A 144,179-nucleotide genomic window follows, 5' to 3' on the forward strand; every position below is an offset into this window, starting at 1 on the left:
GAGGGCCAATGTACTCACAGTGTCTTTAAACATGAAAGAGGCAGGTGGAAAGCTCAGTGTCAGTGACACAAGATGAGAAAGACTGAATCAGCCGTTGCTGGATTTGACTATAAAGGAAGCAGCCACAAGTCAGGGACTGCAGGCAGTTTATAGAAACTGGAAAAGGCAAGGCAATAGATTCTCCCATGGGGCCTCCAGAGGGACCACAGCCCTGCTAAACATCTTGATTCTAGCCCATTCTAGACCAACTGGGATTTCTGACCTCCAAAATTTTAAGATAATATATCTGTGTTGTTTTAAGCCACTAAGTTTATGAAGCAATAGGAAAAAAAACCAGTCTCTCTGAACTCTTTTTCTTAACTGATCTTTTATACAGGCAATGCAGACCATTCTGTATATGCTAAATATTTCTTTAGAAAAAAATAAAGCACAATTAATTATACAGTGGTAGTGTTAAGTGTCCAACACAACACCTGCACAGGCACTATTAAAAGGCATGTTTCCTTGCTTCATTTATTACTTCCACAAACATGGACCGACTTTCTACTGTGTTCCCAGCACCATTCAAGTCACTGAGGTGACAACCCTGCCCTCACGGAACTTGTGTTCTACAGTGCTTAGCACTGTAATTATAATTTATAGCCCATGGCTAGCTGACATATTTTATTTGGCCGAGATAGGCTTTCTTTTTTTATTTAACTTTTTACTATAAGAATTTCAAACATACAGAAAAGGAGAAGGGATATATAGTGAGTCACTGTATGCCCATCACCTAGCTTCTACATTTGTCAACATTTTGCTCATCTTTGCACAGAATTTTTAAAATATTTAAATTGGTTAATGATAAGTGTCAGGGTATTTTAATGAAATTTCAGATTTTAAAAAACTAGAGCATTAGACAATACTGGACCCACATTCCTGTGCAGCAACAATTATCTAAACCCAAGAAACCTCTAACATTAGCTTATCTCAGCTAATACATATGTGTGATTATCTTATTTATCACTTCCAATTGTCTCTCCTTTACTGAAGTCTACTGACAGATACAATGTTGTTGTTGTTGCTGTTTTTAATTGTGGCAAAATACACAGAACATAAATTTTGTCATGTTAGCTATTTTTAAGTAGACAGTTTAGTAGTGTTGAATACATTCACATTGTTGGGCAGCTAATCTCCAGAACTCTTTTCATCTTGCAGTTCTGAAACTCTGCACCCATTAAAAAACAAGTCCCTGTTATTACTCTCTTCCTCAAGTCCTTGGCAACCATATTCTACTTTCTATCTCTATGAGTTTGACTGCTCAAGCTACCTCAAATAAATGCCATTATCCAATATTTACTTTTTGGTGACTGGCTTATTTCTCTTAGCATAGTTTCCTTAAGATTCATCACTGTGACAGTATGTGTCTGAATTTCCTCCTTCTAAGGCTGAATAATGTTCCATTGTATGCATATACCACATTTTGTTTATCTAGTCACCTGTTGATTGACACCTTGGTTGCCTTCATCTTTTGGCTCTTGTAAATAATGCTGCTAGGAACATGGGTGTACAGATATTTTGAATGAGTGTGTGTGTGCATGCGTGTTCAGTTGCTAAGTCATGTCCGACTCTTTGAGACCCCATGAACTTAGCCCACCAGGCTCCTCTGTCCATAGGATTTTCCAGGCAAGAGTACTGGAGTGGATTGGCATTTCCTCCTCTAGGGGATCTTCCTGACCCAGAGATTGAACCCATGTCTCACGTGTCTCCTGCATTCAGGGGGATTCTTTATCCTCTGAGCCATCAGGGGCACCCTATATTTTGAGTACCTGCTTTCAATTCTTTTGGGTATATACTTACCCAGAAGTGGAATTGCTGAAATCATATGGTCATTCTATTTTGAATTTTTTGATGAGCTATTATATTGTTTGACTGTACTTTACATTCCTGCCAGCAATACACAAGAATTCCAATTTCTCCATATCCTTGCCAGCGTTCCTTATTTTCTGCTTCTTAAACAGTAGCCATTCTAATGGGTGTGAAAAGCTATCTCAGTGTGGTTTTGATTTACATTTTTGTAACAATTAGTAATATTGAGTGTTTTCTCAAGTACTTATTGGGTTTTTGTAGGCATTCTTAGAAATATCTAGTCAAGTTCTTTAAGTGAAAGTGCAAGTCGCTTAGTCATGTTCGACTTTTTGAGACCCCATGGACTATACAGTCCATGGAATTCTCCAGGCTAAGACACTGGAGTGGGTAGCCTTTCCTTTCTCCAGGATCGAAATCCCAACCCAGGATCGAATCCAGGTCTTCCGCATTGCAGGCGGATTCTTTAGTAGCTGAGTCACAAGGGAAACCCAAGTTCTTTAACCATTTTTTAAATTGGATTATTTGTGTTTTTAAATTATTGTTGAGTTACAGGTTTTTTGTTTGTTTGTTTGACCATGCCTCACAGTTTATGCGATCTTAGTTTCCGAGCCAGGGATTGAAACTGGGCCCTCAGCAGTGAGGCCACAGAGTCTTTTTTTTTCCCCCCATATTATCTATATGGTGAAATTTTAACTTTTGAACACAAAATGTTATTTTAAGAAAAAAAAAAAAGTTTCTCTTTCCTTGTTTTAATGTGGCTTCCAGAAGTTTTGAATACACATGTGGCTCTTGTTAGATGCCTACTGCACAGCACTGCTCTTACTAATTCTGCCCAATTCCAGAATACACTTGGTGATAGGTTTACAGTACTGGTTTTTTAAAAAGAATGGCATTTTTTAAGCACATACTGCTGGCATGTCCCCGATATGCCATCCAAATTTACTTTGAGTCTTAGTGAGCTGTAGGGCTCTAATTATCTGCTTCCTTATGAGTACTTACATAGTCAACTATAACTGTTATCATATTGTTAGGGCATGAAATGTGATTTCTATCAGGCTAAAAATAGGAAAGGCACCACTCATTCAAGGGTTAATTTAAGACTCCAGAAGAGGCAGCTTCACCATCTGGACCCCAAACCAGAGTCAACCATCCAGGACCAGACACACCTTCCTCTGATGAGCCACAAGGATGATGGTGAAATTTACGCCAAGTCAAAACTTTCTTGTACTTCAAGGAAACAGCATTCACCAATTAACACAAAGGCTGTATGCTCCTGAAGACGCTCTTGCTATTCTGCTGTACAAAGTTCAAAATGACTTAAGGAAGCACCAGAATCCTCTGAGGCATTTTATTTGTATGTATTAAATCCCTAGAAAAAGAATCCAAGGATTTTCCCTCCTGTATGTTTTCTTCTTGCTGCTTCATGGTCCATGATGCCAGCTGAGGTTGTCAGTACAATGAAACCAAGCTGATAGGATGGGAGCAGGTTATTCTGCCATTTTTCTAGATCTTTAAGTTGCACATCAAATCTGGGGCTGATCGCTCCACACTTATTTAGCCTGCCTGTGAGGTTCACAACAATTTTCCCAGCCCTGTGATCATCAATGATTTCAAATTCGCCAATGTAACCATGCTTCATCATCACTGTTAGAAACTTGACGATGACTTTGGAGCATGGCCTAATAAGGACCTGGCATTTGCCTTTCTTTTTGGCATCGTTGATACTCTTGAGAACATCAGCCAGGACATTCATGTGCACCATTCTGGTGGCACAGAAAGATGGTGGAAAGAGGCAGGCCACAGAGTCTTGTCCACTGGACTGTCAGGGAATTCTCAGATTTTTTTAATATATTCTAGATATTAGCCTCTTATAGAATCTATGATTTGCAAATATGTCAGTCTGTAGGTTGCTATTCTTTAATGGCTTTTAAGAATATGCGGCACTTCGTTGCAGCATGTGGAATCTTTAGCTGAGGCATGCAAGCTCTTAGCTGTGGTGTGTGGGACCTAGTTTCCTGACAAGGGATGAAATCTGGGCTCCCTGTATTGGGAGCAAGAAGTCTTAGCCACCGGACCACCAAGGAAGTCCCCAGTAGGTTGCTATTTTTTTTTTTTTATCTTGATTTATATTTATATTAACTGCCTGAGTCTTTATATTCTCTTTGGGTCTTTGAATTTTTGACCCCTAGCTGATATTTTCTGGGTCACAACAGTTAACATGCCTTCCTGAAACACAAGACTCTTTGACTGGATTTAGATATTTTCTGAATTCTTCAGTTAATATTAAAGACAATTTCTTTGTTATATCATTTGTACAAGTGGTTGAACTCATCCATTACATTCTTGAATCTATCTAATTTCATTTCTCATTAGCTTTAACTTGGGAAGTACCTTGCTATAATCCCCATGCATATGATATTTTAGCTGCATTGATCTTACTCTACCAGTTCTTTTAATTTTGTTCTAGTTTTTAACCACAGTACTTTCATTTTAATTGTTCTCCCCAAAGACAGAGATAATTTTCATACTGTAATTTCAGTGATAACTGATACCTGCTTGGTTAAATTTATTTTTATATATTCTTAAGTTATTGGAGAAGGAAACGGCAACCCACTCCAGTATTCTTGCCTGGGGAATCCTATGGACAGAGAAGCCTGGTGGGCTGCTGTCTATGGGGTCACACAGAGTCGGACACAACTGAAGCGACTTAGCATGTATGCATGCAGTGGAGAAGGAAATGGTAACCCACTCCAGTATGCCTGGAGAATCCCAAGGATGGAGGAGCCTGGTGGGCTGCCATCTACAGGGTCGCACAGAGTCAGACACTACTGAAGGGACTTAGCAGCAGCAGCAGCATTTTTAAATTATAAGCAACTAATTCTTCTGGAAGCAAAGCTACATACACAATGGGAAACTGAAGCCATGAGCTAACAGAACTCTGATGTGCTTCTTATGCTGTCATTTCTCCTTAAAAAAATTATCTGTGGTATCTGTCCCATAGAAAGCACAGACAAATACAACTCACATAGCTCCTGGCCAAAAAGATACAGATTTAAAGCACAATTTGAGGGGGACAAAAACAATTTAGTAGAATAATCAAGCAAAGTAACAAAATTTAAAGAACATTGATTTTGGATCTCATGAGAAATGATAGCATTGGTTCTTTTAATCGTCATAGCAAAGGCATACAAACTTCTTCAGTTGCCAAAATCAGTCTTCAGAACAAAATTCCATTATTAGGACCTTCAGTAGACCTATTTTTTTCATTTGGAAACAGCCCTAAGAAACATTCTGGATACCATTACAATACTTGTATTCAAGACTGGATTTAAATGAAAGTCTTAGAGTTCCCAAAGATCTTACTTAGATCTCCAGTAAATTTTCCCTCAAGGTATAGCCAATTTATATAGTCATTATTAGTGCTTGGATTGACAGCAGAAATTGATTTCTTCACAGGTTGGGCATAGAAGGGAGAAAACCTCTGGGAGAGAATGACTTTCCTTCCAACCAACAAAAGGAATAAAGACACATTGGGGACATTTGTGTTAGGCTGATTAATGATATTTGCAGACAGCAACCAAAAATATAGTCAAAAAAATTTTTTTTAATTTTCTTTGCTTCAGTTTTTCATCTATAAAATTATTATAATAATTATGCCTATTTAAAGAGTTATTGGGGGTTCCCTCATAGCTCAGTGGGTAAAGAATCTGCCTGCAATGCAGGAGACCAGGGTTCAGTTCCTGGGTTGGGAAGATCCTCTGGAGAAGGAAATGGCAACCCATTCCAGTATCCTCACCTGGAGAATCCCACGGACAGAGGAGCCTGGCAGGATACAGTCCATGGGATTGCAAGAGTCGGACATGGCTTAGCGACTAAATCACCATCACCAGAGTTATTGTTAAGAGCGAATGGAACACTATATGTAAATTACTTACAAGAGTTGATTTTAAAAAGAAAATATTCTTCAAATTTATTTTGGTATTTATATAAGGTATGGTTCTCACTTAAGTTTCTCTAGATTATAATCTAGTTGTCTTATGAAATCTTTCTTTCCTTTGCCTTTATTTTGCAGTATATTTTTAATTCTATAATTATGGTATGTAATAGTGTTCTGTTTCTGAAATTTCTATTCACTTATGTGGATCTGTTTTGTGCCATTATATAAATTTTTGTTGTATCATACTATCATTTGCCATCTTGAAAACTACTGTCCTCTCTTTGCTCTTCTTTTTGAAGCTATTTTTTGAGAACTTATCCTATTTAGTACACTTTAGTGAACTTTCCATCAGCTTTATCTTCTTCGAAGAAAAATCCTATTGGTGTTTTGATTGGAATAATGTTAAGCTATAAAATGACTTAGAAAGAATAACATATTTATGGTATTTGTTTGCTTTCTTTTTCCCCCTTCCAAAATCCTTTGGTGCATGTTGTCTTTAAATATCCAGTAATGCAGTTTTTCCTAAATATATCTTTACTATGTTTGTTGTAATTATCTATCACTTTTACTATAATATTTTCAAGGTGGTTATTGCTCAGTAAGCATATGTTTTCATCATTTATCTTCTACTTTCATATTAGACCCCGGTTATAGAAAATTTAATCATACCTCTCAATTCATTGCTTAATATCAACATCATTTATGTAATGCTTATTCCTGGTCTATTTTAGTTTCTTTAACCTCAATCCAAACCCATGTTCCTCTCCTCACTCTAATGTGTTTAATACAGATTATAAAATATGCATATGTTCTTGTGAAATACATAGTTTTATACAGTATATCTCTGTGTTTTTAATTTACACAAATGATATATGCTATTTTTCTGTTCTGTTTCTTACTTTTTTCCCTCAGCATTAATCTTCTGTGATGTACCCATATTGCTGTATATATCTTGCTCCTACCTGCACAGCATTTCACATTCACTGCATTTAAGTACCCATCCCCTAGCATACTTCTACCATAAACACTGCAACAGATGTCCCTGTATAACTCTCCTTCAGATCCATGCAAGAATTTCTTTGGTATGTATATTCCCTGAGATAAGTGAGTCTGAGGCATGCACTGACATTTTTACTGAATTCTGCCAGAATGCCTTCCAGAATACCTGTACCAGTTTACGTTACTTCTCCATATCCTTGCCAAACTGATATGCACCATCTTTTCCAATTTTTGCCAATTTGATGGCTGTAAAATTGGTGTATCATTTTTGCTTCAATTTTGATATATCAGCTTACTAGTGATGTTGAGTATCTTTTTATTATTTGTTAGCCCTTTGGGCTTCCTTTTCTTCAAATTGCCTATTCATATCTTTTATCTATTTTTATAATCAGTTTCCAATTTTATTCCTGCTGATTTCGTATATTCTAGCTTCTCTTTTGGCTGCACTGCACAGCGTGTGAGATCGTAGTTCCCAACCTGGGATTGAACCCATGCCCCTTGCATTAGAAGCATAGCGTCTTAACCATTGGACCACTGGGGAAATCCCTCTAGTTTTTTGTTTTTAATTGAAATATTTATGTTAGTTTCAGGTGTATAGGAAAGTGATCCAGTTGTATATGAATGTATGTGTGTGTGTATATATATATATATGCATATATACTTTTATGACAGCTTCCCAGGTGATGCTAATGGTAAAGAATCTGCCTGCCAGTGCAGGAGACATGAGATGTGGGTTTGATCCCTGGATCAGGAAGATCCCCTGGAGGAGGAAATGGCAACCCACTCCAGTATTCTTGCCTAGAGAATCCCACTGACAGAGGTGGGCTGCAGTCTGTGGGGGGTCACAAAGAGTTGGACAGACCTAAAGTGATTTAAAACACACACACACATATACTTTTACAGATTCTTTTCCCTTATAGGTTATGACAAAATATTGAGTATAGTTCACTGTGTATACAGTAGGTCCTTGTTGTATATTTTAGTTTTAATGCCCTGTAGATTTTAGTCATTGCTGATAGATATCTCCTCTTAGTCATTTGTCTAAGTTTATACTTCATTGAACAGAAATCTTCAAATTTTATGCAGTGATAATAATTATTTCTTTATCTCATGTTTATATTTTGGGGTCTTGCTTAAAAAGATTTCCCCCGGTTCATAAAGATAGTCCTTTCATATTCTATTACGTTAATAAGTTGTAAAATCCAATTTGAATCCTCTTAGCATATAGTAAAAATGCAGGATCAAGCTCAATTTTTCTTTGTACAGTGATCCAGTTTTCTCATACTACCTAAGAAGCCATCTATTTATTCATTCCAGATTGTTTTGTGGTTCTGCTGCTGCTGCTAAGTTGCTTCAGTCATGTCCAACTGTGTGCGACCCCATAGACGGCAGCCCACCAGGCTCCGCCGTCCCGGGGATTCTCCAGGCAAGAACAGTAGAGTGGGTTGCCATTTCCTTCTCCAATGCATGAAAGTGAAACGTGAAAGGGAAGTCGCTACAGTGATCCAGTTTTCTCATACTCCCTAAGAAGCCATCTATCTATCCATTCCAGATTGTTTTGTGGTGGTGGTGCTGCTGCTGCTAAGTTGCTTCAGTCGTGTCCGACTCTTCGCGACCCCATGCACTGCAGTCCACCAGGCTCCTCCATCCATGGGATTTTCCAGGCAAGAACACTGGAGTGGGTTGCCATTTGTCAAATATCAAGTTTATATTTTTAAGCTCTCCATTGTGTTCCTCTGCTTTGTCTGTCTGCTTACACTAACGCTATACTATCGTTACCATAGATTTTCAGTGAAGTTATACTACCACTATATTTTCTTTACCCTTGTTGTATTAGGAACACTTTATCTTATGGGGAATTGCAGAGTGATTAGTGTGGCTTCCTTAAGAGTAATAGAGAGCAATAAGTTTTTAATTTAATGACACATATTTTCTCACAAAATGGAAGAAATATTGATTACATCATGAGTGTCAGAGAGTCTTCAAATCCATATCAAGCAGCTAGGTTGTTTACTTAAATCCTTTTCACATGGATTTTTCAAGGTTGGGGTTTCTTCCACATCCTTTCTTCTGGCCCCACAACACAGGTACCAGGAATACGGATGTGCTTTATCAGGTCCCCTAGGGCAGTCAGCCCTCTGTATCTGTGGATACCGAGACCAATTGCACTACACCATTTTATATAAGGGACTTGAGCACCACCAAGTTTTAGTACCCACAGGGGCTCTTGGAACCAATACCCCATGGCTATCAAGTGAAGACTTTAATTACATGGAATTGGTTGATTATCTTACCTATTAGCTTCATTTTGGGGGTCTTGTCTCTACTCTTTCTTTAATCTGCTTTGGATAAAAGTCTTAGTATGTATTAGTAGCAGTGAAGTTGCTCAGTCGTGTCCAGCTCTTTGTGACCCCATGGACTGTAGCCTACCAGGCTCCTCCATCCATGGAATTTTCCAGGCAAGAGTACTGGAGTGGGTTGCCATTTCCTTCTCCTGGGGATCTTCCCAACCAAGGGATCGAACCCATGTCTCCCACACTGCAGGCAGATGTTTTACCATCTGAGCTACCAGGGAAGCGCTTAGTATGTGTTATTCCCTACAAACCAAATTCCTCTAAGTTTGGGGCTTCCAGACTGAAACTACCATGTTACTACAGATACTTTTGTCCAAATGTTAATCTCTTCACTAGGATGCTCCACTTCTCTCCCAGTGTGTCTTCCTCCCTGTTCAGTTCAGTTCAGTTCAGTCGCTCAGTCGTGTCCAACTCTTTGCAACCCCATGAATCACAGCACACCAGGCCTCCCTGTCCATCACCAACTCCCGGAGTTCACTCAGACTCACGTCCACCAAGTCGGTGATGGCATCCAGCCATCTCATCCTCTGTCATCCCCTTCTCCTCCTGCCCCCAATCCCTCCCAGCATCAAAGTCTTTTCCAATGAGTCAACTCTTCACATCAGGTGGCCAAAGTACTGGAGTTTCAGCTTTAGCATCATTCCTCCCAAAGAAATCCCAGGGCTGATCTCCTTCAGAATGGACTGGTTAGATCTCCTTGCAGTCCAAGGGACTCTCAAGAGTCTTCTCCAACACCACAGTTCAAAAGCATCAATTCTTTGGCACTCGGCCTTCTTCACAGTCCAACTCTCACATCCATACATGACCACAGGAAAACCATAGCCTTGACTAGACGGACCTTTGTTGGCAAAGTAATGTCTCTGCTTTTGAATATGCTATCTAGGTTGGTCATAACTTTCCTTCCAAGGAGTAAGCGTCTTTTAATTTCATGGCTGCACTCACCATCTGCAGTGATTTTGGAGCCCCCCAAAATAAAGTCTGACACTGTTTCCACTGTTTCCCCATCTATTTCCCATGAAGGGATGGGACCAGATGCCATGATCTTCGTTTTCTGAATGTTGAGCTTTAAGCCAACTTTTTCACTCTCCACTTTCACTTTCATCAAGAGGCTTTTGAGTTCCTCTTCACTTTCTGCCATAAGGGTGGTGTCATCTGCATATCTGAGGTTATTGATATTTCTCCCGGCAATCTTGATTCCAGCTTGTGTTTCTTCCAGTCCAGCGTGTCTCATGATGTACTCTGCATATAAGTTAAATAATCAGGCTAACAATATACAACCTTGACGTACTCCTTTTCCTATTTGGAACCAATCTGTTGTTCCATGTCCAGTTCTAACTATTGCTTCCTGACCTGCATACAGATTTCTCAAGAGGCAGGTCAGGTGGTCTGGTATTCTCATCTCTTTCAGAATTTTCCACAGAATTTATTGTGATCCACACAGTCACTCTACTTGCCTGGAGCAAAAAAGAAGTGGAAAATGAAATTTACAACCACAGTGTAAGGAGAATGTTGTTGTTTAGTTGCTAAGTCGTGTCCGACTCTTCTGCGACCCCATGGACTGCAGCCTGCCAGGCTCCTCTGTCCATAGGATTTTCCAGGCAAGAATACTGGAGTGGGCTGCCATTTCCTTCTCCAGGGGGTCTTCTCAACCCAGGGATCAAGCCCACGTCTCTGGCATTGGCAGGTGGATTCTTTACCACTGAGCCACTGGGGAAGCCCAAGAAGGAGAATGGAGCATGGCAAACAAGAACATTTTTGCTTTGTTGAATATTTCTATAGGTTTGGATATGCAAAAGTGGGTCTGGACCTTAGCTTGGAAGTAGACCCCAGCCAGAACTGTGTGCTCTGCATAAAGAATTAAGAATTTGCATGGGAGGCTGCAAGCCAGGAAGGAGAGGATGCTGAGGAAATAGCACCCAGGGGAAAGGAAGAGAAACAAGCTAGCTAGTGTGTTGCTGAGCCCTTATATGGATGAAAAGCCAATAGAACAATTCCTGGGAAAAGAACTTTAAAGAAGAATCAAGTTTTCAAGTGGAAGGAGTTCATTTTTTTTTAAATTTATTTTATATTGGACTGAAGTGACTTAGCAGCAGCAGCAGCAGCACAGCTGATTAACAATGTTGTAATAATTTCAGGTGGACAGTAGGAGTTCATTTTTGAGTTGTAAATACTCATACTCCATTTGTCACCCTCAATTTGCACTGAATTCTGATAAAACAAAAAAATCTCATGTTAACAGATATATACACATCTGTGTGTATTGAGGGGGAGAGGGAAGTGGTAGTGTTATTAGTATGTATCAACTATGAAAGGAAATGAGATTCACAGATGGATTTGCCTGGTGCAGAACATGACAACTTGAGTAAGAAATAGTGAAACAATCTATTAACTGACCAGTGTCCAGTGGAAGCAGGAACTCATAACCAGAGGTCATCACAGTAACAAGGGGAAGGAGGAAGAAGCAAAAGAGAAGGAGAAAGGAAGATGAAGGAGGGAAATAATGGTCATTTGTAAAGTGTGCCAAGATTTGTCCAAATGCTTTGCTTTTCACAGATGAGGGTGACCACAAGAATGTAATACCCAGCACTTGCCTCTTCTCTCCCAGAGATTGCCAGCAGTCTCAGAGAGGGATTGGACTTCCCACAGTAAGCAGGCCAGTCCTGTCTATTAAATATAGAAGGCCTCAGTTAACATCTGGGTGGCTTTTAACTAAGCATTAGCCCTTACTTACTCCCAAACATACTCCAAGGGAGCTTGAAGGCCTGGTACTGTGATAGATCACAACTATCTTCTGGCTTCAGGCCCTAAAAGCATCCCCAAATTCATCCTTAGAACAAACCTTTGTTGTAATTTCCAGTGTATCATAATGACTGTGAATATTTTTAAAGGAAAAATACTTTATTAAAAAATAGAAAAAGCCAAAAAAAGAAAAAGCTTGTGAGTCGATCTGTTCTTTTTGTGGAGCTTGATCTTGTATCATCTCTTAGTTGACTTTGATTTAGGCCAGCAACCTTCTGCTTTCTCTTAATCTCACTCTGGGGTACCTGAGCTGGTACCCTAGCTTCCACTACTAACCGTCATTCCTGGTCGAGTCAAGTTGGAGCTCATCAGGCCCCAGACTCTGGGAACTTCCATAATGGACAAGAGTCTCTTTCATAGTCACCCTTGGTCTCAGCCGAGTCTCTCCTCAGCTCTTGGCTGCCCTCTTCTGGGACAGGTCCCTCAGCCACTGCTGTGGGCCAGAAAGCCCCTTCTCCCAACTTCCCTCTGACCTGGGACAGGTGGGATAATCACAACCGTGTATTTGTGCTGCCATAAGATCGAACAATGCTATCTTACCTGTATGTTCACCTCTTAAATGTTGTAGCTATTTCACCAACAAAGAAGATTTTATGGAAGAAAAAAAGAAACGCTGAGTCCTCTAAAATAATAAACCATTGTGTGTGTGTGAACGTGCTCAGTCGTGTCCGGCTCTTTGTGATCCCATGGACTGCAACCTGCTGGGCTCGTCTGTCCGTGGGATTTTCTCAGAAAGAATACAGGAGAGGGTAGCCATTTCCTCCTCCAGGGAATCTTCCCAACCCAGTGATCAAACCTGTGTCTCCTGAGTCTCCTGCATTGGCAGGCAGATTCTTTACCACTGAGCCACCTGGGAATCTCAATAAACATTAAGTGAATTCAATAAAAACAGATAATATTATCTGGTACTATCTGTTATCTCTTCTAAAAATGTCACTTGTAGGTTGCACATCATCACCATTGATAAATACCTGAACGTTTTAAATAAAATAATTTCTTGCATTATTCTGGAATGGCTAATATTTTAAGATTAAATTGAAATATGAAGAGTAGGGGAATATGCTTGATGTTTTTAAAGTTCTCAGTTGAGTGGGAACTTTAGAAATATTTGTTCCTAAAGTTAGTTGGCAGTATGAATTATCTAAGAACACATGAAATACACATGCTCCCTCCATACACACAAACACACTCACTCACCCACACGAGTGCATCTTTTGTACATATACACAATGGATTATTACTCAACTATAAAAAAGAATGCATTTGAGTCAGTTCTAATGAGGTGGATGAAACTGGAGCCTATTATACACAGTGAAATAAGCAGAAAGAAAAACACCAATACAGTATATTAATGCATATAAATGGAATTTAGAAAGATGGTAACAATGATCTTATATGCAAGACAGCAAAAGAGACACAGATGTAAAGAATGGACTTTTGGACTCTGTGGGAGAAGGTGAGGGTGGGATGATTTGAGGAATAGCTTTGAAACATGTATACTACCATATGTGAAATAGAATGAGTGGTGCGAGTTCGATGCATGAGACAGGGCACTCAAAGCCGGTGCACTGGGACAACCCAGAGGGATGGGATGGGGAGGGAGGTGGGAGGGGGGTTTGGGACGGGGGTATACATGTGCACCCCTGGCTGATTCATGTCAATGTATGGCAAAAACCACCACAATATTGTTAAGTAATTAGCCTCCAATTAAAGTAAATAAATTGTTTAAAAGAAGAATTAATTGCTTAGGACCCTCAGATTTTCAAATCCTTCTCTTCTTAGCCATGTACGTAGTTTGTTCCTAAATTAAGACCTTTCCTCTCAATTATATGGAAATGATTATGAAGCTGGGGAAGCAAGGAGGCAAAACAAAAGGAAAAATGAAAAGAATTTTCATACATTGCTAGAGTATTTAAAAGTTTTAAATTTTTATTTATTTGTTTATTTTGGGTATGCTGGGTCTTCACTGCTTTGAGAGGGCTTGCTCTAGTTGCAGCAAGTGGGGGCTACTCTCTGGTTGTGGTGCTTGGGCTTCTCATTTTGGTGGCTCCTCTTGTGGTGGATCATCCAGTGCTCTTGCCTGGAAAATCCCATGGACGGAGGAACCTGGTGGGTTGCAGTCCACGGGGTCGCAAAGAGTCAGACACGACTGAGCGACTTCCCTTTCACTTTTCACTTTCATGCATTGGAGAAGGAAATGGCAACCCACTCCAGTGTTCTTGCCTGGAGAATCCCAGGGATGGGGGAGCCTGGTGGGTTGCCGTCTATGGGGTTGCACAGAGTCGGACACGACTGAAGAGACTTAGCAGCAGCAGCTTGTGGTGGATCATGGGCTCTAGGCACATGAACTTCAGTAGTTGTAATGCATGGGCTCTAGAGCTTGGACTCAGTGCTTGTGGCCCAAGGGCTTAGTTGCTCTGTGGCATGTGGAATCTTCCTGTACCAGGGATCAAACCTATATCCCCTACGCTGGCATGCTGTTTACCACTGGACCACGAGGGAAGTCCAAGAGTGCAAAATTATATAACTACTTAGGCAAAGTGAAGTGAAGTCTCTCAGTCGTGTCCGACTCTTTGCAACCCCGTGGACAGTAGCCCGCCAGGCTCCTCTGTCCATGGGATTCTCCAGGCAAGAATACTGGAGTGGGTTACCATTTCCTTCTCCAGGGGATCTTCCTGACCCAGGGATCGAACCCGGGTCTTCTGCATTGGAGGCAGATGCTTTAACCTCTGAGCCACCAGGGAAGCCCACTTGCAATTTCTACTCAAGTACAATATATGCCACTCTATGACACGCCTGAGGCCAGGGGCAGCGGCCGGGAGGAGCTACCCCACGCCCACACGCCCGAGGTCAGGGGCTGCGGCCGGGAGGAGCTACCCCATGCCCAAGACCAGGGGCAGCAGCCGGGAGGACCAACCCCACGTCCAAGGACCGGTGGCTGCATGGGCATAGGAGGGCCTAGAGGAGCTATCCCACTTTGAAGGTCAGGAAGGGCGATGGTGAGGAGATACCCCTCGTCCAAGGTAAGGAGCAGCAGCTGCACTTTGCTGGAGCAGCCGTTAGGAGATACCCCACGCCCAAGGTAAAAGAAACCCAAGTAAGACGGTAGGTGTTGCAAGAGGGCATCAGAGGGCAAACACACTGAAACCATACTCACAGGAGACTAGTCAACCTAATCACACTAGGACCACAGCCTTGTCTAACTCAATGAAACTAAGCCATGCCTGTGGGGCAACCCAAGACGGGTGGGTCATGGTGGAGAGATCTGACAGAATGTGGTCCACTGGAGAAGGGAATGGCAAACCACTTGCCTTGAGAACCCCATGAACAATATGAAAAGGCAAAATGATAGGATACTGAAAGAGAAACTCCCCAGGTCAGTAGATGCCCAATATGCTACTGGAGAACAGTGGAGAAATAACTCCAGAAAGAATGAAGGGATGGAACCAAAGCAAAAAGAATACCCAGCTGTGGATGTGATAGAAGCAAGCTCCGATGCTGTAAAGAACAATATTGCGTAGGAACTTGGAATGTCAGGGCTATGAAACAAGGCAAATTGGAAGTGGTCAAAAAAGAGATGACAAGAGTGAATGTCGACATTCTAGGAATTAGCAAACTCAAATGGACTGGAATGGGTGAATTTAACTCAGATGACCATTATAACTACTACTGCAGGCAGGAATCCCTCAGAAGAAATGGAGTAGCCATCATGGTCAACAAAAGAGTCAGAAATGCAGTACAATTGCAAAAATGCAATCTCAGAAATGACAGAATGATCTCTGTTCATTTCCAAGGCAAACCATTCAGTATCACAGTAATCCAAGTCTATGCCCCAACCAGTAACGCTGAAGAAGCTGAAGTTGAACGGTTCTATGAACCTACAAGACCTTTTAGAACTAACACCCAAAAAAGATGTCCTTTTCATTATAGGGGACTGGAATGCAAAAGTATGAAGTCAAGAAACACCTGGAGTAACAGGCAAATTTGGCCTTGGGATATGGAATGAAGCAGGGCAAAGACTAATAGAGTTTTGCCAAGAAAATGCACTGGTCATAGCAAACACCCTCTTCAAACAACACAAGAGAAGACACTACACATGGACATCTCCAGATGGTCAACACTGAAATCAGATTGATTATATTCTTTGCAGCCAAAGATGTAAAGCTCTATACAGTCAACAAAAACAAGACCGGGAGCTGACTGTGGCTCAGATCATGAACTCCTTATTACCAAATTCAGACTTAAATTGAAGAAAGTAGGGAAAACCACTAGACCATTCAGGTATGACCTAAATCAAATCCCTTATGATTATACAGTGGAAGTGAGAAATAGATTTAAGGGCCTAGATCTGATAGAGTGCCTGATGATCTATGGACTGAGGTTCGTGACATTGTACACGACACAGGGATCAAGACCATCTCCATGGAAAAGAAATGCAAAGAAGCAAAAAGGCTGTCTGGGGAGAAAAGGAAAGATATAAGCATTTGAATGCAGAGTTCCAAAGAATAGCAAGAAGAGATAAGAAAGCCTTCTTAAGCGATCAATGCAAAGAAATAGAGGAAAACAACAGAATGGGAAAGACTAGAGATCTCTTCAAGAAAATCAGAGATACCAAGGGAACATTTCATGCAAAGATGAGCTCCATAAAGGACAGAAATGGTATGGACCTAACAGAATCAGAAGATATTAAGAAGAGATGGCAAGAATACACAGAAGAACTGTACAAAAAAGATCTTCATGTCCCAGATAATCACGATGATGTGATCACTGACCCAGAGCCAGACATCCTGGAATGTGAAGTCAAGTGGGCCTTAGAAAGCATCACTATGAACAAAGCTAGTGGAGGTGATGGAAATCAAGTTGAGCTATTTCCAATCCTGAAAGATGATGCTATGAAAGTGTTGCACTCAATATGCCAGCAAATTTGGAAAACTCAGCAGTGGCCACAGGACTGGAAAAGGTCAGTTTTCATTCCAATCCCAAAGATAGGCAATGCCAAAGAATGCTCAAACGACCGCACAATTGCACTCATCTCACATGCTAGTAAAATAATGCTCAAAATTCTCCAAGCCAGGCTTCAGCAATGTGTGAACCGTGAACTTTCAGATGTTCAAGCTGGTTTTAGAAAAGGCAGAGGAACCAGAGATCAAATTGCCAACATCCGCTGGATCATGGAAAAAAGCAAGAGAGTTGCAGAAAAACGTCTATTTCTATTTTATTGACTATGCCAAAGCCTTTGACTGTGTGGATCACAATAAACTATGGAAAATTCTGAAAGAGATGAGAATACCAGACCACCTGATCTGCCTCTTGAGATCTGTATGCAGGTCAGAAAGCAACAGTTAGAACTGGACATGGAACAACAGACTGGTTCCAAATAGGAAAAGGAGGACGTCAAGGCTGTATATTGTCACCCTGCTTATTTAACTTATATGCAGAGTACATCATGAGAAACTCTGGACTGGAAGAAGCACAAGCTGGAATCAAGATTGGCGGGAGAAATCTCAATAACCTCAGATATGCAGATGACACCACCCTTATGGCAGAAAGTGAAGAGGAACTCAAAAGCCTCTTGATGAAGGTGAAGGAGGAGAGTGAAAAAGTTGGCTTAAAGCTCAACATTCAGAAAACGAAGATCATGGCATCCGGTCCCATCACTTCATGGGAAATAGATGGGGAAACAGTGGAAACAGTGTCAGACTTTATTTTTTGGGGCTCCAAAATCACTGCAGATGGTGACTGCAGCCATGAAATTAAAAGACGCTTACTCCTTGGAAGGAAAGTTATGACCAACCTAGATAGCATATTCAAAAGCAGAGACATTCCTTTGCCAACAAAGGTCCGTCTAGTCAAGGCTATGGTTTTCCTGTGGTCATGTATGGATGTGAGAGTTGGACTGTGAAGAAGGCTGAGCGCCGAAGAATTGATGCTTTTGAACTGTGGTGTTGGAGAAGACTCTTGAGAGTCCCTTGGACTGCAAGGAGATCTAACCAGTCCATTCTGAAGGAGATCAGCCCTGGGATTTCTTTGGAAGGAATGATGCTAAAGCTGAAACTCCAGTACTTTGGCCACCTGATGCGAAGAGTTGACTCACTGGAAAAGACTCTGATGCTGGGAGGGATTGGGGGCAGTAGGAGAAGGGGACGACAGAGGATGAGATGGCTGTAGTGATTTTGGAGCCCAGAAAAATAAAGTCTGACACTGTTTCCACTGTTTCCCCATCTATTTCCCACGAAGGGATGGGACCGGATGCCATGATCTTTGTTTTCTGAATGTTGAGCTTTAAGCCAACTTTTTCACTCTCCACTTTCACTTTCATCAAGAGGCTTTTGAGTTCCTCTTCACTTTCTGCCATAAGGGTGGTGTCATCTGCATATCTGAGGTTATTGATATTTCTCCCAGCAGTCTTGATTCCAGCTTGTGCTTCTTCCAGTCCAGAGTTTCTCATGATGTACTCTGCATATAAGTTAAATAAGCAGGGTGACAATATACAGCCTTGACGAACTCCTTTTCCTATTTGGAACCAGTCTGTTGTTCCATGTCCAGTTCTAACTGTTGCTTTCTGACCTGCATACAGATTTCTCAAGAGGCAGATCAGGTGGTCTGGTATTCCCATCTCTTTCAGAATTTTCCACAGTTTATTGTGATCCACACAGTCAAAGGCTTTGGCATAGTCAATAAAGCAGAAATAGATGTTTTTCTGGAACTCTCTTGCTTTTTCCATGATCCAGCAGATGTTGGCAATTTGATCTCTGGTTCCTCTGCCTTTTCTAAAACCAGCTTGAACATCAGGAAGTTCACGGTTCACATATTGCTGAAGCCTGGCTTGGAGAATTTTGAGAAACCCAAACGTCCATTAACACTGGAATGGATGAACAATTTCTACCTGCAACAGCATGGATGAATCTTAAAAAACATTACACAAACGAATACTCTGTTTTCTCTTTTTTAAAATTATTTTCTTGCTGTTGTTGTTTTTAATTACTTTTTGTTTCTTTTGTTTTTGTGAAGTTCTAGAAAAGCCAAATAGGCAAAGAACACAAACTTTGGATAGTGATTGGTGGCTACTGACTGTTAATGGGTACAAGAGAATTTGCTTGGGTATGGAACTTTCCATATTGTACCTATACATACATAGTTGGATATATAGGTAAAAAGTCAGTCAACTGTACGCTTAAGATCTGTGTTTTGTACTAAAAGTCAATTATATTTCAATTTAAACTAGAGAAATAGAATATATAAAGAAACAGAAATTAGAAAATCAAACAGTGACAGGAGTTAAGGGAGAGAGTTGCCAGTTAGCAATATCTAAATTTTTGACCCATAATTCTATTAAATATTCTATCCCATACTGAAGTAAAATGATTTTAAAAATTTATTTTGATTCCAAATGATGTCGCCAAATATCACAGTAATTTCCCAGGCTCTTCCTTTTGCTCAGGACCTGGTCAATGTGCTGAGAAGGCTGAATCTGAGCTCTGGAATGTGAGTGGGCTTCCTGGACATACAGCCTATACAGTTACATGGGATAATGAGCTCCCAAAGAGTCTAATGCTCTGCTGTCACAGTCTTGAAATTCTTAAAAATTTTATCTTTGAACTTGTGTTTTGCAAGAGAAATTTGTTGAGACAATGAAGCCTGTGCGTCAACAGAAGAGATATGTACAATAGATGTGTCTGCTACTTGTTGCTGTTCTGTTTGCACATACAATTTGTGAGGCCCATGGTCACAAAATTTCCATGGGTTCACAATGTGTGAACGTTCCATAAGACTCAAACCAAGGGCAAGATAGCATACTGCATCTATGACTGAGTAAGGAATGAAGCCCCCAGAGCCCAGGTTATCTGCTTGAACTGGAACTAGTTTCCAAAACAGGAAAAAAAAAAAAAAGGCAGTGGTGTTCTAAGAAACAATAATCCTTGGTTCAGTCACTAAGTCGTGTCTGATTCTTTGCAGCCCCATGGACTGTAGCCTGCCAGGTTCTTCTGTCCATGGGATTTCCCAGGCAAGAATACTGGAGTGGGTTGTCATTTCCTTTTCCAGGGGATCTTCCCAACCCAGGGATCGAACCCATGTCTCCTGCATTGTAGGTGGCTTCTTTACCAACTGAGCCACCTGAGAAGCCCAATTTCTTGCATAGCCAAGTGAATGGTGGCATAAAAGGAAAAGGAAATATAAGGCAACTCATGTTTTCTTTCTCTTTCCTTCTTAGTCATTCCTTATTTATCAGAAAGCTGAAGGTAGAATGTGTTGATAGACTGTATGCAAATCAAGAAGTGAAATACGGGACTTCGCTGGTGGTCCCGTGGTTAAGACATCATGCTGCCAATGCAGGGGGTGCAGGTTCAATCCTTGGTTCAGAAACTAAGATCCCACATGCTGAGGGGCATAGCCGGAAGACTAAAAACACAATGATAAAAAAATAAAGAAGTTAAATAATTGTGCAGTCAATCTAGTTCTAAGACATTTCTATCATTCCAAAAGAACCTGTGTACTCAGAGAAGTAGTCATTTAGTAATGATCTCTTTCTTCAGATTCCGCTGTCATTCTGGCTTTTTATGTTCTACAAGATAAAGTTTTATTTTATTTATAACCAGAAAAAAGAAAAACCAGCAGCACAAAGAGTGGAGGTCATGCTGAAAGCCCACCTGGCAGATTTGAGCCTGTCAGATAAGTGTGTCATCTCATGCTTCCATTCTGTAACTGTTACTCATTTTATATTACTTGGTAAATTATTAATATAAATGTTATAGATGAACTTAAGATTATGGAAACATAAGTATTATGTTTTTGTCTGCACTATTCTGTACTTTTACCATCTCAAAGTTAAAAATGAAACCCCACAATACCTGTTTATTGTTTGAAATCTGGAAGATACAAAATAGTAAAATAATTACTCATAATTTAACCACCTAGAGGTTACTCTTAAATGTCAGTACACATCTCTTCAGTTCAGTTCAGTTCAGTCACTCAGTCGTGTCCGACTCTGCAACCCCATGAATCGCAGCACGCCAAGCCAAGACTCACGTCCATCAAGTCAGTGATGCCATCCAGCCATCTCATCCTCTGTCGTCCCCTTCTCCTCCTGCCCCCAATCCCTCCCAGCATCAAAGTCTTTTCCAATGAGTCAACTCTTCACATCAGGTGGCCAAAGTACTGGAGTTTCAACTTTAGCATCATTCCTTCCAAAGAAATCCCAGGGCTGATCTCCTTCAGAATGGACTGGTTAGATCTCCTTGCAGTCCAAGGGACTCTCAAGAGTCTTCTCCAACACCACAGTTCAAAGGCATCAATTCTTGGCACTCAGCCTTCTTCACAGTCCAACTCTCACATCCATACATGACCAACAGGAAAAACCATAGCCTTGACTAGATGGACCTTTGTTGGCAAAGGAATGTCTCTGCTTTTGAATATGCTATCTAGATTGGTCATAACTTTCCTTCCAAGGAGTAAGCGTCTTTTAATTTCATGGCTGCAGTCACCATCTGTAGTGATTTTGGAGCCCAGAAAAATAAAGTCTGACACTGTTTCCACTGTTTCCACTGTCTCCCCATCTATTTCCCATGAAGTGATGGGACCAGATGCCATGATCTTTGTTTTCTGAATGTTGAGCTTTAAGCCAACTTTTTCACTCTCCACTTTCACTTTCATCAAGAGGCTTTTGAGTTCCTCTTCACTTTCTGCCATAAGGGTGGTGTCATCTCCATATCTGAGGTTATTGAGACTTCTCCCGGCAATCTTGATTCCAGCTTGTGTTTTTTCCAGTCCAGAGTTTCTCATGATGTACTCTGCATATAAGTTAAATAAGCAGGGTGACAATATACAGCCTTGACGAACTCCTTTTCCTATTTGGAACCAGTCTGTTGTTCCATGTCCAATTCTAACTGTTGCTTTCTGACCTGCATACAGATTTCTCAAGAGGCAGATCAGGTGGTCTGGTATTCCCATCTCTTTCAGAATTTTCCACAGTTTATTGTGATCCACACAGTCAAAGGCTTTGGCATAGTCAATAAAGCAGAAATAGATGTTTTTCTGGAACTCTCTTGCTTTTTCCATGATCCAGCGGATGTTGGCAATTTGATCTCTGGTTCCTCTGCCTTTTCTAAAACCAGCTTGAACATCAGGAAGTTCACGGTTCACATATTGCTGAAGCCTGGCTTGGAGAATTTTGAGCATTACTTTACTAGTGTGTGAGATGAGTGCAATTATGCAGTAGTTTGAGCATTCTTTGGCATTGCCTTTCTTAGGGATTGGAATGAAAACTGACCTTTTCCAGTCCTATGGCTGCTTCCAACAACACAAGAGAAGACTCTACACATGGACATCACCAGATGGTCAACACCGGAATCAGATTGATTATATTCTTTGCAGTCAAAGATGGAGAAGCTCTATACAGTCAGCAAAAACAAGACCAGGAGCCGACTGTGGCTCAGATCATGAACTCCTTATTGCCAAATTCAGACTTAAATTGAAGAAAGTAGGGAAAACCACTAGACCATTCAGGTATGACCTAAACCAAATCCCTTATGATTATACAGTGGAAGTGAGAAATAGATTTAAGGGCCTAGATCTGATAGATAGAGTGCCTGATGAACTATGGAATGAGGTTCGTGACATTGTACAGGAGACAGGGATCAAGACCATCCCCATGGGAAAGAAAGGCAAAAAAGTAAAATGGCTGTCTGGGGAGGCCTTACAAATAGCTGTGAAAAGGAGAGAAGCGGAAAGCAAAGGAGCAAGGGAAAGATATAAACATCTGAATGCAGAGTTCCAAAGAATAGCAAGAAGAGATAAGAAAGCCTTCTTAAGCGATCAATGCAAAGAAATAGAGGAAGACAACAGAATGGGAAAGACTAGAGATCTCTTCAAGAAAATCAGAGATACCAAGGGAACATTTCATGCAAAGATGGGCACAATAAAGGACAGAAATGGTATGGACCTAACAGAAGCAGAAGATATTAAGAAGAGATGGCAAGAATACACAGAAGAACTGTACAAAAAAGATCTTCATGACCCAGATAATCACGATGGTGTGATCACTGACCTAGAGCCAGACATCCTGGAATGTGAAGTCAAGTGGGCCTTAGCAAGCATCACTATGAACAAAGCTAGTGGAGGTGATGGAATTCCAGTTGAGCTATTTCAAATCTAAAAAAAAAAAAAACCCATTTCTTAGTGAAGGGAAAATGGACCAACCATCTAAGCATTTTATGAAGGTTAAAGTGGTGGCATCTGAAAGCAAAATATCAATGACTAGTGAAGTCACTCAGTCGTGTCCGACTCTTAGCGACCCCATACACTGTAGCCTACCAGGCTCCTCTGTCCATGGGATTTTCCAGGCAAGAGTACTGGAGTGGGGTGCCATTGCCTTCTCCAGGGGATATTCCCAACACAGGGACCGAACCCGGGTCTTCCACAATGTAAGCAGATGCTTTTACCCTCTGAGCCACCAGGGAAGTTCAAGAAGGAAAGTGAAAGGGAAGTCCCATCTGACTCTTTACAACCCCACAGGCTGTAGCCTACGGGCTTCTCCGTCCAAGGTATTTTCCAGGCAAGAGTACCGGAGTGGGTTGCCATTTCCTTTTCCAGCGGATCTTCCCGACCCAGGGATCGAACCCAGGTCTCCCACATTGTGGGCAGACGCTTTACCGTCTGAGCCACCAGGAAAGGAGGTTTCAAATCGCGCTTGACCAGCTAGCTGGAAGCAGAAGCTGCTGAAAGTTAAGCTCCTCAGGCAAATGCCCTCCAGCCCCACCCAGTCCTTGGGCACAGCAACACTGTCCTAAAACATGGTAGGGACTGTGGCTTTTGGCTTTAAAATAGGACTCCATTTTCTCTCTCTCCAATTTCATCCACTGGAGACCAGACTCAGCTGGGTTGGCATCCTCCTGCTTGGTAGTAGAAACCTTCCTTCAGCATTCCACCTTGTCCTCCATAACAGGGTGCCAGGATGCATGCTACTGTAGAAAGCTGTTGCTTTGGCAGGTGAGAAAAGCAAGGAAATGGAAGGATTATACAACTTTTTCTCACTGAAGTAGGAACTGAGGTAGGAACTTTACCAAGAAACATTCAGCTGACATTCAGCTGGAGTGGAATTGGTTAGAGGGTTTGGGGGTCAGAGTTGACGAAGATGAGAGAAGCTGACGTGAGAAAATATGCTGCTCCAAGGGACCTGAAACGGAGACAGGTAAATCTGTAATAAGGTCAGTCAGCACGGTTCTGGGATTTTCTGCAGGAGAGTCCCCAAATACAGACAGAGAATCTCCTAAAAGCAAAATCACTGAAAAGGGAGGGTTGAGAACCTGGGTGACTTGGGGAGTTTTAGGCTTCCTCTGGTGGCTCAGATGGTAAAGTATCTGCCTGCAATACAGGAGACCCAGGTTCGATCCCTGGGTTGTGACAATCCCTTGAAGAAGGGAATGGCTACCCACTCCAGTATGCTTGCCTGGCAATCCCATCAACAGAGGAGCCTGGCAGGCTACAGTTCATGGGTCAGACAGGACTGAGCGACCAAGCACACACAAAGCATCTAAAACATAATCAAGATTTGGCTTTCTGTATAAGATGATCAGATGTCAAGATCTTCTCAATTTTTCTAAAAGAAAAATACTACAAAGTGGTTTCTCTTTAATCCAGAAATTCCCCTTAAACTGGAAAGGTAGGAGGGAGGGGGAGGCAGGAACTGAAAAGGCCAGAGGGAGAAGTGGGACTAGATGACCTTAAAGGGCCCTCCCAGAGCAATAGTACCCAAAGGCAGGATAGTCCCCTGAGGGTGAGCTGGAAATTTGTGATAGTGTTTTTTGAGTGTTACAAAGATAGCATTTAGTAAAGCTAAATGTAATCAATGTAACTTCTTTTAAAAGATAAACACCAAATATTTCTTGCTTGACTTTAATGTACGTTGAATTTTCTGGGACTGCAGCTACTGAATACACTGAAGGAAAATTATACCTCCTTTTATGCAGAACGTTACCAAAAAACATTCAGAACTTTTGAAATAATACCAGTAGTAACATGTCAGCTAATGTTTTTTAAATCAAAATAATGCACTTGTTTTAGTGTGCATTTATAGCTTTTGCAGTCAAAAATTCCACATACAGAAACTGTTAAGAAATTACTGAGCTATATAAAAAATTTTAAGTTTGGGCAAAAAATGCTTAGAATTGGGCAGCATCCAATCTAGCAGATAGAAAAGAGCTCCGAGGAGCTGTACAACATGAAAGATTCATCCGTAGAAGGGTGAAGGAACAAGGAAGTTAGAGGAGGCAAAAAAATAAAAGCATTTTGTTTTGTAGGGTTACTTTCCTTCAGTTGATGGCAGGAGTCTGTCAAGCAGTTTACCCAACTGGTGCTGATCAGATGATTCTTGATTAACTAGTTTAAGATTCCATTTCTGGGAGAACAGAAACTGTAATTAGGTTTTGGTTTGGCAACATGGGCCTTGGCATAACTGATTCCATTTTGGGCCTGTTGTCTTATTTTTTAACACTACAGACATATGACGATTCCATTATGCATTCCAGTAAAACTGTGACTAAGCATTTACACATCCAACTGTGTGTTTTATTACAAATTACTTCCAGTTTTTTAAAGTAAAGGGGGTGACACAAAACACTTATTATTTAAAAAGGGAGGAGGGTGTAGATATGTAGAGCTTAGACCCATTAGCCTAGGGTAAGATTTTTTTTTTTTTTACTTTGGGATCAATAGACCTTTAAGAGCATCATGAAAACCAGGAGACTTCTTATACATTTACATTTAAGCATAAACACTTGCATAAGCACCTTACCCTTTGAATATGCAAATAGATTCATTCTAAAGGGACATTTGGAAGAGGAGGTACTGGATGAATGCGTGTGAATAGTTTACTAAACTATTAAAATTGGACCAGTGTAAACAGAAAACAACCCTTATTCCTTTGCAGCCTTATGTTTAAACTCTACTCCTGCTGCGTGCTAGGTCATTTCAGTCGTGTCTGACTCTTTGCGACCCTATGGACTATAGCCCTTCAGGCTCCTCTGTCCAGGCAAGGATATTAGAGTGGGTTGCCATGCCCTCCTCCAGAGGATATTCCCGACCCAGGGATCTAATCCATGTATCTTATGTCTCCTGCACTGGCAGGCAGTTTCTTTACTAGCGCCACCTGGGAAGCCCCTTCAACTCTCTAGAATGGCCCTTGTCTGTCTCAGTACAATATCTTGGGCAGTATTTTCACTGTCACTTTCACATGAGTTTTGACGAAGTTTCTCTTCTTGACTACATTTCAGCCAGGCACTTCTGAGCCCTCTCTTGAGTAGGCCTCAACCTTGGCCTGCAAAGATTAGAACAAACACAAACATAGTTTCTAACAGCTCAAGGCCATATCCCTAGGATGAGTCTCACTCCCTTCAAGTGCCTCCCTAGAAAACTCCATGCTGCCAAAAGAATTGACTGTTGCGGCCAACACCTGAAGATAGAGCCTTGCCTCCCTCTCTGTGGGAGAAGAGACTTTGATAAGGGCCAACTAACAAACACAGATGGGTTTCACAGGCACCACCCCACCCTTTTAGCTTTTTATAATTTTTCACTTCCCTGACTCTGCTAAGGCCCTCCCCTCTCCCTATTCCATTTTCTCCCCTTTAACTGCCCAGCCACCTCTGCACAAATTCCACTAAAAGTTGGGTTCAGTTTACACTGGAATCTTCTCCCTATGACAATGCTAAGTCACTTCAGTCGTGTCCGACTCTGTGCAACCCCATAGACGGCAGCCCACCAGGCTCCCCCGTCCCTGGGATTCTCCAGGCAAGAACACTGGAGTGGGTTGCCATTTCCTTCTCCAATGCAGGAAAGTGAAAAGTGAAAGTGAAGTCGCTCAGTCGTGTCCGACTCTTCGCAACCCCATGGACTGCAGCCTACCAGGCTCCTCTGCCCATGGGATTTTCCAGGCAAGAGTACTGGAGTGGGGTGCCACTGCCTTCTCCGCCTATGGCAATAGTGTAATACTAATTAAAATTTGTCCTTACCACTTTAACTAGCATCTGGCTTTGTTTTTCTTTGATAGTTTTTAGGATTCAGGCGACCCACCTTTTTGCTGAAGTCACCACACCCTTTTGGGTGATCATCTTGGGCCAAGTCCAGCTCCCTTCCCTACGTCTACATCTGGTTTTGGGGTCACTTATGCACCCCCTAACCCACCAAACTTCAGGTTCAGGCCATTCCCAGCAGAGTTCTCTTGCTTAACTCTGTTGTCAGAAAAGCAGCTCACCACAACACTGAGACCCTCAGGTCTGAGTCAAGTGTCCTGTCCTCCAAGCTTCCTTCTTGGTTGGTTTCAGAATGGCCTAAGCACCCTCCTGGGATTAGGAGAACATCAACACAATGATACAGTGGACTCTTGCTATTCATTTCTCTTTCCTTCCTACAATCAATTTTTTTTTTAAACTCATCTGGTCTTTATTTAAACTTTTTTTTTCTATGTTTTATTGATATATAATTGATACAGGGTGCTCTGTAAGTTTCAGCTGTGCAGCATAATGATTTGAAATGAAAACGAATATCAGGAAATGATTACCACAGTAAGTTCAGCGGGCATCCATCATCTCATATAGAAACAAAATTAAAGAAATAGATATATTTATAGATGTGTAGATATATTTTTCCCTTGTGATGAGAATTCTCAAGATTTACTGTCTTATCAGCTTTTATATATAACATACTTTACCAATCCCTGATGGATCAATGATCCTTTAATTTGGGTCCTTTGCCTGGAGTTGTAAATGCCAATCAAAGGAAACGGAGTTTGGTATAGCAGAGCAGAAACTTTATTCATTGACCAAGGAATGGAGAAGAGAGAGTTCATGCTCTAAAAACACCTTCTTCCCAAGGAAATTTTCAGGGGTAGGAGGGAGACCTGTCATCAGGGCTCTAGGAAAGTGGTGGAGATAGATTTCCTTGAGCAGCCAGGGGCAGCTGGGGCTCACACAGTCTTCCACAATTCTTTGCACATGGTACAAATTGTGCCTAGCAGAGAACAAATCCCTCCTTGGGCAGAGATCTTAGCATGGTAATGAAGCAAAGGTAACTTTCGGATACCTCCAGGTCTCATCTGCTCAGGTATGTTTCTGTGATTAAATCAGAGCCAGCTGGTTCAGAGCAGTTGACCACAGCATTTCTCTTAAAGCACAGATGGAAAACATCTCTGTCAAATGCCAGGTGCTTTAGAAACAAACACAGGGATAAATTAACACAAGCATACTTTAGCTCTCAGGGGCTGGTATGGATGACAATGCAGCAGCGTTGATTATGTTTATCATGTTGCACACTACATTGCTAGGACTTATTTACCTTATAACTGGGCGTTTCTTCCTTTTAAGCACCTTCATCCAGTTACCCCTCCCCCACCTCCTACCTCTGATAACCACAAATCTGACCTCTTCTTCTATGAGTCTATTTGTTTATTTGTTTTGAAATATAATTGACATACAACACTATTTAATCCCTGGTACAATATAGTGATTCTGTATTTCTATACATTTCAGTATGATCACCATGACCTTTATACCATATGAGGACACAGTGAACCAGAAAACAGACTCTCAGCAGACAGTGAAACTTCTGGTGTCTTGATCTTGGACTTAGCCTCTAGAACTTGGGTAATAAATTTCTGTGGCCTTCTGGGAAGGCCACCCAGGTGGGCTTCCCCTGTGGCTCAGCTCGTAAAGAATCCACCTGCAATGCAGGAGACCTGGGTTCGATCCCTGGGTTGGGAAGATCCCCTGGAGAAGGGAAAGGCTACCCACTCCAGTATTCTGGCCTGGCGAATTCCATGGACTGTATAGTCCATGGGGTTGCAAAGAGTCAGACACGACTGAGCAACTTTCACTTTGACTACTTTCAGTTTATGGTATTTTGTTATAATGACCCAAACAAACTACCAGGATTTCAGTTTTTCTGTAATTGTTGAAACTTGCCTGTGATCTAATACTAAATGCTGAGGATGGGTGTATTCAGTTGCTCGAGTGCAGCCCACCAGGCTCCTCTGTCTATGGGATTCTCCAGGCAAGAATACTGGAGTGGGCTGTTGTTTCCTTCTCCAGGGGATCCAGTGATCAAACTCACTTCTCTTGCGTCTCCTGTATTGGCAGGTGAATTCTTTACCAGCTGCACTCAATATGCCAGCAAATTTGGAAAACTCAGCAGTGGCCACAGGACTGGAAAAGGTCAGTTTTCATTCCAATCCCTAAGAAAGGTAATGCCAAAGAATGCTCAAATGACTGCACAATTGCACTCATCTCACACACTAGTAAAGTAATGCTCAAAATTCTCCAAGCCAGGCTTCAGCAATATGTGAACCGTGAACTTCCTGATGTTCAAGCTGGTTTTAGAAAAGGCAGAGGAACCAGAGATCAAATTGCCAACATCCGCTGGATCATGGAAAAAGCAAGAGAGTTCCAGAAAAACATCTATTTCTGATTTATTGACTATGCCAAAGCCTTTGACTGTGTGGATCACAATAAACTGTGGAAAATTCTGAAAGAGACGGGAATACCAGACCATCTGGCCTGCCTCTTGAGAAATTTGTATGCAGGTCAGGAAGCCACAGTTAGAACTGGACATGGAACAACAGACTGGTTCCAAATAGGAAAAGGAGTTCATCAAGGCTGTATATTGTCACCCTGTTTATTTAACTTCTATGCAGAGTACATCATGAGAAACGCTGGACTGGAAGAAACACAAGCTAGAATCAAGATTGCTGGGAGAAATCTCAATAACCTCAGATATGGAGATGACACCACCCTTATGGCAGAAAATGAAGAGGAACTAAAAAGCCTCTTGATGAAAGTGAAAGAGGAGAGTGAAAAAGTTGGCTTAAAGCTCAACATTCAGAAAACGAAGATCATGGCATCTGGTCCCATCCCTTCATGGGAAATAGATGGGGAAACAGTGGAAACAGTGTCAGACTTTATTTTTCTGGGCTCCAAAATTACTGCAGATGGTGACTGCAGCCATGAAATTAAAAGACGCTTACTCCTTGGAAGGAAAGTTATGACCAACCTAGATAGCATATTCAAAAGTAGAGACATTCCTTTGCCAACAAAGGTCTGTCTAGTCAAGGCTATGGTTTTTCCTGTGGTCATGTATGGATATGAGAGTTGGACTATAAAGAAAGGTGAGTGCCAAAGAATTGATGCTTTTTAACTGTGGTGTTGGAGAAGACTCTTGAGAGTCCCTTGGACTGCAAGGAGATCTAACCAGTCCATTCTGAAGGAGATCAGCCCTGGGATTTCTTTGGAAGGAATGATGCTAAAGCTGAAACTCCAGTACTTTGGCCACCTGATGTGAAGAGTTGACTCATTGGAAAAGACTCTGATGCTGGGAGGGATTGGGGGCAGGAGGAGAAGGGGATGACAGAGGATGAGATGGCTGGATGGCATCACTGACTCGATGGACGTGAGTCTGAGTGAACTCTGGGAGTTGGTGTTGGACAGGGAGGCCTGGCGTGCTGTGATTCATGGGGTGGCAAAGAGTTGGACACAACTGAGCGACTGATCTGATCTGAAGACACCTGGGAAGACCAGTTGATGATTTTTAGTGATGTTCAGTATATGCTTGAAAAGAATGTGTAATACTGCTTTTTTCAGTATTGCTACTGCTACTGCTAAGTCGCTTCAGTCGTGTCTGACTCTGTGCGACCCCAGAGACGGCAGCCCACCAGGCTCCCCCATCCCTGGGATTCTTCAGGCAAGAACACTGGAGTGTGTTGCCATTTCCTTCTCCAATGCATGAAAGTGAAAAGTGAAAGTGAAGTTGCTCAGTCCAAATTTATATATAAAGATACATACACAAGTAATCTATTACATATAATAGATCACATAATTATGCATTATAATACTAGATTATACTATTATACAATATATGTGTATAAAATATTATATATTACATATAATATGCTAAAAATTATCACCATATTAAACTTAGTTAACATCTCTTACTATACACAGATATTACATAATTATCAACCATATTTCCCACACTGTAAATTTCATACCCGAGACTTATCTTGTAAGTGGAAGTTTGCACCTCTTAATCTCCCTCACCTATTTCTCTCCTCTCCTCAATCCTGCCTACAATCAAACTTTGATTTTTATAAATATAGATGGTGTTATGGGTATCTTATTCCTTATTGCATCCTCAGCATTTAGCCTCTGCCTAGGTCGGAATAGGCTTTATAGGACTTTGTTGTTTGTTTTTAATGGATGAATGATTATGGAATTGATAAATAAATTTTTTGCATGTAAGTTAAGGCAAAGAACAACAAAGAAAATTCTAAATAAGGTTATTTTTCTGTTTCAGTTTTCTTCTCTCTTATCCAGTTTATTTTCTTATTCCAGTTATGCTTTTCTCTCACTCTTTGAGTCACCAGCTTTTTCCCCTTAAAGTGATTGCCTTCCTTCACCTATTCCTTTTACACTCCAGAAGTCTGGCTGAATTCATTCTTTACAGTAGAAAAGAATGCTAACTGTAGGGAGACTTCCTAGAGTCTTTCTCAGATGCCCTTTTCATTCTGTGGAAGTGAAAAGAGTGTCTGCCCTGGGTAATAGAGGAAAATTGGATAGGATAAATTGCTTCCTTTTCAATTTATTTTCCACAAAAGAAATCCTGCTTTAAAGGGAAACTTATTTATAGATAGGATAAGTGAATTTGATTCTTCTTTGGGTTAGCCACAGTGTTGACACAAAAGGGAGAAAAACACCGGAATTGTTACACTTACCCCATTGGTGGTTTCAGATGGCCAGTTCCTTTACCAGAAACTGAAGGTCTTTCACAACTGACTTTGGATATCACGGATGAAAGAAAACATTGCATAGTATCAGCCAGCCTACAGGACAAAGACCCTAAATTCATAGACACTCCTAAACTGAAAGTGACAGAAATGTAAAGCAAACTAGTAAAGCAATAAAGAAAATTTGTTTGCATTACTCTTAAACCTAGGGATGGTCATTATTTCAGGTAGGACTAGGTCTAAAGACTGAAAGGACGTTAGGGTTCTGACTATGTTTACCTGTAAGAGCCACATAGTAGGCAGGATGAGAATTCCAGAGTTTCTGCACTGGAAATTCCAGATTTGGCCTCCCTCCGTTTTTAGTAACCCTAATAGAGAATGTTTTCTTGATAGTTCCTGTAAAAAAGTCTCAGAGAAGGTTCTGATGAGTCTAGCTTGAGAGAGGTGCCTCAAATCAGCACTGTGGCCATGGAGATAGTATTCCGATTAGGCAGGGATAGGATCCAGCTTCATACCTGTAACTGAGGGGTGGGGAGGCTAATGGCTAAGGGGTGGGGTCAGCCCCAAATCGTACAACACAGAATGGGTCCCTTTCGGAACAGACATTCTAGAAGTTTTCAAAAGAAAGGAGTACTGGCCAGCCCCCACTCTTCCATCAATATTTTTTTGATTGGTTTCCACTTTAAACTTTTTTCAAGTTTGACACTTAAAAGATGGCAATTTCTTAAAGTATCCTATTATTAATTCCAATATTTAGTAAATTTTTATCAGAAATCATCTCTATTTCCAATCAAGATTACTCATGCTCTAATTTACTTTTTTGTTGGAATCTTGAGAGATGTCAAACTTTGACAACTTTGTTTTAGCGACTTTATGGCCTGGAAAGAGAGAAAATTAGGAAAAAAAAAAGACACAAATAAAACAGATGTAAAATAACTCCAAGAGTGCAGCAGCATAATTATTACTGAGAAAATTGGTAGCCTTAGTTATCATTGGAGTCAGCACGGGGGATTCTGAAATTAACTGGGATATAGGGCTTTTTGTGGAAAGCTAGCTGAGTTCTCATTGCTGTCCACTGGAGTTTGTGATCTGAGATTCAAATTCACAGTAAGTCTCAATCTGAATTGGGATTCCCATCTTCCACCTAATTTGTTTCTCTGCCTTGATTTCATAACCCAGAAAATGCTACCAGCATCAACACAGATGACCAAATTAGAAGCTAGTTTTTACTTGCCCATCTTCACAAACATTTAAACATAACATTTTCTGCATCCACCCTTGAATCTGTTCAAATCTTTCCCTGTCCATTCACCTACTCCACTCACTCAATTCCTCAAGAAATCTTGAGTCCACTGGGCCAGGTATATATCAAATGAATAACCATAAAAATAACTTTAATTTATAGTTATGATCAGTGCTATAAGGGTGAGTACAAGGGGAACAAGGAGCTCAGGGATGACTACCTAAGGAAGTGACATTTAAGTTGAACCTTGAAAGCTTGTAAGAACTGGCAGAAAGTGGGAGATCACCTGTGTTCCAGCCAAGAGGAAGTTTGTGTGATGACCATTTACACAGTTGTGATGTGTTATACGCAGAAGGCAATGGCACCCCACTCCAGTACTCTTGCCTGGAGAATCCCATGGATGGAGGAGCCTGGTAGGCTGTAGTCCATGGGGTCGCTAAGAGTCGGACACGACTGAGCGACTTCACTTTCACTTTTCACTTTCATGCATTGGAGAAGGAAATGGCAACCCACTCCAGTGTTCTTGCCTAGAGAATCCCAGGGACGGGGAAGCCTGGTGGGCTGCCATCTATGGGGTCGCACAGAGTCAGACACGACTGAAGCGCCTTAGGAGGAGTAGGAGGAGGATGTGTTAGAAGGATCGTGGAGAATTACGGGGTGTAGGAGAAACTGAAAAATGGCTGCAGCAATCTCAAGACATCATTGTCTTTCACCTGGATGACTGCCATAGCATTTTAGCTTTTCTCTTTGTGGACTTTGATTTTCCTAATCTCTTCTTCAGAGGATCACAAGGAGGCTCTTTGTAAAGCATGAATCCAACATGTTTCTTTCTTACTTAAAGACTCTCCAAAGGCTTCGGGATAAACACCTAATCTCCCTAGCACAGAGTCAAGGCCCTTGGGATTTGTTCTCACGTATTTTTCTGCCTTCCTCCCTCATGGTTTCTAGCAGTCTATGTGGTGGCAGTTGCTTCATCTGCGTCTTTGGAAATGACTTGCGTGTGTGTGTGTGTGTGTGTGTGTGTGTGTGTGTGTGTGTGTGTTAGTCGCTCAGTCGTATCTGACTCTTTGTAACCCCATTGCTCCGGCTTATTTTCATCCATGTACCTCTGACTGTGCAACAGATTCTAACTAGGAGGCCCTTCCCTCCTGGAATTATGTTCAACTCATCAGACTCAGTTTTTTAAAGGTTTCTTCTTGGAAAGCCACCTCACAGCACTCTGCATGCCTCTAACATAACACTTGGCACAAAGTCTTGTGATCCATTCATTTGACAAATATTGAGTGGTTACTATTGCTAGCACTGTTTTAGGCACTGGAGGATACAGTAGTGAACAAAACAGATATTAGGTCAGCTTTGCCCCTCAGGTTATGAGAATCCGGAGCACTGATTGTGTCTTAATCATTTCTGTATCCTCAACAGATGTACAACAGTGCCAAATATAATTAAATCTGAATTGAATTGAGCTAGTATTCAAGCCCAGGTCTGCCTAATTTCAAAGTCCATGATCTTTCCACTACTATGTGGAATCCAGATGAATCCGAGTCTATTAAAGTAAAAATAGTAACACTATTAAAGAAAAATGGCATGGATCATAAGTAATCAGGACCTGGTTCATTTTAAATGCTCAATAAATAATTTTGCCAAATCGTCCTTTTAAACTACCATCTTTGGCTCAATGAGTCACCCTCTGGCATATTACCTTAATTTTCCAACACTTCTCTCTCCTTCCTCTCCAGACACACTCTCTAAATTCAGAAACATTTATCACTATACAGTTTAATAGAAGAAAAAATTAGATACAATCTAAATGTTCTTCTATAAGGTACTGGTTACATAAGGTAAATTCTTCCAAAGGATTATTATACAATTCTTAAGTTAGCACTAAGTGCAACTGACAAAGAAAGATGACCATATATTACTAAGTTGAAAAAACAAGTTGCAGAATAATGTGTATAGACCAATTTTATTAAAATATATATGGATATGATACATACATGAATAAGAAAAAATCTACAAGGATCATAACTGTTGACAAAATCTTCATTCTGGAGGTACAGTAGGATCTTCTCATTTATATATACTTTTTCAAAACAAACAACTTTTTACTAAAGTATAGATGATTTACAATGTTGTGTTAGTTTCAGGTATACAGCAAGGTGATTCAGTTATACATACGTGTATACCTGTTCTTTTTCAGATTATTTTCCATCATAGGTTATTATAAGATATTGAATATAGTTCCTTGTACCATGTAGTAGGTCCTTATTGCTTATATGTTTTATATATAATAGGGTGTATATGTTAATTCCAAACTCCTAATTTATCTATCCCCTGTCCTTTCCCCTTGGTAACCACGTTTGTTTTCTATAAGTAGGACTGAGATTCTTAGTTTAGAGACACCCCTGACTCTCCTAGAGCTTTGTCACCTGGGCTACGGGGGACTGACTGTGCACCCTCTGACAGAGCATATACCTTTTGCATGTATGTAGAAATGTGCTTTTTTCCCCCGGGGCTGGTGTGCATTATCATCATTAGGTTCTCACAATGATCCTTGACCTAAGATACACTGAACCATCTATGCAGAAGACGGATGCTTAGGAAGTCCTCCATGAACGTCTTTTATCTCCATTAGGTTTTTAAAATTTTTTAATGTTTTATTGAAGTATCATTGATTTTCAGTTTTTTTAAGTTTTTGGTACATAGCAAAGTGATTCAGTTGGTATGTATATGTATTTTTGGATTTTTTTCCATTATAGTTTATTATGCAGGACACTCAGCTTTGATCCCTGGGTGGAGAAGATCCCCTGGAGGAGGAAACGGCAACTGGCTCCATATTCCTGCCTGGAGAATCCCATGGACAGAGGAGCCTGATGGGCTACAACAAAGAGTCGGACACGACTGAGTGACTGAACACAAGATATTGAACATAGTTTTCTGTGTTATATAGTAGGAGATGGTTGTTCAATTTATATACTTTTGTATTGTTTGATTTTAGAATAAACTTGTATCGTTTTCATAATTAAAAAGGAAGATAAGGGTGAAAATATAAAAGATGCTCTGATAACATAAACTATTACCATATTAATTCCTATGATTTTTTGTTTTAAAAGCTGGTTAGTTTGAGCATAGCTTCTAGTCTTAGCAAAGTTGAAGTGATCTAGTACTCTTGCCTGGAGAATCCCAGGGACAGAGGAGCCTGGGAGGCTGCTGTCCATGGGGTCGCACAGAGTCAGACACGACTGAATTGACTTAGCAGTATTACTTAATTCTGAAACTTAAATGAGAAATCTTTAGTTTTACTTCCAGATCTGTTTGACTGACTTTTGACCAGGCCATTTAGCCTCCAGTCTGTATCCCTATATGCTTATTAGGCAATTAGACTTAGTGTTACAAGTGGCATTAACACATTTAGAATTATTTGCTGGGGTGGGGTGGGGGGGGGCAGTGTTGCCACTCATTTTTACTGGGAAGCTATTGATTCAATAAACCTTCTAAAGTACATGATGGATTTCCTTTCACTGAATGAATATTCAGAGCCAAAAGAGGATGGAGCTACCCCAAGATGAACTTGGAAACCTAAGAGGAAAAAACCAGGGAAATTTCATCATGGAGAATATTCCTAAGCAGTTTCCCACATATTGATTGTACCTAGAGTCAAGAGGTAGCAGAATAGCCCAGATCTTGACTCAGTTTCTCTAAAGTCACTCAGTCAGTAACAAGGTGCAGGGGATGGTGGCTATTGTACCACCAGGACTCCTCATGTTTCATTTTCAGAGATCACAGAGGAACATATTGAAATAGATTCTAAGACTTTTAAAAACTCTACAAAGCGTTTTCTTCACTTTATCATCAGTGATTTACATGCATTTACATGTTATAGCTTTAAATTATAGATACCATGCAAGAAGAGTCTGTGTTTTGAAAGTCACATATTGGAGAGAACATTTAAAAATTTTCTTGACAATTGTGCCCAAGCTAATGGTGTTCCTCCATATCTCCTAGAACAAAGAGAGGAACACAGATGTGGAAGTGCCAATTAGCAAAACTGGGCCACCCATAACTGGAGCCCAGAGAATATTTGTCAATTTACATATATGCTTTGAGTAAGGAGTAAGTGGTCAGTTCTCCAGCAATTAGTTCTATGCTCAGACAGTAAAGAATCTGCCTGCAATGCAGGAGACCTGGGTTCGATCCCTGGGTCAGGAAGATCCCCTGGAGAAGGAAATGGCTTCCCATACCAGTATTCTTGCCTGGAGAGTTCCATGGACAGAGGAGCCTGGCAGGCTACAGTCCATGGAATAGCAAAGGGTTGGACATGACTGAGTGACTAACACTGTCACAACTGAAAAACTCATCAAAAGGAGAAAATACATGGTAAATTTAAATTTATAATCATGAATTGAGTGAAACTTAATAGGAGCAGGGACCTTTTCTAGGGAAAGGTAGGTTAGAAAAGTGGCTCAAAAATAATGACCATCCTTATTGTGTTAAAATAAACAGATCATAAAACTAGATATCAAATGTTATGCTAATCCTGAAAATGAACCGTAGACAAAAGGAAGAATTTTTGAAATGTGGGAAGTTTTGAACATATGGAATAAAAAAGGGATATAAAGGTTAGCTTTACATATATGATGATACAAAGACATACTAAGAACAAATCCTTGAAAGGAATACATTAATAAAACTTAAGAACCATTATTTCTGGGTCATGGACTACAGGTAATTTTTATTTCTTTATACTCTTCTGTATCTGTCAAATGTTCTGCATGTACAACTTTTGTACTTAAAAATTGTTATTGGTGGTGGTTTAGATGTTATGTCGTGTCTGACTCTAGTGACCCCATGGACTGTAGCCTGCAAGGCTCCTCTGTCCATGGGATTCTCCAGGAAAGAATACTGGAGTGGGTTATCATTTCCTTCTCCAGAGGATGTTCCCAACGCAAGGACTGAATCTGGGTCTCCTGCATTGCAGGCAGATTCTTTACCAACTTAGCTACAAGGGAAGCCCACAAGTATAATAGTATGTGGCAAAAACAAAGAATAAGGCGGGGAAGCCATGCAGTTAACAAATATTTATGCTGTGGCCAAAACTATACTAGTTGCTATGAATAAATATGAAAAACATAATTGCTGCTTTCAGGGACCTTTGAGTTCTGTGGTAGAGACAAGTAAGGAAATCAGCAACTGTAATTATATGTAGAGGGATGATAAGGAAGTTCCTAGACACTTTCCAGGATCAAGATAGAGGTAAAAATGGGTAATCATAGATATGAACACAGGATTGCATAATGGGAACACAGAAAAGGAACACTGGATATAGTTTGGAAAGATTCAAGGTTTCCTGCAGAAATATTTTGCTTCCCAACTGCTTTAGATTTTTGGCAATTAAGTTTTAAACATCAAATTATTATAAAATAGTATATTCAAATAGCACAAAAGTGAATAAAACAAAAAAATCTTGATCTGATGAATAGTAAAGTTATTCTTTCATTATTGCTATATACATACTTTAAAAAAGATTCTGATGCTATATATATATATATATATAGTTTTGTCACATACTTTTACCTCTTGACATATTGAATATCTTTGCATATATTGGCCTACCTTATTCTTAGCAGCTGTTTTCTACTATATGTATGCACATTAATTTTTTAACCAGTACTTGGCTGGTAGGGTCTTCCCAGGTGGCACAGTAGTAAAGAATCCTTCTGCCAGTGCAGGAGATGCAAGAGAGGCAGGTTCATTCCCGAGTTGGGAAGATACCATGAAGTAGGAAATGGCAACCCGCTCCAATATTCTTGACTAGAAAATCCCATGAACAAAGGAGCCTGGTAGGCTACAGTCCCTGGGGTCGCAAAGAGTTGGACACCACTGAGCGTGCACTCACACACACATTTGGTTGGCAGACATTTAGGTTTTCTGGTTTTCACTATTACATATAAGTTGGAATGAATACCTTCATTTACACATCATGTATACTTGAGCTAACATTATTTTGAAGCAAGTTACTTAATCTCTTTATGACTAATATTTATAAAATCACTGAAAGAGTTGTCAAATTTATCACTATTTCTTATATAAAGTGAAGCGTGTGTGCATGCTCAGTTGTGTCCCAACTCTTTGCGATGCCATGGACTGTATCCCGGCAGGCTCCTCTGTCCATGGAATTTTCCAGGGAAGAGTATTAGAATGGGTTAACATTTCCTACTCCAGGGTAATCTTCCCTACCCAAGGATCGAACCTGCATCACTTTAATCTCCTGCATAGGCAGGCAGATTCTTTACCACTGAGTTACCTGGGAAGCCCTTATTTCTTATACGGGGATTGGTTAAAAAAGAATTTTTCAAACTATTATAATGCTATGCTAACTAATAAATTAAAATAATCTATTATGTGATAAATCCTTTGTTTACATTTCACTAAATGAATAAAATAATGGAAACCATATTACTGGTTGAAGACAGATTCTTGTATTTTTTTTAGTTAGCTTGTTTTTTAATGACTGGAAAAGTAACACAGGCCCTTAACAAGTATAAAGATTCTCTACCTGGAAATAAACATTGGTAACATTTTGATATCTATTCAGTCAGACAATCTTTTGACGTAAAGTTTTTCTAGGTGACAGAAAATGGACAGTCCTGTCACTGATTTACTTTTCAGTAATGTCTGCTGTGAACATCTTTTAATGTTATCATTTTTTACAAAAAGTGTATCATCATTTTAAATGGCTTTTGTAATTATAAGCAATTTATCAATGGATATCTTTATAAGTTGTTGGACACCTTTCCTTTTACTAATAAAAATTCTCAGATGTAGAAAGGCTGTTGATACACAAATGCCTATTCCTTATACCTTCATCTAGTTTTTATTCTTTTTAAATCTTTGCCAGTCTGCTAGGTGAAATGTAGTACAGTAGGTCACTATTAGTATTTTTTCATTTTTTCTGATTTTTAGTGAGGTAGAACATCTTTTCATATAATTACTGACACACGACTGGCTTCTTCATGTACTTTGACCTTTTTAAAAGAGTATGGTTGCCTGTTCCTTAATAATTTGTAAGAGCTCTTAATGTATTTATTATGTAAATTAAACATTATTAGATATTTCGAATAGTAACCAACTGTATATAATTAAATATTAACACTTTCATCATCCATGTTACAACTGTTTCTCCATTCACTATTGGGTTTTCAGCTTTATATCTTTTGCCATATGAAAGGTACAATTCGTGTTTTCAAAGCATCAATATTTTCCTTTGTTGAATTGACACCATGCTTAGAAACAGAAGCAGCAGCAGGTCTTGTCCCAATACGTAAGTTATTTCTATGGAAGCAATGTGGTGTGGTGTAAAGAACGTGAATTAAGACCCAAACACATTTGAGTTCAAGTCTGGTACAGCCAAGTGGTGGCACCCACATTCTATGTTGTGTAACCTGAACCAGTTTCCTCATCTGCAAAAAGAGGAAAACAACACCACTTCAGAGACTAGAGTAAGAATTAAGTACTTGGCACAGACAAGGAATCCAGCAAGTGTTAATTCTCATTTCTTTGCACTCAGCGAGGCATTATTAATTGCCAAGTGTTCACGAAAACGAAAAGACTGGGAGGTGTAATTTTTGGTGAGTTTATATTCAAACATTCTTTCAGGTAGCTTTTAGAAGCATTTCATTAAACTACAAACCCCATAATGCACATAAAAGAACCGTAAAGTTTCCGTGTATGAAATCTTCATGGCTTGGAGGAGGGCGAAGAGCCAAGGATTTTTTCTTCTCTGGTTTTTCCCTCGTTAAGACACCCTTTCCCCACATACTTCCTAAAGAAATACGGTTACTTTTCTTACTTCGCGATACCCCTTGAAAGGCTGATTTCACAGGTTTCAACGTGAGTCTTCAGTTTCAAGGCAAAAAGGTATCGCGATTAGAAAACGGTGACGCCCACAAAATTCATTATACCGAATCTTACGAGCTGTGAGGGACCGAGACACTGCTGAAATAATCCTACCCTGCTGTAGATTTAATAAAGAGAAAAACGATAATTAACACGGTCATATCCAGTAGCCACTTTTATCCCTGAGAATCTGGGCTTCGTTCCCAACCAGCGAGTCTCGTCTCCTCAGTCACTGGCTTCGCGTATATTATTTATGCCCGACACTCTCGTATTTGCATACGACAGTGAATCCACTGCTTCACGGCGCCGGATTAGTCCTGCGCCAACTCCGCCGGCGCTCCGCCCGCGCAAGGCTGTGTACCGCCGAGCATGTGATCTCTCAGCCTCGCAGGCCTGAGAGAGGTATCCGGCGCCTCGCGCGCGCCGCGGCTCCTCAGAACATCCAGCCAGGGTAGACGCCGCGGCGCGAGCCACTCGAGCCGGCGCGGCCGCCTCCCGAATCGGCGTTCCCCTCTCGCCCTCCCGCAGCCCCACCATCCCAGGCTCCCCGGCGGCCGCGGACCCGGGGAAGGGCGGGAGGAGGGGCTCCTCAGGGAGCAGCGGGGAATTCCCCCTTCCACCGAACGTTCCCGATTGTTCACCATCCTCACGTCAGCAGCAGGGGGTAATCCCCGACTCCAGCTGCTCCTGACGTCACCGCGCGGAGCCACCGCCCCCCGCGCGCCCCTGCCTCCGGGACCTCCTCGAAGCCCCTCCCCTAAGCATAACCACGCCCTCTTCCCCTCCCCCAGGCGCTCGACGTAGCGGGCGGGGCTTCTTTGGCCGAGGCGTGAGCGGTTGCTTAGGCCAGAAGGTTCTCTGGTGGAGACGCTCCTCCTGCTGCCCCGCCCAGTAGGTTTGTTCGCACCGCTTCTTCCACACCCTATCTCCCTCCTCCTTCTCCTCGCCCCGCCTTTCCCCTCCCTTATCCTCAGCCCTTTTAGTTTCTTCCCCGCCTCGCCACCGTCCACGATCTCGCGAGACTTGGCCCAGAACATTGCGGATCGGGTCGGCGCCATTTTGGGACTGAGACTGGTTGTGGGGAGGGAAAAGCGGCAAAAGGGGATTATTCAAAGTACCGAAAACCTCCTCCCGGGATCGAGCGCAGCGGCACCCCTAGGCCAGGGGCACCTCTGGTGTGGCAGAAGGTAATAGCGTTCTCTGCGCTCGGGGCCAGGGTCTAGGGATGGGAGGGGGTACCCGTGTCGGCGTTGAGGTTTGAGGGGTCGGGAGCGGCGTTGGCGGCGTGAGGTGTGAAGCTGCCCGAGGACGGGGGGAGGGTGGCGGGAGAGCGAGGACAGAGAGGGAAGGACGGCGCGGCGAGGCCCCTCTAGGTATTGGCTTGGTCCGGGTGGAGCGGAGGTGGCGGTTGTGGGAGGGGGTGGGTGGCTTAGCCCGGGCGGCTTGAGGGTGGGGGGTGTTGTTTGGCGGAGGCTGGGAATGGGTCCGACGCCTTTCGTGCTCGGTCTTCCTCCCTCCGGCCTCTCGCAGGCGCCCGCCTCCTTTTGCACCGCTGCCGCTGTCGGAGGGTTGAGAGAGTCGAGGCCGAGTTGTGGCCTTTGGTGATTTCTCAGCGCACCCGCTCAGTCCGCCTCTCCAGGTCCTTGGCTGTGGACCGAGGCGAGCGCAGCCTTGCCCCTCTGAGTCCTGTAGGGTCTGAGGGGACTCGGTCTGGTTGGGGAGAAAAGCACTCTTAACGTGGTATACGAGAAGGGCTCAGTACCTTCCACCCCCTCAGTGTTGAGAGAAACCTGTTTTCTTAATTCAAGGAAATGGGAACCCTCACATCTCGTGGCTGCCGGGTAAGTCTCACCCTCGGGCGAATTTAAGGAATGTTCTTGTCCCACTTCTCGGCCACTTACCTTCCTACTCTGAATGGGGGAAATGTGCCCCTTTCCTCTGGACATTCTGGTTTGGAGGGAGCGTCTTTCTCTTTATATTCCTCATTCGCTAAGTTGCATTTAGTAATGCTCGGTAGCAGCACACCTGTCTTTGCGTTTTCTTTTGGTAGATTTGAATAGAAAATACGGAAGATCTCTTAGAAGATTGTTTGCTCGTTTGTAACATTTACTCAAAGTATAGGAAGGTTTGCTTATATAATCCCTCTACCTTATATCCGCACACCCTTCCCAGTTGGAATCAGCACTTGTCTTCCATAATACCGTTTCCCACCGTTTTTTCTCCCCCTCAACATATTTTGAAGTCCTTTTCATACAGTAGACCTTTTTTGGGTGCGAAAGTGCATTTCTCTCCAGAGGTTGACTGTTGAGGATGGGGATTGATTTTTAGTTCAAAATTAAAATTCAGTGTGTAATTTAAATTTTTTTTTATAACTTTTACAGGTGATTGAATTACTCAGATATGAAGATCATCTTCTAGGTTTTGTGTAAAAGGCCCCGGATATTTCAAGTGGCCATTTTGGAATTACAATGTTTTTGGATAATTTTACCCCAGAAGTTTATTAAAATTGGCAAGAATCATCTCTGAAGTGAATTGATAGTAGTGAACAGTTCTGCAAGCTACTTAAAAAGAGATCCAGGCATTTCTTCAGTATTTTGGTTCAAACGGATTATATAACTGGTTTAAAGTGTTTTCAGCTGGTGGTATTTTTGCCTTCCCCCCAACCCCTCCCCTGTTGTTGTTCTTCAGCCAAAACTGTAAGATATGTTTGATTTGTGTACTGAGTAGTTTCGGCAGTTTCAAATTACTGTTTAAATATTGCTGAAGTTTCATGGCAGTTTATTTTTACCTTTATTAAAAGTTTTAGGAATTTTTGACCTCAGCCCTTTTCATGTCACAATGGGACCGCTTTTCTAAATGAAGACATTGAATGAATACAGAGTTTTTTTGCTTTTATCTTTTATTTACGTGGAAATTTAAGATGTGGCAGTTTCCCAGCAGCATGGTAGTATTGAGATAGCTGTGTGTCTCTTGTTTATGCTGATGTTTAGGAATGCTCTTCAGATGTGAAATTTTCTTTTTGTTTTTTCTTTTTGACTCATAAATTGGATTATTTCATCTGGAGTGGATAAGTACAACAGTGACAAGTACATGGAATAATAAAGAAGACTTTAAAATCTTAAAATCCAAGGAACTTGGCTAATTCTGGCGATAGCCATATGAAAACTTTAAAACAGAAGTATGGGTAGCTGACTGAAGTAACTCTATGTCAAATAGCCATAGGTTAAGTGTCTTCAAAGAACTTGGATATTATTTCAGAGGATACAGAATAAAAAAACAAACTGGAAAACATAAAGATTACAGAGACAAATCCAACACCTTCCTGTGCAGTCCTGTTGGAATTTGTAAGTACTATATGGTGAGCAAATCAGATGTTCATTTGTAAACTGTAATGAGTCAACTTTATCCTGTGTTATTCTTTGGAAGCCTTTCAGTTTCTTGCAGTACGATTCCTTGGCTTCAATTTCCTGGGCAGTCTGAAAAGAACTGTTAAGTAAATTGAAATGCAGAAAGAATTGTTAAGAATATTTCAGATGAAACTGTTCACATTTGAAGTTTTTGTACTTCTGAAGTAGACAAATCCATATGGTCAGTATGGCTTTATGGATTAATAGAAAGGTAGGAAAAAAATCAACAGTCATTTTACTTCCTAAATATGAGTGTAGATTACATTCTGAATGCAGTTTAGTGTTCCAGTGTAGAATTAGGTAGTTGTTTAAACAAATTACAGGGCTTGACTTTTAATCTGGTCTTTCATGAAGTAAATTGTTTTAAGGGATAACAATTCCTATCCATTACAGAAATTTTTTGAAACACATTTTGAAGTGGCTTTGTATTTCAGATTGTTCCTTAAGTTCCAAAAAGTTTCAAAAAGTCATTACTAGGAACAGAAACTGAGAGGAAGAGAAGGTACACTAAGAACCTTTAACTTTAAAAAAAAAAAAAAGAGTATACATTCTCTGCCTCCAGAAGGTAATGTTGCCTTAAGTTATAAACAAATCTTGGTTAAAAAAAAAAGCTGTGAATATTAATTGCTGTAATAAAAATCCTTTGACAAGAGTATCTTTTAATTGTTTATTTGAGGATTGACTGGTATTATGATTTGTTACTGCATTTAATTTTTTTTAGTGAGTCATAGGCATTCAGTAGAAGTGTTTGTTTTTAAAAAATTGACTAAATTTATTTTTGAAGCAGTTTATATTAACAGACGAATGTAGCTAAAGTTAAGGTTATTTTTTTTTCACTTAATTATCTCTCTGAAATTAAAAAATACCATAATATTTGCACACTTTGCCAGGATAGCCTAATAACTGGTCATTTGGCTCATTTATTGTCTTGTTGTTGTTATGCTGTTGAATCCTGTTAGCTCCCTTAAAGCAGGAGAGGTAGGAGAGTCCAAAAGATGGTAGGTATTTAGATATACGTGGTATTTTATTTTCTGATACAAAATTGAGATTAGAGTTAAATAAATCTGTCAGAAAAGAATAGGATATTTCTTGTGTTCTTTGTCAGAGCTTTGTGTAGTACTTCTAATTGAGTTTCCACTTTGGTTTATATAAACCTGTGATGAGAACAACCCCCCTTCTGCCCTTTTCTTTGCTTCGGAGAGCCTGTATTTTATATATTCCTCAAACTTAGTGGGTTTTCAAGTTACTTATCTAAGAACATACATTTTGAATGTGATTAGGAATTTGAACTGGAAGTGAATGGCCCTTTTTTTTTTATAGAAAAGAACCACAGAAGATTTACTGTTTGTGATTATTTTTCTTTAAATTTCTCCTGTTGCTCCAAGCAGTAGTATCAGGATAAAGATGACTCTAGTGACCAGGATTTTTAACAATTAACTTTAATCCTTGAATAGTAACATTTGCTTACAGTAGTTGTTCAAGGGCAGCTTTATTCGACTTGAGTGTTTTCATAAATATTTCATTATTTTCTTGGCATTGAAATATACAGTACCAGAGTAATTGAAATAATGGCTGGGTTCTCACCCCTCACCCTAAGTACCTCTATCTCCCTTTCTCCCATTTTTTCCCCTACCTCTGTGCCTGAACAATATATAGGTCTAAAATAACAATTACAATGATTAACATTTATAGATGATGATTGTGTGATACATAGTAGTGTATCGTAGAGAAAACTATTAGTTGTATAGGTGAGAAATTAAAAGTTTTAGAGAGACTGAGACTGGTGTAGGAGTCTTGACCAAGTCTCCAAGCTGGACTAGAGAGACCCAAACTTAATCACTAGCCATGTTTAATACTGTCTTCATGTGGATTTTATGTTTATTAATTCAGTTTGAACATTATCACTGATGTTTTTTTCTTCTCATTTACTGCTTTTCTTTGGTAAATAATGATTACTGGTGGAGCTTGGAGACCAGCTAAAAGAAGAAAAACCACTGTTTTACTATTTGTTAGTAGCTATTTGAGTGCTAACTTTGTTTAGCTAAAAATTAAAATATGGTTTCAGATTATGAAATGTGAACAGAAGAGAGAAGAAAATAAAATTCAACAAGGGAAGGGAATAAGGATGGGAACCTTTAATCTGAAAGTAAAATTACAAGTGAGGATAGAACCTAAACAGGCCAGATTATCTAATTGTCTTTAACTCAACCACTTTTTAATAAACGGGTTTAGATAACAATTTAGATCCAGTTAGGGGTAGTGATGTAGGAAAAGGGTAGTTTTGGGGAATTAGGAGATTTTTGATCTAGGATTTGGAATATTAGAAAAGGGTCTTTGTGACCTTGCGTATTTACTTAAGGGCTTCCCAGGTGGTGCTAGTGGTAAAGAACCTGCCTGTCAGTTCAGGAGACCTAAGAGATGGGAGTTCGATCCCTAGGCAGGAAAGATTCCCTAGAGGAGGGTGTGACGATCCATTCCAGTGTTCTTGCCTGGAGAATCCCATGGAACAGAGGAGCCTGGTGGGTTGCAAAGTAGTCCTTTGGGTTGCAAAAAAAAATAGTCCTTTGGGTTGCAAAGAGTCAGACATGACTGAAGCGACTTAGCATGCACGCACATATTTACTTAATCTCTTGGCTTTACTTTTTTCATAAAAATGATGGAAATAATGTATGTGAAGGCTTTTTTGTTAATTGTGAGGTGTAATTAATATACAGGTAAAGTTTTATTTGTAACATAAAATTCTGTTTAATATATTTTACATGTTAAACTAGTATTATGGGCTCTGAAATTATTTCTGTCTCTTGTTTCTGTTAACAGTATTACCCGCATCCTAGTCACGCTTTCCTCATTTCCAGTTTAATCTGTCGTCCTAGCTTGATCTTTGACTAAGGAAATACCCTACTTTAGTTGAGTTTGTGTGTGTGCGCTTCGTCGCTCAGTTGTGTCCGACTGTTTTCAACCCCATGGACTGTAGCCCACAAGGCTCCTTTGTCCATGGGGATTATCCAGGCAAGAATACTGGAGTGGGTTGCCATGCCCTCTTCCAGAGAATCTTCCCAACCCAGGGGTCGAATCCAGATCTCCCCCATTGCAGGCAGATTCTTTACGGTCTGAGCCACCAAGGAGGTCCTTAGTTGAGTTTACAAAGTCTTTTCCTGTGGCCAGAGAAATCTGCCTAAATTACAGTTCTTGGTTTTGTTACTTTAGCAGCCTTTCAGCTAATGTTTTTGGAATATTTCGGAAAGAGCAAGTTGCAAAGAGATTATCTTATGTCCTCTCCTCTTTTAATGTTTCATGTGTGAGAGGCTCCTAACATGAATTCTTTTTTGGCTATGTGGATGGGAGACTGATTTGAGAAGTCTTTGAAATAGATGTATTTGAAGGTGCTTCCATGTATTTTTTGGGAGAGCAGTTTCAACAGCAGGATCATGAGACACAAAATGTTATAATTACTGATAAGACCTTTTATGATTGGATCTCCTTTTCAGTTTTACCTGCCTGCTTTTCCCCTTTTTGTTAGCTGTCCCACCCAGCAGAATACTTAAAGCTTATGTGCTGTATCTCTTAAAGTAATTGCTGTTTTCTGTGTCTTTTTATATAAGAGATCATACTCAGTTTCTTTAAAAAGTTTTTATTTATTTATTTTTGGCTGTGCTGGTTTTAGTTGCTGTGTGCAGATTTTTTCTAGCTGTGTTGCTTGGACTCCAGAGCACTGGAGTAGCTGCGCTCCTGCTGTGAGGCATGTGGGATCCTCCCAGGCCAGGCCAACCCATGTCCCGTGCATTGGCAGGTGGACTCCCAACCACTGGACCACCAGGGAAGCCCCAGTTTCTTTAGTCATCTTTCTGTTCACAACTTGGGCAGTGCAGTGTTTTCATCTTCATTTCCTACCTGTTAATTCAGTTTCCAGGTTATGTATTTTTAAAATCATATTTAGAAGTTGTTCCATACTTGTTTTTTTTTTTAAGCAAGATCTTAAAAATTCTAGTTAAATGGATTGTTTTGGTTGTACCTTGCAGATGCCTTTAGAAAATTATTTAACTGAAACATTGTCATTTTTTTGGTCTCTACGTATGTATGTATACTAGTAAAAACAGGTTAGCTTTCAGTGAACATAAATAACACAGTTGACTCTTGAATGACACGGGGATTATAGGCACCTGGATGGCATCACTGACTCGATGGACGTGAGTCTGAATGAACTCCAGGAGTTGGTGATGGACAGGGAGGCCTGGCGTGCTGCGATTCACGGGATCGCAGAGTCAGACACGACTGAGCGACTGATCTGATCTGATCTTTGAATTGGAAGATTTGCATATAGTAGGCCAGACGTCTATATCTGACGTTTCTTGATATCTGCAGTTTTGCATGCACAAATTGAACCAGTTTTGGATAGTGTAGTAGTCTAATATTTAATATTGATAAAAATCCACATGTAAGGTGGCCTGCACAGTTCTAATGACTATGTTTAAGGGTCAACTGTATGTTCTTGTTTTTTTCTTTCTAATGTCAAAACTTTTTTTTTTTTTTTTTTTGCTTAAAACTGTATTCTTTAAACAGGGGAGTTAAAAGAATACTATTGCACGTGGATTTTCTGTGGGTCAGAAATTTGATCGCAGTTTAGCTGAGTGGTTCTGGCTTCTTCTGTGTCTTGCATAAAAATCTCAAAGGTTGCTGTCATTTGGAGGCTTGACTGGTGCCTAGAGGATCTCCTTCTAAAAAGGTGTTCCTCTTTGGGCTAGCAGGTTGCTGCTGGCTGGTGTCTAGAGCACTCAATTTCCTTAGCATATGTAGATCTTTAGCTGTTTCCATGGCAGCTGCATTTCCAGAGGAAGTCATCTGAGAAGAAAGGTAGGTAGAAGTGTGCAGTGCCTTTTATGACCTAGTCTCAGAAGTCACTTCTGCCACATTCTTTGCATTAGAAGCAGCCTATTAAGTCTAGCCCACAGTCAAGGAGTGAGAAATTAGGTTCCACCTTGTGTCAAAAGATTTTGTGGACATAGTTAAAAAAAACTAGGGGGTAATTCTTTACAACCTGTTGTTGTCAATATGGGGGCTTCCCAGGAGGCTCAGTGGTAAAGAAATCTGCCTGCCAATGCAAGAGGCAGGGGTGCGTTGGTTGATCCCTGGGTTGGAAACATTTCCCCTGGAGTAGGAAATGGCAGTCCACTCCAGCATTCTTGCCTGGAAAATTCCATGAACCCGAGAAGTCTGCAGTCCATGGGATTGCAAAGAGTTGGATACTACTGAGTGACCGAGGATACCCACATGTTGTCAATATAATTAGCTAAAGTCTTCACCCCCACAAATAGGTTGTTTTAAGTTTAGAGAAGAAAATAGATTCTAAATTTGTATCAGTTTAGCAGGTATAAGTCTTTTCTGCCTTTTGAGCCACTGTATGAGATAGAGAAGTAAAATCTTCGGCCCCCTTTGCACTAATCTCCCAATCTGTGTAATGAGGAACTGTTCTATCATGGTAAACATAAAATTTACCATTTTAGTCATTTTTGAGTGTACACTTCAGTGACCTTGAGTACCTTCACATTGTGCAATTATCACCATCCATCTCCAGAACGTTGTTTTATCTTAAATTGAAACGCTACCCATTAACTGTCCATTTTCCCTTCTCCCAAGCCCCTGGCAAGCACTGTTGTATTTTCTATGAGTTTGACTACTCTGGGTACCTCTTACCTATTGATACTGTACTCTTTGAAACACTTCTTAAATATTTTGAAGGATATCTTCAAGGAAATCAGGTATGTTTATAATAAAATAGACTTTTGGGTTCTAATTAATTTGTGGCAAAATATGCATAACATGAAGTTCAGCATTTCAGTTATTTTTAAGTGTATCGTTGTGTGGCATTTAGGTACATTCATGTTGTTACGCAGTCATTACCAGCACTCACCTCCGGAGCTCTTTTCATTTTGTAAAACTGAACCTCTGTACCCATTAAACCATAACTATTCCTTGCTCCTCCCAATCCTTGGAAATCACCACTCTCCTTATGTCTCTATGAACTTAACTACTTTAGGTACCTCATATAAGTGGAATCATGCAAATTTGTCCTTTAGTTACTGGTTTATTTCCTTTGAATGTCTTTGAGGTTCATCTGTGTTGTACGATGGGTCGATCAGAATACCCTTTTTTTTAAGACAAAATAATCCATTATATGTGTACGTACCACATTTTGTTTATTCATTATCCGTTAATGGACACTTGGGTTGTTTCCACCTTTTGACTGTAGTAAATGCTGCTGTGAACATGGGAGTACAAATATTTGTCTGCATCTTTGCTTTCGATTCTTTTGGATAGATACCCAGAAGTGGAACTGCTGATCATACAGTAATTCTATTTTTAATTGAGGAACCACCATATTGTTTTCCATAGAGGCTGCACCGTTTCTTATTTCTACCAGCAATGCACAGGGGTCCCAATTTCCTCAAATTTTTCTCAGCATTTGTTGTTTTCTGTGTATTGTGTTCTAATGGTTGTGAAGTGATATTGTTATGGTTTTGGCTTGGATTTCCCTAATGATTAGTAATGTGATAAGTGATGTCTGGTGTGCTTATTGGTCATTTGTGTCCTTTAGAGCGATACCTATTCAAGCCTTTGGCCCATTTTTAAACCAGATTGTTGTTGAGTTATAGAAGTTCTTTATTCTTGATATCAACATCTACCATAATGGGTGGGTTAATCCATGTTAATGCTTACCGTGTTTCAAGCAGTATTCAAAGCTTCTTAACTATATAAACTAATTTGATCCTCATAGGTGCAGCTTGTGGAAAGGTTCTATTCTCATTTTATAGGTAAGAAAATGAAGTCAGAGGTTTTAAATTGCTTATTAAGGATACACAGCCTATAAGTGGGATTTCTGAATCTGTACATTCTGCATCCAGAACCTAGAACTCCCAACCATTATGGTTCATAATTTTAGGATGACAGTAGGAAGAAAGTAAAATTCTATTCTATTTCAGGAATTTAGAAACTTTATTCTTAAGCAGCAACTAAATTTTATTTTCCTTAATGTGATACAGTTGTGACTTGTTAATAAAATGCTCACATAAGTTCTTTTTCAGGAATATTTTCCTTTAGAATCACCTCATTACTAATGTTTATATAGCAGTTTAATTTAGAAAGTGTTTTCCCCAATTATCATGTAAAATAAATGTTATTTCCGTTCAGTGGTTTAAGAAAGTCAGTCTGAAATTAAATAATTTATGCAAGCTTCTCACTAAGTGAGGGAACCATAATTTGGATTATTTGCATTGTTCTGTTACAATCAGCTTCCTTAGCAGTCTAAGGTTCTAAGTAGTAGGTCTTATTCTATCCAACAGAACTTTGTGAAAAGGTGTAAGATTCTGTGTCTCTTCTTTCAGTATAATAATCACTAGCTATGTGTCATTGGAGAAGGAAATGGCAACCCACTCCAGTAATCCTTGTTTGGAAAATTGAATGGACAGAGGAGCCTGGTGGGCTGCAGTCCATGGGGTTGCAAAGGGTTGGGCACGACTGAGCGACCAACACTTCAAGACTTCATATGTCATTATGGAGATTTGAAATGCATCTAGTGCAGATGTGGATTTGAATTTTAAGATTTGTTTAATTTTTGTTTAAATTTAAATTACAGCCTATGGCCACTAGCTGCCATATTGGACAGCACAGCTCTAGAGCAGTGGTACAGAATTCTGTCAGATTCCTAACCGTTTGTGACAAATACTTTTTAAAGTGCTCCTGAAATAAAATAGCCTATGCATATAGTAATATCACAATGTTATACAGCTGTAATAAGAAAATAGACATTTATGATAATGTATTTGAATGTATAATAGCATAAGTATGATCAGATACCCTCCTCTCTGCCCCCTAATTTCCAGACCATACTCTACAGGTTATTTGCCCTTCTTAAAAAGAAGCAGATGATCTAATAAATACTCTTGTCCTTTAAGGAAGAAAAGTTCCTCAAGTTGATTAATTTTTCCTTTAATAGTATTTACTGCTAGGGTAGTTGAATGGGTAGTTAGCCAACATTAAAGCTATCATACAGTGTAGTAACATGATAAGCATCTTTTAATGTGCTTTGGTGAAGTGTCTATTCAAGTCTTTGATCCATTAAAAGATTATCTTGTTTCATTGTTAGAATTCTTTGTTTTGGCTATAAGTGTATTAGATAATGTATTTTGCAAATTTCTCCCATCTATGGTTTGTCTTCATTTTCTTAACTATGCTTTGGAGATCAAACATTTTAAAACTTGTAGTAAAACTGGTTATGTTTCTTTCATGATTTGTGCTTTTTGTGTCATAAGAAATTTGTACTTAACCCGAATTCATAGGATTTTCTCCTTTTTAGCTTTCTTCTGAAAGTTCTGTAGTTTATATTTTTAGGTCTGTGATCCATTTGGAGTGAATTTTTTTTTTTTTTTACTTGTGAAAGGGTTGAGGTTCATTTCTTTCTTTTTTAAATATAGATGTCCTACTCTCCTGTTTGTTGAAAAGACTTTGTTTCCCATGAATGATGTTGAAATCCCTCTGTTGAATGTCAGTTGACTTTATACATGTGGAACTATTGTGGCTTCTCTGATATATGTCAGTTCCACAAAGCAGTAGTTGATAAATACAAATGGTAGCTTTTGACTTTTTGCTTTATTTTAAAACCTGATTGACATCTTTTATAGGAAATTTGGATTAAAAGGGGAAATTGTTTTTGTGGGGATATGAAATATGACCTGTTGTAAAATAATACCATCTTGAATTCATGGAGCAATTGTCTTTTGAATAGCTTGTGATGTTAGATATTATCTAATTTATACGTAAGCGTACTTGAAAAATAAATGACAACATTTTCATGTGGCAAATGAGAAAGTAAGATACAAGCATATCATCTTATTTATGGTAAAATATTGACTCAACAGTGGATCTGGGATTTTTATTTGAGTGTTAGTCTGTGCTAGAGATGTTTATTGCCTGGTAGATGTTTGTCTGTTATGTGCCTGTACTTTGATTGGTGCTGGGCATTTAGTAGCAAACAAGGTGATAATATAAGATTCCTAAACTCATGTAGTTTGTCTTCTCTGAAGTTCTGTGAATATAGAGTAAACACAGTCCTTAAATTTGAATGCTGATTTCATATCATCTAGTAAATAATAACTGTTTAATGTTGGCCAGGCCAGCCTTTTTAAGACTTTATTTTCTGCTCAGGTAAAACTAGTTTTTTTTTTCCTGTTTCACAAAGTTATCATTACAATCAAGTGAGATAATGAATGTTAAATGCTTTGAAATTGTAAAATGATGGCAACATAGTATTGTTATGGCTGGGCCATATAGATAGTAGTATTTGAGGATCATGTGATCAGCCAGGAGGGAGATTGTAGATAAGGGAAAGTAGGGAACTGAGCAGAAACCAGGTATATTTAGATTGCATTTATGACCTGTTTAAAATTGTTGAGCCATAGTCGTTTCACTCTTCTGAGGTAATTGCTTAACTTGCAATATGGTACCATAATTTTAAATGGCATCTTTATGCAAAAGATCTCAAATTTAAATCTCCAGTCCAGGCCTCCTCCCCATATTCTACGCTTGTAATTTAACCAACCTTGACCTCTTTAACATATCCAAAACTGAACTTGTCTTTGAGTCTTTCCCAGCCCCTTTGTCCCTGCTTCCATTGCTCAATAAATGGATACAGTATCCGCCTATTCAGACTAAATAATCAAGTCTTATGTTTGATTTATTTCCCTCCCATCTAGTCAATTGACTAGATGGGAGGAAGTCTCTTTGCTCTCCCAAATATATCCATTTCTGCTCCACTGTCACTGGGCTTGTTACAAGCCTTGATTTTCTCTTACTTGAACTGCTTGTTGTAGCCTCGTAACTTTGTGTCATTCTTGCATTCTTATAGTTCATTATTCCCAGAGGATGGTCTTTTCATCGGACCTAAGAATAACACGCAGAGGATATAGCCTACAAGCAACTTCATTGTCCCTTCTTTTTCTCTGCAACATTGGTCACTGTCATCCTAGACCATTGACTTCCGGCATTTTCTTCCTTAAATACACCAGGCATTTTCCTTCCTGTCTTTGGGCCTTTATGCTCTGCCTCTTTTTCCTTTTTTTAGCTGAGTTTTGACTCATATGTTATGTTCTGAATGACTGTCTCTAATCATTCTGTGTGAAGTGGGCAACCCCCTTCCTATAACCTTTGATTTCTCTTGTTACTGTATTACGTTCAGATCAGTCTCTTAATTATCTCCTCTCACCTATCTTTATTGCATAAACTTCTGAGGAGAGGTACCTTGTCTCGTTTGTTTATTGTTATATGCTCCGTGCGTTAATGTAGAGCAAAGACATCTTAGATAATGTAATCCATTCCCCACCTACGTTACCACCCTCAGTATTTTATTGTAGAACTTCTATTTAACTGCCTGGGGGCTAGGTAAAATTTGTTAGGGGATTATTTACAGGTGAATTTCTTTGTTGTCTGACCATTTAGAAGTGGTTTTATCTGCCTGAGAGTAAGTGTTAGTTGCTTAGTGGTGTCTGACTCTGTAACCCTATGGACTATATATAGCCTGCCAGGCTACTCTGTCCCTGGAATTCTCCAGGCAGGAATACCGGAGTGGGTTGCCATTTCGTTCTCCAGGGGATCTTCTGAACTGATGAGTCAAACCCAGGTCTCCTGCATTGCAGGCAGATTCTTTATGGTCTGAGCCACCAGCAAAGTTCTTAATGTGCCTGCTGCTGCTACTGCTGCTAAGTCACTTCGGTCGTGTCCGACTCTGTGCGACCCCATAGACAGTAGCCCACCAGGCTCCGCCGTCCCTGGGATTCTCCAGGCAAGAACACTGGAGTGGCTTGCCATTTCCTTCTCCAATGCATGAAAGGGAAAAGTGAAAATGAAGTCGCTCAGTCGTGTCCGACCCTCAGCAACCCCATGGACTGCAGCCTTCCAGGCTCCTCCGTCCATGGGATTTTCCAGGCAAGAGTACTGGAGTGGGGTGCCATTGCCTTCTCTGCTTTATCTGCCTAGACTTAAATAATTGTTACATGAACTTCTAGTCTGCTTGCTAGATTCAAGGCTAACTTTGGGTTTGCTGTAACCTTTCTGAAGGGACTGCTTGATAAAGACTTCTTTTTATTATAATCCTGGCCTTTTAAAAAAATTTCCATAGTTTTGAAATGTTCAGTCAGAGGGGTTGAAATCTAGTGGAATTGGCCTCTCAGGCTTAAGGAGATAGAACACTTTACATTTCAAGAAGTGACCTTGAAATACGTGGGTAGCCAATTTTGGGCTCATTTTCAGAAATCAGAAAGGCCATGACAATTCATTTATATTAACTGATGTCTTTATTTAAGGAAGAAACATAATCCTTTTACGTTTCGTCCTCAGAGATGGCAAATGCAGATTTATGTCCATAGAGCTTTAATTATTTTTAGTATTGCAGATTTTCTCAGTTTGGTTTTGGCTTTGAATCTTTTAGATCCCTTCCAAGGGGGCTTATTTAATAAAACTCTGGTAGGATGGTAGACTTAAGGCTGCTGTAGCAGATGTCATTAGGTGAGTAATGAAATCATTGCTTCATGAACACTAGCTAGGTTGAAAACTACTTGATTATCAAGATGTCTTAAGGACTTTTCCTATGCAAGCTTAGTTGCCTTAGGGTTTTTTTTTAACTCATAGTTTAGATCTTTCACATTATGTACTCTTTGATCTACATTTAAAATGAGTTCCTTTTATAGGCACTTTGTGGAAATGGAGAAAAGTGAGTAAAAATGTTTTCACCTTAGTACTTTAAATTAGGGCCTTCCAAGGATTGAATCTGATGAGAAAATGAGTCTTATTTGAAGATAAAGTTGGCTAGGTTAGTGGAAAGCAAGTTGTGACTGTTGTAGAAGTTTAGACTATTTGTCTTCTTTTTGCCACCTAAAAGACTTTTTGTCTGGGAGATTGAGATCTGTATTTTCTATGGTTTGATATAAAGCTATAACTCAAGATGGTGCCTGACAGGTAAGGCAGAAACTTAAAACTCAGAAAATAGAGACTGACTGAAATACTTGTTAAACTTAAAGCTAATATTTTATATAACACACCGTCTCTACCTGATGTACCCTGGGTTATTTACAGTACGTGTAGGGTGTATATAGAGGTTAAGAATTTGAGCTACCACTGATTAGTACTGTGACCCTGGGAACTTCAAAATGTACTTCACATCTAAAAACCTGTTCTTCTTTGAAGAAAAGATAATATCAACCTCCTGGGGATAGTGAGAACTAAATGAGATAATACTTGTAAAATCCTAAGCAGATTGCCTAACAAATTGTGTGCGTGTGAATGTATATATTTATTGTATATTTTGTCTTCATAACCAGTTTGCTGTTGTTGCTGTTGCTAAGTCAGTTAGTTCCTTTAAAAAGTTCCCTGAATTATTTTCTAAAAAATTAATTTTTTACTTTTAGCCATGTTGTGTAGCCTGAGGGGTCTTGGTTCCCTGAGATTGCCCCCTGCAGTGGAAGCAGAGTCCTAACCACTAGACCACCAGGGAATTCCCCAAATCTTTAAATTAAAGATGGATTATATTAAAGTGTTTGAGGAGTCAAGAACTGGTAAAGCTGAGTCAGACTTAAGAGGATTTAAAATTATTTTGAATACATGCACCTAGTGCAAATTACAAATCGTACACGAGTTTTTTTTTTTTTTTTAATAGAAAAGTCACCTCCTTTTATCCAGCTATAGTTCTTGTCTGAAGAAACTGTTTTCTATGAATTTTTCTAGAGATTTTATAGATATATAAGCACGTGATATTTTTCTTTCTAATACAAGTAGTAGCATGATGTCCACTTGGCTTTTTTTTTTTTTTGGTCTGAGTTGGGTTTCATTGTGGTGTGCACGTTTAGTTGTGCTGCAGCATGTGGGATCCTAGTTCCTAGACCAGGGATTGAGCCTGTGTCTCCTGCATTGCAAGATGGATTCTTAACCATTGGACCACTAGGGAAAGTCCCTCCATCTTGCTATCTAACCTTTTTTACTTAAGGAATTATCTTGGAAGATTATTCCATATTAATACCAGTAGACCACCAGGAAACTCCTGAGAATGAAGATTTTATATATAAGATCTTTTTCTGTGAACTCTTTATATCCTTTTCTCATTTTTCTCTCTTTTCTATGAGTTCTTTTTCTGTTGATTTATAGGAACATTTGTGTATAAAGGTAAAAGACCTTTATATATGCTTTGTGTGACAAGTATTCCCTGCCCTCCTCCAGTATAATGATGTTTTATTTGACATTGATTGTGATTTTCATCAAATAGAATGCTTTTTGAGTTTATATGTAAATATGTTTTTATTCTCTTCTTGTGTGTCATACTTAGGAAGGCCTTTCTTCCCTTTTCTGAGATAATAAAAATTTCTCTTACTTTTTCTGTAATGACTTTGCCTTTTTTCTCCTTTAAATCGTTAATCTGTTTGATTATTTTAAGTAAACTTTGAAGTAGGAGACTTGTCCAGACTTTCCTCTTATACTAAATTTCTGTATGTGTTGTCTATGTGGACTTTTCTTTCTTTCACTGAGGTTTATTTCTGTTCACATATTAATGTTATGGTGCCTTAAAGTCACTGTGACTTTTAAAGTTGAGTTATGTTAAATAAAAAAGGAGTTAAAAAGCCATTTAATCCGTAATTAAGGAACTGCATATTTAATGTTTAATTTTTTATTTCCTAATTTTAGAAAATTGATTTGCCTTTGAAATGGAAATTATCAGGCCCATTATTCTCTAAACAGGACATGAATTCTTCCCTCCCTCTCTCCTGTTCTCCATCCAGTTCTTCATTCATTCCGTACTATTATGTGTTCTTTTGAAGGATGTTCTTTAAAGTGTTGGTTTGGAGTTTTGACTCCCTAGATTTCATTTTTGTTATACGAAAACAAATGTCAGATATTTCTTTATGGGAAGCTTGTTTAATAGAATAGCATATATTTATGCTGAATCTTTTGATAACTTGTGAAATGATAAAGGTTTTTCTTATGAAAAATTTTTATGCCTTTAATCTTTTCTAAGTTTTATTGAGATATAAATTGACATATGTAATTTGTGTAAGTTCAAAGTCTACAACAGCATGTTTTCACTTAACATATATTGTGAAATGATTACCACAGTAAGTTTAGTTAGCATCCATTTTCTCATGTTGTGCATAACATCCTGAGTACTTATCTTGTAACTGGAAGTTTGTACCTTTTGATTATGCTTCTCCATTGGGTTCCTCATTCCATCTCTGTAACCACAAATCTGATCTCTTTCTAGTTTTTTTTCTTTTTTTTGAGAGATTCCACATAAAAGTAAAATCATATAGTATATGCCTTTCCTTGACTTATTTCACTTAGCATCATGCCCTTAAGGTCTACTCTTTTTTGTTGTCACAAATGGCAAGATTTCCTTTTTTTTTGTACCACATCTGCTTTATCCATTCATCCGTGGATGGAAGAGTTTCTTAGAAAGGTAATAGTTGTTTATCACGTTGAGTTGAATTTTGAATGCTTGATATTTAAAGCACAATTTAAATTATAAACCAGTCTTAATGTATATTTATTTACTTTGCAGTACTGTAGAGTTCATATTGATACTTCCAGTTCAAGTTTAGGACCACTGGGTTTTTGTTTATCGCCTTCTGTCTTACATGTGTATTTTCCTTTTTTCAACGTTTAGAATCTTCGTTCTCAAGGACACTTTAGTCTGTGTTGTTTTTTTTTTTTTAGTAATGGGATGCTTTCATGGTAATTTGTTTAGATTTTCTCTTTACTGGGGATATTTTTAGTAAATTGTCTTTTTCTAAAAATTGTCTATTTCTATATTTTCAGCTTTAATTACATAGAGTTGTTCAGATGGTTTATGATTTTAAATGTTGTCATTTTTTATTTTATATATTTGTGCTAGTAGCTTCTCTACTGATCTGTCCGAACCCCCACCCCACAGCAGTTTTGGATTTATAGTTCTTCAGCTTTTCCAGTTTATTAACTATTGGTTTTGTGACTTTGCTTCTTTTTATTTTGTTTTAAAATTGCACGTGGAAGAGGCTTGATTTTGTTATTTTTTAAGTTTAATTGAATTTTGGTCAGGTAATGTCATTTGTAGGTATGTTTGAAATTTATTAAAGATTTCTTGGTGACCTGAGATGGGTGCTTGAAAAGAAGATATACTTTCTGTGTTTAGGGGTTTAGCATTTGATACATAAAATCTGTTAAAATTTAAATGAGTATGGTTTAAATCTTCTGTATGCTTACTAATTTTTTATCCACTAGGTTTGTATTGGAGTGAGCAAGATGTGTTCAAGTCGTCTGTATTTTTCTTGTATTACCTGTATTTTATGCTTTATGAAAGTGTACCACTGTTATTGGGATCATAAATATTAGAATTACCTTGTTATTGTACATTTCAGTTATAAAGTCTGTCTTTGTCCACTGCTTTCTAGTTTGAATGCTACCCTGTTAGTACACTTACTGATCATTTTCTTGTACATTATCTAATCTGCTGTTAATCCTGTCCAGTGTTTTTCACTTCAGATATTACATTTTTTATTTCTAGAAGCATTATTTTATGTTCTCTATTTTTCCTTTATGTTCCTATTTTCCCTGTCCGTAAATATTTTTATAATAGTTGGTTTAATGTTCTTGTCTGCTAATGCTGTCATATCCATCATATCTGGCTATCTCTTTAAGTAGATTCTTCCTCTTGTTATTGGTAGTATTTTCCTGTGGGGGAGCCACCCCCCCCTTTTTTTTTTTGCCTGACAGATACTTTTAATTATTTTTGTTTTGTTTATTTGGCTTCTCTGGGTCTTCACTGCTGCAAGCAGGTTTCTGGTTGTGGGGAGCTGGGGCTAGTCTAGTGCGGTGCGTTGGCTTTTCATCATCGTGGCTTCTCTTGTTGCGGAACACAGGCTGTAGGTGTGCAGGTTTCAGTAGCTGCAGCATGTGGGCTCCAGAGTGCAGTCTCACTAGTTGTGGCGCACAGGTTCAGTTGCCCCACGGCGTGTGAAATCTTCTCGGACCAGGGAGCAAACCTGTGTCCCCCTGCATTGGCAGGCAGATTCTTTACTGTTGGACCACCAGGGAAGTCTTGAGTGACTGATAATTTTTGACTGAATGCTAAAGATTATGAATTTCATATTGTTAAGTGTTAGGTTTTGTCATTGGACTTTGCTTTGGGAAACAAGCTGGAATTAGTTGGATCCTTTCAAGAAAAGTTCTAAGAGGAAATTTATACAAGTAAAACTTTGAATTTTGTGAAAATCCTGTAATAGTAAAATTGAATTGGCATGCAGTTTTTAAATTCTGGCTATGACAGAGTAACAGGTAACCAGATAACCAGATTTACCCACTCATCTCGGAAATTTAAAAAGCCAGACAAAACGTATGTTGCAGGCTTTTATACATTGGATAACAGGAGGTGGTCAGTCTTATAAAAGCCCTCATGGCTTGAAGAAAAGTAATAGGTTATAGCACGGGGCGGGGGAGTGGTGGGTTGAATTCAAACAGTCTGGTGGTCTTACTACAAGTTGAGGAGACAGCTGAAAATTTGGAAAGGTCAAAGTAGATAGAATTTGTGGGGCAAAGTAATAGGAAACTGTTGAGTGGAGAGAGAACTCAGAAGAATCTACTCAAGGCTTGTGACTTACAACTGGACCTGCATGTGCATGTTTGGAAGTGACTGAAGCCAGGGAATACAACCACCAGAAAGGAGTAGGTGTACCAATTCCAAAGATTTACGTAGGGTCAGGAAAAGTTTATGTTTACATCAGCTTCAGTGGAAAACCCACCTAAGATTTGGAGCATAGGCAGTAAGTAGAATATAGGCAAAATCTTCAAAAGGATTAGCTCCAATTAGTGGTGCAAAATTAACTCTAAACTACAAGCTTTTCTGGACCCACTCTAACTGGACATGGAACAACAGACTGGTTCCAAAGAGGAAAAGGAGTACGTCAAGGCTGTATATTGTCACCCTGCTTATTTAACTTGTATGCAGAGTACATCATGAGAAATGCTGGGCTGGAAGAAGCACAAGCTGGAATCAAGATTGCTGGGAGAAATATCAATAACCTCAGATATGCAGATGACACCACCCTTATGGCAGAAAGTGAAAGAGGAGAGTGAAAAAAGTTGGCTTAAAGCTCAACATTCAGAAAACGAAGATCATGGCATCTGGTCCCATCACTTCATGGGAAATAGATGGGGAAACAGTGGAAACAGTGTCAGACTTTATTTTTGTGGGCTCCCAAATCACTGCAGATGGTGACTGCAGCCATGAAATTAAAAGACACTTACTCCTTGGAAGGAAAACTTATGACCAACCTAGACAACATATTGAAAAGCAGAGACATTACTTTGCTAACAAAGGTCTGTCTGTTTTTCCTTTGGTCATGTATGGATGTGAGAGTTGGACTGTGAAGAAAGCTGAGTGCCAAAGATTGATGCTTTTGAACTGTGGTGTTGGAGAAGACTCTTGAGAGTCCCTTGGACTGCAAGGAGATCCAACCAGTCCATTCTAAAGGAGATCAGCCCTGGGTGTTCTTTGGAAGGAATGATGCTAAAGCTGAAACTCCAGTACTTTGGCCATTTCATGCGAAGAGTTGACTCATTGGAAAAGACTCTGATGCTGCGAGGGATTGGGGGCAGGAGAAGGGGTCGACAGAGGATGAGATGGCTGGATGGCATCACCGACTCGATGGATGTGAGTTTGAGTGAACTTCGGGAGTTGGTGATGGACAGGGAGGCCTGGCGTGCTGCAATTCATGGGGGTTGCAAAGAGTCGGACACAATTGAGCGACTGAACTGAACCAAGAGTTTTGTAAGTTTGGTAGCTGAGTAGTTCCAGTATTTTAATTTGTTATTAAAATAGCTGGACATCTTTTCCCATCTAATAGTTTTTTTCTTTTTTAATTTGCCTCGGGTTTTTAGTTGCAACATACAGGATCTTTGTTGCATTGTATGTGATTTTTGTTGTTGTGCCTGGGTTTTCTAGTTGTGTGGGGCTCAAGGCTTCCAGGAGTCTTGAGCCACTCTCAGTCTTTAGAAGTTGTGGCAATTGGGTGCTCTAGTTGTGGCACACGGGCTCCATAGTGGACCGGCTCCATAGTTGTGGTGCCTGGGAGCTTAGTTGCTCCATAGCATGTGGGATCTTAGTTTCCTGACCGGGGATTGAACCTTCATCCCCTGCATTGCCAGACAAATTTCTTAACCACTATACCGCCAGAGAAGCCCCTAATGGTTAATTTTTTTTATGAACTGTCCATAAAGTGACTAGAAAATGTTGGTCACTGGTCTTAGTCTTTTTTTCTTTTGGCTGCGCCACACTGCATGTGGGGTCTTAGTTCCTCTATCAGGGATCAAACCTGCACCCCCTGCAGTTGGAACCCTGGAGTCTTAACCACTGGATAGCCAGGGAAGTCCCACTCTTCTTTTTCTTTCCTCCCGGTTGTTAGGAATTGCTTGTCTAAGAATGTATTTATCTGCTTCACTTTTGATACTTTGAGTATAGCTTTCATGATTCAAAATACTTTTTCCCTCAGCACCTTGACTGCCATTTTGTTGTCTTATAGCATGAGATGTTTAAGTAGTTTGATGCCGTATGATTTTTTTCCCCTTCATGTGGAAATGTTTTTATCTCTCAAGAAGTTGTTCTGTATTTTTGGGGTTCTGAAAATTCCATTTTGCTAGTTATTTCTTGAATTATGTGTTTCCTCTGTGTTCATGGTTTTTAGTGGTCTCCTTGCTGTTGCCACTTGTCTTAAAATGTTTGGTTATTACTTCACATTTAAAAATGATTAAAAAGTTCTTTGGGACTTTATGTGTGTAAACAGTGCTTTTTGAATGGCTGTTATGTTGAAGGACTCTGGAAAGCCAAATATCTTTGTGGTGTTAGTGCCCATTTTAGCTCTTTATTTGGAGAATCTACCCTAATTCCGTTCTTTTCGAGTACTGCTCCATACTCTATGTACATTCGTATACCAAGCAGCAAGCAGTTCTCCAGTTTTTTTTTGTGGATACTCAACTGGGTTTTCTACAATTGAATTCAGTTCGGATTTTCTGACACTTACCACCTGGAGTTAGTTTAGACTGTACAGGTTAAGGGCTCAGTCCCATAGGACTGCCCTTCTGGTCCCACTTCAGATATGAATCTCAAGTACTAGATTTTCAGGTTACCCACACTTCTGTCTGATTTGGTTTTAAAGTAGAGATGCCCATGGACACCCCTCCCACCACCACCAGTTCCCCCCTGCCATCCCCCAGGTTTCATATTTTTCTGTAATGGTTCACGGAATGCAACAGAACACTACTGTTACTGGTTTATTGTAAAGGATATTCTAGAAGACACAACTGAACAGCCAAATGAAGCAGTACATAGGGTGCTGTCTGGAATAGTCCCTTTGGAGTTTGGGGTATACCACTGCCTCAGCAAGTAGGCACATTCAGCAACCTGGAAGTTCTGCAAACCCGTTCTTTTAGGGTTTTTACAGAGGTTCTAGTACCTAGGAGTGAGTGATTAAATCATTGGCCTTTAGTGATTTGCTGCAAGTTGCCCAGTAGTTCTTGAAATTTTTGTTTCTGGTTTTCTGTTGGTAAAAAGTTTTCATTTGTAACACACATGCACTAATGGACACTGCACACAAAATTTTAAGTATGCAGTGTGTTCACAAGTGAACACCCTGTATTAACACCGTTTACCAGCACCCCCAAATGTTTGTGTCCTTCTCATTTTCTAACTTTGAAATGTTTTTCATCTTCCCTTTCTGTCTCCACATCCAGTTTCTGTCTTCACATCCAGTCCTTTGCAATCACCCACCTATAGGTTGTGTTTCTGCAGTCTCCCTCTGTCTCCCCCCCTGCACATCATTTCCATCGTTAATACCCCCTTATTCTTTGTTGTTTTTTTCTTTACTTGAAGTATAGTTGGTTTACATCCTTGTTGTTTATTTTATATATGGTGGTGTGCATCTTTTAATACCGAAATCCCAGTTTATGCCTCCCATTCACCTTTGGTCACTGTAAGTTTTTTCTATGAATCTGTTTTGTAGTAAATTCATCTGTACTACTGTTTTTAGATTCTACATATAAATGATATATAATATTTGTCTTTCTCTGACTTACGTCACTTAGTTTGATAATCTCTGGGTCCATCCATATTGCTGCAAATGGTATTTCATTCTTTCTTATGGCTGGGTAATACTCCTGTGTGTGTCGGTCGGTACATGTTCTTTATCCTTTCATCTGTATGGATAAATGTCCATGGTTGCCTCCGTGTCTTGGCTATTGTAAATAATCCTTCTATGAACATTAGAGTGCATGTATCTTTTGGAATTAGAATTTTTGTGTTTTCCATATGCATGCCCAGGAGAGGGATTTGCTGGTCATACAGTAACTCTCTTTTAGTTTTTAAAGGAGCGTCCGTACTCTTTTCCACAGTGGCTGCAGGAATTTGTATTCCCAGCAACAGTGTAGGAAGGTTTACTTTTCTCCACAACCTCTCCAGCATTTGTTATTTCTAGACTCTCTGACGGTGGCCATTCTGACCAAGTAAGGTTGATAACTCATTGTTTTGGTTTGCGTTTCTCTAAGAATTATTGTATTGGGCGTCTGTTGATGTGCTTTTTTGGCCATTTGTATATCTTCTTTGGAGAAGAATATCTCTAGATATGGAGGACAAATATCTTATTTAGGTCTTCTGCCCATTTTTTGTTTGGGTTTGTTTGTTTTATGTTACTGAGTTGTAGAAGATGTTTGTGTGTTTTGGAAATTAAGCTCTTGTTGGTCACATTGTTTGCAAATATTTTCTCCCAGTCTGTAGGTTGTCTTTATGGTTTCCTTTGCTGTGTAGAAGCTTATAAGTTTTATCAGGTCCCTTTTGTTTATTTTTGCTTTTATTTCTATTGTCTTGGGAGACTGGCCTAAGAAAACACTGGTACAATTTATGTCAGAATGTTTTGTTTATGATCTTTCCTAGGAGTTTTACGGTGTCACGTATTATATTTGTCTATAAGCTATTTTGAGTTTGTTATTGTGTGTGGTATGAGAGTGTTCTGACTTCATTTATTTGCATGTACTATCTCCTTATTCTTGCTCTCTTTACTTCCATTCTTTATAAGAGAGCTTTGAGTTTGGCTTTTATATTACAGTTTTTAGAAAATTGAAGGAAGCTAGCTCTTTTCCACTGAAATTGGAATTTTTTAAGTAACACATCTTTTGAAAGCTTCTGTTATGAGTGAGTGGTAATGGGAACCAATACCTTTCCTCTCAAGGTGATTTTCTGAATCCTCCCTGCCCCCTTTATTTTACAACAAACTATACCAGATTTGTTTTTTCTAAGCACATTTCCAGACATACAGTTGTAACTTTAAAACTTCTGGGTGCTTCCTTTGCCTGCTGAATTTAGTTCCGATTTCTCATTCCTGTGTGCTGTTCAAGGCAGTACGTAGTGTCCTCAGAGTACTTTCTCTACTTGGTTTTAGATATACTGGCGTGTTGAGTGGTGTTGGTTGACATTTTCATTACTGGGTTGATGTGTTGAGAGTCTATTGGCTAGATTCATTAGTTCAAAGAAGTTTGTAACAGAATGACTTAGTACCATTGAGAAAGGAAACCCCCAGTAGTAGTGGTTGTTTTTTAAATTACTTATTTTTGGTTGTGCTGAATCTTCGTTTGCTGCTCACGAGCTTTTGCTAGTTGCAGCGAGCCAGGGGCAACTCTTTGTTTCGCTGCTCAGGCTTCTCATTGTGGGAGATTCTCTTGTTGAGGAGCACAGGCTCTGGAACGTGGCCTTCAGTAGTTTCAGCACTCGGTCTCCGTGGTTGTGGCCCACAGGGTTAGTTGCCTGCATCATGTGGAATCTTCCTGGACCAGGGATCAAACTCATGTCCCCTGCAGTGGCAGGCAGATTCCTATCCACTGTACCACCAGGGAAGTCCCCCAGTGGTTTTAAGAGACCTGTTTAGAAATATTCTGTGCTTACTCTAAATTATTCACACAAAATGATTCCTTCAGGTTTTTTATTTTTTAGGATTATGTTACTGGCCAAGGTGTGGGGACAGACAAGGAGAAACAGTGATAAATTCCATTTCCTTCCTGTGTCAGTGCCAGAGAGTGTAATTTGTTTTCTGCTTTGTACTTAATTGAAACATGACATTAAACATTATGGTTTTGTGTCTTGGGCTAAATAAATTTGAAGATTTTAAATAACAAGATCTTTAAATCTTAAGGGATGGTAATTTAGAAGCTTCTTGGTAATTATTCTAATTTATAATACCGTTTTTTAAAAATATTCTATATTATATGAAACATTGTCAGTTGTATCTAAGATATATATCTATATTTAACCATAGTTATACATCTTTCTGTTTTTTTTCTCATGTTTATATTCCAGTTGAACTAAGTCATCTTTGGGATTTTACCTTGTTATAGCAGTGTTTTCTCAAACACACGGTTTAAGAAACCTTAAGGTAAACTAATCATCTCTGATCCAAGGTTATTTTAGTTGAATAAGTAACTTAAAATTTTTTATATTGAAACATATATAAAGTACCGTGCAGAAATTTCATGAGTTTGTACAATAGGACTTGAGGACGAGTTGTTTTGGTTACTTTCTGAAAATACATTTTGGAGGGTGCAGGTTTGTTAATTTTGTAAGTAACTTCTGTGGGAAAAAGTTTGAGAAATATACTGATAATGAACAATGAGCATGGTTTTGAGGCAGGAAGATTTGAGTTCATATCGTAACAGGCTCTGTAGTTTTTTTGTTGTTGTTTAGTTGCTAAATTGTGTCTGACTCTGTGACCCCATGGATTGTAGCCTGCCAGACTCCTCTGTCCGTGGCAAGAATACTGGAGTGGGTTGCCATTTCCTTCTCCAGTGGTTCTTCTGACCCCCAGGGATCAAACCTGCTTTCTCCTGCATTGGCAAACGGATTTTTGACTGAACCACCTGGGAAGGACCTAGTCTGGGGGTAAATTATCTCTTCCTATTCTGCGCCCCACCCCACCCCTTTCAGAGAACATATATAAACTGATGCCACATTTATTTTTTAAAGTGTATCTGTTTACTTTATTTGAACTCTAACAATATTGGCATTTTTTTAATGGCAAAACATCATTTTTTTTCCCCTTAAACTGTATATTCTTTTAACAAGGGAGTTAAAATACTTTTGCACGTGAATTTTCTGTGGGCCAGAAATTTGGTAGCAGTTTAGCTGAGTGGTTCTGGCTTCTTCCATTTCTTTCATAAAAATCTCAAAGGTTGCTGTCATTTGAAGGCTTGACACTGCTGCCTAGAGGATCTCCTTCTAAGAAGGTGTTCTTCTTTGGGTTAGCAGGTTGCTGCTGGCTGTTGTCTAGAGCACTCAAATTTCCTTTGCATATGTAGATGTCCAACTGTTTGCCTGGCTTCTGCATTTCAAGAGGAAGTGATCTGAGAAGAAAAGTAGGTAGAAGGGTGCAGTGCCTTTTATGACCTAGTCTTAGAAGTCTCTTCTACCACATTCTTTTCATTAGAAGCAAGCTATTAAGACTAGTCCACAGTCAAGGGGTGACCTGGGTTGGGAATATTCCCCTGGAGTAGAAAATGGTAACCCACTCCAGTATTCTTGCCTGGAAAATTCCATGGACAGAGGAGCCTGGTGGGCTGCAGTCCGTGGGGTTGCAAAGAGTTGGATGGGGCTGAGTGACGAAGTGCACGCGCGTGCGCACACACATACACACACACACACATAGTTTGCGCTTTTCTTTGGTTAAATACTTCAGATGGATAATTTGCTTATACCTTAACTTATGAAGGATATGAGGCAGCAACTTTGTTTCCATTTGTTAGCTGTTAAAGAGGGAAGACTGCCCTTTTAAATCTAGTATCTTCAGCAGTGTTTAGTGCTGCTTGTTTTTGCTTACATTGGCTGTTTAGTAAATGAGCTGATTTGAATTAAATTTTATCCTATATAGACCATATTGTTTGCAGTATAATTCTAAATTAAAATGTATCTTTACCAGCCCTTAAAAAAAGATCTCATTCAGGGATGACTTAAACTGTTTAGTATTGTGAGCTTGACAGAGAAGCTCAGTGAGTAAAAATTTGTTTATAGAGTAGGGGTTGTTTTTTTTGTAGTGGTACATTTTGTATGAAAATTGTTAGCTCATTATAAGTTTTGGAGTACTTCAGTTATATTTTGTGTATTAAGCCTTTAGTAATCTAAAATCTCAAGAATTGAAAGCATGCTGTTTCCAGTCTTTTTTTTTTCTCCTTAAATAGAATTCTTTTTGTAGGGGTGAAAGTAGCAATTTTCACATGTAGCAATTTAGCAAATAACAATTCTCATAAAATTCTTCTGTTTTGTTTTTTATTTTTATATGTAAGTAAAACAGGTTCTGAGCAACTTAATAAGAGATAAGCTGAGGGAGGTAGGGAACCTAACAAAATTCAAGGTTAAAGCAAGCCAATAATATGAAGCTTTTTAAAGGATGGAAATTTCTAATACTCTAGATTTCTTGTGAAATTTGCTGATGTTTTATATTTGAGAGTCTAATCTATAATTGAGAGTTTGATAACTAAGAAAAGATACTAGACACTTTGTTTCATAACTGAAACTGCAAAAAACAGTAGAGCAGTAGATTATTTTCCTGTGTTTAGAGGCCATGTTCCTTAGGCAAGAGTTTTTTTCTTGGTAAATATTACAGTACTTACCATCTTTTCCTGATTATCATTACTTAAAGTACTCAAGAATAGAATTCTCAGCCTTAAGAACCGCTGAGTCAGAATCTATAGTGAAAGGATCTTTTACTTTTTATTAGGGAAATCTGGAAATCACCTACGCTTACTAAATGTTAATCAGACTTCATTAGTGGTATTGCAGTAGTGAAGCAGACACAACAGTGGAATAAGATGTCAGAATATACTTTTCAAAAGTTAAAAATATGAAACTTCCCTGGTGGTCCAGTGGTTAAGACTTCACCTTCCAAAGAAAGGGGGGTTCAGGTTCCATCCTGGTTGGGGAGCTAAGATCCCACATGCCTTAGGGCCAAAAAGCCAAAACATAAAACAGAAACAATATTGTGACATTCAATAAAAATTTTAAGAATGGTCCACATCAAAAAAAAGAAAAAAAACTTTAAAAAGTGTTAAAAACATGATGCAAAAATACAGAATAAACATGTCACAGCCTTATCATTTTAGAAAAATGATTTTTAAAAAAACCTGATTCTTGAAGATTTTGAGCTAGTTGTTAGAGTACATACAATGTGTCTCATATAATATCACCGCTCCAGGAGTTGGTGATGGACAGGGAAGCCTGGCATGCTGCAGTCCGTGGAGTCTCTCAAAGAGTCGGACATGACTGAGCAACTGAACCGAACTGAATGTCTCTCAAGTTAGTGCCTCTCCTGTTGAAGACAGGCTGTGCTTTGGTTAGGATATTACAGAAGTGAAATGGTGCCCTGTCTTGCTCATTGGCACACAATTTCAGTTTGTTCTTTTACTGATGATGCTTACTTTGGTCTGTTGATTAAGGATTTCCCAGGCTATGTGCCAGGCCATTTCATTGCAAAACTGTAGTAACCTTTTTTTTTTTTTTTTTTTTTTGAGGTACTTAGAAATTGTATAAATAACCTCTTCCTTCTAAAATTTTTCAGTTGTATATATATCTGGATTCATAGTGTTTTATTCAGGGGGTTATAATATAGCACATTTATTTTTATGGGGTGAAAGCCATGTTACATGAAATTAACCATTTAAAAATGTATAATTCAGTGTCATTTAGTACATTAACAATGATGTGAAACCAAGTTCCAGAACATTTTCATTACCCTCTAAGAAAAGTCTGAATCCATTTAGCAGCCAGTCCCATTCCTCCTTCCCAGCAGTCCCTGGTTAGGTCTCTGCTTTTCATCTCTGAATTTGTCTGTTCTGGATATTTCATAAAAATTGGGATTGTATAGCATGTGATCTGGCTTCTGGATGTTTTTGGTGGCTTAGCATATTTTCATGGTTAATCATAAGAGAATATGTCTTCTATTGAATACGTACACGGTTTGTTTTTTATTCATTTATCTATAGGTGGACATTGAGATGTTTCCACCTCTGGGCTGTTGTAAATAGATCTGCTGTGGACATCAGCATTCAAGTATTTAAGTATCCATTTTCAATTCTTTTGAATGCAGTGGTATTACTGAGTCATGTGCTATATGCTTTTAGCTTTCTGAGGAATTATCAAACTGTTTCCCCAGCACTTGCATCAGTTTACCTTCCCATTAAAAATGTACCAGGGTACCAGTTTCTTCATATATTTGACGACACTTGTTATTATTTTATATACTTTTAAATTTCATTTTTATATTATTTATATATATATATTTAAATTTATTTATTTTCATTGGAGGCTAACTACAGTATTGTAGTGGTTTTTGCCATACATTGACATGAATCAACCATGGGTGTACAGACACTTGTTTTTTAATTAATTAATTTTTGGCTGTGCTGGGTCTTTTCTGCACTTGGGCTTTCTGTAGTTGCTGCGAGGTGGGGCTACTCTTGCTGCAGTGGGCAGGCTTCTCATTGCAGTGACTTCTCTTGCATTGTGGAGCACAGGCTCAAGGCATGCAGGCTTCAATAGTTGCGGCGCATGAGCTTAGTTGTCCTGTGGCATGTGAAATCTTCATGGACCAGGGATCAAACCCATGTCCCCTGCATTGGCAAGAGGATTCTTAACCACTGGACCACCAGGGTTGTCTAACACTTACTGTTTTACTCTTTTGTTTCCTTTCCCCTTTCTTGGAGGGATGCTGAGAAATGTCTGTTCAAGTCCTTTGCACATTTTTACATTGTCTTCAAGAATTCTTTATATTCTGAACACTGGACACCTGTTAGATAAAATTTGAAAATATTTTCTTCCATTTTGTTGTCTTTCCACTTTCTAGATGATATCCTTTGTATAGAATTTTTAAATTTTAGTGAAATCCAAAGGTGCTGTATCTAAAATTCTATTGCCAAATCCAAATTAGTGAAACCTTACTTCTGTTTTCTTCTGCTAGTTTATAATTTTAGCTTTTGTAGGTCTTTGATCCATTTTGATAGATATCAATAGGAGTTTATTGGGTATCCACTTGTTGAAATCCATTTGTTGTGGTCTTAGCAGTTTGGTTAAAAAAAAAGTCAATTGGCCATACATGTATGACTTTTTCTGGATTCTCAGTTCCGTTCCATTGGTTTATGTATCTATCCCTTACACTATACCAGTAAGACATCATTTTGATCATTATAGCTTTGTAGTAAGTTTCAAAATAGGGATTTGTGAGTCCTGTAACTGTGTTCTCCTTTTCCAGTAGTGTTTTGGCTGTTTGGGGTTCCTTGCAGTTCCAAATGAATTGAGAATGGCTTTTCTGTTCCTGCAAAAAGGGTTTTTGGAATTTTAATAGAAGTTATGTTGAATCTGTTATTGCTATCTTAACAATACTTAAGTTTCCCAGTCCTTGAACAAAGCGTGTCTTTATATTAATTTGGATCTTTAAAATTTTCCTGTAGCAATGGTTTGTAGTTTTTAGTGAACAAATCTTAAACCTCCTTGGTTAAATTTATTTCTGGATAATTTTTGAATAGACTTGTTTATTCATTTCCTTTTGGATTGTTACTGCTAGTATATAGAAATGCTACTGAATTTTCTTTGTTGATCTTGTATCCTACAATATTGCTGAGTTTATTAGCTCTTATAGTTTTACCCACAGATACAGAAATCAGGGTTGTTTTCCTTTAGGATTGACTGGTTTGATCTCCCTGCAGTCCAAGGGACTCTCAAGAGTCTTCTCCAACACCACTGTTCAAAAGCATCAGTTCTTCGGCGCTCAGCTTTCGTTATAGTCCAACTCTCACATCCATACTTGACTACTGGAAAAACCATAGCTTTGACTAGATGGTTATGTGTCTTGGTGTGAATCTTTTTGTGTTTATCTTTCTTGGAGTTCAGTTAACTTCTTGGATATGTATATTTTGTGTTTTTAGCTAATTTGCTAAGTGTTTAGCCATTATTTCTTGATTTCTTTTTCTGTCCCCCTTCTTTTCTCTCCTGAAACTTTTGTTATGTGTATGTTGGTATGCTCGATGATGTCCCACAGGTTTTTGTTCAGTTTTCTTTTCTTCTAGCTCCTTAATCTGGTAATTTTAATTGACCTCTTCACTCTTCAGGTTCTCTGATTCTTCTTTCTGCTGGCTCAAATCTGCTATTAAACTGTGTAGTGAAATTTTCATTTCAGTTAACGTACTTTTTAGCTCCAGAATTTGTTTGGTTCTTTTCTGTATTTCTTATCTCTTTATGATACTGTTTGTTGAGACATTGTTCTGGTTTCCTTTAGCCCTTTGTATTTAAGACAATTGATGTCTGTTTCTCATCAGTGGCAGTTTCTGCTAATGTCACAGCTCCCCCCCGGCCCCCCCCCCCACCCCCACTGCCCCATGGGCTGTACTGTATTGTTTCTTTGCATGCTCTGTAATGTTTATTAGAAAATCAAGCATTTTGAATACTGAATCAATAAGTTGGAGACTCTAGGAGTCAAATATTTTTTTCTTCCCATCGTTGGAGTTGCTTACTATTGGGTTGTGGTTGTGTGTTCATTTAGTGACTTTTCTAAACTATTTCTGAAAGTCTGTATTCTTTGTTTTGGGTAGTTTCTGAGGTCTCTGTCCCTCAGATTGTAATCACCTAGTGTTTTGTTGTTTGAGAGAAATAATATTTTAATAAAGTTTAATGCAAAAAGTCCATGGTGAATAAGAAGTTATCAGGCTCAGTATATTGTCTAAAGGTTGCAAATCCTTCACACATAGGCAAGCAAGAAATCAACTTAGTGCTCATAGCACAGCTGAGACAGGTTGCAGCCTTTAATAAGACTTTACTAAAGGTTCAGTGGTTATAGAAAGTAGTTTCAAGGCAATATAATAGTTTTATTTCAGCTGTCCGTAGATATGGCTGTTGTCAGAGCTCTTCAAACAAGAGCCATTGTTACCTTGTCCAGCTTGTGTTTTGTTGCAGATACGTGTCTGGAGCCTAAAGGGAATGAAAATGAAAGAAATAAGAACTCTCCCAGTCATTGTTTATTGGATCTGTGTTAGGGTACTCTGTCTTTCCTTTAAATATTTATTTATTTTTGGCTGCATTGGGTCTTAGTTGTGGCAGGCGGGATCTTTCTTTGTGGTGCCTGGGCTCTTATTTGTGGTATATGGACTCAGTAGTTGTGACTGTAGGCTTAGTTGCCCTGCAGCATGTGGCATCTTAGTTCCTCTGTTGTTCACCCGCTAAGTCGTGTCTGACTCTGCAGCCCTACAGACTGTAGCCTGCCAGGCTCTTCTCTCCATGGGATTTTCTGGGCAAGAATACTGGAGTGGGTTGCTGAGCCTGCCACCAGGGGATCTTCCCTGACGCAGGGATCAAACCCATGTCTCTTGTATCTTCTGCACTGCAGGCGGATTCTTTTACCCCTCAGCCACCAGGGAAAAATTTCTTTTCTCCGTTCCTGTGTTCTCTGGCTGGGGCTCTGTAAATTAAACTGAGGAAAGACATATTAACAAGAGAAAACAAACAAGTTTATTAGCATGCGGTCACTTGGCAGTACCTCTCACCGTGAGTAACTCAAAGAGGATGAGTAGAACTTGGGGTCTGTGTGTATACGTAACTTCACAGGGGGAAAGAATACTTAGTAGAAGAAAGCAAATGATTTTTGAGACAAAATGGATAACGGGGTCCTTAGGCGTTTGTGGCAGTGTCTGAGTATGGTGCTGAATTTTTTTTTTCTTTTTTGTTCTCCCAAAAAGAGAAGATGAGTTGCTCCAGGAGAGGGGATTAATAAATTCTTTTGGCAGTTTCTGCATTTAGGTTGATAAGAAATTTTAGGAACTCGCATGCCTTCAGCTCAATTTTTCTTATATCAAGGTGGCTTGTTTAGGGGATGGCATAAATGTGATATTAACTAGTATTGCTCTTTACCTTTTTTCAGAACAGGAAAACTTATACCATTAGCTATCTATGCTTTATTATTTAAGAATTGATTTAAATTAGAATTCATAAAGACACACAGAAAGAGATAATAGTAGTGGTGTGTCTCTTAGGAATAAGTTTAGTGTGTAACTTACCATTTAATCTTTGGTTTTCTGTGGTTCCCGGGGCTACTCTCTAGTTGCTGTGTGCAGGCTTGGTGTTGTGGTGGCTTCTCTTGCATAATGCAGGCTCTAGGGGCGCAGGCTCAGTAGTTGCAGCACGCAGGCTTAGTTGCCTTGTGGCATATGGGATTTTTGAGGACCAGGGATCAACCAGTGTCCCCTGCATTGACAGGCAAATTCTTAACTACTGGACCACCAGTGAAGCCCTGCTCATTTAATTATGTAAACATTTTCTTTACCTTAGTGAGTTAACCAGTTTCTGTTTCTTATATCTGACGTTTGTTGACCTTCACTCCGCCCCTTCCCCTTTCCAGTACATTGGATAGTAGAAGTGGAGTTTTTGTGTAGTATCTCGAGAATTTTTATTTTAGGAAATACTTTGGTATGACTTAAATTCTGCCATAGCACTTACATTTGAAAGAATTTTGAAAAAGGATGATTATCAGTAGTATTGATACTTTTGCTTCTTAAAATTTCCCTTTTGAGATTATTCCGCAGTTGTAATTATAAGACATTAGTAAATTTAGACATTAATGTTCAGAAAATTTGATTTCTTCATTGACTAATTTCTAAGCTCTATATTGAAATGAGTACAGTTGCCCAGTTGGCTTCTTCCCCATTTTAAAAAAATCTGTGAATTTACTGTGTTTAGATTGGGCTGGTGACTTGAAATTTTTGGTGCAATTGAGAAAGGCTTCCAAAAAGTTAAATTTAGAATGTAGAAGAGTAGTGGATGCCCATTGTGATGATTGTAATTTTAAAAATCATTTTAACTGTGGAAATTTTCAAATATACATGCAAGTAGAGAGACTACTTAGGTACCACCTTGTACTAACATTTATAACACACGGACAACTTTGTTTCAGTGACTTCCATATTCCTTGTTTTTTTCCCCTAAAGCAAGTTCCAGATACATGGATTTAATTGCAAAGACTTCAGTATATGTCCTTTTATATACAGTTGACCCTTGAATAGCATAGAGGTTGGGGTGCTGTCCATCCACGCAGTTCAAAAGTCTGACTTGAGAAATCAAAAAATCTTTACAGTTGGCCCTCCCCACTTGCTGCTCCACATCTTTGGATCCAGCCAACCTCAGGTCATGTAGTGCTGTATTACATATTTAGTGAAAAAAAATCTGTATATAAGTATCTCAAACCATGACAGTTTGAGACCTTATTATTGAAGGGTCCACTGTACCGTCATTGCACTAACAGTTACATCTACAGTGACTAATAATTTCTTAAAGTCATTTAATATTCAGATCATGTTCAAATTTTGGACTGTTTCATAATTTTCACTTTTTGAATTTGGTTGGAATAAGGATCTATGTAAGTAAGGTCCACATGTATTTGATTGATCTGTCTGTGAAATCCATGTATTTGTTGAAGAAGCCAGGTCATTTGACCTGTAGAATATCATGTCATCTCCATTCGATGGGATTACTTCCCTCAGTTGTCCTTTAACTTATTATCTGTGTTGAATTTCCTGCAAATTGGTAATTAGATCAGAATTCAGATTCTGTATGGGCCAGGGGGGAAGAACATGTGCTGTGTACATAGGTAATGCTGTGTGCATCATATTGTGTCACATCAGGAGACACTTTATAACTAGTCTGTTTCAAGACTATTATAATTTCAAAACTAAGCTTCATTGAGGTAGTTTATAATAAAATTATCCAGTTTTAAGTGCATAATTTGGTGAGTTTTAACAGGTGTCTACATTTGTATAATAACCTTCACCACAATTAAGATAAATACCCAGTTACCCTTGAAAATTTCTTTCTTCCCTTTGTAGTCATTTCCCTTCTCTCCAGGCCCTTTACCCTCCACTGTGCTGATCTGGTTTGTCACTATATTTTTGCCTTTTCTAGAATTATAATTGAAATCTTATAGTAGTCAGATCATTGTAATTTAAAGGAGGTATAAGATACTTTGGCCAGGAACTATATAGATCTAATGTTTTCCGCTTTTGTATGACAGGGACTTGCCATGAGGTGTTGAAACCTTGTTTCGCTGAGTTGGAGAGACTGGACCTAAATGGCGCAGCATGACTTTGCTCCAGCCTGGCTTAATTTTCCTACCCCACCATCATCAACAAAGGTATTCTTTCTTGCATCTCTCTTTTCTTTTTGTCTTTCTATCTGCTTTTATTTAGTTCATGTTGTGCACAGATGTAGTTAAACCAAAGCTTAATGTTTTGCAGAGAAACACCTAAACTTTCTAAATTATTTCATATTTAATGTGTTGGTTTATCTATATATGTCAATTTTCAGTATACCATCAACATTCTTAAACCATTTACTTCAAAAGTTATCTTTTGTGCTAAAGTTCTGCATTTTACAATTCAAGCCAGTTAAATACATTGCACTTTACTTTTGCGGCTTACCTCTCTGTGTACTATTCTTCTGATAACTAACTTTGCTTACTTTCCTATAGATAACATTAAAAAAAATCAGAAGTTTTTTAAGTCTTTCCTTAAAACTGGAAGAATTCTTTTTCAAATAATAAGACTTTGGCATATTACTCAGTTTTAGGAGTTATGAGAACATTGCAGTGTTGCTACATATCAGATGACTCACTGATTTTAAAATGTTCATTTTATATAACCGAAACAGAACTTAGTGTATAAGACATGCTTGACATGCTTGAAATTGTCATCTGCTTATAAGCCTTGCTGAGAGGGATGTTGAAATGGATTAGAATCAATCTATCTGGCTCCATACTATCTTCCACTTCGTTTTTTCCATAGTGCAAAGGAATCAAGAGGGAGGTCTTAATCATCTGCTTACCTTTTAATCAGTCTCTACCATGCTAAAGCATTCATCTAGGACCTTTTGGGGGTCCAAGCAGTTCTTATAGAACAGTTTGCTGAAACAGCTTTTATGGGAACAATTTTAAATTTGTAGAGTTGTTCCCCAGTAAGGACTTGTCAGATCATAATATATTGGAAAAGTTGCATTGGAGAAACAGCGTGTGAACTGACTTTATTTTATGCAGATGGATTCTCTGGAAGGCTCATTGACTTGCCTCTTTTCATATGATTAGTGTGAGCCTAGACTAGAATCTAGGATGCATTTTCTATTTTGTAGTATTTTCATTTGTGAATTTTGTAAAATGATTAAACATTTTATTTCATAGATTATAAAATGGGATCACAGTTGTTAGGAAATGGGAAAACCATTTCTTAGTTACAGACTCTGTTTGCCTGCCTTTCCTCTTCTATTTAGGTCTCTGAAATTTGCTTTGCTCTTGTTGTTTATGTCTACCCCACCCCCCTGGTTGCTGTCAGCTATGCTTTTCCTGGATTCAGTTTTTTCCAGACCTACTTCAGAGCCTGGAAGTACATGAATTTCTTGCTCCTCCGTTTGTTTCCCTTTTCTCTTTGAAATGAGTTAAGATTTGTTTTCATTTTTAAACATATCAATAAAAATTATCAGCACCTGGAAAATTAGTTACAAACATTATTGAGGATAATTCTTGTCTTCATTGAAGTGTTGATTAAGGTTGATTAAGATTGACTTTGTTTTGTGTGGTGGAATTCTTAATGTTTTCTAGAACCAGACATTTGATCTGAATATAGGCCCTCATGAAACGAAGTCTTGATTTTGCCAATTCTAAATTTTCAATTAATTCTAATTTATTTTAGCTTACCTACAGAAAATAATGTCACTTTGAACTCTTAGCTAGCAATATTTGAAATTACCTTCTTAGACCTTTCGCAAAGTGGTTTTAACAAATAAATAAATACACACATCATTAGGTGTTAATGCTGTCTGTATCACTCAAAATCACTATTCGTGGGTTTTCAGTTGTAATTCTTGTTTTCTGACAGAGCCCTTTTAATCTTTTCCTGAATAAATGGGATAGTCATAAATAACTGTTGGGTTCTCTTTTTCAACTTTGTGTTAAGTCTTTTCTTTTATTATTTGAAGAGATGATAAGAGTACTTGAATTAAGGGTTAACAATGTTTTCAACACTGCACCTGAGCAGTTTTCTAAGGTGTGCAGAATTTTAGCCCCATCATGTGGTGAAATTTTAAACTGCATGTGGTTGTTTCTGTCTATGAAATAGACATACTGGCATTTGAACTGTTCATTAGGACCCAGTAAGAAATTTTACATCATGTTTTCATATTCACATAGCTGTAACTAAAAAGTCATTTACCTATGTTCTTCTTTCTCTTGGGGTCTTTTTATTCCAATCAAAAAAAAAATGCTAAAAACAAATTGTTACTAATTATGTGTCTTATTTATAATGAGACCTCACCTGCAGTTTGAAAAATAGAATTGTAATTACTTGCCTTCAATAATATAAGTAGTATCAGTTTGCATTGAAACTGTGCTTTTTAAACTTTAGGCTAAGAAAGGATGAGAAAATTTAGACTGGTAGCTGAATTCATTGAAACTTCTTGTTTACTAAGTAGTTTTTAACTGTTGATTCACATATTCTGGGAATCAGAAAATTATGCTATTATTTTTAAAAATTCAGAAAAAGATTTAAAATGTGGTAACTAATATTTCTCAAGTCATTACTGTATACCAGTCACTGTGTAAAGCGCTTTATAAGAAGGCAAACAAAAGCATAAAAGGTAAAATACTGTTCGGCTCTTCCACCACTACTTGCCCCAATCCATGTAAACAGATGGGGAACTGAGGTTGACAGAGACAAGTAACTTGACCCAAAGTGCTTGCGTTAGTGTAGGAACATATGTGTGCTTGACTTTAAATATTTATGTTTAATAACTTCCTTTTTTTGATTATTAAGAAATAGACTAATTTTCAGAAGTGAAATACTGGGATGTTTTAATATATATATATCAGAATATAATTTTATCTTGGTTTGGGTAAGCGAATGAAATTGCTTTTATTTTTCCTTCAAGGGTAGCATCTCCAATAATCTATTTCTGAAAAAAAAAAAAAATCTATTTATGTAGTTAGTACATGGGTGTCTTCACTCTGCAGTAGCTGTGTACAGTTGACCCTTGAGCAATATGGGTTTGGGCTATTTATGTCCACTTATGTGGATTTTTTCTCCCCAATAAATATATGTACTGTACAACTCCGTGATCTGTGGATACTGATTTTGACCATACATAGAGTCGGCACTCCTAACTCCCTGCATTTTTCAACTGTCAACCTTAATCTTTTATTGAGTGAATCTACATAGATTAATTGGACCTATTAATGGACTAAGTTGCAGGAATGCTTGGCCATCTCTTGAATGTATTTGTAGGGGAAATTCCTAGCAGCAGAATCTGTGAATTAGGAAGTTTATACCTTTTGGTAGATAGTGCCTAATTGTTGTCTAGAAAGATTGTACCAGTTTATAATCCTATAAAAATTATATGGAGGGGGGCAGATTTTTCCCTATTGGCAATGCTGGCTGTTGCCCCATTTTTTCATATTTGTGAAATTCAATGAAAAACGACACTTCATTGTTTTGATTTGCATTATTTAATTATGACTGAGCATAGTTTTGTCTTACGAAATGTTATTCATGTAATTTATTTCTTAGTGATTTATTTGTAATAGCTCTTTTCATATTGAGGGGTTTGTTGCATATTCTGCATATATTTTCGTACAGTATATTTGTCTTAATAATTCTAAAAGAACCATGTGGATAGTTCTAAAGAAATATTTAAACGTACAGAGAAACATGGAGAATAAGTCACATCATAACATTTTGCAGTTTTATCTTTGTGTCTCTTATGGAAATAAACAATTGAAGTCTGCTGTTGACTTCTTCACAGTCCTTTTTCTGTCTTCGTTTTTTCCCCAGAGATATTCTCAGTGCATGTTCTTATATTGTTACTAGGTATGTGAGTATCAAAAGAGTTTTCTGTATATATAGAACATTAATATAAATGATTAACATTTATATTCTGAACCTTGTTTTTATATTTGTTATTTATATCTTTTAGATTTCCCCCAATGTTGATATCTGCAGATTTGCTGTAATTACCTTAAAAACTGTTCCCGAGTCTCCTACATTTCAGGTGGATTCTTCAGTCTGAACCACCAGGGGAGCCTCAAAACTCTGTATTCTATTTTTTGCCTCTGTATCACACTGTGTTTATCTCATTAAGTTGAGATTGTTTATATCGCTGGGAAGGATTGAGGGCAGGAGGAGAAGGGGACGACAGGATAAGATGGTTGGATGGCATCACCAACTCACTGGACTGTGCTGTGGTTCATGGGGTCACAAAAAGTCGGACATGACTGAGCGACTGAACTGAACTCTATAATGAATACTGTATTGACTATTCTTTTACTGTCTCCTAGCATGCATAGATAAGAATTCTTTAGACTCCTTCTCAGACTTTAATGGCTATGAAAGTAACCTGGGGATTTTGTTAAAATGCAGATTCTAATTTCAGTAAATCTCTAATGGGGTCCTAGTCCTGACAATCTTCAAAGTATTGTTGATTCTGCTTGTCTCTGGACCACATTTTGAATGGCAAGGCTCTTACCTATAGTTAGAAGAAAAATTGCTGGAATTCAGTTCCATACTGCCAAATTTCTTTTCCATCTGGTATACTGATTTATACTCCTGTATGCTGTACATCGGAGAAGGCAATGGCACCCCACTCCAATACTCTTGCCTGGAAAATCCCATGGACGGAGGAGTCTGGTAGGCTGCAGTCCATGGGGTCGATAGAGTCGGACACGACTGAGCGACTTCACTTTCACTTTTCACTTTCATGCATTGGAGAAGGAAATGGCAGCCCACTCCAGTGTTCTTGTCTGGAGAATCCCAGGGATGGGGGATCCTGGTGGGCTGCCGTCTATGGGGTTGCACAGAGTCGGACATGACTGAAGTGACTTAGCATAGCATAGCGTGCTGTACATAACTATTCTTTTTACTTTGTACTCTTGTCAAGACTTTGTCAGATTATCAGGGTTAACATTTTTGCCGGTCTTTGTTATGAAATGTATTTTTACTGTTTCTTGGACATTGGGTTATATTTCTGTGAATTGCCTATTCACGTTCTTTGTTTATTATTTCTTATGGGCTGCCTTTCTGGGGGGAGTACTGGTTTGGCGGGGGAGAGAGAAAGAGAGTGTGTGTGTATGTATGTCTGTGTGTCATCTTTAACTGTTTTACATAAAGTTGCATAGTTCTTTTTCAGTCACCCAAGTATTTCTCTCTCTCTCTCTCTCTACACACACACACATGTACCCACCATATTCAATTGCTTTATAGTAGCTGTTTTTTTTTTTTTTTTCTTTCTGTAAAAGTCTTATTTATTTGGCTGTGCTGGCTCTAAGTTGTGAAATGCAGGATTTTTGGTCTTAGTTGTGGCATGTGTGATCTAGTTCCCTGACCAAGAATGAAAGCTGGGTGCCCTGCTTTGGGAGCATGGAGTCTTAGCCACTGGACCACCAGGGAGGTTCCTATTTGTTGCTACCTTAAATGCTATTTTAAAACGCTTTCTTATTAAGTCTTTCTAGCATATATATTGTATCTTGAAGTATTAATGTTGTTGCTAGCAACATTGATTAATTTTTACTTGAATGCTTTTGGAATTTTTAATGTGGAAAATCAATCATTCACAAATAATATCAGTTTTCTTTCTATATTTTCAATCCTGTTTTGTGTTTCTTATTCATATTTTACTATGCTGGCTATATGTCAGAGTCTGAAAGGTCTGAAATTTTATCCTGCTTTCAAGATAACTGTAATAAGCTAGCTTGTTACTGTCATGGATGCTGGCAGAAGATGAGACTTCCAGGTCTCATGAGATGAAGTGCATTATTGCCGCTATAAAGCCTGCCACCAGATGCGGCCCTGTTGTGACTTGACATTCACTGATAGGGTTTTGATGATAATCTGCAAGCAGTTGATTTATTATGGTCTCTGTGCAGTCAGGAGTCCATACCTTGTGGCTCAGCTGGCAAAGAATCCACCTGCAGTGCGGGGACCTGGGTTTGATCCCTGGGTTGGGAAAATCCCCTGGAGAAGGGAAAGGCTACTCACTCCCGTATTCTGGCCTGGAGAGAATTCCATGGACTGTATAGTCTGTGGGGTCACAAAGAGTTGGACAGGACTGAGCAACTTTCACTGTGCAGTCAGACCTCTCTGCTAATGGTAATCTGTATTTGCAGATGCTCCCCAGTGCTAGCATCACCATCTCAGCTCCACCTCAGATCATTAGGCATTAGATTCTCATAAGGAGTGTGAAACTTAGGTCTGTTCTGTGCGTGGTTCGTGGTAGAGTTCGCAATCCTATGAGAATTTAATGCTGTCACTGATCTGACAGGAGGTGGAGCTCAGGCAGTAATGTGAATGATGGGGAGCAGCTGTAAATACAGTTGAAGCTTCTCTCACTCACCCACTGCTCACCTGCTTGTGGGTTAGTTCCTTACAAGCCATAGACCTGTAGTGGTCCGTGGCCTGGCGTGTTGGGGACCCTTGTTCCAAGGGATAAGGAGATCATTAATTGTTCTCCTTTGTACCTGTGCTTTCTGGTGTTAAAGATGTTTCTTCTCCCAATTGCTAGGGTTTTTGCTCTCCCTGTATAGCCATGTAATCTGTATGCAGTGTGTCCCATTCCCATAGCTCTAACTTCACTTAAAAACTCTCCTTGTACCTAGATATTTTAATCTAGAGGAACTGGATGTGAGTGGGACAGGGGCATTTTTAAATAATTTTCAGAGACCCCATTTTAAAGATATCTCACCCTCACCTTCGTCTGCTTTGGATACTGTAGGCAGGGACTCTGTGAGAAGTGTACACAAGCAAATGGCTGTTGTCTACATGTCTAGGACCATGCCAGTTCAACAGGAGAATCCAGATGGCCAAACTAGATTTGTTTGAATTTCATTTTGGTTAGCCATCACCCTGTGGGTTGGCCTGGCCTGTAGTTGTTCTTAGGGAAAAGAAAGAAACATTATATCTAGGGATAATCAGAGCAGAATTTTTAGTGTAAGTCTTTTTACTGTCATAACTCTTCCACTTCTGTCATCCTGATTACTACACAAGAAGTGGCCAAGAGGAGATGATCCCCTTTTGGTTATGCTGCATTCATTCATCTTACTAAGATGTGGGAAGAGATGAGGGGTGTAGAGGTATAGTATAAATGGTTCTGAGTTGAATTTTGAGGGGACTGTTAAAATGCTTGTCTATACTTGTGAATAATAGTATGAAACATCCATTGAGTACTTTGAATATTGATTCATTGCAGGATGACCTTTTTGACAAAAGATGCACTGTTTAATGGACTGTTCCTGGTCTGAATATACCCATTACGTGAATTAATTTCAGGAGACACAATACTGTGACCAGAGTTAGCCCATCAGACTGCAGCAGTAATAATGTAACCTGAAAAAGTTTCAGTAGTGATATAACTCCGTTGAGGACTCCATGAAGAAGTCAGATCTTTGATGTAGTTCCGTGTGATGTGGTGTTCTTTACAGTGAGACAGATGGACCAGCTTTTGGCAGGAGTCACAAGCTGGCATGCAGTAGAGGTTTCTGCATCAGAAAGATAAAGTCCTTTCTTTTGTAACCAGTCTGTGATAGTGGGTGTGTTCCATGTCTGGTGTGATAATGGGTCTAGGTGGTATGCTGAAGATTTGATCAGCATTCTAATTTCAGTCACTCTCAATGCCATTCACTCTCATCAGATAGCAAGCCTTACTGAATCAACATAAATGACTCAGATTGTCTCAGCAGCAGCTGCAGTTTCCCATCATGTGTGACCCCAAGAGATGTTTTTAATTGGCTAGTGATAGATGATGAGGCCATTGGCAACAACACAAGAGTTAGAAAAATATAAAATGTCTTGTCCTTAAGAATATCTAAGGCAGGGATCATAGCTTTATTCCATTGAGGTGATTGGCACTTAACCATTTGGTTTTCCAGAGTTGTTGGGGCTGGGTGGCTACTGTGTGTACCAGCGTCTTTTAACTTAGCTGAACTATCAGTGAACCAGGCTCAGTCATTTAGGGGAACTTTTCTGATTTGAGAGCTTATTGAAACACTGGCTTGTCATGGTGGCAGGAAGGGGAATAAAGTATACTGCAAATTTATGGTTGGCACTTCAAGGGCGAGGCCAGCTGTGTTGTTGAACACATGATTTCCATTTGATCAAGAGCCCTCTTGGGTTCTTTTATTGGTTAGTCCTTAGTTTAAGTTTGCTTTCAGTAAGAGCTCAGCATTATGGCAGGAGCCACATTCTTTTTTTTGGCTGACTAGGGATTGAACACTGAACCTTGGCCATGGCAGTGAAAGCCTGGAATCCTAACCATTAGGCTACCAGGGGAACTCAGTTTTTAAAAGGAGTGTGTACTTGGTGTGTGTGTCAGGCAGATGGTATTGCTGTACTGGAAAATAGTCTTTCTGAATACTGCAGAGCCAAGTCTTCAGCCACATATGATTTTATTTTCTTTCCTTCTGGAAGCTGTACTTTTTATTAGACCATTTTGAAGGGGATGGGAATCATCTTTCAACCTGTGACATTTCCTGAATGGGAGAATCTAGAGCATTTTTAGTACAAGCATGTAACGTTAGCACCAACTATAAAACACACTGGTACATTGAATTGGCCTAGTGGCTCCACCTGCAGGATCACTTTAATTTCCCACTCTTAATGCTGAGATTTTTTCAAATTTTTATCAGCCATGTTGGGATACTAGGGTCCATTCCATTCCCACCATGGGCACACAGACTAAGGTGTTTGTTTATTTATTTCTTTAAATTAATTTATTTAATTGGAGGCTAATTACTTTACAGTATTCAGTGGTTTTGGCCATACATTGACATGAATCAGCCATGGGTGTACATGTATTCCCCAAACTGAACCCACCTCCCTCCCCATCCAGTCCCTCAGGGTCATCCCAGTGCTCTAGCCCTGAGCACCCTATCTCATGCATCAAACCTGGACTGACGATCTATTTCCCATAAGGTCATATACATGTTTCAATGCTGTTCTCTCAAATCATCCCACCCTCGCCTTCTCCCACAGAGTCCAAGAGTCTGTTCTTTACATCTGTTGTCTCTTTTGCTGTCTCACATATAGGGTCATCGTTACCATCTTTCTAAATTGCACATATATGCATTAATATACTATATTGATGTTTTTCTTTCTGACTTCACTCTGTATAATAGGCTCCAGTTTCATCCACATCATTAGAACTGAATCAAATGTATTCTTTTTAATAGCTGAGTAATATTCCATTATGTATATGTACCACAGGTTTCTTATCCGTTCGTCTGTCGATGGACATCTAGGTTGCTTCCATGTCCTGGCTATTGTTAAATAGTGCTGTGATGAGCATTGTGGTACATGTGTCTCTTTCAATTCTGGTTTCCTCAGTGTGTATGCCCAGCAGTGGGATTGCTGGGTCGTATGGCAGTTCTATTTCCAGTGTTTTAAGGACTCTCCACACTGTTCTCTATAGTGGCTGTACTAGTTTGCATTCTCACCAACAGTGTAAGAGGGTTCCTTTTTCTCTGCACCTTCTCCAGCATTTATTGTTTGTAGACTTTTTGATCGCAGCCATTCTGACCGGCGTGAGATGGTACCTCATTGTGGTTTTGATTTGCATTTCTGTGATAATGAGTGATGTTGAGCATCTTTTCATGTGTTTGTTAGCCATCTGTAGGTCTTCTTTGGAGAAGTGTCTGTTTAGTTCTTTGGCCCATTTTTTGATTGGGTCATTTATTTTTCTGTAATTGAGCTGCATGAGCTGCTTGTATATTTTTGAGATTAATTCTTTGTCAGTTGCTTTGTTTGCTATTATTTTCTCCCATTCTGAAGGCTGTCTTTTCACTTTGCTTATGGTTTCCTTCGTTGTGCAAAAGCTTTTCAGTTTAATTAGGTCCCATTTGTTTGTTTTTGCTTTTATTTCCATTACTCTGGGAGGTGGGTCATAGAGGATCTTGCTGTGATTTATGTCAGAGAGTGTTTTGGTTATGTTTTCCTCTAGGAGTTTTATAGTTTCTGGTCTTACATTTAGATCTTTAATCCATTTTGAGTTTATTTTTGTGTATGGTGTTAGAAAGTGTTCTAGTTTCATTCTTTTACAAGTGGTTGACCAGTTTTCCCAGCACCACTTGTTAAAGAGATTGTCTTTTCTCAGTTGTATATTCTTGCCTAGACTAAGGAGTTTAGTATGTATATGCATATCAGAGTTACAGTCTAAGCTTTCAGGACCGCTCATGATTTCTTTAGCATGGAATGTGGGAAAGTTCAGGGTGGAGGGGGAGACTGTTCCTTTGGGGGTTGCATGGGTGGCCTGGAGGCTTTTTTCTTTTGTGGCTTCTCAAGCCAAGATTGGTGTTGATTTCTCTTTTATGTACCTCCTGGCCCCAGGAAACACCCCAGGCTGGGACCTTTCATGCCCCCGTGTACCACAATGCCATGGCTTTGCCCTGTATGGAAAAGTTTGAGTTACTCTTGTGCTTAATGCTGTCTCCCCTCCATGGGAGTGGGTAGGATGGTAACTTGGGTACCTGTGTGTAAGAGAACTATAAGAGTTTGTTTCTTTCTTGCCTTAACTTCTGGCGCACACTGACTTTCTTGTTAAAGCAGCTGAGTTTGATGTGGGGAAGAAAGGAGTCAGAAAGTACAAAGAGCACAGAATACATCCACTCCAGAAAGCTAGGCTTTGCATTTTTCTTTGTTTCCAATGTCAGTAGCAGTTTGGCCTTAACAGATTTACTTCTAATATTTTCAGTCTTTCCCAAACTCTCTATTCTCATTGCTGTTCAGCTTTGGTGACCTCTTGACTTCAGCGGCTGAAGCTGTATTGCCTTTCAGATGGGACCCCATCTCATGATAATACATCTCTTCCTTTTACTCAGAGGAGAGTTTCATCATTAAAGCACTATTGGGACTATCTTGTTTCAGTCCTGCCCCTTGCCACTTACTTAGTTGCTAAACAGTGAGGAACCTTTACTTCTACCCATCATTTGGATGAGAACAATTGTTGCCAGGTCCTGAAGAATCTTATCCTGTGCCCCCGTCTGGCCTAAGAGACCCTACCCTTGTTTTTCTAGAAAGTTTTAGCTTTGAGAGCATGGTATCTTCATCACCATAACTGGTAGGGTTGTGAAGTGTTTGGGTTTTTACCCTACTTAAAAGCTTAGCAAGCCAGGTTGTCACTGTTGTTTCATGGATGCTGGTGGAAGACAGATGAAGGGCTTTGTCCTTCATGCACAGAAGCAGCATGAGGATGAAGCCAAGAGCAGTAGGGGAACTTGCACCAGTAAGTCCCACAGTGGCCATGTGGAGGAGCCTAGTTAAATGTAAAGAGTGTGTGCAGTGTGTTTGTATTAAAACTGAGGAGCTTTTCTGTTTGTCCTGGAGAGAATTGTAGTAATTGTTTTTACAACATTCTTCCTTTGACAGATTTTTTAAAACACTTGTTTTGGGGAAGAGCAGTTTGGAAATAAATCTATAGAGAACTTAAAATAGAACTGTAGCTTCATTCACCATAATTTTCTGATCTTAAAGAAAACCTTGAGCTATTTAAATCAAAGAATGTGAAATACACGATACTATGTTTTATTTTAAAAGAAGTGTACTATATTTGTCTTGACGCCTTTACAGTGGCTTTACCTTTAAAGTTTTCTGGTGAATGTAGTTGTTAAACTCTTTAAGAATGGTGCTGTCATTTATCTTAAGTAGAAAAAATAGATGAACAGTGGAATCCCTCTTACAAGTTTTCAGTTACCAAACACATTGAAATAATTATAAAATATTCTTCTTAACCATTTAAAATTCTTGGGAATTAATTAAGCCAATTACTAGTTTCTAAAGTTAGTCAAGTTTTATATGTATGTTTATCTGTATGCTTATACTTTGTTTCAGTCGTCATTGAATTTTGAAAAGCATTCTGAAAACTTTTCATGGACAGAAAATCGTTATGATGTGAACCGCCGACGACACAACTCTTCAGATGGCTTTGATTCTGGTATTGGACGTCCTAATGGAGGTAAGTTGCTAAGAAATAGTAGAGTTTAAGAAGAATTTTGTTCACATTCTTGCAAGAATTGTTTTGATTGTGATTGAGTCTTTAAGAATAACCATCTTTGAATTTGTAATACTTTGCCATTATTTTTCAAAGGTAACTTTGGAAGGAAAGAAAAAAATGGATGGCGTACACATGGAAGAAATGGTACTGAAAACATAAATCATCGAGGGGGATACCATGGTGGAAGTTCCCGTTCTCGTAGCAGTATTTTCCATTCTGGAAAAAGCCAAGGACTTCATGAAAACAACATACCTGACAGTGAGACAGGGAGGAAAGACGACAAGAGAGAACGCAAGCAGTTTGAGGCTGAGGATTTTGTAAGTTGCTTGTAATTTTAATACGAATGAGGTTTCTACAAGTGCTATTTAAGCATCAAATCTCTCAGGAGATTTTATCAGTACATATCATTTTCTCCAGAGATCACACTTGACAGGTTCAATTATTTTTTAATTTTTATTTATTTATTTTGGTTCAGGTATCTTTAGTCTTTACATTTCGTGAGACTTTCTGTAGATAACTCTTTCATTCCCCAATCTTCTTCATTCCTTACATCTACTTATTCCTGTGTCTCACCATGTGGTTTTTTTAAACTTTGGATAAATTTGTCATATTATTCTTCATAGAAGTTTAAATTTCCCTTTTCTAAAGAGCAAACATCTACTAAGCTAATCTTAGAGTACACATTCAGCGCTCAACTCAGTTTCCTTTTAATAACCTGAGCATCACTATTTGAAGTAATAAACTTGTACTTTGCTTTGAGTATGAGCTTGTTAACTAAAGCATTCAGTGATGCAAACCTAACAGAAGAATTAAGGAATGGTCTGATTTCCTCTTGTCTGCTCTTAACCTTATGCTAAGAAAGGATGGTTTCTCATAATGATGCAAAGACTGCATTCTCCTACATTTGCTTTCTTCTTTTTTTTAACAGTTTTTCTTCATGTAATTGAGGATGAGGAGAGCATTTAAAGACACTTACCTTGTTTTTTTCAACTTAGCTTGAGTATAGATATTAACCATTTTAATTGTTACAATAAGTAGAAAGTAAGGTTTATGAATAATTAGTGTTTAGTTGTTAAGAGTTCATTATGTCAAATTTGTCAGTATATTCTTGAGATTACTTTTAAAAGGAATTTTTTTCTTAAATAGGATTAGTTTAAACATTTGTTCTTTTTATTCCACCTTTTTTTTCCCAGCCATCTCTAAATCCTGAATATGAGAGAGAACCAAATCAGAATAAATCTTTAGCTGCGGGTGTATGGGGTAAGTAATTTTTGATCTATTGTTGAGGGGTATAAAATGTTATTTTTAGGTTTCACATTTGTGTTTTTTAAAATAGTAGGCTAGAATTAAACTTTATCTTTTAAATACCTGTTTTTGATGTGCTAAGCTATAAAAAAAAGGTAGCACTTTAAAAAAACAAGATATTGGGGACAGAAGAAAAGCTTGATTTGGATAATTATACATATTAGTACCATTAAATATATTCAGATATGAGTTTTTTTAAAGTAAGTTAAATGTAATGAATTGATATCATTTGGAGAGCAGCTTGATAATCTGTTGAAACAAAAAATTTACTTTAACTCAATTTATAGTTTTTCAAAGTTGAAAACTTAACTGGAAAGATAAGTACTTTTAATCATAGTGTGCTATAAAAATAATTTTTTTACTTAATGAAAATGGTTCTACATAGACAGTATTAAAAGTAATTGTATAAATTTTGCCTAGAACTAGTCTATGTTTGAAATTATTTGCCTTTTTGGTTGTCAAATCTTGACAGTTTTTCTGGTAATGACTCCCTTTTCTTTAAAACTGCTGAAAGTTTAATTTGATAGCATCTACAGAAGATTAAACTGCACTTAGAGTAACTTAATTAGCTTTTTAGAGATTCAAGTGAAGTTTAAAATAATGGAATAATTTAAAATATGAAGATTTGATATCTGAAAAATAAATTTAATTATTTGATACCAAATTCAGAGGCGATGCATCCGCTTTGGAACTTGTACACACGTTCTTGTGTTTTTCTGTTGAAAATAAGCAATTTACCAAAACAAAAGGATCGTGGCTTATGACAGCATAATAGTCCTAATGATAAAGGCATTATTTTAAACTTTGCCACTTCCTGTGCTGTTCTTTATTGTATTTGGGGGTGATATGCTGGGGGAATTATTTTGTTTCTTTTGATCTCCCAATATATTTAAGGGCTTCTTGAGGGTGGGGGTGGGGGTGGTCAGACACTTTTGTTAGAACCATGTGAATGGCATTGTTTTTTCTGTATTGCAAATTAGTATTTCTACCACTCTCCCCAGGCCTACACGCCCAGACACACACATACCCAACCAAAAAAATCTCCCAAGCTCCTCTCTTAGGTATGTTTCCTTATTATTCAGTTTTTCTGGGAACAGCTGATTGCATAAGAATATAGAACCACCTGCAAGGTGTTAAATAAAATCTCTTAAGAAATTAGGAATAATTTGGATTTGATTAAAATGAAAGTAAATAAAATCAAGAATGTTAGTGAGCATTGTCATATAAAACTACCTATAGATACTACTGGTACTGATCCTTGGTTAATAATTTTAGAAATGATTTAGAAATACATTTTTGAAAATATTGAGCATAAAATGTATTAATATAAAGATTTTGGTACTACTGTTTCAGAGTTGGTCTAAGGATTTTGAGCATTAGTTGAAAAGATGTTTAAAAGGACGATGTACTCTTTACTGTGTCTTAGGTAAACTAAAAAGTGTGTCTGCATTAGGAAAAAAAACTGTGACTTGATTAATTGTTAAATTCCCAGTACTTCCCATAGGAATACAATGAAACTTTCACTGTGTTACACTTCACTATTCCTTTCTTAATTTATGCCCTGGGTTCCCAAATATTGTTATCCCCATTGCAACATTTAAAATAGCTTTGTTCCTGAGGAAGACAGAAAATTTTCAGTAGAACTTTTCTAGTGCTACTTCCTTCCAGGTAAGTCAAAATTTAATAATGGAAATGTAATATATATTAAAAACAAATACCACCAGTTTGTCCCTGGAACTGTCCTTTTGTAAATCAAAAATTGCAAGAGTCTAAACATAATATCCCAATTTAAAAAAATAGTTTGAATGAAGTATTAATAGTTAAGCTGTTTAAACCTGTTGTTAAATATGTTTAATTCTACCTAGAACTTAGTTTTATTGGAAACTCCTTGTAGTTTGTAATTGACTTTTGTAGTGTTTTTATCTTAACCAGGATTACTGTTGCTTGATTCATACTAAATTTATCTCCTATATCTAGCAATTTAAATCTAAAACAAAAAATCAAGGCACTTCATTGTTCCTTTGAGAATTTTAAAATAATTTAGCTGGGTGATTGATTTGAGTAGTGAGAAAGAGAGAAAATGATAAGTGTTTGTATGCAGTTTGAGACATTAGTAACTGTCAAATTGACTTGTGTTTTTAGAAGTCCTACTGGCTATTCTGTGTTGACATAATATGTTAGCAACATAGTATTAACAGATCTAACATTTTGTGCTTAAGATACTAAATAATGAAAACCTTTAGTCACTATTAATTAGTTTTGTTGCAACTCAGCATTTACATTTGTGTTTATCCCTTGATAATTTGATGAACTTCCTAATTTTTGCTTGTTTTTGATACAGTACTATGAACTTTATTTGTTTAGCCTTCTAAATTAAAGCAAATTGTTGACCAATTCTTAAAGATGGATTGTTTTCTAGAGAATTCTAATGATACTAGCCACTAGCATATAGGTTGAGTGACATGATAACACTAAATGAGGTTTTAGGTCATGAAAACAAGTGAAGTGTTTAAGGTGACTTTGTAAAGGGATTAAGAGAAGGGAATAATCTTTATCAGATTGCTCTATATAAAAGTATTCTGTAGGTAGATTATATATTGGTATGAGTCTATGTTCCTTCAGTGTCTCTGGTGAAAACAGTTGTTAACAGTAAGAAAAAGGTAACTACAACACATGTTCAAAGTTGAGAAGGGAAAATTAAGAGTTTGATTAGATGACTTGACATAAGTAAGAGTTAGAGTTAGAAATAGTGTTCGTCAGTTAAGTTGTTTTTGTTTTAAAAAGCCTGCTCTTTTTCATATGAGTAATGTGGGTACCTTGTTAAAGGAAAGAATATCATGCCCCTTCTTTGACATTATGTTAGTGAAACTCATGTGACTAAAAGCCTCATACTACTGTGAAACAAAATATTTGTACACTATATAAAATATCAAAAATAGCAATATTCAAATAATATCAATCTATAGAAAAATAATCTTTAAAATCTTTTTGTCTTTTAAAATTAGTGTTCAGATGGCTTTATTGCTATGGTACCGATTCTTATGCTTCTGATATTTGTATGTTATTATGTCTTATGTGATTGAGTTTCTTCTTCAAATTAATGTGAAAACAATTAAAATACTATTTATCCTTCACTTGACTACTATTCACACAGTAAAGTTGCCTCTTATATCACTACAAGGAAGCTAAACATAGTAATTGTCATCACTGTGATGAGGGGAAAGGTGGACCCTGACTTGGTAGTGTACACTTTCAAGCCTCCTATTTTGACCATTCAGTATAGACTTACTAGTAGTATTTTAGTTGAGAATCGTATACATTTTGAACTGTTTGACCTAGCCAATACTCTAATCCATTTTCTCCAGTAATATAATATAGTGGTTAAGTGCATTATCAGATAGTTCTGGGTGCTAACATTAGGTCTTTTACTTTTTAGTTATTTAGACTTTGGGAAGGTTACTTAATCTCAGTGAATTTTCTTGTCTCTGAGATGAGGATGGAGCACTATGCTAATACTAATGAGAAAAGCATTGTTAATATTAAGTTGTCTATTAAATTGGTATCCTTGATCATGTTAACAGCTGTTTAATATGAGTTAGCTAATTAAGTTCAAATCTAGTAAGTGAGGAAGATTCTTATAGATTTACGAAAAGATGAAAAGTGATAGATTCAAAAATAAAAGTGAAAACTGATTGACTCAGAATATAAGCCAACTGTATGGAGAGCATGAAAACAGAAAAGAGAATAAGGAATTGAGATGTCAGCTCTGACTTATGCGTGTGGCCAACTTACTTTGTATTATACGTGGCAGTGTTTTAATTCTAATTTTTCTTCAAAAGATTGAGCCTCTCCCCTCCACTATTGGCTTTGTATTTAAGGAACAAAACTTACTACAACATTCAAAGATACTGGGAGAGCATGAAATAACAAGATGATAAAACAATATTTAAAGCCAGGTATCATCAGATTACAGTTGTTGGTGAGGATAGAAGGAAGTAATGAAATGAAAATCCACAACTCATATATTTGCCTTTAGGTATTTTGAAGGCAATTTGAATATTTGCTTTATATGAGCTTGATAAGTAAGCATATATGATTTATAGAAGGAAGTCACCGAAGTCACTAATTCTTCCTTGTAAGTGTTACTGTCTTTCATCAATGCATAGATTTTCTCTTTAAAAAAAAAATGAGCAGTTTGAATCTTTTTCAGGAAGTTTACCAGTTGATAAAGTGAAGAAAATATAGAAGGAGTTATTGGATACTGTTTGAATCCAACAGATTCAGCACCTAGCTCAGAAGGTTCATGTCAGGAGAATTTGTAGAGATAATCTATGAATAGATAAACCAGTTTATAAGTAATAGAAATGATGCAGATTTAAGTTACTAGTGCTGCCATCACCTTTGCTATTGTTTAGATGTGATATTACCATCAAGAACCAGCTTTCCCATTCTTCCTGTTTCCCTTCTTCCTTCCTTCTCCCCCTCCCTCAGACCTCTTCCCCACTCGTCTTTTTGGCTCCTGTGTTCTTGTATTGATGTTTAACACATTAATTTGAGTGCTTATCAAAAAGTAGGGATTCTGAAGTCTGAATTCTCAATTTTGGTCAGCCAGTTTCATGATACCAGCAGTTCAATAACCAGCATCTGCTGCTCTTGGAGAGTCTCCCAGAGCAGCAGGGAAGGCTGGTGGGAATTGCCTGCAGCTCACCCTGAGGACACAGACACTGGTGGCACACACAGTTGGGAACACTTCACCAGGTGAACACCTCTGCTGGCGGCCGCCATGCCATCCTGGCCCATCAGACTAAGGACACATTTCTTGTTAAGCAGGCAGGTTTATGTAGTGTGTTCAGCATAGATATATATGATATAGGTTAGTCTTTATTTTGTTTATTTCTGTTGTAATTTTTCTCATCTTCTATACTCTTGTGGTTGTTCAGTTTAAATTTTAGGTTTAAAATTCTTCAAAAAGACACCTTTAATTTGAAATACAGTTACCTATTACAGTGGAGATTGTATATGACTTTTCTGGACATTTTTCTTTAAAGAGACCATTTCACTGTAACTCTTGAGACAAGAACTGTTGTTTTTCATTTTATAGATGAGATTAACTAGTGATGTTGGAGCAGGTATCAAAATTCTGTAAATCTGGTACAAAAGCACATGGTCTTAATTTCTGTACTACTTGAATATGAATGCTTAGTAAGTAAATCAGCACTGTGTCTGCTTTCTTTTTCCTCCCAGTCCCTTTCATCATCTTTTAGGTACATTTATTATCTTTTACTTTACTACCTCTTGTCTGTGATTGATTTCTTAGGCTTCATCTTTCTTTGTAGGATTTCCTTTCATTCTTTGCACCAAAGACCTCTTTGAGGAAACTGTGAAAGTATTTCTTAGGTATCTAGAAATCCAGTTTTAGGAAAGGTGAACTTTGTATTCAGAAATTATATTGAGGCTTAATCATCCCTGCGTGCTTATCTGTTCTCCTCTTCTGTCTTCTATTTTTGATCAGTGATGACTTATGTACAAAAATATTATTTCTTATCTTGTATCCTCAGCCTTCAATGTGAAATCATTTACTTCTCCCTAAAGTGCATTGTTTAGGATTTGCTTTAGTAAAGATTTTACTTTAGTAGATTTACTTTACTTTTCTTGGTGATTAACTTTTGTCTGAAAAGATTTGATTTCCTCCTTTTGCTTTATATGGCATTTCCAAGTCCCACTCTACAATCCACTCTACAGCGGAAATTAGTCTCCTCCTCAGCTGTTGAGTTCTTTGTGCACACACTAAGCTGAAGTTTCTTTACTTTATTTACTCTCTAGAAATATGGGTTGATATCATTCATTGCTGAGGAACCTCCTCCTGTTCTTCATTGCTGTATTTGTTTACTCCCGCATAGTTTGGGGGGCTTCCTGGTAGCTCAGATGGTAAAGAACCTGCCTGCAGGCAATGCAGGAGACCTGGGTTAAATCTCTGGGTCGGGAAGATCCCCTGGAGAAGGGAATGGCAACTCACTCCAGTATTCTTGCCTGGAGAATCCCATGGACAGATGAACCTGGCGGGCTACAGTCCTTGGGGTTGCAAAGAGTCAGATGTGACTGAGCGACTAACACTCATTATGATAATTTTAACATAAGGATCTAAAAGGGAAGGAAGATAAACTTGTGTGCTTAATTGACGATATTGGAATAGAAGTCTTTGCCAGTCATATATGAACTTATTGTGGTGCACAGATAAGACCACCTCCTACTTCAGCACTTGGATTTTTCTGAGATCAGACCTTAGAGACTTAGATTTTTTGCATTTCCCAGCATCAGTCAGTCATCCCTCAGATTCTTGAGGTTCATTAACTTAGATTTTGAGTACTAGACTGTTAAGATTTTCTCTTATATTCTAATTTAAAGAATTGGTAATTTCAGGAGTCTTTTTATTATTTTATTTATGGTGTCACCTTCTGCTTACCAGAAGTAATCGTAAAACTTAAAATTGTTCAGCACTATTTCTAATGTTCTTCATTGGATCTCTGTGTAAGAACATTATTCTTCATTTTCGTTTTGACTTCAGTGTGTTAGTTTTTCAGAAAAACTATATACTGGTGATGTAATTAGTGTCCTTGTGTGCCTGAAAATATTTTTCTTAGCCTTCATATCTTGGGCCTTTGTAGGTAGCTGAGAAGTTGGAATGTTTGCCCTAGTAGATAAACTTTCAGTGTTTAACTTTCAGAAAGATGAATCTTTTCTCAGTTGCTTTAGGTTCTTGGGTGGTATGTTTTTTCATTTGTTTGCTTGTTTTTGCTATACCACAGGGCTTGTGCAGTGAAAGCACTGAGTCCTAACCATTGGACCACCAGGGAATTCTCAGGTTCTTTTATTTTTTTAGCATTACAATAAATGAACTACTTTATCAGCTCTATAGTTTGAAGAGTTAAGTTTCAGAGGGACTTTGAGAATGCCTCTGTATCCCTAGTAGTCCTTGTTTAGTTTCTGAGATAAATCAGTAGAAAGTTTGTTTGATGTAGGCCATCATTATGTACATTTGTATTACTCACTGTTTCATAGGATCATATCTTAAACTAATTTTAATTTACATTTTCTGCAGTTTTGTTTCCAGTTAATTCTTTTCTTCAAAACTCTTCAGTGGCGAAACTGATGGCTTTCAGAGTATTTCTGTAGGCAGAAAGACATGTCACTGCCATTGTTGGGAACGTGCTCATTGTAACACCTGTTTAATTACACATTAACTGTTTGGTTACACATTAACTGATTAAACTCTAGAAGTTATATTTCATATTTTAGCAAATTCAGTTGTCTTGAGAAAATCTTTCTAGTATAATCTTCAGAAGCAAAGATTGAGTTGGATCCCCTACAGCTTGCACAATGCCTTCAGTTTAGTTTGGATGGCTAGTAAATATTTGAATGAACTGGTATTGTGAAAACATAGTTCCCTTTTTCATTCGTCATAAATTAAGCAGGAATTTAGAAATAGAGGGACTGTAGATCCTTTCTTATTGGTAGTAATTTTATGAATGAAATAAAAAGAATTAGGAAAACTCTTTTCAAAATAGAAAAGAGGAAAATGTATCTTGTATTTCAAGTCTTAAGAGCTTGTTAGGATGAAATTTATAATCTAAAAATATACTCAAATGTAATTAATTTTGGCTTGGTAATAGCATTCTAGGCTACTATCTAACTGAATTCATCTCTGAATGTTACTTGACATTGCTCAGTTCCTTGCTGTGGTCTGATGATTGTTGAAGCTTTATTTCTCAAGCAAGGATATAATTCATACTTACATAGCTTAGTCATTTTATCCAAGAAGCAGCTGTTATTTTTAAATATAGTAAAGTTTGGAATATGCTTTTCTTTGGTGATTTAATTTTATGCTAAAATCTAAACTGTATAACTGTTGCTCGTGCTTTATTTATACAGAATATCCCCCGAATCCTAAATCTAGAACTCAAAGGATGCTGGTCATTAAGAAAGGTAATACAAAAGACTTACAACTATCTGGATTCCCAGTAGTAGGAAATCTTCAGTCACAGCCAGTTAAGAATGGGACTGGTCCAAGTGTTTATAAAGGCTTAGTTCCTAAACCTGCTGCTCCACCTACAAAAGTAAGTTCTAAATTGTTTAACATGCAAGTTACAGGTTGATATCAACTGAGTTACTTTGGCCAAATGTTGAAAAATTCACATCAAAGTGGGGAGGGTATTGATGGGCTGCTGATTTCTCAGTGGAAAGTGTTGGGCCATTGTGTATCCTTAATTATCTTTTAAGTGGTTTGTGTGTTTGTCTGTGTATGTTTTCTTGTTTTAGTAGTCAGTAGTAAATGAAATCTGTAAATACGTGTTTGCCAGATGGGTCTGTGATATATTTGTTTAATAATGGTATAAAATGCTGTCCTTCATCTTCAGTTTTAGGCTTTTGAAACTCTCACTTGTGTTCTCTTGGTATTAGGCAAAGGAAACCTAACTTAAGGTTTATAAAAGTTGGAAAAAAGGCAAGGTAGTTAAATGTTTTATCTGAATACCAGATTTTGATTTTATTTGTTTAAAAAAAAGAAGAGAGAACCATGTAGAAATGATTAAGATACAAAATAATTGTTTTTTTAAGTCATATTTAGTCATCTTTATTTTATAGTTATTCATTTTGTTCTCTCTTTGCTCTATGTAATCTGTTTAGATACACATTAATTAATGTTTGTGTGTTTTTTCTTTAGCCTACACAATGGAAAAGCCAAACTAAAGAAAATAAAGTTGGGACTTCTTTCCCTCATGAGTCTACATACGGTGTTGGCAACTTTAATGCTTTTAAATCAACTGCCAAGAATTTTAGTCCATCAACAACTTCAGTGAAAGAGGTATGGCATTTAATGAAAAGTAGTCCTGAGAAGCCAAAGGTATCTCAATCATGGTAATTTAATTAACAGTGAACAAAAGGCATAGATTCATTGAACAAATTCATTAAAGTAAGAGACTTTAGTTCTTCTAGAATTCAGATACTTCTCTCTGTTTGCTAACTAATTTTGCAATTTAAGGAGGATTAATTTAAAAAATTTCTAACACAACGTCCAAATAACCTAAAGTGTAGAAAATTCTATGGTAAAATAAACATGTGTAACCCATTAACCAGAAGGAGTTTTTAAAGTATTTATTTTTGGTTCTGCTGGGTCTTACTGCTGTACAGGCTTTTCTTGAGTTTTGACAAGCGGGGGATACTCTCTAGTTGCAGTGCCTGGGTTTCCCTTGTGGAGCACGTGCTCTAGGGTGCTTAGGCATCAGTGTTTGCAGTATGTGGGCTCAGTAGTTGGAACTCCTGGGCTCTTGAACACAGGCTCAATAGTTGTGGTGCACACGTGTCGTTGCTCCTCGGCATGTGGAATCTTCTAGATCGGGGTGGAACCCGTGTCTCCTGCTAAGTCTGTGTCCAACTCTTCATGACCCCATAGATGTAGCCCACCAGACTCCTCTGTCCATGGGATTTCCCAGGCAAGGATATTGGAGTGGTTTGCCATTTCCTTTTCCAGGGGATCTTAACCAACCCAGAGATCGAACCCACGTCTCCTGCTTGGCAGGTGGGTTCTTTACCACTGAGCTACCAGGGAAGCCCCAGAAAGAGTAGTTTTTAAGAAAAGAATTATGAAAACAGATGTTTTTACTTTTGTCATAAAGTTATGCTATGATGTAGGATTAAACCTTGACTAAAAAATCAGGATTTATATACTCTTCTTTTGGGGATTATGGACATTTTATTAGTATCAACACTCAGGATGGAGAGGAGGAAGAAGAGAGAAAGATGTATATTTACTGACTTTGAATACTTAATAGCTTACACATTTCTTTCTCATTTGGCCAGCTTTCTGAAACTTTTAGATGAGGGACTTTCCTGACCAGTTCAGGGACAAAAGACACTTGTGACTATATTGTAATAACTGAGATTGTTCTGGGTACTATAATGGAATATTATAACCCCTCATTGACTAGTTCTCAGTCATAGAATTTTAGAGCTGTGCTAGAAGGACCCACATTACCAGCTGGTTAATTGTGGCTTCAATTCATTATAGTCTGCAGATGTTATTGCTAAGTTAAGCATTTTGATGTATTCCCAAGGCTTAAAATTCCTGTGACACAGAATTCCAACATTCTCTTTCCTTCTGTATTCCACTCTCAATATATGAAAAATAAAAGGACTCCAATACAAGTCCCTTTACCACGCTCCTCTGCTCTTCCACAAAACTTCCCTTGTGAAATTCTATATGATAAACCCTTAGTGTACCTGTGCATAAATAATTATACTAGTTCGTTTTGGAAACTATTATTAGAACCTTCGAACTCTGTGGAACACAGTTTTAAAAACTGCTTTTTAAAAAATATATATAAAAATATTTAAACAATTTCAGGATCCATTTTATAAAATAGTATTTAAAACTCCTAATTTAGAATCATAGGTCTTAGTATTATCAGACTTTGTTTCTCAGATAAGAAAGATTTTATATTTAGTCATTCAGTGCGATAGATTAAAAATAACAAGGATAGGAGAAAATACAATTTAAAATCAATTTTGTATATTGTGAAGAAAGTGAAATAGAAAGTCATTATAGTTGTGAACTTTATGTTGATATTAGTTCTCTATGTATTTATCAACATTCTAAATTTTTTTCTTAGTGTAATCGCTCAAATTCTTCTTCACCTGTTGACAAACTTAATCAGCAGCCTCGTCTAACCAAACTGACACGAATGCGCACAGATAAAAAGAGTGAGTTTTTGAAAGCATTGAAAAGGGACAGAGTGGAAGAGGAACATGAAGATGAAAGCCATGTAGGCTCAGAAAAGGTAATTGAACCTGTAGTGTAATTCTTGGGCTTGACATTAGCATGTCATTCGAATAGTTGGACAGATATTATTTAGGATCTTTGAATATTTTCATATTTATGAAAGCAAGGCCTAGTTAGCTATTTGCATAAATAATGAATTCCTTTCTTAATAGATTTTTCTTACTCTAGTTGATGTGCAAAAATGAAATTTAAAAGATTGCTGTTCATATTTGTATTTTTGGTTTTCCCCATCTTGCCTGCCTTTGTCCTTTTAATTTTTGGTTGAATAGATGTGAATACTTGAAGTTAGTAAGTTGCCTTCACAACTTAGTTTTACATCTTACGAAACTGTTTTCTACATGATTATATAAACATTACAGTTATGTTTTATCCATGAAAATCTAACCAGGATCTATTAAAGTTTCCTTTTTTAATAACTATTCTCTAATTTTTTTTTAACTCTTCGAAAATCAGGATGACGACTCATTTAATTTGCATAACAGCAATAGTACTCACCAAGAAAGGGATATAAACCGAAACTTTGATGAAAATGAAATTCCACAAGAGAATGGCAATGCCTCAGTAATTTCCCAACAGATCATTCGGTCTTCAGCCTTCCCACAGACTGATGTTCTTTCTAGTTCACTTGAAGCAGAACACAGGTCAGTGTTTTTACATTTTTCTCTACCCAAACTTTTGATTTTACATGGAAAATTGATTTTTTTTAAACAACTTCATTGAGATATAATTTATATACACTCTTAATTTTTTTACTCGGTTCATTAATTTTGGGTATATTTGAAGTTGTGTAGCTGTCACCACAGTCTAATTTCAGAACATTTCTTTCACTCCATAAAGAAACCCCATGCTCATTTACAGTTACACCTCATTGTTACTCTCTTTCCTGGGTAACCACCAGTCTACTTTCAGTAATACTTTCAAGGTTCATCCATATTGTAATGTGTTTCTCTGAAAATTGAGTGCTATTTATTTTCCATGGCTTCAGATTTTCTGTAAATCTCTTGGCGGGGAGCGAGGGGGAGGGCTGTGGGATATGTTTCCGGACCTGGGATTGAACCCAGCCCACAATAGTGAAAGCGTTAATCCTAACCACTAGACCACTAGGAACCTCCCTGTAAACTTTCTTAAGTTACATACATATTTAAGTACTCATGTTGCTTGATTTAAAAAGTTAGGTATCAGTGATACAGTTCTCATGGATGACTTTTTTTGTTCAAATGCGTAAATTAAAATTTAAAATGAAATAATTTGGCATATATATTACTAGTTATTAACAAATTTCAGTATATCATCAAAATATTGAGGATAGTTTCAACATCAGAGAGGTAATTGTTACCTTGTCTAAGTACCAAATGATTTAATAGAAATGAGTGCCAGAAAAATTCAAAGGGATTTGGGGTTAGATAGCATTATGGCTTGAGTACCAGTTAGAAAGTTTTAATTGGGACCTAAATTAAATCTTAAAGGCTGAGACAATACAGGCAAGGGTACTGGGTAGTCATTTTTAAATGGGGGTATGAAAGGATGTTTAGAATAGAATACATGCATGGTTTGTTTTAGGGGTGATGTATAGCATAACTTGACAAGAGTGTGGAGTCCTAAATTGAGTTAGAGATACATTGCAAAGACAGGGTCTTAGAGATCTAGTCAAACTCTGAATGCTTTAGATGAAGAAGGAGCTCTGTCTTATACCTAGTTTTTGATAGAGTAGGATTTGTGACCCAGGTCTTCCACTTCTAGTGCTGTGCTTTCTCTAAGGAATTTGAATTTGTGGTCATTGTGTGTTACGGAGTTTGCTCTTTTAGGAATTGGGGAGCTGTTGAAAATATTTGGCAGAGGATGGTCATTGTGAAAGTGGTATTAGAGTGATTTGATAATAGTTTGAAAGAGAATGAGAAGAAATGCTAATGAAAAGGGACAGTGCAGATCACTGTTATGATCTGTTCCTAAGTGTGGGTTTAGTCCAGAGGCCACAGAGTTTGGTGCAGTGTATATTAACTTGGGAGGCAGAAAACCAGAATTCTGCTTCTTTGCTATCAAGTAGGCAAAATTTTTTACTTACATGATCATGGTTCTTGATCTATAAAATGTGGGTATAGTGTGGTGGTGTTCAGTTGCCAAGTCATGTCCGAGTTCACAACCCCATGGACTGCAGCACTCCTTGTCCTTCACTGTCTCCTGGAGTTTGCTCAAACTCATGTCCATTGAGTCAGTGATGCCATCCAGCCATCTCATCGTCTGGTGCCCCCTTCTCCTGCTTTCACTCTTTCCCAGCATCAGGCAGGGTCTTTTCTAATGAGTTGGCTGTTCGCATCAGGTAGCCAAAGTATTAGAGCTTTAGCAGTAGTCCTTCCAATGAGTATTCAGGGTTGATTTCCTTTAAGATTGACTGGCTTGATCTCCTTGCTCTCCAAGGGACTCTCAAGAGCATTATCTAGCACCACAATTTGAAGGCATTGATTCTTTACCACTCTGCCTTTATCATCCAGCTCTCAAATCCATGCATGACTACCGGAAGGACCCTAATCTTGACTATATGGACCTTATCAGCAAAGTGATGTCTTTGCTTTTTACTGTACTATCTAGGTTTGTCATAGCTTTCCTGCCAAGAAGCAATTGTCTTTTAATTTTATGGCTGCAGTCACCGTCCACAGTGATCTTATAGCCCAAGAAGAGGAAATCTGTTATTGCTTCCACCTTTTCCCCCTTCTATTTACCATGAAGTGATGGGACCAGATGCCACGATCTTAATTCTTGTAATACTGAGTTTTAAGCCTGCTTTTTCACTCTCCTTTACCCTCATCAAGAGGTTCTTTAGTTCTTGTTCACTTTCTGCCATTATCATTCGCATATCTGAGGTTGTTGCTATGTCTCCTGGCAGTCTTGATTCTAGCTTGTAACTCGTCCAGCCCGCCATTTCGCATGATGTTCTCTGTGTATAAGTTAAATAAACAGGATGGCGATAAACAGCCTTATTGTACTCCTTTCTTAATCCTGAACCAGTCAGTTGTTCCATAAAAAGGTTGTAACTGTTGCTTCTTGACCTGGATACAGGTTTCTCAAGAAACAGGTAAGATGGTCTGGTATTCCCATCTCTTTTAAGAGTTTTCTACAGTTTGTGATGCTCCACATAGTCAAAGGCTTTAGGTGAAATTGTGGGTATATTTCAAGTCTCTGAGCACTGATTTTTTATGAGATTGTTTGACAGTGTGTAAAGATCTACAGAGTAGTCAGTTTGTGACAGGTTCAGTTTGAAAAATGAGTTAGGTATAAAAAGGAGTAACAAGTGCTTAAGGGATGTAATTATTAAAAAAAAAAAAAGTAGAAAACCTAATGAATAGCTAAGAACATGACGAACTGTAGTGGCCCTAAAGAAAATGGGGAGGTGTATTGCTTCTACTTTTAGTGTAAGAATTTAGCAAATTTTCTTCAGTTTTTATCCTAAAGAACCTTTTGCAGGTTTCCAGCCTTAGAGAACCTCTTACACCAAAGATAAAGTAATTAGGCATTTCATTCTGATCTTATTATTTAAAACAGTTTATTGGGCATAATCTTACCTATTCATTTTCAGAAAGATATTTAAAGCATAAACCCTAACATCTTTTGTGTGGACTTCGTATAATGGATCATATTTTCTTGCACAAAATATAAAATATAAAAAATGGATCATATTTTCTTGCATATAATGGATCATATTTTCTTGCACATAACATCTTTTGTGTGGACTTTGTATAATGGATCATATTTTCTTGCACATAATATAAAATATGGACTTAATTTGGGTGAAATTCTAAATTAAATGTATTCATTTCCCCTTTCCAGATTGTTAAAGGAGATGGGTTGGCAAGAAGACAGTGAAAATGATGAAACATGTGCACCCTTAACTGAGGATGAAATGAGAGAATTCCAGGTTATTAGTGAACAGGTAAGAACTGAATCATGTAAGCTCACTTTAAAAATAGCCCTTCCTTAATCAGAACAACATATAACTAAGCATTTTTAAGGGGTAAGATAGTTTTATTTAGGGATTTGTTGAGCATCACATTATAGGGCAGATTTGCCTTTGTTTTAAATAGGTCTTCAAGGCTAATTTCTTTAAATCCATGGATCCACAGTACTTAGAAATTAGTGTAAAGAATGTGTCTGATTTATCATTTTCCAGGCATTTAAAAAATGACTTGGTGATAAGTAGAAAACAACAGTAGCTTTCTCAAATGTACTTTCACTTTTATCCTTTTCTTGGCACAGGAATTTTGATATCCTATAACATCTTATATATATTTTAATGTCTGCATAGTTGCTTTTTTGCAACTATGTTGTTTAGTTGCTAAGTCGTGTCCGACTCTTGACCCAGTGAACTATAGCCGTTCTGGCTCCTCTGTCCATGGAATTTCCCAGGCAATAATATAGGAGTGGGTTCCCATTTCCTTCTCCAGGTCATCTTCCCAACCCAGGGATCAAACCTGATCTGCTGTGTTGCCAGGTGAATTCTGTACCACTGAGCCACCAGGGAGTGTTTCTTAGATGTATGGTAGAGTTGAGGGAAATCTGAGGGAGTTTTTCAAATTTTTTTTCAAATCCGTTATACTTTTTGAAAATAGTTCTGGTCATACAGAAGTGATTTTCAAGTATTATTAATGTTAATAATCTTCCAAACACTTTTCACATGCTTTGAATGAAATTTTTGAGGAAATTAGTTATATTAGTAGATTCATCATCCTAAAAAAAATTTGTGCCAAAATGCAAATAGCATAAATTTTACCATTTAGATCATTTTTAAGCATACAGTTCTGTGGCATTTAGCTACATTCACATTGTTATGCAGATATTACCACCACTCACCTCCAGAGCTCTTTTCATTTTGTAAAATTGAACGTCTGTACCTATTAAACCATAACTCCATTCCTTGTTGCTCCCAACCCTTGGAAACAACCACTCTGCTTTCTGTCTCTATGAATTTGACTGCCTTAGCCCCTTATGTAAGTGAAATCATGCAGTATTTGTCCTTTTGTGACTGGCTTATTTTACTTAGCAGAATATCTTCAGGGTTCATCCATGTTGTAGCATGGGTCAATCAGAATATCTTTTTTCCGAGACACAATAATCCATTATATGTGTATGTACCACATTTTGTTTATCCATCGTCCGTTGATGGACACTTGATGTGCTTCCACCTTTTGGCTGTTGTAAATAATGCTGTGTGAATATGGGTGTATAGATATCTATCTACATGGCTATAGGTTGATAAGTAGTGTCTCTTTCTCTCTCTCTCTCTCTCTCTCTCTCTACACACACACACACACACACACACACCCCCCAAAACATTAGAATATATATGTGTATATATATAAATGGTTTGGTATGCTGTAAATGCAGCTCTCCCAAGAGTAGTGATTTATTCCTAGGAAATATTTTGTTATATTGGTTTGATCTATAATTACCTATATAGCTAGTTTTTCAGAAATGATACCATAATCTGTGGAGTTCTATTTACCTTTACTGTGTTCTTGATTATGTTTAATTACTAGAGGATTCTTAGTTTGTAGTAACTCTTGGAGGATAATTTATTTATTCAGTTTATTTTTGTTGATATTTTAGTTACAGAAGAATGGTCTGAGGAAAAATGGTATTTTGAAAAATGGCCTGATCTGTGACTTCAAGTTTGGACCCTGGAAAAACAGCACTTTCAAACCCACTATTGAGAATGACGACACAGAGACAAGTAGCAGTGACACATCAGATGACGACGATGTGTGAAGGATTTCCTAACAGCTTTAGAAATTTTAGTGTGATACATCTCTCATACAGTTTGGGGTGAATTGTAAAAATGAAGAACTATAATTTATGTAGTAAAATACCCCATTAGAAGATGATTTTTTGGGGGACTTCAATATGAAGAAAACCAAGAATGTTGTGTTGGGCTGTGTTGAACATTATTTCTTTGTAAATGAATGTTGTAGAAATGAGGACTTTGGTTGATCCAACATTGACTTTCTTCATCACTGCAGCATTTCTCTGACTAGCAATGTGACGATGTAACAAATGAGAGTTTCTCATTTAATAATAAAAAAATTGTGTAATGTTTTGCAAAGCTTCTGTCTTAAAATGTCCAGGTCTTAAGAAAAAAGGCAGCTTACACTGTTCTGCTTGCAGAGTCATATCTTTTCGTACAATGGAAATCCTCAAGTCCACTTTGTGTGGCGCTGTCCCCAGCCTTCCCCCTCGTCAAAAAAGGACAATGTAGCATGTTGGCTAAAACTGGAGCAAAGTGCACTAAAACGTTAATTTCCTGAACTCAACTGTTGTGCTAGTCACGTTTTAAAACATAAATTGCTCTTTAGCCATTTGTAGTTCAGTAAATATAACAGGAAAGACTTGCCACACTTTCTTCCAAATTTAAGGAGGTGATTTTCAAGAGCTTTATTTGGGTATGTTGTAAGACCAGGATTTTCAGAGTTGATGGAAAAGAGTCTGTGGGAAAACTTATTTTGATAAATTATTACACATGCAGAAAACTGATCACACTGACTGGATCTGTCCACATGGAAAATAAACTGGATTTTCAGAATATTGTCGTTCTCTGTAGTGTTCAAGATATTGGTCTCTAAACACATTGTGGTTTATTCACTTTTTAAAACAAAGTTATACTTTATTTATTTCTTTATGGTGATTACTTTTGAGTTTAGAAAAAGAAAACTACTTAAAATAGCCCTTTTATTATCAACTGCTTAACAAGTTTATTAAATGAATGGTAAAAAAAAAAAGACACTTTATTTTTCATTTGCACATTAATTATAGAATTTTCTCTTTACTGCTCACTGTAAGAGTAATTTTGTTCTCCTTTTTTTAGTATTTTTGACTGTTCTAATTTTGTTTACCCACATTTGCTTTTAGCTTCTTCCACCCCGTTTCCATGTTTAAATATATTCTGATTGTAAAGAGCATAATCTGAAAGCAAAAATGTTTAACATCCTCAAGATGTCTTCTCAGAAAGCTGCAGTGTTTTTGCTGTTTTCCATTTTAGAAATCCTTTGCAGGATCCCCAGCTTTCACCAGAAGCCAGATTTTTTGGTTCACGTTGAGACTGCTGGTGATGGGGAAATTGAAACAAAACACAAGTTTCACCCCCACAAAACTTCTGAGGATGGATTAAAGTGGATATTAGTATTAAATATATCTTAAAATTTATCTTTTATAATAGGCTTTTATTATATAATATGCCATAAATCAGTCTAATCACTTAAAGTGAATGGTAGCATTAGCCACAGTGAAACTGAAACAAAGCTTTGTCAGTATCGAATGTTTTTGGAACCCTTAGATTGCACTGTTTGGTTTATGGCTTAATAAAATTTATCAGATGCAAGTTGTATTTGCTAACACAAGCTCGAAGGGATCTGAAAAATGTGGTTTATGTTTGAAATTAATTTATTGTTTTCTAAATAGCTTTTTGAAAAGATTCTATAATTTTCAATTTTTTGTCGTTTTCTGCTTTCCGATAATTTTGCCTTAAGTCTCATTTTTCAGCAGTTACTGTTTATTGTGCATTCACATATTGTGATATTGAATGTTTCCATTGTGGTAAGATACAATGGTATGGTTATTCTGTGTATTTAATGATAGCATTAACCAGTTTGGCTATGGAGTAGATGGAGCCATATGGATGTATTTTATTTTGATAGAATGTTTAAAGCATAGCATGATTTAAACTTGATTTTGAAATATGGGCAGCTGGTAGAGTTTGGACTATATTGTTTGAAAGGGAACCCGTGAGTATTATGGAAACTAGTTAAATTGTACATCTAGTGTGAAATTGTCAAACCCAGGACATGGAGGCCTGGGGGGAAAAGTTACTGCTTTTAATTGCTTCAAACTGTTTCTCTGTGGTAAGTTCTTTTTTACAACCACTTTATTGTGGTATAAATTGGCATAAACTACATATTTAAAGCATATAGTTTATCTTTGCCTTGTGGAAACCATTGCTGGAGTCAGGGTACTGAATATGTATGTCACGCTGAGAAGTTTTATGTTTCCTCCATTGTAATCTTCCCCTTTTACTACTACTACTACCCCCTCTTCCCAGCCTTTTTTTAATGAGCAAAATTCTTACGCTAATGGATTTTAAATAGCATTTCCAAAACTGTATCTTGTCTTATATTCAGGATTAGGGTAACTTATTTCCATAAATATATTTTTATTAAAGTTGAAATGAATATAGAAATGTTGAGCTAAAAAAAATCAGATTTGAAAGCATCAGGTATACCTTATTAAAATACAGTATGTTGAAGGGCTTGGTATCTATAAACATTTCAAATTTCTTGGCTAGTGTTTGTACTCTTGTTAGAATAAGATTACATAAGCATTTTAAAATTACTAAAGGATAAGTTTAAATACTAATGTCCTAAATGTCCTAATGTCACTCAGTCGTGTCCGACTCTTTGCGACCCCATGAACCGTAACGCCAGGCCTCCCTGTCCATCACCAACTCCCGGAGCCCACCGAAACCCATGTCCATTGAGTCAGTGATGCCATCCAACCGTCTCATCCTCTGTCGTCCCCTTCTCCTGCCTTCAGTCTTTCCCAACGTCAGGGTCTTTACAAATGAGTCAGCTCTTCACATCAGGTGGCCAAAATATTGGAGTTTCAGCTTCAACATCACTTCTAATGAACACCCGGGCCTGATTTCCTTTAGGGTGGACTGGTTGGCTCTTCTTGCAGTCCAAGGGACTCTCAAGAGTCTTCTACAACACCACAGTTCAGAAGCATCACTTCTTTTGCGCTTAGCTTTCTTCACAGTCCCAACTCTCACATCCATACGTGACTACTGGAAAAACCATAGCCTTGACTAGACGGACCTTTGTTGACAAAGTAATGTCTCTGCTTTTTAATATGCTATCTAGGTTGGTCATAACTTTTCCTTCCAAGGGATAAGCGTCTTAATTTCATGGCTGCAGTCACCATCTGCAGTGATTTTGGAGCCCAGAAAAATAAAGTCTGACACTTGCCACTGTTTCCCCATCTATTTGCCATGAACTGATGGGACCAGATGCCATGATCTTAGTTTTCTGAATGTTGAGCTTTAAGCCAATTTTTTCACTCTCCTCTTTCACTTTCATCAAGAGACTCTTGAGTTCTTCATTTTCTGGCATGAGGGTTGTGTCATCTGCGTATCTGAGGTTATTGATATTTCTCCTGGCAATCTTGATTCCAGCTTGTGCTTCGTCCAGCCCAGTGTTTCTGTACTAATGATGTACTCTGCATATGAGTTAAATAGGCAGGGTGACAATATACAGCCTTGACGTACTCTTTTCCTATTTGGAACCAGTGTGTTGTTCCATGTCCATTTCTCACAGTTGCTTCCTGACCTGCATACAGGTTTCTCAAGAGGCAGGTCAGGTGGTCTGGTATTCCTCTCTCTCGAAGAATTTTCCACAGTTAACTGTGATCCACACAGTCAAAGGCTTTGGCATAGACAATAAAGCAGAAGTGGACATTTTTCTGGAACTCTTTTGCTTTTTTGATGATCCAGTGGATGTTGGCAATTTGAATCCTGGTTCCTCTGCCTTTTCTAAAATCAGCTTGAACATCTGGAAATTCATGGTTCACATATTGCCGAAGCCAGGCTTGGAGAATTTTGAGCATTACTTCATTAGCGTGTGAGGTGAGTGCAATTGTGTGGTAGTTTGAGCATTCTTTGGCATTGCCTTTCTTTGGGATTGGAATGAAAACTGACTTTTTCCAGTCCTGTGGCCACTGCTGAGTTTTCCAGATTGCTGGCTGATTGAGTGCAGCACCTTCACAGCATCATCTTTCAGGATTTGAAATAGCTCAACTGGAATTCCATCACCTCCACTAGCTTTGTTTGAAGTGATACTTCCTAAGGCCCACTTGCCTTCACATTCCAGGATGTCTGGCTGTAGATGAGTGATCACACCATTGCCATTATCTGGGTCATGAAGATCTTTTTTGTATAGTTCTGTGTATTCTTGACACTTCTTAATATCTAATGCTTCTGTTAGGTCCATACCATTTCTGTCCTTTATTGAGCCCATCTTTGCATGAAATGTTCCCTTGGTATCTTTAGTTTTCTTGAAGAGATCTCTCAGTTCAGTTCAGTTCAGTCGCTCAGTCATGTCCGACTCTGCGACCCCATGAATCGCAGCATGCCAGGCCTCCCTGTCCATCACCAACTCCTGGAGTCACCCAGACTCGGGTCCATCGAGTCAGTGATGCCATCCAGCCATCTCATCCTCTGTTGTCCCCTTCTTGTGCCCCCAATCCCTCCCAGCATCAGAGTCTTTTCCAATGAGTCAACTTTGCATGAGGTGGCTAAAGTATTGGAGCTTCAGCTTTAGCATTCCTTCCAAAGAAATCCCAGGGTTGATCTCCTTCAGAATGGACTGGTTGGACCTCCTTGCAGTCCAAGGGACTCTCAAGAGTCTTCTCCAACACCACAGTTCAAAAGCATCAATTCTTCGGCGCTCAGCCTTCTTCACAGTCCCAACTCTCATATCCATACATGACCACAGGAAAAACCATAGCCTTGACTAGACGAACCTTTGTTGGCAAAGTAATGTCTCTGCTTTTTAATATGCTATCTAGGTTGGTCATAATTTTCCTTCCAAGGAGTAAGCGTCTTTTAATTTCATGGCTGCGGTCACCATCTGCAGTGATTTTGGAGCCCAAGAAAATAAAGTCTGACACTGTTTCCACTGTTTCCCCATCTATTTCCCATGAAGTGATGGGACTGGATGCCATGATCTTTGTTTTCTGAATGTTGAGCTTTAAGCCAACTTTTTCACTCTCCTCTTTCACTTTCATCAAAAGGCTTTTGAGTTCCTCTTCACTTTCTGCCATAAGGGTGGTATCATCTGCATATCTGAAGTTATTGATATTTCTCCCGGCAATCTTGATTCCAGCTTGTGCTTCTTCCAGTCTAGCGTTTCTCATGATGTATTCTGCATATAAGTTAAATAAGCAGGGTGACAATATACAGCCTTGGAACCAGTCTGTTGTTCCATGTCCAGTTCTAACTGTTGCTTCCTGACCTGCGTACAAATTTCTCAAGAGGCAGATCAGGTGGTCTGGTATTCCCATCTCTCAGAATTTTCCACAGTTGATTGTGATCCACACAGTCAAAGGCTTTGGCATAGTCAAGAAAGCAGAAATAGAGGCTTTTCTGGAACTCTCTTGCTTTTTCCATGATCCAGCAGATGTTGGCAGTTTGATCTCTGGTTGCTGTGCCTTTTCTAAAACCAGCTTGAACATCAGGAAGTTCACGGTTCACATATTGCTGAAGCCTGGCTTGTAGAATTTTGAGCATTACTTTACTAGTGTGTGAGATGAGTGCAATTGTGCAGTAGTTTGATATCTCTAGTCTTTGCTAGTCTGTTGTTTTCCTCTATTTCTTTGCATTGATTTTGAGGAAGGCTTTCTTATCTGTCCTTGCTATGTAGAACTCTGCATTCAAATGGGTATATCTTTCTTTTCCTCCTTAGCTTTTTGCTTACCTTTTCACAGCTATTTGTAAGGCCTCCTCAGACAGCCATTTTGGTTTTTTGCATTTCTTTTTTTTGAGGATGATCTTGATCCTGTCTCCTGTACAATGTCATGAACCTCTGTCCATAGTTCTTCAGGCACTCTATCAGGTCTAGTCCCTTAAATCTATTTCTGACTTCCACTGTATAATCATAAGGAATTTGATTTATCCTTTATGATTATACATAGGAAGTGTATATTACTGACTCCCAAAACATAACTAACCTTGACCTTCAGATTCTGCCTAAATGATTCATAATCCCTTACTCTAAAACTTTGTAAAAGATGTTTTATTAAATGTGTTTTATTAGAATTCAGCTACCTGGATTAGAAAAGGTACTTGTGAAATTTTTCATTAAAGTGAGGTTTTTATTTTGCCATATAAATTTAGGAATATATTGCTTCTGCTGCTAAGTTGCCTCAGTCATGTCCAACTCTTTGCAGCCCTATGGACTGTAGCCTGTCAGGCTCCTTTGTCCATGGGATTCTCCAGGCAAGAATACTGGAGTGGGTTGCCATGCCCTCCTCTAGGGGATCTTCCCGATTGGATTGAACCTGCGTCTCTCTCTGTCTCCTGCATTGGCAGGCAGGTTATGACCACTTGTACCACCTGCCCATGCGATTCTCCCGGCAAGAATACTGGTTACCATGCCTTCCTCCAGGGGATCTTCCTGACCAGATTGAACCCACGTCTGTTATGTCTCCTGCATTGGCAGGCGGGTTCTTTACCACTAGCGCCACCTGGGAAGGCCTAGGGATATATTGCTAGGTTTTTAAATAAGAATATCACTAATTGTGAGAGGTGGGTATTATGATTTTTTCTTTTGAAAACAGTTACATTTCTGGAGGTTGTAATCATTACTTGGCTCTTCAGGAGTGAGTGAGCAGGACATTTCAAGCAATAGCAAATCCATTAAAATCTCCGAGGGCTGTAAAGAAGTTTCCATTATTCTATTTTGCTACTTAATGTAAATTTGCCTTAGGGCTGAATGCTAGAATTTAGAAAAATGATGGGTCTCCCAAGAGAACTTTTGATTATTTTAGTAGGTAGTTTTATTTGCTGACACATGGACCCAAAGTGTTACTACTTAAGGGCTTGAGAATATGTATAACTCACTTATCTACTTTAAAAGGTTTTCTAATTGAAATTCTGTCCTTATGAGATATAAAGTGCAGTTAATCACTACTTGTGCAGTTCATCACTTGCTGACATTTAATTTATCCTGTAGATTTCACTCTACCTATCCATTTATAATCTTTGTTTTGTAGAAACCTAATCTGAAACTGAAATTCATAATGTTAAATCATGTTAGAAGGGCATTACTGTAGCATGTTTAATGGCAGCAGTGTATACCCAACCCTTGGGTATACATAAGACCCCCTGTAATAGTAGTTCTCAAATTTGTCTACACATTAGTGTTACTAGAGAACTTAAAAAAGATTCTAATGTATTGACATGCAGTATGGTAGAGTAGTCACACTTGGATTTGAAACCTGGCTTTACCCTTTATGTGAGCTTTGATCTTAATCCAGATAGTTAACTTCTTGAGATGTTAATATCTCTTCTGTAGAATTACCGTAAGGATGAAGAGAATCACTAACACCTAGTGTAAATCCTGGGTACACAGTAGGTGTTCATGAATTTTAGCTGTTAATCACTACTGTTAATACCACGTAATTCAACAGGATCCCAGTAGCATGTAGTTCAGTCGCTCAGTCGTGTCCAACTCTGCAACCCTGTGGGCTGCGGCCTGCAGGGCTTCCCTGTCCATCACCAAACCCCCAGAACTTGCTCAAACTCTTGTCCATCGAGTCGGTGATGCCATCCAACCATCTCATCCTCTGTCGTCCCCTTCTCCTACCTTCAATATTTCCCAGCATCAGGGTCTTTTCAAATGAGTAAGTTCTTCACATCAGGTAACCTTCAATATTTCCCAACATCAGGATCTTTTCAAATGAGTAAGTTCTTCACATCAGGTAGCCAAAGGATTGGGAGTTTCAAGTTCAGCATCAATCCTTCCAATGAATATTCAGGGCTGATTTCCTTTAGGATGGACTGGTTGGATCTCCTTGCAATCCAAGGGACTCTCAAGAGTCTTCTCCAACACCACAGTTCAAAAGCATCAGTTCTTCAGTGCTCAGCTTTCTTTATAGTCCAACTCTCAAATCCATACATAACTACTGGAAAAACCATAGCTTTGACTAGACAGACTTTTGTTGGCAAAGTAATGTCTCTGCTTTTTAATATGCTGTCTAGGTTGATCATAGCTTTGCTTCCAAGGAGCAAGCATCTTTTAATTTCATGGCTGCAGTCACCATCTGCAGTGATTTTGAAGCATGTAGTACATATTTTTTAAAGTTACATGTTAGATTAAACAGAAACTATTCTAAATGGTTATATGTGGTGTAAAACAACTGGTTGAGTTCTTACTAAACTGACTTCCTTTCTACTTCATTTATTTGACATTATACTCAGTTATGAACTAAACTTGATATATTTTTTTTTTACTCTAAGGAGAAGTTTACCAGTTTTCTGAAATGCAGTCATTAAACTTTAGTGGTAAATCATATTCTTGTCAACTAATTACAAAGGTGGGCTTCAGTACTTTCAAATTTTTAAAAATAGAATTGCATTTAATAGTGACATTTTTTGTAGAAATAATTTTAAGCTGGAGTTTATTTCTCTCAAGGTTTTATCCTTTTACTAGGATGCTAAAGATGATCAGAGATAATGTGGAGAATTTTGATGAGAGGAATATGACTTTTTAAAAGCTGTTTACCCTTAAATGGACACTAGATCATGGGACAAGCTTACTAGGTCTGGGTCACAAGAAAATTAAGATTATAGGTATCAACTTTTAAGAAGTTTATGATTCTGTAATATTTAAAAATTTTTTATTGGAGCATAGTTGATTTACAATGTGTTTCTGCTGAATAGCAAAGTGAATCAGTTACACATATATCCACTTTTTTTTAGATTCTATTCCCATATACATCATTACAGAGCCTTGAGTAGAGTACCCTGTGCTACACAATAGGTACTAATTATGTATTTTATTATAGTGTTGTGTATATATCAACCCAACCTTCCAATTTATCCTTCCCAACTCTCCTGCCTTCCCCCTTGGTAACCATAAATTTGTTTTCTACATCTGTGACTTTCTGGTTTGTAAATAGGCTCATTTGTACCATTTTATTAGATTCCACATATAAGCAGTATATTTCTTTTCTTTGCACTCAGTATGACAATCTCTAGGCCCATCCATGTCACTGCAAATGCCATGATTTCATTCTCTTTTTCATGACTAATATTCCATTGTATGTGTATGTATATATCTAGATAGATATCTATATATTTAGATATAGATCTAAATATATAGATAACTATCTAGATTGAGGGCAGGAAGAGAAGGGCCAACAGGATGAGATAATTAGATGGCATTGTTGACACAACGAACATGAATCAGAGCAAACTATGGGAGTTCATGAAGGATAGGGAAGCCTGGTGTGCTGCAGTCCATGGGGATGCAAAGAGTTGGACATGACATAGCAACTAAGCAGCAACACACACACAGTGGAGTGGACACACACAGACATACAGATACACACACAGACACGCACACGCACTCTGGTTCCAGTCTCTTAGAGTATCTTCCTGAATCTGGTTCTCCTACAGGCAGATTCTTTATTGTCTGGGCTACAGGGAAGACCTATGTATATGTATTTACCATATTTTTTTAATCCATTCTTTTGCCAGTGGACATTTAGTTTGCTTCCTGGCTATTGTAAATAGCGCTGTAGTGAACATTGGGGTACATGTATCTTTTCGAGTTATGGTATTCTCCAAATATATGCCCACGAGTGGAATTGCTGGATCATATGGTAGCTCTTGTTTTTAGTTTCTTAAGGGACCTCCATACTGTTCTCCATAGTGGCTGTACCGATTGACATTCCCACCAACAGTGTAGTAAGGTTCCCTTGTAATGACATTTTAGATATTAGAGTATTTTTTCAGTAAGGGATTTACTTTTGTTGTTACAACTTTAATGCAGCTTTAACATGGTTTTGTAATGCTCAAAATTCTCCAAGTCAGGCTTCAGCAATACATGAACTGTGAACTTCCAGATGTTCAAGCTGGTTTTAGAAAAGGCAGAGGAACCAGAGATCAAATTGCCAACACCCGCTGGACCATGGAAAAAGCAAGAGAGTTCCAGAAAAACATCTATTTCTGCTTTATTGACTATGCCAAAGCCTTTGACTGTGTGGATCATAGTAAATTGTGGAAAATTCTTTTTCTTTTTTCATAATTAATCCATTTTTATTGTAAAAAGAAATATAAGTAAAAAGATCTTAGTTCTTTTTAAATATAAATCAAAAGTAAGAAATTCATTTTGCTGCTGCTGCTGCTAACTCGCTTCAGTCGTATCTGACTCTGTGCGTCCCCATAGATGGCAGGCCACCAGGCTCCCCTGTCCCTGGGATTCTCCAGGCAAGAACACTGGAGTGGCTTGCCATTTCCTTCTCCAATGCATGAAAGTGAAAAGTAAAAGTGAAGTCGCTCAGTCATGTCCGACTCTTCACGAGCCCATGGACTGCAGCCTACCAGGCTCCTCCGTCCATGGGATTTTCCAGGCAAGAGTACTAGAGTGGGGTGCCATCGCCTTCTACAGGAAAATTCTGATAGAGATGGGAATACCAGACCACCTGACCTGCCTCTTGAGAAACCTATATGCAGGTCAGGAAGCAACAGTTAGAACTAGACATGGAACAACAGACTGGTTCCAAATAGGAAAAGGAGTACGTCAAGGCTATATATTATCACCCTGCTTATTTAACTTATATGCAGAGTACATCATGAGAAACGTTGGACTGGAAGAAGCACAAGCTGGAATCCAAGATTGCCAGGAGAAATATCAATAACCTCAGATAATGCAGATGACACCACCCTTATGGCAGAAAGTGAAGAGGAACTCAAAAGCCTCTTGATGAAAGTGAAAGAGGAGAGTGAAAAAGTTGGCTTAAAGCTCAACATTCAGAAAACGAAGATCATGGCATCTGGTCCCATCCCTTCATGGGAAATAGATGGGGAAACAGTGGAAACAATGGCAGACTATTTTTTTGGGCTCAAAATCACTACAGATGGTGATTGCAGCAGTGAAATTAAAAGATGCTTACTCCTTGGAAGGAAAGTTATCATCAACCTAGATAGCATATTAAAAAGCAGAGACATTACTTTGCCAACAAAGGTCCGTCTGGTCAAGGCTATGGTTTATCCAGTAGTCATGTATGGATGTGAGAGTTGGACTATAAAGAAAGCTGAGTGCCAAAGAATTGATGCTTTTGAACTGTGGTGTTGGAGAAGACTCTTGAGAGTCCCTTGGACTGCAAGGAGATCCAACCAGTCCATCTTAAAGGAGATCAGTCCTGGGTGTTCATTGGAAGGACTGATGCTGAGGCTGAAACTCCAATACTTTGGCCACCTGATGCAAAGAACTGACTCATTGGAAAAGACCCTGGTGCTGGGAGGGATTGGGGGCAGGAGGAGAAGGGGACAACAAAGGATGCGATGGCTGGATGGCATCACCGACTCGATGGACATGAGTTTGTGTAAACTCCAGGAGTTGGTGATGGACAGGGAGGCCTGGTGTGCTGCGATTCATGGGCTCACAAAGAGTCGGACACGACTGAGTGACTGAACTGAACTGAATGTGGTTTTTTTTTAAAGATAGGAGGGATTTGCAGACTAGCAATTAACTGGTGTTTTCCCTGGTGGTTCAGATGGTGAAGAGTCAGTCCACCTGCAATGCAGAAGATCCAGGTTTGATTCCTGGGTTGGGACGATCCCTGGAGAAGGAAATAGCAACCCACTCCAGTATTCTTTCCTGGAGAGTCCCATGGACAGAGGAGTCTGGTGGGCTATAGTCCACAGGGTTGCAAAGAATCCTGGCAGACTAAGCACACTTAAAACGCCTCCTTCAGTTAGTCTGGGTACTGAAATAGTAGTAGTTGCTTTACAAGAAGCTGATTTGGTGAGGTGAAAAAGTATTTTATTTGGAGTTAGTACTTTCTCCTCAAAATTGAGCTGAAATGTCCTGACAATGGCACTGCTATTTTTGGTGAAGTGAGTTGTAGAGCAGAGAGTCATTTGGTGGAATAGATAAAACCTGGGTAGTGAGAAGTGAGGCATATAGGGCCCATCTTTATGCCCAAATAGAGATGTAAAGGCTTCATGCCACCCATCAAGATATCTATAATTTCCTTATGGGGGACTTTTTTTTTTTAAGTTGGGTGTTGGCAGACTTTCTATAAAACGGCAGATGGTAAATATTTTAGGCCATATAATCTGTTGAAAAGTGTTAAGTCGCTCAGTCATGTCTGACTCTGTGATCCTGTGGACTGTAGCCTGCCAGCCTCCTCTGTCAATGGAATTCTCCAGGGAAGAATATCAGAGTGGGTAGCCATTCACTTCTCTAGGGGATCTTATTGTAAGTGGATTCTTTACCATCTGAGCCACCAGGGAAGCCCCATATGGTCTGTTGCAACTACTCAAATTTGCCATTATAGCATGAAAGCAGTCAGAAAATACCTGAATGAATGGATGTGTCCTGTGTTCCAATAAAACTAGCTATCTAGGGGCAGTAGTTGGCTAGATTGAGGGCAGGAGGAGAAGGGGCGACAGGATGGGATGGTTGGATGGCATCACTGACTCAATGGATACACGTCTGAGCAAACTCCAGGAGATAGTGAACAACAAGGAATCCATCTGGCGTGCTGCAGTCCTTGGGGTCACAAAGAGTCGGATATGACCTGGTGACTGCTCAACAACTTTTCAGTCTTAAGGACCAGAACTTTGGAAATGAGTAAAAGTTGGATTGTGGTATTTGATCTTTGCACCATTACCTGGATGATTTTTTGTCTTGTTAAAAAAACCTTTAAAATATTTTTCCTGTTTTTGTAAAGATGATTGTAGTAATGTATCTACGCAGGATAAAATACATTGCATCCTGAATCACATCGAAAGAAATGCAGATTTATCAATACCATATAAGTAGAGACTACTGAGAAAATGGAAAAACTTTAGTAACACATGGAGAGTTTTAGAAGTACAAACTTTTTTCTCCTCTAAAAGTGCAGTAATTTCTTTCCTGACTTCTGTTACTCTGCCAGCATTCTGGACTTCATGTGTTTATAAACATAAAAAGAAACTTTTTTTTCATTTTTTATTTTGTCAACAGTAATATGAACCATTTATTTTAAAGGAAAAGCCTTTAGGCAAAGCCTTCGGTAGAAATTAGAATTTTTCTCTGAAGCGGCAGTTTATGGTGAAGAATAGTTTATCTGTTAAACATGAGAGAAGCAACTCTTTGGTACTGGAAGTTACTATTACAACACATCAGGTTCCCATTAGATTTTGGGTCCCTTCATTTGAAGTATGGTGGCTGCTTAGATGACTGCCCAGATAACAACTTGGATAATCTCTCGTTAGTGCATGTTCAGAATAGCAGTTTGGCACAGAAAAGAGGACAGTACAAAATTATTCCTCAAGTTGGAGTGAGGGAAAGGTCTCAGGTCTCTAACAGGGAAAAAGGTAAGACTAGTGTATTGAATCTGAACCCAGAAATTCATGATAGGAAACAGCTTCCTCAGCTAGTAAAGCTGCAAAACAGTGCAGTCAAGCCACTGCACAGATACCGCATGGGGTCTAAATCCATAGAAAAGAATAAGGAGTAAGTTCCTGCAGCAGTGACTGAACCCAGCCATAACTCACAAGAGACAGGACTAAATGGTCTTTAACTGGCTCCAGGTTTAAATACTCTGTCATCCAACCTAGATAAGAGGGATTTGATCTAAAATGGAGAATGAAAAAATGTGGAGATATAAACTCTTGTTAGCTTACATTTAAATTTGACCAGTGACTTATTTAGCAGTAAATACTCCTTATATCTGGAACTTCCCAAGTTAAAACAAATAGAAAAGTCAGTAAAAGGAGGGCCTGCTAGGCCAGGCCCTGTGCTGAAAGTACAAAGAATAAAGATAACCCCTGTGCTGAAATTGATCACGGCTTTGTAGGATAAATTAATGTAAATGAGTTTTCAAAATATGTGCAGTGTGTAGAGTTAGGGGTAGGGTAAGAGGTCTCAGGGGAGGCTTTCCAGAAGATGTCTTAGCTTGGTTTTAACGAATAATAATTTATAAGGCACACAGAGGACAGAAGGGAATTGTAGGCGAATTATGGGAATTGGCCCATACTGAGTTCAGGAAACCTTACGGGGTTCAGTGTAAGCTTGAGCTTTAAATCTTTTTACGTCAAGGTTCATATGTATGCTTTCTTAAATCTCAGGGACAGGTAGGAGGGAAAGCTTGCCAATGTCTCATGCAGGTTTGCGTACATAAAGTCATCTAGGTTGAGGGGTGCATGTTAGCAATAGAAGAGGCAAACTAAAACCGGCACGTTGGGAGAAAGGTTGAACAGGGGTCTGATTTGCACAAGAGAAGTTCCCCAAGGCAGCCCATCAATAATACCATGTTAGATAATGACCCCAGAAAAATGAGGTTCTAATGAATGATTTTTCTCTTTCAATAAGTAAACTTCTTCTCTCTCCTTTGTACAAAGTCAGTTCAGTTCAGTCACTGAGTCGTGTCTGACTTTGCAACCCCATGGACTGCAGCACACCAGGCCTCCCTGTCCATCACCAACTCCCTGAGTTTACTCAAACTCATGTCCATTGAGTCGGTGATGCCATCCAACTATCTCATCCTCTGTCGTCCCCTTCTCCTCCTGCCCCCAATCCCTTCAGCATCAGGGTCTTTTCCAATGAGTCAACTCTTCACATCAGGTAGCCAAAGTATTGGAGCTTCAGCTTCAACATCGGTCCTTCCAGTGAATATTTAGGACTGATTTTCTTGAGAATGGACTGGCTGGATCTCCTTGCAGTCCAAGGGACTCTCAAGAATCTTCTCCAACACCACAGTTCAAAAGCATCAATTCTTCGGCACTCTGCTTTCTTTATAGTCCAACTCTCACATCCATATGTGACCACTGGAAAACCATAGCCTTGACTCAACAGACCTTTGTTGGCAAAGTAATGTCTCTGCTTTTTAATATGCTGTCTAGGTTGGTCATAAGTTTTCCTTCCAAGGAGTAAGCATCTTTTAATTTCATGGCTGCAGTCACCATCTGCAGTGATTTTGGAGCCCAAAAAGATAAAGTCTGACACTGTTTCCACTGTTTTCCCATCTATTTGCCGTGAAGTGATGGGACCAGATGCCATGATCTTTGTTGAGCTTTAAGCCAACTTTTTCACTCTCCTCTTTCGTCAAGAGGCTCTTTAGTTCCTCTTCACTTTCTGCCATAAGGGTGGTGTCATCTGCATATCTGAGGTTATTGATATTTCTCCTGGCAATCTTGATTCCAGCTTGTGCTTCATCCAGCCCAGCATTTATCATGATGTACTCTGCATATAAGTTAAATAAGCAGGGTGACAATATACAGCCTTGATGTATTCCTTTTCCTATTTGGAACCAGTGTGTTGTTCCATGACCAGTTCTAACTATAGCTGCTTAACCTGCATCGCATTCCTCAAGAGGCAGGTCAGGTGGTCTGGTATTCACGTCTCTTTCAGAATTTTCCACAATTTATTGTGATCCACACAGTCAAAGGCTTTGGCTTAGTCAATAAAGCAGAAAAAGACGTTTTTCTGGAACTCTCTTGTTTTTTCGATGATCCAGCCAATGTTGGCAATTTGATCTCTGGCTCCTCTGCTTTTTCTAAAACCAGCTTAAACATCTGGAAGTTCACGGTTCACGTATTGTTAAAGCCTGGCTTGGAGAATTTTGAGCACTACTTTACTAGCGTGTGCTGCTCCTGCTCCTGCTAAGTCGCTTAGTCGTGTCCGACTCTGTGCGACCCCATAGACGGCAGCCCACCAGGCTTCCCCGTCCCTGGGATTCTCCAGGCAAGAACACTGTAGTGGGTTTCCATTTCCTTCTCCAATGCATGAGGGTGAAAAGAGAAAGTGAAGTCGCTAAGTCGAGTCTGACTCTTAGCGACCCCATGGACTGCAGCCTACCAGGCTCCTCCGTCCATGGGATTTTCCAGGCAAGAGTACTGGAGTAGGGTGCCATTGCCTTCTCCAATTAGCGTGTGAGATGAGTGCAATTGTGCAGTAGTTTGAACATTCTTTGGCATTGCCTTTCTTTGGGATTGGAATGAGAACTGACCTTTTCCAGTCCTGTGGCCACTGCTGAGTTTTCCAAATTTCCTGGCATATTGAGTACAGCACTTTCACAAAATCATCTTTTAGGATTTGAAATAGTTCGACTGGAATTCCATCACCTCCACTATCTTTGTTTGTAGTGATGCTTCCTAAGGCCCACTTGACTTCACATTCCAGGATGTCTGGCTCTAGGTGAGTGATCACACAATCGTGATTATCTGGGTCGTGAAGATGTTGTTCATACAGTTCTTCTGTGTATTCTTGCCACCACTTCTTAGTATCTTCTGCTTCTGTTAGGTCCATACCATTTCTGTCTTTTATTGAGCCCATCTTTGGATGAAATGTTCCTTTGGTATCTCTAATTTTCTTGAAGAGATCTCTAGTCTTTCCTATTCTATTGTTTTCCTCTATTTCTTTGCATTGATCACTGAGGAAGGCTTTCTTATCTCTCCTTGCTATTCTTTGGAACTCTGCATTCAAATGGGTATATCTTTCCTTTTCTCCTTTGCTTTTTGCTTCTCTTCTTTTCAAAGCTATTTGTAAGGCCTCCTCAGACAGCCATTTTGATTTTTTGCATTTCTTTTTCTTGCATTTCTTGGTCTTGATCCTGTCCCCTGTACAATGTCAGGAACCTCCGTCCATAGTTCATCAGACACACTGTCCTTCAGATCTAGTCCCTTAAATCTATTTCTCACTTTCACTGTGTAATCATTAGGGATTTGATTTAGGTCATACCTGAATGGTCTAGTGGTTTTCCCTACTTTCTTCAGTTTAAGTCTGAGTTTGGCAATAAGGAGTTCATGATCTGAGCCACAGTCAGCTTCCGGTAGTCCAAAGTAACTCATACTAAAAAGCAAATAGTTGAAAATTATTTGACAATTACCATAAACAAAATGTAGGAATAGTGAATGAGGAGACTCAACATATAAAGACATGGTCCTTCCTCGAGAGACATGCTCTTTTTACCTAAATATCTGTATTTTTAAGACCAGGGAAGATAAGTCTGATTCTTTGTATAGCTTACTTAGATACATTCTTAGTATCTGAACGTTTGTTTTAAAAAAATCTCTTTGAATACGTATTTGTGTTATTTCCAAAAATAAATTGAATTTACACTTAAAGCTTGTTCAAATTCTTCATATGTTGTATGTAATTTTCTGTGGTTTATTTCACAATTGAGAGGAAGAAATTCACAAAGTGCTAAGCTGTATCCTCTAAGGCCAAGAAGTGTTCCTATCAAAGATTATTTAAAATAAATACATGTCTTGACTTTGGAGGACAGAACCAAAAGAATTCCAAAAATGATCTAAGTAATGGCAATATCACCAAAATCATTTGCACATCTAAGCAACTTTGGTGTGTCCAGGTCCTCTCCTGAGTCTTCCGAAGTGTACAGCCTACCAATGTGATTACTCTGAAACAATAGTCATTTGGATGGTCCAGTTCCAGTGTGCTTGTTAAAAAAAATAAAAATCACATGTTTTATAAGATGTAATGTTAATAAAAAAATTCCTAGAGTATTACTTGTTGTTTGCCTTGAATTTTAGCTACTGATTTGGTAGACAGGAGTTTTGCTGAAATTGCAGTTGCTAACTTTGGCAAATTTCCAAGCTGTTGTTTTTGACTTGGAGATAATTATGAAGAGAGGTTAGATTTTCCTAGCATCTCTCTCAATGCAGGCTGGGTGACTCTTCATAGGCATTCATTCATCTTGTTGAATCTAATTAGCACAGGCATTTTTGGGTCTCAGAAGGTCCATCTATCAATTGCTGAGACTCCAGGCTATTTTTAGCAAAAGATAAATGTGTGTGCAAGGGTCCCCCAAAGATGAGGCAAGTAGAGAGCAAGTAAGAAGGCTGGTTTTAAGAGTTTGCAGGACTCTTGGAAAAAGAGGGATTAATTAAATAGTTTTTGTGCAATGTTGGTCCAGTTACCTAACTTGTATGTACTTGTTTCCTTAGGTAAAAAATTGGATACTATTTGGAGCTGTCTTATAAAATTTGGGGGAAGACTAACAAAACCTCTCAAACATGTAAAGCCCTTTTAAGAGCTTGGCAGGTAGTCAACAACCAGCAATATTAGCTTTTGCTATTGTTTTTCCCCTATGTAGCTTATTGAGAAATCTAGCAAGTATTTTTCTAAATAAATGTGTCATATGAGTAAACATTATTTTTATGTTTAACAAGTAGTTTTAAACATATTCTTCACTGGTCCTTACACCAGTTGCTGGAGTGTAGTTGAAAAGACTAAGTACTCTTATTTTTACAAACTGAAATCCAAGGAGATTAGTAATTTGCCTCAAGTCACCCTCCTAGCACGTGGGTACGCTGGAAATTATGAATGGGGCTGTCTAATTTCCTAATTCAGTGTGCTTTCTACTAGGTTAAGGGCCAGTCCGAGAATGTTGGATGAGGGATGGAGGTTTCAGCTCACTGAATGAAAAATCTTCCTACTAGAGTTCTTACAAAGTGGTTTCCTTGAGAAGGTATGAGCAGTGACAGTAGTCAAGCAGGAGCTGGGTGACCAATTTTGATAGATATTATTAAGGGCTTTTTGTATTTGGGAAAATCTTGACCTAGATAACTGAAATGGCCCTTTTGACTTAGATTGTGTGGTTTCATGTAGGGGAAATTTGTTAACTTGTGCTCTTTAAATTGCCATTTTTCACTGTGACTCATTACAAGGTCATAAATAACTTCAGCTGCTTCTCCCTTGGATGCTCTGTGTAATTCATTTGCCTCATGCTTTCTAATAGCACTCTATGACTAACATGACCTGGAATATTTAGCCTTAGGTGTGTGTCCCTTTGCATCACACAGAATATTAAAAAGACATGTATTCAAGAATTGAAATCTGGTAAAAATAACTTATTGTTTTATGCAGAACATTTTTAAATGAAGCTGGTGTTTTGTTTTGTTTTCCTTTACTGTTAGTACCTGGGAGTGAAAAGATACAATGATTACTAATATTGTTTGGTGCCTCCACCTCGATTCATGCTGAAGTACTATTGGTGTACACATTCAACACAATTGTTCTACTATGAACTATATATTTTAAAGAAATCATTCAGTGTTTGACTGTTTAAGCACTGAATAATTTTTTTGTTGGCAAGCATTTACATGAAAGAAGAAGATATTCTTTGGTAATTAATTGATATTGATACCAGGTGAATATAAGCAAAACAACAAATCCCAAATTCAGTCATTTACATGGCAAGTACAATTTTAAAGATAAGCTATTAATTCAGTCTCCATGTTTGCAGCTAAAATTTTAATTCAACAAATTACCATATCATTGGAAAATAGCACGCTTGTGATTTCTTTACTTAATTTTCAGGCATTCCATATTGTCTGTTCTATCAGGGCTTGAAATTAAATGCCTCTCAGCTAATGTGTGAGTTTCTCTAGTTAGTGGAATACAAAAACCTGTGAGATGCTTTGATGACCTTTTCATTTCCAGTCTGGAAATGCCTAAAGCTATTTTGGCTTTTAAAGAGCTCATCATGTCCATGTTAAAAATAATAGGGCTGCTATAACAAAGTGCCACAAATTAGGTGGCTTTTAACAACAGGAATTTATTGTCTCTCAGTTCTGGAGACTAGAAGCCTGAAATTAAGGTGTTGGCAGGGCCATCCCCTTCCTGAAGTTTCTAGGGACGGTTCCTCCTTGTCTCTAACTAGCTTCCGGTGTTTTCTGACAATGCTTGGCATTCCTTGCTTTGTGGCAGTAACAAGAAGTAACACGAAATCTCTGTTTGCATCTTCACATGGTTCTTTTCCCTCTGTGTATCTAGTATCTGTCTTCTTTTAGGACATCAGTGATTAGATTAGGGCTTAAGCTATTATGATTCATCTTAGTTGATTATGTCTGAAAGACCCTGCCTCCATCAAATGACATTCTCACTTTCAAGGTAGACAGGAACTTGAGGGGCGGCACACAACTCAGTGGGAACTCAATCCCTTTTTCTTTAAACTCTTTATATACTTTCTTTAAACTCTGGTCTCAAAATGATGTTGCAACTTAAGTAGCACTATAAAACTATTTGAAAAACTATATGAAAATATTCTCCTGTATAAGGCACAATAAGGCAAGTTATAAACATCTGTAAAGCCAAGGGGAAGATAGTTTTAATTGTACTTTTGTTTGCTTATAGTTTTGCCCGGTTTCTTTGGAGTAGATGTAGATTCTTCTCCCTTCCATGAGATAGGACCCTTCTATGGGTGTCAATTTCATCTCTTTCAACATCTTTAAATGTAGATGGCACAAGTGTGGATTGAAAAAAACAGTCTTTCAATCTCCCTATTTTAAGGCATCTATGCTAAAACATAAGAAAAATATATAGTTAATTTTCATATAAAATATTAAGCTACCCTAATATTTTATGTAAAACTCTAAAACAGTTTCAAGAATTTTAAAATATTGAATTTTATATTCAATATTAAAGAATATAAAAATATAAAATTATACTCAGTAGTGTTGTTTCCACAGAGTTACAAGAAAATATTGTGGGCTTCAGAATCATGATTTATTGGTTAATGAATTAGCAGAAAACATAGCAAGTATAACTGAAGATAGCTAGCAAGAGCCCTGTAGGAGAACAGAGGACAAAATTAATCTTTGAAAATGCAGGGATTCATACCCTAAACCAGTTATGCCTTAGAAATTTCTAAAAAAAATTACAATATACAAATACACATTGCATCAGTCAGCAGAGCAGTAACACTATCATGTGTCACGTAGCCTCTGGAAAACTCCACTGTACATGTATGGAAAAATGAAAGTTACAGAAGCAAAAACATGTTAGTATTACAGTGAAAGGAATTCTGACTTTTCCCAACCTGAAAAGGGAGTCATAGCCTCAGGAGTCTGGCCCCTACTTAGAGAACCCCTGTAAAGGCTAGATTAGATATGCTTATACCTAATGCCAGTAGTTAGTTCACCAAATTACGTTCTCCATTATCTTAATAGTGCTAAGGCCACTCCCACCAGACCTTGAGCTCAGTCACCAAGGAAGTGATCATGTTTTGTTTATCTTTGCATCTTTATTATGGCTCCTTGTCCATAAAACATATTAACAGTCTTCAATAAATGTTCATTGAAAAAATTTGAGAATTTTTAATTTCATCAGAAAACATGGTCAAAGTATTTAAAAATCTTTGGTGCCCTCAAGAGGCATAGTAGTGCAAAGCAGCTTATGGAAAATACTGCATGCATTATTTTTTAATTTTGAGCCTAATTTGGGTTTAGGTTGCTACCTCTCTGGATTGATAAGAGTTTTCTTCCACTCCAAATTATCTTACAAGTGTCAAACAGATTCTTGTATTCCACTTTTTATGTCCCATTTCATGTTGATACAGGTTGAAATGATAATATTCTTTACTGAATAGTTTCTTACTAGCATTAAGATGCTGACCAATTGACTATACTCCACGGTTTCTTACTTTCCTGTTGCCAAGAAAAGCTGATCATTGCAGCTAGTTTTCTCTGATGAGAGAGGTGAGTTTTGTACCTGATATTCTGAAATTACCTCTTGCCTTTGATTCAAATCTTTGTTATTTCACCCTGTTATGGGTCTATATTTCTTTTGAGAGCAGACATTATTTCATATTACGAATGTCTGGCATATTTAAAATTTTCTTTTAATTGAGTTTAATTATTTTATCTTGTTATACCTGTTCCAAAATAAATGAGTTTTTTTACTCTGTGGTTTTGTAGGTGCACATACTTGTAACCAAAAGAGCAAAGGTGACCACATTTATTTTCAGGGAACTCTTACATAAATGGAAAATGTGGGTGATCTCCCCAGTTATTATTAACAAATTTGGCAGTTCTGATATGCCTTAGGTGTATTGAGTTCCTTATAATACCCAAATTATTAAAAAGACTTTCGGATCACTCAGTCACACTGATGGTCAATGTAGTAGAAAGAACCAAGAATTTTATACTTGCTTTAAGGTTGAATGCCATGTGAGGACACTGAAGAGATTTTTTTGTTTGGTTTTTGGTGGAAGTTCACCAAAGTGTTAAAAGTTTGGAAGAACTAAAATTTTTATCTAGATAGAGAAAAGTCTAGGATAGATGCATCCACAGAGTATATTTACAACATGACCACCCTTCCATTTTTAAAACATTTTATTTCATTTATTTGTTCAAATATTTATGGAGAGTCTAATATGTATCAGCCATTATCCTGGGCTGTGGGAACACGGATATTGAAAAGGGAGTCTCGTCCTTCACGAAGCTCTTCTCCTAGAGAGGCCAGCAAAGTTAAAAACAAGGCAGCGTCGTAAGTGCTGTGACAAGCATATAGGCATGTCAGAAAATCCTCTGCAGACGTAAAATTCTGATCCTGTCTTGCAGAACAATTAAGTGTTAGTTGGATGGTGGAGGAAAGGATGTTTCAACAACGGGGCTAGTGTGTGGATGGTATTGGAAGACTGTGTGGAGGAATAGCTGTAAGAGGCAGGCAGAGATCTTGACTATTCAAATAAACATCTGGCAGGTTTTCTTGGAGGCAACAAACTGCCGAAAAGTTTTAAACTGGGGAGTCATATGAGCAGGTACACACATTTCAGAAAGTTCACTTTGGCCACTTTGGCCAGTGTGAAAAGAAGATGAGAAGGGGGTAAACTGAGGAGTAGGGAGTGAATTTGAAATGTTGCATTTTGGCAACAAATGGAAAAGAAGTGAACTCAGGCAATTCAATAGGAATGAAATGGAAACGTTAAGGAGAGAGAATCAGTAGGATTTGGTAGGTAAGGGAGTGAAGACGTCCAGGACGCCGGCCCTGTGTTTGGTTTAGATGGTTGTGTCATCACTAAAATCAGAAATTCAGAAGGAACAGTGTATTCTGGGAATAAGGATGACTGCATTTGAGATATTCAAATAGCAATGTCTTGAAGGCAGTTAGTCATCAGATTTGGAGGGCGGAAGACTAGGGCTTCTTTGTGGCTCGGGTGGTAAAGAATGTCTGCAATTCAGGAGACCTGGGTACAATCCCTGGGTGGGGAGATCCCCTGGAGAAGGGAATGGCAACCCACTCCAGGATTCTTGCCTGGAGAATCCCATGGACAGAGGAACTTGACGGGTTATGGTCCATAGGATCACAAAGAATTGGACACGACTGAGTGACTGATACACAGAGGGGCACAGGCAAGAGACCATCCAGAAACACCTGGATGGACGTTGGCTCTGAAAAAATGGATAGCACTGTCTGAGATTTCTGTTTTCTGGCATCTAGCCTGAGTCAGGCCCTAGTTACGAACAGCTAGAACTCCAACAGAAAACCTGTATTCTTTCTGGCTGAAGAACCACAGGACAGAAAGTTAAGGGGGAAATTCCAGAAGGAAAAGACCCACAAAAGAGAAGCCCCGAATCCCATCTATAAAGTCTGTTTAAATCTTTCAACAGACTTAGGTTTGAGCCTTGGTGGATGACCGGGGGCAAGGTATTTCCCCTCACAGAGCCTTAGCTTATTCATTTTTAAAATGCAAAAACTAATATTTTTTGCAGAATGGTTATGAGGATTAAAAAAAAATGCAAGTGCGTGGGAAGTGTTTCACAGTGCTTTCCATATAGTAGACTCAATAAATGACTGTACTATTAATCAGGGTTCTGCTGGTGGCAAGTGACAGAAACTGAACTCAAACTTGCTCAAACGGAAGGACAAGGAAGAACAGTGGGCGGAGTCAGGGACTTGGTGTGACCAGGGCTTGTGAATGCTTCCTCCTTCTTTCCCTCTCTCCTTCTCCCTCTCTTCACTGCACACCTTGCCCACCTCCTGGGGTTTATTCTTGTTTTCTTTTTTGTTGATGGCTTTGGCCTTTGGGGATGGGTGTGGAGAAGTCTGGTGCACAGTAGTCCAGACTGACAACCCTCTGTGGAAGGCAGAAGAATAAGTCCCAAAGATGTCCACGTCCTGAGTCCAGGAACCTGTAAACATGTTACTCACATAATAGTAACAGGGAGTTAAGATGGCAGATGGAATTACAGTTGTTAATCAACTGACCTTAAAATAGGGAGACATCCTGGATTATCCAGGTTGGCCCAATGGAGTCACAAAGTTCCCTAAATATGGAAGAGTGAGGCGGGAGGCTAACAGGGTGCTGTGACTACTGAAGGTCGGAGTGATGCGATGTGGGAGGGCTTGACTGTCATTACTGGCTTTGAATACGGAGGAAGGGCTCACAGCCCTCAGAAGACAGAAATAGCAAGGGAGCATATTATCCCCTGGAGCCTCCAGAAAGAATATAGCCCTGCTACTGATTGTAGCCAGTGAGACCCGTGTGAGACTTCTGATCTACACAATTGTAAGGCAAATCTGTGTCGTTTAAGCCTCTAAGTGTGTGGTAATTTGCCTGTACAAAACTAATATACCATTTCAGCTTAGTTGGGGTGATTCAGGTTTTGTGGTCTAAAACTTACGCAATTTGGGGGACGTTAAGAAAAATTCAAAATTACAAAAGAGACTATTTAGAATGAGAACAAATCACAACAGATCATAAGTTTTAAAAAGATGACAAATGCTACAAACTGAAAATGTCCAGAAAGATAATATTTTAAAATTATTAATAGTTCCCAGACATACCTCTATATAACACTTCTCCCAGTACAGTTTTTGGCTGCTTTTTCTCTGATCTCTTTTTCATATGATGCCATTTTCTTATGTTTTTTAGTGGAATAGAAAGGTAATCCCCTCTTCCCTCTAATGTCATTAACTGAAATTTATCTTTGACTATTGAGAAACTTGTATGCAGGTCAGGAAGCAACAGTTAGAACCGGACATGGAACAACAGACTGGTTCCAAACAGGAAAAGGAGTACGTCAAGGCTGTATATTGTCACCCTGCTTATTTAACTTATATGCAGAATACATCATGAGAAACGCTGGGCTGGAAGAAACACAAGCTGGAATCAAGATTGCCAGGAGAAATATCAATAACCTCAGATATGCAGATGACACCACCGTTATGGCAGAAAGTGAAGAGGAACTCAAAAGCCTCTTGATGAAAGTGAAAGTGGAGAGTGAAAAAGTTGGCTTAAAGCTCAACATTCAGAAAACGAAGATCATGGCATCCAGTCCCATCACTTCATGAGAAGTAGATAGGGAAACAGTGGAAACAGTGACTGACTTTATTTTTCTGGGCTCCAAAATCACTGCAGATGGTGATTGCAGCCATGAAATTAAAAGACACTTACTCCTTGGAAGGAAAGTGATGGCCAAGCTAGACAGCATATTAAAAAGCAGAGACATTATTTGCCAACAAAGGTCTGTCTAGTCAAGGCTATGGTTTTTCCAGTGGTCATGTATGGATGTGAGAGTTGGACTATAAAGAAAGCTGAGCACCAAAGAATTGATGCTTTTGAACTGTGGTGTTGGAGAAGACTCTTGAGAGTCCCTTGGACTGCAAAGAGATCCAACCAGTCCATTCTAAAGGAGATCAGTCCTGGGTGTTCATTGGAAGGACTGATATTGAAGCTGAAACTCCAATATTTTGGCCACCTGATGTGAAGAGCTGACTCATTTGAAAAGACCCTGATGTTGGGAAAGATTGAGGGCAGAAGAAGAAGGGGACAGAGGATGAGATGGTTGGATGGCATCACTGATTCAATGGACATGGGTTTGGGTGGGCTCTGGGAGTTGATGATGGACAGGGAGGCCTGGCGTGCTGTGGTTCATGGGGTCACAGAGAGTTGGAGACGACTGAGCGACTGGACTGAACTGATATTTTAGCAAAGTTTCCTTTAGTTTCATGACTTGTAAATTTTTAGAATTGCTAAATTGAGAAAACTTCTATCAAATGTGCTTCACCAATGAGAGAACTATCAGGTTTTAGGCATTACAACTTTTCTTATTCAGGGGCTAATCTTAAATAATCTTTAAAATGGTGACACTTATAAACCAGGTTGTTGTCTCTTTTCTTGTCACGATGATATGTTGTAAATTTTCTTTAGGTTAGTATTTCATTTGAACTCAGCAAGAAATTCATGAGGATTTGTGTTGAGAGAACTGGGCCGGAAGAGGAGCATGTGCAGAGGTGTGGCCAAGCAAAGGAAGACCAGGTGCAGGGGATGTGAAGCGAGTGGCCAGTGGCCGCAAGAAGACTAGAAAAGTGTGCTGGAGCCAGGGAGGAGGGTGGAGGATGGTGTCAAACGCTGGCAAGTGGCCGAAGAGAGAAGGCCGTGTTTTAAGTTAAAGTGTCAGAAGCCTGAGATGATTGCTAACCACCATGGGAAATGGTAAGGTCATTAAGACTAGAGTCGGGAAAGCTTTGGTTTGAACCCTAACTCTGCCCCTGACCCACCACCCTGTTCATGTCATGTCAGACAGTGCTGCTTCCCCTGGCCAACATGTATGATCTGTACAATCAGATCAAATTCCTAATGCCGCCAGCCTCCCTCTCCTCAAGGCCAGGTGGTCTCTGTTCCATTGGTTCCATCATTTGGCTGCTCCACTGGCCTGGAGGGCACGACAGCACACAGGGAAGCTCTGATGAAATTCACCAAGTCTTTAGTGATAGCTACCAAAATCTGTTCTTATGCAACACTGAAATGCCTCTAACAAGGAAAGCTGTCCTTTAAAATAGGATGGCCTTGGGACCTCCCTAGTGGTCCAGTGGCTAAGACTCCATGCTCCCAGTGCACGGGGCTGGGGTTCGATCCCCGGTCAGGGAACTAGATCATGCATGCTGCAACTAAAAAATCCAGCGTGCTGCAACGAGAACTGAAGATTCTGCATGCTGCAGCTGAGACCTGGTGCAGCCGAATAAAAAATAACTATTAAAAAAAATAAATAGGATGGCCTTGGACACTATGACTGCCTCACTGAGAAACACCTGTGCCATCATCCAGATGAAGTGCTATGTGTTCATAGCTGATGAGTCTGCTAATATATCATTTTGTAAAATCACACGCAGACACAAGTGAACATCCCAGTTGATCTGACCCCCAGCCCAGTGGACTAAGTGATCAGTGGTTTAGATCATGGAGCTCTTGGTGGAAAAAATTACTTATTTGAAAATCATTATCTTGATCTGTGTTTTCTCTTGCATGTGCCTCTATTGCTGCTGTAGGATCTGCCTCCAGTACAGTCAGAGATCCACTAGAGGAGGGGCCTCTAATGCTAATACTGAAGGATCTGTGTAAGGTTATAAGAGCCTGTCTGAGAGATGGAGTGTTGGAGGAGGTCACAGAGAGGACATGACTGCTGGTTGACCTTCGTGCTGGACCCGGGCAGCCGGAGGCCCCTCCCCCATCCCCTGTCCTTGGCACAGGTGTCTGCTTGCCTTTCCTGCACTAAGAGCTGCCCCAAGGACAGGGCCTTGAGATGGCGATGCATGGCTGAGACCATCTGGACAGTCCTTATACAGGACTCAGTTCAGTTCAGTTCAGTCGCTCAGTCGTGTCCGACTCTTTGAGACCCCATGAACCACAGCACACCAGCCCTCACTGTCCATCACCAAGTCCTGGAGCCCACCCAAACCCATGTCCATCGAGTTGGTGATGCCATCCAACCATCTCATCCTCTGTCATCCCCTTCTCCTCCTGCCCTCAATCTTTCCCAGCATCAGGGTCTTTTCAAATGAGTCAACTCTTTGCATCAGGTGGCCAAAATATTGGAGTTTCAGCCTCAGCATCAGTCCTTCCAATGAACACCCAGGAAGAATCTTCTCCAACACCACAGTTCAAAAGCATCAATTCCTCAGCACTCAGCTTTCTTCACAGTCCAACTCTCACATCCATACATGACTACTGGAAAAACCATAGCCTTGACTAGATGGACCTTTGTTGGCAAATAATGTCTGCTTTTTAATATGCTGTTTAGGTTGGTCATAACTTTCCTTCCAAGGAGTAAGCGTCTTAAATTCATGGCTGCAATCACCATCTGCAGTGATTTTGGAACCCCGAAAAATAAAGTCAGCCACTGTTTCCACTGTTTCCCCATCTATTTGCCATGAAGTGATGGGACCTGATGCCATGATCTGAGTTTTCTGAATACAGGACTGAACCCCATTAAAGCCGTTATATACATTTTAAGATCCTGCCGACCAGTGTGTAGGTCTGCTCATCTTACAGCTCCCAGGACCAGCCTTGTACATAAGTTCCATGCTTATTAAACCTGCCACCTACCCATCTGGAGTGAGTGACCAGTCTCTTCCTTTGGTCTCTCCTTACCTACAGTGTACGGGGTCAGATTTTGAAGCAACACCTTCTTTGCTTTTTCCTAGGAAGACATCTTGGAGAAGGCAATGGCACCCCACTCCAGTACTCTTGCCTGGAGAATCCCATGGATGGAGGAGCCTGATAGGCTGCAGTCCATGGAGTCGCAAAGAGTCAGACATGACTAAGTGACTTCACTTTCACTTTTCACTTTCATGCATTGGAGAAGGAAATGGAAACCCACTCCAGTGTTCTTGCCTGGAGAATCCCAGGGACGGGGGAGCCTGGTGGGCTGCCGTCTATGGGGTCGCACAGAGTCAGACACGACTGAAGTGACTTAGCAGCAGCAGCAGCAGGAAGACACCTGGGCTTCCCAGGTGGCACTGGTGGTAAAGAACCTGCCTGCCAATGCAGGAGACATAAGGGAAGCGGGTTCAATCCCTGGGTGGAGAAGATCCCCTGGAGAAGGGAATGGCAACCCACTCCAGTATTCTTGCCTGGAGAATCCCATGGACAAAGGAGCCTGGTGGGCTACAGTCCGTGGGGTTGCCAGGAGCCAGACATGACTGAAGTGATTTAGCACAGCACAGCACAGGAAGATACCTACTTCTCAAGGCGTTGTTTTTGTCTCTTTTTCCTTCCCTTCTTTTCTCTTCTCTGTGCCTACAAGCCTTTTAGTGTTTCTTTATCCTAAAACAAACTCTTTCTTGAGCCTGTCTCTCTCTTCATCCTTTTGCTCTTTGTATGTTAGAAACACAAGGAATCCTTCATGGTTGAGTCTCAGATGCTTTAAGAGAGTCTTCCCTTCTGCAATTGCTAAGCCTAGGACTTTCAGATTACTCGCTGCACTCTGACAAAACAGGTATTTTTCATACTCACAGGCTAATTATCCACGCCTGGAGTCATGCTATTCCTTCTTGCTCTGTTGCTTCAGAGACTAAACTGGAGAAAACCCTCTGACCTTTGTTTGGGTTAGGTAGCTCTCAGAGCATTTGGGGAGTTACAGTAAAAATTGTTAAGTAGCTCTTAAAAGTTAAGAGTTACTGGTGATGGGAGCAACTGGCTGTGGGGAAAGCTGGGTCTTGCTCTCGTGGGCAGGGCCATGCTAGGTAAATCTTTCATTCAGTTTTCTGCTGATGGCAGAGTAGAAGGATGTGTGCTCATCTTCTGTCTGTGAGTGTTTGAGGGTCTACTGCAGAGGTGTGGGTCAGCCGTGGCCTTCTGTGGGGACAGAAGGCACTGGCAGCAGCAGTCCTGGGAGGTGTGGCATGTTGGCACAAATCCTCCTGGAGGAGGTTGCCACTAGCCCTTACCATAGAGCTGGCAGAGTCCATTGGCATCACTGACTCAATAGACATGAGTCTGAGCAAACTCCAGGAGATAGTGAAGGACAGGAAAGCCTGCTATGCTATAGTCCATGGGTTCACAAAGAGTCAGACATGGCTTAGCAACTGAACAACAAAAAGAGCTACCATCTATTAATTGCTTACAAACTACCGCACAATTGCGCTCATCTCACACGCTAGTAAAGTAATGCTCAAAATTCTCCAAGCCAGGCTTTAGCAATACGTGAACCATGAACTTCCAGATATTCAAGCTGGTTTTAGAAAAGGCAGAGGAACCAGAGATCAAATTGCCAAGATCCGCTAGATCATGGAAAAAGCAAGAGCTCCAGAAAAACATCTATTTCTGCTTTCTTGACTATGCCAAAGCCTTTGACTGTGTGGATCACAATAAATTGTGGAAAATTCTGAAAGAAATGGGAATACCAGACCACCTGACCTGCCTCTTGAGAAACCTGTATGCAGGTCAGGAAGCAACAGTTAGAACTGGACATGGAACAACAGACTGGTTCCAAATAGGAAAAGGAGTACATCAAGGCTGTATAGTCACCCTGCTTATTTAACTTATATGCAGAGTGTGGGGAGCTGGCGGGAGGACCTCCACCCATGGCAAAGGTTATGAGGAAGGAGGCTTGACATACGCAAAGGCGGGATCAAGCCTCAGGAGTCCCCCTGGAAATTCTCGAGCATCTACCCCCATAACCAGAGCCTGCCTACTTTACTACTTTGTGCTCTCACCTACACCTCTGACTTTACAGGGGGCTGTACCCTACCACCTCTTTCGGAGAGGAGTTAACTTAGAGCTCCAGTTAATAAAAACTCCTGGGCGTGACAAGAGTGTTTTAACCTACAAACTCCTCTGAAGGTTCTCTAGCCTGCCTGACAGGCTTGTCCGGCCACATGTGATTGCTCACAGCCTCCCAACTGTGAGAGGCATGAGATGCTTTAAATCTTCTAAAAACAGGTACCTTAGAAAAGTTAGAAAACCATTAGTATAAGTATAGTGGGCTGATTAGAAATTGTATTGGTGAAGGGTTTTTCATTTGTTGAGCCCATGTTTGCTAAGACTCCACATCCCCTGCCCTTACACACATTAATGAATATATAGAAGAAATAAGTATTAACCTTTGATGTAAATCACGTTAGACCTTAGGCTAAGTAAATTCTTTCCTTAACTAAAACCCACTACACCCTCACCCTATAGGAATGTAATTTTATTTGGGTGGCGTCTGTTTTAAGAATAATCACCCCTGGAGAAAAAAGTGTTGACTGACCGCTGTCACAAGGAGAGGGTCATAAATTGTCAGCAGGCCCCCCTGGCCAGAAGATGAAGTAACACCCCTAAGACCTCTGTATACATTTGTATGAAGCACCTGACTTTAATAAAAGTCAGGACTGCTGTCCCTGCGTGACTTTTGTATAACATCTCAGTGTATAAAAACAGACTCTGGAAAATAAAGAATTGGGATCAGTTCCTCGAAATACTGGTCTCCCCATGTCTCTCTCTCTCTCAAACTCTGGCTGAGTTTCCATCTGGAGCGTGGAGCCCGCCATGCTTACTAATTATGCCTGGGCTTCTAAGATCCAACCAAGGAGGCCTCAGTGTCTCCTCTCCTTCGGGAGAATGGAAGGACGCCTGCGGCCTATGTAAGTGGTGCAAGCTTCTTGTCTTGAAGTTTTATTGGTTTCCCGCATAAACCAAGCTACTCAGCCTCTTTTCTCCACTGAATTTTCCTGCTGAGCTATCCTCATTCTATTACTCTTTACATCTCTAATTAATATCTAATTGAAGCTATTGTATCCTGATCCTCGCCGATGCCGTCCCCTGGATCAGCCGGGGCTGGACCCCAGCAGCAGAGTACATCATGAGAAACGCTGGGTTGGAAGAAGCACAAGCTGGAATCAAGATTGCCAGGAGAAATATCAATAACCTCTGATATGCAGATGACACCACCCTTATGGCAGAAAGTGAAGAGGAACTAAAAAGCTTCTTGATGAAAGTGAAAGAGGAGAGTGAAAAAGTTGGCTTAAAGCTGAACATTCAGAAAACGAAGATCATGGCATCCAGTCCCATCACTTCATGGGAAATAGATGGGGAAACAGTGGAAACAGTGTCCGACTTTATCTTTTTGGGCTCCAAAATCACTGAAGATGGTGATTGCAGCCATGAAATTAAAAGACTCTTGCTTCTTGGAAGGAAAGTTATGACCAACCTAGACAGCATATTAAAAAGCAGAGACATTATTTGCCAACAAAGGTCTGTCTAGTCAAGGCTATGGTTTTTCCTGTGGTCATGTATGGATGTTAGAGTTGGACTGTGAAGAAAGCTGAGCACCGAAGATTTGATGCTTTTGAACTGTGGTGTTGGAGAAGACTCTTGAGAGTCCCTTGGACTGCAAGGAGATCCAACCAGTCCATTCTAAAGCAGATAAGCCCTGGGATTTCTTTGGAGGGAATGATGCTAAAGCTGAAACTCCAATACTTTGGCCACCTCATGCAAAGAGTTGACTCATTGGAAAAGTCTCTGATGCTGGGAGGGATTGGGGGCAGGAGGAGAAGGGGACGACAGAGGATGAGATGGCTGGATGGCATCACCGACTCAATGGACATGAGTCTGAGTGAACTCCAGGAGTTGATGATGGACAGGGAGGCCTGGCGTGCTGCGATTCATGGGTTTGCAAAGAGTCGGACATGACTGAGCGACTGAACAGGTATTAGGCACTGGCCAAACATTCTCTGCATGTTGCTTTGTTTAAATGCATCTCTCAAATCCCATGTCATGCTGTGCTGCTTTTGTTTATGTATCTGTGTTTTCTTGGAGACAGAAGACTCCTCAGCTCCTAGAGGTCAGGGCCTGAATGCTCTTCATCTTTACACTCCCAGCACTAGCACAGTACCGCACACAATAGGCACTCCAGCATCGGGGAGTGTTTGGTTTGATGTGAGGTCTAACCCTTCTGGTAGACTGGTCTAATTCTTCTTCTTCTTTTCTATTTGGTTATATTGATTAATCTGTTTCATTTTTTTAGGTTCAACATATAAGTGATAATATATGTATGTCTTTTTTTGTCTGACTTATTTTACTAAGCATAATACCCTCCAGATTCATTCATGTTGTGGCAAATGGCAAAATTTCATTCTTTTTTAAGGCAATGGCACCCCACTCCAGTACTCTTGCCTGGAAAATCCCATGGACAGAGGAGCCTGGTAGGCTGCAGTCCATGGGGTTACGAAGAGTCAGACACGACTGAGCGACTTCACTTTCACTTTTCACTTTCATGCATCGGAGAAGGAAATGGCAACCCACTCCAGTGTTCTTGCCTGGAGAATCCCAGGGACAGAGGAACCTGGTAGGAGGCCATCTATGGGGTCGCACAGAGTCGGACAGGCCTGAAGCGACTTAGTAGCAGCAGCAGCAGCATTGTATATACATATCATAGCTTCTTCATTCATTCATCAATTGATGGACAGTTAGTTTGCTTCCCTGCCTTTAACCATACTTCTGATGAAGCCATATTTCCCAGCCTGACCCAGAATAAGGCAACTCTCTAGTTCAAAGGTTGGCAAATGTTCTCTAAAGGTCCAGATAGTAAATATTTTTGGCTTTGTGGACAGCTACTCAACTCTACTTTTGTAGCGGGAAAGCAGCCATAGACAATATGAAAACAAGTGGGTGTGGATTTTTTTCCAATAAAACTTTATTTACAAACTACCTGGCTACCCCTGCTCTATCAGGTTTATATCTGTAACCAACAGGCTGGTTTAGACCATGACTTTCTTTCCAAGGGTCAGACAAAAGAGCAAGAGGTACTTACTGTTCCCCCTGGTATTTGTCCCTAATTGGCTTGCATGCTCTTAGAGATTTCTGGAAAACATTGTTAATTTTAGAACATGTTCCTATCTTACAACCATGAAGTCCATAAGTTCTTTTTTTCCTGTGTCAAACTTCAATTCATTCTGCTTTTAACTGAAAGTGATGCTCCTTATTACACTTGAGGAAAGGAACTTAGGACCCTGGCATCTTGGCTAATGCTCTATTAAATAATTATTAACCTTGTGCTTGTAGATAGTTCTATGGTTTTGTATCATCTTCTAGTATGTCAGTTGCCTGAAAAAATAGCTCAAAATTCTCTTCAGAAAGAATCATAATAACAAAAGACTGAGAATTTGGTGAACTAGGCAGAATTGTTTTAGGCTACAAACAATGAAAAGCAGACTGAAATTGTCTTCATACTCAGATTGATCAAGTGTGTAAACAGCACTGGGGAGGGAGCTGTTACGTGCATCTCTTGGTTCTGTCCATCATTCATCTCTGTGCTGTTCTGTTCTCAGGCAGGCTTCCCTCTCATAGGAGCCCTGGGAAGTTCCAAGCTTATATGCTTTCAGGTAAAATCCAGTGGAAAATAGAAATTCTGTTTAACAAACAGTTTCAGTACAAACTTTGGGTCTGGCTCTCATAGGCTAGTATTGTCGACCTGCTGATCCAAGTCACCTTGGCCTGAGGCATGGCATATGCTGGTTACCCAAGCCTGGGTAATATGCCCTTGGCTGACTTTTCCACATTCCCCATCTAAACTGAAGAGTTGGTGAAGAGGAATATAGCACCAAGCTTCTAAATGATTCATACTTTTGCAAAAAGAAAAATGAGGTATGGGGAAAAGTTTCACCTTTGTTATAAAAATTCAACTAAGGTCAAAGTAAATACTGTTAGATTTAAATTACTTTCCTTAAAAAACATTGATTACAATGTAAAATCACAGAAAACTCAGATTTAAAAACATTAAGCTTAAAGTACTCAATAGCAACAATGAAAGCCTTCTGTCATCCTAATAGCAATGGATTTGTAATATTTCTGCTAACTAGAATTAGCCATCCCTGGAAAGATTCTAATCCAATGCTGAATTGCTTATAAAATGCCCTATTTATTGTAATGTATTGTAAGTAGTCAAATCTTGTATATACTGCAATTTTCTGTGTCTCTTCTTTGTTGTGGACTAATGTATATTCAGTTCAATTCAGTTCAGTCACTCAGTCAAGTCCGACTCTTTGCGACCCCATGGACTGCAGGACGCCAGGCTTCTCTGTCCATCAACAACTCCTGGAGCTTGCACAAGTTCATGTTCATCGAGCCGGTGATGCCATCCAACCATCTTATCCTCTGTTGTCCCCTTCTCCTCCTGCCTTAAATCTTGCCCAGTATCAGGGTCTTTTCCAAGGAGTCAGTTCTTCATAAAAGGTGGCCAACGTATTATTTGAGTTTCAGCTTCAGCATCAGTCCTTCCAATGAATATTCAGGACTGATTTCCTTGAGAATTGACTGGTTTGATCTCCTTGCACTCCAAGGGACTCTCAAGAGTCTTCCCCAACACCACACTTCAAAAGCATCAATTCTCCTGTGCTCAGCTTTGTTTGTAGTCCAACTCTCACATCCATACATGACTACTGGAAAAACCATGGCTTTGACTAGATGGATCTTTGTTGGCAAAGTAATGTCTCTCCTTTTTAATAGGCTGTCTAGTTTGGTTATAGCTTTGCTTCCAAGGAGCTAGAGTCTTTTAATTTCATGGCTCCAGTAAACATCTGCAGTGATTTTGGAGCCCAAGAAAATAAAGTCTCTCACTGTTTCCATTGTTTCCCCATCTATTTTTCATGAAGTGATGGGACTGGATGCCATAATCTTAGTTTTCTGAATGTTGAGTTTATTAGTGAAATTAAAATAACTACAGAGTAGGAGGAAGCTGGTTCTTTCCCCATATTTGTTTCTTTCGCTGCTATAACAAATTAGCACAGTGTGGTTTAAAACAACACCAGTTCATTATCTTACAGTTCTGGGAGCCAGGATTCTGAAATGAGTCTCACTGAGCTAAAGTCAGCAGGGCTACATTCCTTCAGGAAGCTCTAGGGGAGAGTGTTTCTTGCCTTTTCCAGCCTTTAGGGGCCGCCTGCATTCCTTGGCTCATGGCCCTCTTCTACCTTCAAAGCTGGAAATCTTATCATTCTGGCCCAGATAAATCCAGGTTAATCTCCCCATCTCAAAATCCTTAACTTAATCACACCATGAAAGTCCCTTTGCCATGTGAGGTAACACGTTCACAGTTCTGGGGATTAGGTCACAGATTTTTTTGCGGGGGCGCCCAATATTCCACTCACTACCTTCCCCTCAATCATGGAGCTGTTACTAGATAAAGGGGGGAATGGATACTAGGCAAGTGACTTGGGTTCTAGTTTCCAGTTCATTTATTTAGGTGCTGTGTGATTTGGGCAAATACGTTCATGTCTTTGGGTCTTAGCTTCTGTACCTGTAAAGCAAGAGGTTGTGGTAGATGAACTTGCTTAGTTCTTACATGCTCAGTTGCTCAGTCATGTCCAACTCTTTGTGACTCGCATGGACTATAGCCCATCCCCTTTCCCTGTTCATGGAATTTTCCAGGCAAGAACACTGGAGTGGGTTGCCATTGCCTACTCCAGGGGATCTTCCCAACCCAGGGATCAAATCCTTATCTCTTGTGTCTTCTGCATTGGCAGGTAGATTCTTTACCACTGAACCACCTGGGAAACTCTTTAATTGATACATGTGTATATATCATACACTTATGTGATATGGTAGCAAAAAAGTCACCAGAACAACTGAAATGTTCATAGATAAGGGAATTTTGAATAAACAATGATATATTCATACTATGGATTATAGTGAAACTATTAAGCATGAGATATTTCTATATATTACCTGGGAAGGTATCTTTGAAATATTACTAAGTGAAAAAAGAAAACTGCAGAGTGTTATGTATAGTCTGATCCTATTTTAGAAAATTAGAAAACAATGTGTGTGCATGTATATTTGTATGTCTTTATATGGAAGTAGAGCAAGTTATGGGAGGACTTTTAAGATTGATTATTTCGGGGGATGTGGGATTGGATGAGAATGGAGAGATGATGATCTTTACATTAATTTTTGATTACTCAAGTAATTAATGAACCCATATTTTGTAAGTTGGCCCTTTTGAATACCACTCCTGGCTCTCCTCCCTTCTCTTTCCCTTCTTATGTATTTAGTATTGCATAGGAACCTGGAATGTTAGGTCCATGAATCAGGGTAAATTGGAAGTGGTCAAACAGGAGATGGCAAAGAGTGAATGTCGACATTTTAGGAATCAGTGAACTAAAATGGACTGGAATTGGAGAATTGAACTCAGATGACCATCATATCTACTACTGTAGGCAAGAGTCCCTTAGAAGCAATGGAGTAGCCCTCATAGTCAACAAAAGAGTCCAAAATTCTGTACTTGGGTGTAATCTCAAACATGACAGGATGATCTCTGTTTGTTTCCAAGGCAAACCATTCAATGTCACGGTGATCCAAGTCTATGTCCCAACCAGTAGCACTGAAGAAGCTGAAGTTGAATGGTTCTATGAAGACTTATAAGACCTTCTAAAACTAACACTCCAAAAAGATGTCCTTTTCATTATTGCTATTGCTAAGTCACTTCAGTCATGTCCGACTCTGTGTGACCCTATAGATGGCAGCCCACCAGGCTTCTCCATCCCTGGGATTCTCCAGGCAAGAACACTGGAGTGAGTTGCCATTTCCTTCTCCAATGCATGAGAGTGAAAAGTGAAAAGTGAAAGTGAAGTCGCTCAGTCATGTTTGACCCTCAGCGACCCCATGGACTGCAGCCTTCCAGGCTCCTCCATCCGTGGGATTTTCCAGGCAAGAGTACTGGAGTGGGGTGCCATTGCCTTCTCTGTTTTTTCATTATAGGGGCCTGGAATGCAAAAATAGGAAGTCAAGAGATACCTGGAGTAACAGGCAAATTTGGCCTTGGAGTACAAAATGAAACAGGGCAAAGGCTAACAGAGTTTAGCCAAGACAATACACTGGTCACAGCAAACATCCTCTTCCAACAACACAAGAGAAGACTCTACACATGGATATCACCAGATGGTCAATACAAAAATCAGACTGATTACATATTCTTTGCAGCCAAAGATGGTGAAGCTCTATATGGTCAGCAAAAACGAGACCAGGAGCTGACTGTGGCTCAGATCATGAACTCCTTATTGCCAAATTCAGAATAAATTGAAGAAAGAAGAGAAAACCACTAGACCATTCAGGTATGACCTAAATCAAACCCCTTACAATTATACAGTGGAAATAGTGTAAAATTGTGACAAATAGATTCAAGGGATTAGATCTGATAGAGAGAGTGCCTGAAGAGCTGTGGATGGAGGTTCATGACATTGTACAGGAGAAAGTGATCAAGACTATCCCCAAGAAAAAGAAATGCAAAAAGGCAAAATGGTTGTCTGAGGAGGACTTACAAATAGCTGGGAAAATAAGAGAAGCTAAAGGCAAAGAAGAAAAAGAAAAATATACCCATTTGAATGCAAAGTTCCACAAAATAGCAA

General features: G+C 39.0%; 1 protein-coding gene and 2 non-coding genes across 6 annotated transcripts; 1 reads left to right on the plus strand and 2 right to left on the minus strand.

The window, feature by feature from the left end:
• Nucleotides 1–3,146: 3,146 nt before the first annotated feature.
• Nucleotides 3,147–3,610, minus strand: LOC102268817 (small ribosomal subunit protein uS8). The gene has a single exon (XR_001351508.2). It is a non-coding gene; the product is annotated as a small ribosomal subunit protein uS8 (transcript).
• Nucleotides 3,611–14,608: 10,998 nt separating this feature from the next.
• On the minus strand, nucleotides 14,609–14,681 carry TRNAW-CCA (transfer RNA tryptophan (anticodon CCA)). The gene has a single exon. It is a non-coding gene; the product is annotated as a tRNA-Trp (tRNA).
• Nucleotides 14,682–41,802: 27,121 nt separating this feature from the next.
• Nucleotides 41,803–108,694, plus strand: GPBP1 (GC-rich promoter binding protein 1). Of its 4 annotated transcripts, XM_070357502.1 has the most exons (14): nucleotides 41,806–42,025; nucleotides 42,647–42,679; nucleotides 43,220–44,182; nucleotides 76,384–76,503; nucleotides 88,220–88,343; nucleotides 88,476–88,699; nucleotides 89,576–89,642; nucleotides 90,689–90,748; nucleotides 97,617–97,801; nucleotides 98,407–98,547; nucleotides 100,352–100,519; nucleotides 100,975–101,162; nucleotides 104,344–104,446; nucleotides 106,120–108,693. In XM_070357502.1, the coding sequence occupies exons 4-14, from the start codon at nucleotides 76,441–76,443 to the stop codon at nucleotides 106,276–106,278; spliced, it is 1,482 nt and encodes a 493-aa protein (XP_070213603.1). In that variant the 5' UTR covers nucleotides 41,806–42,025; nucleotides 42,647–42,679; nucleotides 43,220–44,182; nucleotides 76,384–76,440; the 3' UTR covers nucleotides 106,279–108,693. The 4 variants fall into 4 exon arrangements, with proteins under 4 accessions (XP_070213604.1, XP_070213603.1, XP_070213602.1 ...); XM_070357503.1 differs by lacking the exon at nucleotides 42,647–42,679 and having other exon boundaries at nucleotides 41,803–42,025; nucleotides 43,220–44,196; nucleotides 106,120–108,694; XM_070357501.1 differs by lacking the exon at nucleotides 42,647–42,679.
• Nucleotides 108,695–144,179: the final 35,485 nt, after the last annotated feature.

This window comes from Bos mutus, chromosome 20 (genome assembly GCF_027580195.1).
Source record: "Bos mutus isolate GX-2022 chromosome 20, NWIPB_WYAK_1.1, whole genome shotgun sequence".
NCBI lineage: Eukaryota > Metazoa > Chordata > Mammalia > Artiodactyla > Bovidae > Bos > Bos mutus.

Coding starts and splice junctions, on each gene's coding strand:
- GPBP1 (XM_070357503.1), top strand. CDS start 76,441: ATGGCGCAGCATGACTTTGCTCCAGCCTGGCTTAATTTTCCTACCCCA. Junction 89,643..90,688: donor TTTAGCTGCGGGTGTATGGG/GTAAGTAATTTT, acceptor CACTCTCCCCAG/GCCTACACGCCCAGACACAC. Junction 101,163..104,343: donor TCACTTGAAGCAGAACACAG/GTCAGTGTTTTT, acceptor TCCCCTTTCCAG/ATTGTTAAAGGAGATGGGTT.